The sequence below is a fragment of the Chenopodium quinoa genome, unplaced genomic scaffold (assembly GCF_001683475.1).
Source record: "Chenopodium quinoa cultivar QQ74 unplaced genomic scaffold, ASM168347v1, whole genome shotgun sequence".
In the NCBI taxonomy this organism is placed as follows: Eukaryota; Viridiplantae; Streptophyta; class Magnoliopsida; order Caryophyllales; family Amaranthaceae; genus Chenopodium; species Chenopodium quinoa.
This window is the reverse complement of record NW_018745684.1, coordinates 7,768,120-7,912,298: the sequence shown is the minus strand read 5'-3', so window position 1 is coordinate 7,912,298 and position 144,179 is coordinate 7,768,120. Positions and strand designations below refer to the sequence as shown.

The window sequence follows — 144,179 nt, the reverse complement described above, 5'->3', positions numbered from 1 at the left end:
ACTAATGTGGATTTGAACAAACTTGAATCATTTCCACTTCGTTACTGTTTTTCGTAAAGCAAATCAAACAGCGTGAAAGAGGAACTAATTTATGAAGACGGTTTTGTAACAACCAAGCATGAAGAAAAGACAAGCATGGATTTATCGTGGGAAACCTAAGAACTGGGAGAAAAACCCACCAATTCACTATAGAGTAGTAAGTTGATGAAGAATGATGGAGATTACAAGCTTCAATTATATCATTAAATCTCCCACCTTCTCTCATAATTAAACCCTAACTATTTGGGCTATACAATTGAGATATTCTCTCCCTAAAACAATCTATAAATCTTCCTTTTTCTTACCATAATACAATGACTAACATGAGTATATATAGTGCAAGTCATAAAATCTAATCAAATAAACAAGAAAATTCCATGACATAGACATGTTTCGCACGTAACAAAGGGCAGAAGTTCGCAAGAACCCCTCCTGGGTTCGCGCAAACTCCACCTAGGTCTAGGCGAACTTTTGAGACAAACACTTAAATACCTCCTCCTTCTCTAAGTTTTAGGTTTGGGCAAACTTCGTCCTTTCTAACACGATTTAGCCTTAAACCGTTCTCCACATATTTCCGAACCAATCACAACATATTATGGTTTTTCTCTTTTAATCATTTTCAATTTTCTGTTCCCATATCACCCTCAGCTCTTATTTCTTTATCGGATACAAATACAAACACAAAGGAGAAGACCAAAACACAATCAAATCAAAGAAACAAAAAATGGCAGCAGCAAATGCAAACCATTTGTTGAAAGCAAGAGGAACAATTCTCTTCTACCGCCATAACCACCATAACTTCATCCCTCCTCGTTTTCTTCCATTCTCTCTCCTCCCTTCTCTCAACACCAAACCCACCTCCACATTCCCTTCTCTCTCCTCAATCTCTCATCTCCCCTTCACTCCATCCCCTTCTACTCCACCCCGCCATTTCCGCTTCCTTTGCACTTCATCAGATGCTTCAACTTTGTCTTCAACTTCCACTTCGGCCGCTGTCGATTCGGGTTCTCCTCCTCAATCGGAGCCGCCTGTTCCGGACATGGCGGCCGTGAAAGAGGCGGCGAATATGTTGGATATAAGGGTAGGGAAGGTGGTGAAGGCGTGGCAGCATCCTGATGCTGATTCATTGTATGTGGAGGAAGTTGATGTTGGGGAAGATGAGCCTAGGACAATTTGTAGTGGGCTTGTTAAGTATGTTCCCATTGATCAACTTCAGGTATATCATTTCTTCTTTCACTATTGATGAAATTGAGCTTTTTTTTTCTTGTGTTTTGGGGTTATGGATTGATTTGTGGTGTAGTGTGGATTATTTGTGTTTTTTTTTTGTTGATTGCTTTTAGTTGGTTGTAATTATCTTGGATTGTTTTTGGGTGTAGAGATTAGAGAGAGCTATAAAGAATAAATGACGTAGACGGGATTTAATCCGGTATCTAAGCTTGTTGGCATCGACATTATTGTTGGAATCATAAGTACTGAGTAGTAATGTAGTATTATTTGTTTTTAATTGTTCTAGTAGAGATGAAATAGAAGATAAGGTAGAGCTATGACTGTTATTGATGCATTGTTAATGCTTTGATTGGAAATGAAGGGGCTCACTTTGCGCCTTTGTTCTTAAGGTGTTATTCTCTGCTTGACAGTTTTCGACGTATTCCAGACAAAATAAGTATGTACAAGTAAGTTTAAACAAAAATTGGTTGAACAGAAGTATAGAACAGACCTTAAGATTAGGCCATCATGTGTTCTTGCTATTCGAAAATCTTGGCCAATTTCCAAATACCTTGGGTATACGTTTAAGATAATCATTTCTTTCGAAAAACTTGGTGCCATTTACAACTAGCCAATTTAGATTTCTTGGATGTACTAGCAATGCATTGAAGATTCAGTTGTTGACATTCCTGAGAGGCTACAGTAACTGCAAGAAAACATGAGACATATTAATGACTTGGCATGGAACACCTTTCTGCTATGCTACTGATAGGTGCACTTGCTTCTACTATTATGCCCAAGCTTGGCTAAGGAAGTAAAAGTATATAATGCTACTTTGATTCCATGATTTTGTTGATTTACAATGAGATTTATGATTTTTTTTGGGTTGAAGATTGCATCTTCTTGTTTATTTGGCTTTATGATTGGAGAGGGTGGTTTGAAGACTTTGATTGTTTCACAACAATGGAATTGTTATTTAATGTTTGCCAAAGATAGCATCCTTGGCTATCCCAAACTAAAATTTCAATTTAATTAGGAGAAGCTTTGTTTTGACAAGAGGTTGAACTCTTGTTGTCTTAGAGAATGTGAAAAAAAAAAAAAAAAAAAAAAATGATCAAAATGATCGTTTTATGATGTGGATTTAACACTGGAGAGACTGGTTTATGGTATATTGTGTGCCAAATCGGAGTGATACTTTCATCCAAAATGATTTAAGGTACTGCCAGTTAAAGCTGATTGGCAAATGTCGGATTTCACTAAATTCTTCTCCCAGCAAAATACATTTATTTTGAATGGCTGAATTTTGATCAAACAACTTTAATTTCATAATATAACAATGGCTTTTAACTGTCATCTTCTTAAAATAGTGACATATTTTACTATACTTGTGTCTTCATTCTCTTTACTCCCACACCCATCATCTCTTTTTCACAATAATTTTTATACATCTACATTTCGAACATCTCTCATTGTTTACTACATAAAAAAAGGTAGCTATCACCTATCACAATATTTAATCTAAAAAATAATCAAGAAAATACTTTGTACAAAGTAACTATAACCATATTAATAATGATGATTTTATTATTGTTAATCAATGATGACACAATAAAAAAAATACTATCAATGTTAAACTATGAGGTAGTTTAATGGTAGGAATTATAGTGGGGGAAAGAAAATACAATAGTAGGTGAAGCGTAAGAAATATAAGGAAGGCCTAGGATACTATTGTGGCTAGAAGGGTCATCAAATTAAAGGAAATTTTCATTGTTTTCTCAATGTAGTCGAAGTAATTTTGGCTCTTTGATTATATAGAACCAAATTTAATTTTCTCATTACACTTCCCGTAGTTCTTATCTATTGTACATTAGTTGACAAACATGGTATATCAAATCAAGAGGTGAAGAGTTCAGCCTTTGTTATCATAGGACAAGGCTACATACCTATGACCCCCCCCCCCCCTCTCCTCAGGACCCTTATCGCATCCAAGGCGGATAACCTCAATGTTGAGAGAGATCTCATTATTTCGAGGAATCGAGAATGATGGGGATGATCTTGCAGCGTTGCTTATATGGCTTCTAATTATGCTATGCATTTGTTTTCTTCAGGATAAGGAGCATACTTCTTTTGAATGCTGTTTGGTGCATTTACCAAGAAAGAAATTATTTAACTGTTTGATTTTCTTTTTTTTCTTTTTAATAGTTTTCTGAATAGTATGATATGAGGGAATCTCCTCTCATGCGTTTCCTGCTTATTAAGGTCTTTACTGTATATTGAGCATTTGTAACCTTCCCAGGTATCAAAGGTTTAATATTTGCAAAAATGCAGGACAAAAAGGTGCTTGTACTTGCCAATCTAAAACCAAGAAACATGCGTGGCATCAAGTCAAATGGTATGCTTATGGCTGCTTCTGATGCGTCACATGAGAATGTAGAGCTCCTTGTACCTCCCGAGGATTCAGTTCCTGGTGAAAGAATCTGGTTTGGCTCAGAAGAGGAAAAGGAAAATCAAACTGCTGCTGCCACTGCTAATCAGGTATGAAGTTTCTGCTTAATTTTCGGCTAATCATCCCCCCTTGACTGAAGTTTAATACCCATCCTAGCAATATTAAAAGCTAGGCCAGGACGCCAGGTGCTTGAGTTAGAGATTTAGAGGAATATGTAATATACATCCTAGCATTGCTGGACATTTTGGTACTAATAGTATCTTTTGAAGTTGTTACTTTTGAAATAGAAATTGGATAGGAAATACAATACTAGTGTGTGTGTGTGCTTCAATTCTGGGATTGAAGATGAAGTGAGAAGTGACAACATTTGGGACTCTACTGCGGTTCATGTTTTACCTAACATTTCAGTTTCAAGTAAGCAGTGAATGTAGCTGTACAAAAAGTTTTGGACCTGCTTATAATTGAAAGTATTAATCCTAGTAGCTATAAAGATCCTCTAGAGTGGTTCTACCCCCATCACTGCATTGCATGACTTGCCATCTTCATATTGCAAACTAGATATTCAGAAGGGCTGTGGTCTTACCGTCTTACAATTACCATTAATGGTGTCAAATGCAATTTTTTATATTGTCCTTGCCTTAATTCTGCTGGCTTTTTGGATGGTTTAACTGTTTTTCTTATAGGACCTTGTTCATCCTAGGGGGCACCTTGTCCTTTATTTACAACTTCTTTCATGTCATTTAAATAATACCTATTTTTCCTACCTGAAAAACTCGTGCATTGAAAGGCATTCTCTATATCCTTAGTCAAAGAAAGGCATGATGTCTACAGGACTACAGCCACCATCGCTTTAGCTGATCCTACAATTTAATGCCTACTGGGCTACTGGCAGAGGAAATTATTTGCGGCCTGTGAGTGAACTTTATTTTGTTTGTCATATACCCTTTTGAGATTTGAAAGAGAGAGGAACCCGAAGTAGGCTTTGGTGATTTGAATATTAAACTATGCTGCTGTATTCCTTGTGTATATCTCATTTTTTTTTTTGGTCAAATTCAGATTCAGAAGAAAAAAATCTGGGAATTAGTTCAGCCCCATCTCAAGACTGATGCTGCTTGTATTGCAATGCTTGATGGGCATTACATGAGGACTTCTGCAGGTCTTGTGGTTTCCAAATCCCTAAAAGATGCGAATATATCTTAATGAAACCTACACCCGGCTGATGTCTTAATCCTATTCTTTCAATTTTGTTCGTTAACCATGACAAAATTTTGCATAATTCAGTACTTGTAACTGTTGGGCGATTACTTTCCAAATCAAAATGAGTTGTGCCATTTTAGGACACTAAGTCCATTTGTAATGTACACTGTACAGATTTATATAATTTGCGAAATTTAATCCTTTGCCTTTCTTTGATGATTTACTACAAGAGTATTCTGTTTATGTATTACGCCAAATTGTGCTGCATGATATTGTCGCTGCCCATGTTTGCTTCTTAAGCATGATTTTGTACAGATAAAAATGTCCCTGAAGTATTTGACAACTTTCAAGTGGTCACAGAAATCCCCAATGAAAAAGTATTCTTGAGTTGCTTTAGGAGTAAGAATATATTGCTTACATGTTACTCCTATATCAATCTTTACTTATTTTATGGACAATTTTGTCCATTTAATAGGTTTTAATTATCAATACTCCATCCATTTCACTTTAGTAGGTCATATTTGGTTAGGAGTCCATTGAAGGAATCTGTTCAAAATATTACTCATCAGTATTCTTGATACGCTATATGAAGTACATTTGATGAGAACGAACACCATCAACCAATCCCTGTAATCGACAATAGATTCAGTTAATAGATATACCTGCTTATACATTGTCGCATTTTATAGTTATGAATTTATTTATGAGTTCGATGCTGGAATTCAAGCATAACCATGAAAGCAGAATTGAAGACGGGAAACTGGAAAAGGCTCGTTTGTTATCAAAACGTGAAGAACACTATTTCTGAAATGACCTTCCTTGAAAAGCTATTGAATGGGGGTGATGCTTAAACTTGTAGTACTATAAGTTGTACAGTACATTTCATCCATATTGCTCACAACATCAGCGGATCAGCCTATCCAACGTCTAGCGAGATTACCCAGCTATATGAATAATATTGCAGAACCAGAAGCAAATGCTTACATATTTCAAATCAAATGGTACAGAAGGCGCAATAAGCAGATGAAACTCACCATGCAATTTGCATTGGGAGGCTTGGGAGATCGCAAAATCCCACAAGATTATGGTATTACAAGCTCAACTAAATCTAATGGCAACACTGGGAATGGACTAAGTTCATGCCCAATTGGATACAATATTAAGCAAATAGAGAAATAATGTAGGAGCACTCTTATCTCAAAGAGTAGCGAAAACAGAAAACAGATCACCACTGACGTAATCATTGTCGACCAAGCTGACCAAGTAGTAGCTGTTTTGAACCTGTATAAGTAACAAATAGTCAGACCAAAGTGATGCAATTCTACAGCAAAGTGTAGTCTTTCAGAAATAGAAGCTAACTTAACAAGGGGAAAAAATGTACAAAGGCACAAACCTCTTCAAGCAATTTCTTGGATGAGTCTCCCTCAGGATACAATTGAGCCCATGATCTTGACCAGATTTCAAATGCCTCGTCTTTCCAGATCATAAAGCTAGCAGGATCCACAACGGTTGGTTGTATAATCTCCTTTGCAGGAAATGCACCCCATGTCACAGCATTCACGTCAGTTTGACCAACATTTGAGATCCAATCTCCTCCTTTGTTAACCGACATGTAAGTTATATGTGAGAGGCCTTTGCATTTTTCAACAAGTGCATTCAACTTCTCCCTTGAGCAAAAGAATTCCACGTAAGCCTTCTGGTATACATATCCACCAGGCCCACCCCATCCTACACGAAAAATGATCATTTAATTTAGGCATTTTATCTTAGCAATGTAGCTAATTCAATACAAGTATTCAGACAAAGCAAAGATTCATGTATGATGGAATAATAGGTAGTACATGGCACAGTTAATCACAGAGGAAAACATTGAAAGTTGAAATTTGAAACCACTAAAAATATTGGCATTTTACAATATCAGTCAAGCACTGTGATCCTCATCCTTAGTTCCGGTCAACAAAGTAGTCTAGAGAGTACGAGGAAATATCTTTATTAAGCCGAGGAAAAGAGACATATTGGACTATTGGTAAACATTCCTCAGTAACAGCAACAAGATGCCAGGGGAAGGCAGCACATGAAAAGCAGATAACATGGCTACAATACTAATAGGGTAATTTTGACCTCAAATCCAGAATATCAAAGAAAACAAAATTAGATTAAGAAACACCAATAGACATGAGCCAGCAAGCTATACACAGATGGACTGCTGCAGGAATATTTCTAAACAAGTATATTCTCTTTATATATTTACTTTCCATCAACACAATATTGCAGATGAATTTCATACTGATCACACAGCTAGATGGTAAAAATTCATCAGTCGACTAATTACATCTGGGAATTTAACAGAGTTAAGCATAAAATTACAGAAGGGTTCCCACTAAAAGTGAACATCTGCAGGTATTTAGAAACTTACCAACAGTAGGGGAGTCTGATCTTTCTCCATTAACTGCAGGTTGGCTGTTGATAGTGAGGAAGCCCTTCTTATTAATGTTGCTCAATTGTTCATCTATGATCTTAGTTTCTGGCTGAAGACCATCTATTTCAGACCAAGGATTGCTTTTCAGCTTACCAAGGCAAAAGTTCTTGAATATCTGAAATAACAAAGAAAACATCAGGCCCCATAAAAATGTTAATCAACATTCCACCAATTTTTTCAGCAAGTCGGCAATAATAGAAGTCTAACCTCATTTATATCTTCAATGCTTTTGAGTGGAACAGCCCATTCTTCTTGCAGCTTCTTATCACGTGAACGTGGCCTCATAAACTGTCAATGAAATCAGAGAAGCATAATGTGGCCAATTATTTTTAAGTAACAAACATTACGGACATGTTTGGAGAGACATCTCAAAGTCTCAACTGCAGAAATTTAATGATAGTTAAGTGGAGGTGCCGATATTCAATCTCATGATAAGACAAGCTCAAGACTTTCCTAGACATGTCCAAGAGGAAGCAATCACAAAGAAACTTTTACATGTTACTAGGGCACATAAAAGAATATGAAACCAACATGGAAGAATTAATTGCAGATATAATCTGGCCACCCCACATAATTAAGGATTCAGAAAAAAATTATAACTTCCAAGGACGAATTATCCAGGCAGTGATAAAGCAGCAAGCATAAAGCATCAGTCAATAATTAATTTTTCTTATGAGCGTAACTCTATTCAGTTACATCACAAATATTATCTAGAACTTACATAGCAAGATCATGAATATGATTGGCAAAAGTGTTTACATTCAACATGATCTAGTATATAATCCGAGCAAGCATAAGACAAACAGGAGGCAATCTGAACATGTAACAGAAAATAACATCTCAACAGATGAGGTTGGCAGTCTGGCAAATCAAAGTGAAGGCTTCTTCACTTCTTGGTGGAAGACCTTAATGTAAAAGGATACATAGTCCTTCCTGATACTTTCATACCATAGAAGGGTGTTTCTAAGAAGATAGTGGCTACACATATTCTGTGTCCCGCAGAATGGATAAGTTATATGGCTAGCGATAGGTTGAGGCCCATGTTACAATTTTGTCCACACTCCATCCTCAACAAACCACAGTACATGACTTCTATAATAGTAACCAGGAAATGATATAGTTGTCAGCGGAGGGAGTATTCCCCAGCTTAGAACATGAGATTATTTTGTACCACTCATGTAAGCTTACTCAATAGTTACATATTCAAATATACTAGTGTATGCTAATTTCAGCAACATTGAAAAGATATTTGCCATAAACAGAATGCAGAGGAAGGCTTATCAAGCTACCTGATGGTCACTTAATGCTCCATAAGAAGCATTACGAGCATCACCCCATCGCCCTTGTGGGTATTGATCCCATCCCTTAGTACGGGTGATGTAGCTTTTTGGACGGTTAGCCCTGTATCCAATTAGCAAGAATGCCAAACAAATTAATATCATCAGATATAGATTTTTAAGATAGGAAATCTATTTCTCATTAAAATAGTTACCCTTCAAGATAATTTCACAATATAAAGCATTGCACATACCAAAAAATGGGCCGGACATCTTCCTTAATGCGATTAACATTAGCTGGCCTTTTCCAAGGTAATGGCCTTTGAATTTTGGACTCCTCAACCAATCCAAGATTCTGCAGCAGTTGTATTATGAAATATAAATCAACAAATCACAAGTAAACAATCCATTACATATTTACATGGAGTAGGATGTGAGAAGCTACCAGCAATATTCCTAGTGCAGACTTGTCCATATTCAAGGTATAGAGATGTAGCTGTTTGATTCCACTAGCCAAAATCTTCTTGCACATTTCAGTTCCAAGATGAATACCATAGGCTTTCACTGCTTCGTCATTGTCCTTGATGGGCTCCAATGCATCAGTGATCTCTTGAGGAATCTACAATGTTTTTCCAGCCAAAATCATGCAAGTTAGTTCAGAGCATGAAGTAACAGTCAGAATAAAAAGTAATAGATATTCCAAATCCCAGAATCAAATTAAAGCGTCAAATAGAAATGCCATTATCTGTATCTAACAGAAAGTAAAAAAAATCCTATACCTTGGTTTTACAGAAACCAGTCATTCTTATAAATCCTCTGTAGTTATTAATGGGCATAATGCCAGGAACAATTGGGCAATTGATTCCAATTTGGCGGCAATCATTAACAAACTTCAGAAAGATATCAGTGTCATAAAACAGCTGTGTGACGATAAGATCAGCACCAGCATCAACCTAAACCATTTGCAGAAAACCAGTGTAAGCACAAGCATAATTGCAGAACAAGATCACTAACCATAAACTTAATGCATTGCGTTTATCCACGTAAACCAATCTAAAGACACTATCATTGAAGATAAAAAGGGGAGAAATTACTTTTTTCTTCAAGTAAGCCAGATCACTAGCATATGCTTCTGGAGTTGCCAAACCATTCTCTCCAATAGCATCAGGGTGTGCCTCTAAATTATACAAAATATTAATCTATGAGAAAAACCAACACTACCACTATTGGAATTCTATACAGGAAAAAGTATATAATCACAAAGATATTTGCTATATCAAAACAGAACAATGGAAAACCATGAAATCACTTAAGTTTTACTCCATATTTATATACAATCCATAGCTTTAATACATGGGACAATTGTGAAATTTCTTACTATAATCTTAAACTATCCTGCTAAATACAAGAAATATCATCATATTTCACTACTAAATACAATCCAACAGAGAATATGAGAGTGATTGATAAAATACAGATTAAAAACCCAATATAAATATTAACAACATAATCTATAATTTGATAGGTGTGACACATAAGACATCATGATATATATCTTACTCCCTCCGTGTTTTAATAAGTGTTACAGTTTGACCAAACATGCATGCCGAGACATGACTTTGACCCTTAATTTATCTAATTATATGTTAGTAAAATCATAGGAAATTTTATAATATGAAAGTATACATTACAACGATTCCAACAATGTATTATATAATAACATTTGTTTTTTATATATTAATAAATTAATCAAGTCAAAACCATTATGTGAATAGTGAAAAAAGTCAAACTGTAACACTTAATTAAAACACGGAGGGAGTATGATAATAGCACACTATTAAACTAGATTAAGATCCTCAATATGCTAATAAAAGAATAAATAAATCATTAATAAACAAAACACACAATTATCACTTTTGAGCAGCTATTTAAAGCAAAAATCCAAGCAAATGAGCTAATTCATAATAATAATAACAATAATAATTTACCAAACACTTGTACAAAAATAAAATAATCAAAACCACATTCTCACAATCCAAAATTGTATAAAATCAATACAATATTGAGCTAAACAATGGAATAATCTCAGCTCACCAGGGTATCCAGCAACAGTAATTCCAAAGTAATCCCCATATTTCTTCCTCATATGATTAACCTGAAACCACACAACACAATCAAATAGTCAGATCTAACTCCAAAACAAAAATTCTTCAATTTAAATGCACAAACAACACTATATTGCTTACAAGATCAAGGGCGCAGGCGAACCCGCCTTCGACTTGAACAAACTTATCCTGGCCATGAGGCGGATCACCACGAAGAGCAAGAACATTTTGCAACCCATTAGACTTAATAGTATCAAGAGCATGATCAATCTTTTCAACAGGCATATTAGTGCAAGTAAGATGCATCATAGTCTCAACACAAACAATGTTTTGCATACGATTAGCGATTTCTAAGGTGAGATCAGCAGTAGATCCACCAGCACCCCAAGTAATGTCGCAAAAAGAAGGGGAATGTGAGACCATTCTTTCCATTCTTTCGAAGAGATTTTCAACACCATCTTCGGTTTTTGGGGGGAAGAATTCGAAGGAGAAAAGGGTTTGATTGGAAGATTCTGAAGCTTTGATCTTGTCAATAACCTTCATGTTTGAGGTTGGTGGGAAGAACAAGAGATTGAATCTGAGAAAGGAGGGAGAATGGCAGGGAAAAAGGAGAGGAGATTGGAAGGTTAATATAGGAAGAGAGGAGAGAGAGTGGGTGAGTGTGAGAGCATGAGGTTGAAAGCAAATTAGATTTTTTTTTTTATTTTTTTTTTTGGTATTTTTAAATTTAAAAAAATGGATTTTTTAATTATTTTTTTAATATTTTCACCTACTACAAATTTCCTACCATTAGACCATTTTAGTTTGTTGTGTTACTCCAATTTTGGTGGACCGACTCTTTTTGTAAAGAGAAGAAATTAATTCCTTTTATGGACACCCCTATATCTTATCGTGTAAAAAAAATTTGGAAAAAAACACTTGTACTGTAGTTTATAGGTCATGTTCGTATACTAAGATTTAAGATTGGCCTAGTGATTACAGATCTTCTTTTCATTCTTGTGAGAGAGGTTTAAATTTTCATCCCTTACAAGTAGATTTCTCATTTTCCTCCTTATTACTTAGTAGTTATAAGGGACTTCTTCTTAGAAAAGAAAAAAGGTTCTCTTTAGACTTTGTATATGACTTTCCAAATGGTCATTCCGTCTCTCTAGAGAGTCATGGTCTCTTAAGATACATGTCATATGATTAAAGATAGAACTGACTCTCCAAACATGCTTAAGAAAATACTGGGCTAAGAGTCAACCTTAAGTGGTTCTCCATAGAGAGAACTACTTAGAAACTCATTTTCAACTATTAGTATTATAAAGGATAGTTTATTTACAACAACAATAATGAGAAATTTCTACTCTTTTACAATGACAATGATATTCAATTTTTCTTCTTTAACTCTTCTTTCTTTATCTCCTTGTCTTCACTACTGTGTTGTTCTCCTCGATTTACATTGCTGACTCTCCCTAACTCCCTCTCTCGATCTGAACCATCGATATTCAATGTGTATCAATTGCATATTTAAGTTATTTGGGTGTATGGCCTAGCATGCATCTCACCATATTGCTCTCTCTGTATCTAAATGTTTGCCCAATGTAAAAATTTGGGTCAAAATTAACCATGAATTCCCATTGATTTACTTCATACAAATTAAAATATAATCATGGTTAAATCCGTTTCATTCTATATTTTACTCAATATTCAAATTACTACATACTCGATAATCCGTAGAATATGAAGATATTTACATGATAAAGACATGTTTTGACGACTGTGAAAAACGGATGGAGAAATTTTGCATTTATAGCCATGTTCACATACACTTGATTTCGTGCACCCTAATAGCTACTCCCTCTGTCCCATAATATCTAACACAGTCAACATTGCACACATGCCAATGGACTAATTTGACTTTATTTTTAAATAATTAAATCAATCAATCAATCAAAGCCTAAATCCCATAAGTGGGGTCGGCTACATGAACCAAATTTGATTATTCCGTGTAGTCATCCATAAAAATCTTCCTCCTCCATCCCTTACGATCCAATGCTTCATCCTCATGCAAATCCATATACTTCATATCCTTCCAAACTCCTTCCAACCAAGTCATTTTCGGTCTCCCTCTCCCTCGTTTAACCCCTCCATGGTCTCATTCTTCCACTCTTCGAACCGGTGCACCCTCGGGTCTCCGTCTTACATGCCCAAACCAACGCATGTGATTTTCCCATGGTTTGTCTGCAATGCCTGCCACACCTACTTTCTTGCGAATAACCTCATTTCCGATTCTATCTCTTAGAGTGTTCCCGCACATCCACCTTAATATGCACATTTTTGTAACCTCCATCTTTTTAATGTGCTCCTTCTTAGAAGCGCAATATTCTGTACCATAGAGCAACACTGGTCTTATGTCAGTCCTGTAGAATTTTCCCTTCAATTGTAAGAAAATGCTTTGGTTACATAACACTCCCGTGGCCGCTCTCTATTTAAGCCACCCCGACTTAATCCTGTGGGCCACGCCTTGATCAATCTCACCATTTTTCTGGATGATCGACCCAAGATACTTAAAATATTCACTCATGATCAATTCCTTTCCATCCAAACTCACCATTTCATCACTTGTCCTCCTCTGAGTACCAAAGCGACATACCAAATATTTAGTCTTACTCCGACTTAGCTTAAACTCTCTAGATTCCAACCTTTGTCTCCATTGCTCCAACTTGGCATTAACCCCATCTTTAGTTTCATCCACCAAAACGATATCATCCGCAAACAACATACACCATGAAACCTCATCTTGAATTTGTCTAATTATTTCATCTAGAACCGTTGCAAAAAGAAAAGGGCTTAATGCAGACCTTTGATGCAATCCAATTGTAATAGGGAAATAATTAAATATTAATGAAAATTATTTTAAAAATTATATTATGAAACTTTATATTAATACCTATCTAGCAACATATTTATGATAAAATATGTTTTTATTATGTTAGTAAAAATTATGATCGCGCCAATTTGTAAACCATAATAATTCAAACTTGCATTATATAATATATAAAAAAGGAAGAAAATATATGGAAACAATGATTTCATTGATGATTTGTGGGATTACAACTCTCGTAAATCTTTTGGGTTTTGATATGTTCTACGAGGCCTTATCGACTTGCTCCATACTACATGCCTTATTTATATAGAGTGTTTCATACTACAATTTTTGGTAGTAGAGAGGAGATGAGGTCTTGTGATTTATTGCATCTTAGCCTTCTTAAATCATAGAAACGACCCTCTTAATATAGAGTGTCGTAGAGTAGTAAACAATATAACTATTAAATATTCTACGGTAACTCGAAGATAAATATCTTATAATTTTTTGATATTATCTCATTATTTACATATATCTGACACTTAAAAATTAATATAATTTCGGTGTCAACAATCCCACATATTCTGGGGTGGAGGGAGTAATTAATATCCTATCTAATAATGGAAAAGAACTAAAAGTCAGTATCAGTAATCAGTACTGGAGTACGAGTAGTAAATAAAGGAGTGCACACAGGTGACGTGGCATTATACTCCGCATATGATGACATTATGTGGCAGGGGTGGGACTTCGGTCTGGCGGTTCGGTTTGACCTCGGTTTGAGTCGGTTTCGGTTTGAAGCGGTTCGGATTGAAACGGTTTAGTTTAGCTGGCGGGTCGGTTTGGTTCGGTTTGGGTTAGTCACGGCTCGGTTTGGTTTCGGTTTATTTCTTTGCGGTTTAAATTCGGTTTGGGTCATAAGCGGGTCGGTTTATAAACGATTCGGATTATGTCGGTTCGGTTTGATACGGGTCGGTTAAGGGGGCGGGTTTACCCGGGTCAATGTCAGTTCGGTTTACAAACGGTTTGGATCAAGCCGGTTTGGTTTGAAATGGGTCGGTTTAGGGGCGGGTTTACCCGGGTCAATATCGGTTCGGTTTATAAACGGTGCGAATCATGTCGGTTCAGTTTGAAATGGGCCGGTTTAGTGGAGGGTTTACACAGTTCAATTGGTTCGGTTTATGAACGGTTTGGATCATGTCGGTTCGGTTTATAAGCGGTTTGGGTCATGAATTCATGATTGTTTTAAAGATCGCGTCATGACCATGATTTAGTGAGTTGATACTTATAATACGATAAATCGATAATTAAGAATGTACAAGTATTCAATTAGATTGATCAATAAGTGTTTTAAACTTTTAAGTTTTAATGATCAGATATGTAAATATGTTTATCGATTGTAGTACATACCAATAATTCAATGAGGCAATGATACTTATGATAGTATGATAATGATACCAACCGTACATTCGTACGATATGATATACATAATAATTAATCTATAATTACATATACATTAACAATATCGTATTGAATCAATTTCCATTTCCAAACATTGCATTTCTTATAAATTATAACTTACACGAGATTAAATGGATTCGTTATTTAGTTTGTTACTTTATTTAGATTACTAACTCAAACAACTTAATAAGTTAAATGGACGAAATCACGAAATCACTAATTAAAGTGGTGATGAAATCATTATGCAATACTAATGTACGAATAGTCAAATATACAACGGTTAGATTGAATGCCCATGAAAAACAATGGTTAGATTTTCATTACTTTATTAGTTATTAGTATTACTTATTAAGTTATTATTAGTTTATTATATATATACTGATATACAGTCACAGACTCACAGATATATATAATATACATATAGAGATGTCAGATATTGATGTGCATTAACTCATTAAGTCATTAACTATGTCGTATTGAATCAATTTCAATTTTGAAACATTTGCGTTTCTTACAATTTATAACTTATAAGTAATAAACTAATAATAATAATAATAGTAATAATAATAATAATAATAATAATAATAATAATAAATAATAATAATAATAATAAATAATAATAATAATTATAATAATAATATTATAATAATAGTAGTAGTAAACTAGTAATAATAATAATATTAACAAATAATTATACTAACAATAATAATAATAATAATAATAATAATAATAATAATCCCTCAAAATAATAATAATAATAAATAATTAAAAAAACGGTCAAAAAGACCTAGAAAAGCACAAAGAAAAATCTAGACCGTTAGATCTAGATGAATATTCTGGAATCTACAAAAAAAAAATGAACGGTTAGATGTTGAGATTGAATATGGACGGTTAGATCAACTGAACAAGTAAAACCTAAACCTAGAAAAAAAAACCCTACTCTATCAGCCATTCAGCCGTTTTACTCACTCATAGTTTCTCTCTCTAACTTCTCAGTTTCTCACTCTTTCTTTCTGAAATTCTCAAGAATCTCAAGCTCAACTTCTCAACTTTTAAAAATCCTAATTAGGGTTTTTGTTTTCGTTTCATTTGTGTTTTGGATCTACATTTCTGATTTCTCGCTTTACATTCTCGTTTTTTTGTTTTTTCAAATCTTCCTCTCCTTCAATTTGAAGGCTTCAAGCCGTCAAAAGTTCAAAACTCAAGGTAATTTTTTGTTAATTTTTGTTGTTTTCGTTTTGATTTTTTTCGTTTTTGTTTCGGTTTGTTTATTTAGGGTTATTGTTTTCGTTTCATTTTTGTTTTGGATCTAAATTCTGATTTCTGACTTTCCCATTCTCGTTTTTTTTTTCCAAATCTTCCTCTCCTTCAAGCCGTCAAACCTCAAGGTAATTATTTGTTAAATTTTGTTGTTTTCGTTTTGATTTTTTTCGTTTTCGTTTCGGTTTTTTACTTTTTTTATTTAGGGTTTTTGTTTTCGTTTCATTTTTGTTTTGGATCCAAAGTTCTGATTTCTAACTTTTCCATTCTCGTTTTTTTTTTTTTTCAAATCTTCCTCTCCTTCAAGCCGTCAAACCTCAAAGTAATTTTTTTGTTAATTTTTTCGATTTTTTTCGTTTTCGTTTCGGTTTTTTTTTTTATTTCAAGTTCTGATAATCTACATTCTTGATTTTTTCTTTTGATCTCCAGTTCAGGCAGTTCTCCATCTTCAAATCTCCTTCAAGCCGTCAAAGGTAATTACTTTTTCCTTTTCGTTTTTTTTTTTAATACAGTTTTTCTGTTTTTGTATTTGATTATTGTTGTTTTTCTTGCTTGAATATAGTCGAAATATGCCTAAAATCTGTTATTGATTGTATTTTTGTTTTTTACGGGAAAATGGTAGATTTGTGCTGTTTTGTTGTTTATGATGCTCGATTTAAAAGTAATGATGATGGGTTGTTCAGATTATGTGGTTATTGGCTTTTTTACCTAACAAAAGACCAAATTGTGTCACTTTCTGCAGTTATGTGCATAAAATAAATGCTAGTTTAGGGCTAGTAAAATAAACATCTCATGTTTATTTATAGGTTCATAATTTCATTGGAAACTTTTGAAAAAGTTTAAGCTTTTCTTATGTATGCTTTTTTCTTTTTGAGGATATAGGGGTAAACTTTTGCCAAAGAATGTTGAGGCATTGGTTACCACCCAAAATTGGTGCCGTGGTTATCAAGCGGATGTTGAGGAAGACGTCCTCCTTATTGGTAAAGAGATTGAAGCCGAAAGTGCTTCATCTGCATAACTGGTATTTGTGTCTCATTGTGGTTTATTTTATCTTGAAAAATCGTTGCCCTTGTCATTTATTTTCAGACTTACTGGCAGCATTTTTCAAGACTTTTAAAATCGTTGCCCTTGTCATTTATTTTCAGACTTGCTGGCAGCATTTTTCAAGACTTTTAAAATCGTTGCCCTTGTCATTTATGTTGAGACTTAAATAGTTAAATGTATTTTGGTACTTGCTTGCAACATTTCTTAAGTTTTTGTTAAAACAACCATTGCTCAGTGATGTAAATCTGAGAGCAATTTTAAAAAAACAAAAGCTATAATTTTGAAGTTGCTTGAACTTGTTATGAGCTGCTGCCTGCTGGTAGTGCTTTTGCCTTTTGGTTGTTGTCTCTGCTGAGTTGTTATTGCCTATATTGTTGCCTGCATGAGCTGGTTCCTGCCTCCTGCCAGCTTGAGGTGCTGTGTTGCTGCCTTTTGTGTTATGAATTTATGATAAGTTTTGTTGCTGATGTTTCTTATGCTTGCTGTTTTAATTTTTCTTGAATCATCGTTGCCCTTGTCATTTATGTTGAGACTTCAATGTATATGTACTTGCTGGCAGCATTTTTCAAGTTTTAAGTTAAAACAACCATTGCTCAGTGATGATACGATAAACGTAAATCTGAGAGCAATTTTGAAAAACAAAAATAAGTTCCTGCTGAGTCCCTTCTGCTTATATTATTCCTTGCTTCTGATAAGTTGCTGATCTGTTATTCCGTGTGTTGGTTCCTGCTTGTTGCTGCTATTTCCTCTGCTCTTGGGTGCTGTGCTGCTGCTTCAAGATTTTGCTTCAAGATTCTACTCCCAAATCACTCACATTCTCACTCCTCCCTTCATCTTATAATGTATCATTTTTTGCAACCCTAAACTTGATGATGTTTCAGTTGATAAATTTGAAATCTAATCTGGGTAGTAGTGATAGTAGTTTCATTATGTATTGGTATATGTATTGTGAATTTGGGAATTTTAATCAATGAAAATGGTGACTTTTTTAATTGCTTGTTGATATTACTCTAATTTCAATGCTATTTATCTGCTGGATTTGTGGTAATGTTATGAAATAATTGTGGCTACAGATTTGGGATGCCTCCGTATTTATTAAAATTCTTTTACTTAATATCTGGTTTAATATAAGAAAAGCTAAAAAAATGTGTTTTATAAACATTTTAGTCCTCCCCTTTACAAAATACTTGTATAAGAAAGTTTTATAAAGTGATAATGTGAATGATTGTACGCCTTATTGACTAGTACAGTAATATTCTAATGCTTATGCCACTTGTGTAACGCAATCTCATACATCTCCAATCTTATGTTACCTTTGAGGCTTTGAGTGTTATTGGATGATCATGAATATCAAGGAACAATGAAGATAATTTGGGTGGACTAGCATTATTACTGGAATGAAAATGATACAAATGATATATCTTGTAATTAAAATAAATAAGTAATCTAAAACGATATTAATAATGTCGTTGGCCTAGATCTAGGTGATATAAACCTTTGTATAAACCTAAGCCGTTTGATTAGATCTACATTTATTAACATTAATTGTATTTACTATTTAGCCATTTAGGTTGTAAATAATTCAATTTGAGTTAAGCAGTTTGTAATCGGATCAGTTTAAACAGGTTGCGATTCGAAAACAGTTCGATTTTAACGGTTTAACGGGTTATGGCAGTTCAGTTTAGACGGTTAGCGGATTATAACGGTTCGGTTTATACGTGCGGTTTAAACGGTTTCGGTTCATAAACGGGTCGGTTTAAACGGTTAGCGGGTTACAAATGGTTCGGTTTAAACGGTTTTTTTTCGGTTTAAACGGTTTCGGTTGATAAACGGTTCGGGTCATTAACGGGTTTATAAACCATTCGGTTCGGTTTCGTTTCGGTTCGGATTTGCGCAGTTTGGTTTGTTATCGGTTTACGGTCCGTAACGGGTTGACATTGAGCGGTTCAATTCGGTTTCGGTTTGATATTGAACGGTTCAGTTCGGTTTTCGGTTTATATTTATCGGTTTATAAACGGATCGGTCCGTGATGGTTCGGTTCGGTAACGGGCGGTTTCACGGTTCGGTTTGAAAAGTCCCACCTTAGCTAATATTTTATGATTTAATATAATATATTTTTAAAAAATAGTTAATTTTAATGATTAAATAGCTTTTCTAATCTACATTTTTTTTAATTCTATAGTTTGAAAAGTTTTAAAACCCTATTTTAATTTAAATAGGACTATACAATTTTAAGCGTATATAACTATTTTTTAACCCTATTAAGCTTTTGATACATAAATTGCAGCCGTATAATATCAAATTTGCTTCTCTCTTAGTTTTGCTTTTGCGTATAAACCAAAATAAGGGATGACTAATTCTTCATCAATTATTTCCCACCTTAGCTTTTTCCAACATGAATTTTGCAATTCAAGCAAAGTCAACAATACTTTATTATTTTGTTCGTGAGTATTGTAAAATTGGAGTAAACATTCTCAGATCACTTGATTCTTCAGTAATTACGTTACAAGGTAATCACACAAGTTTTTTTTTTTTTTTGGAACTGACTATGTTATAATTCGTATTATTATGCCTAAGTTTTACAATTTGTTATTTATATGATCAAGTTTCGTATATATATTGGTTATATGTCGTGATATATAATTTAATTGTTGTATTATTGATTGTGTTCTTATGCTAGGGTTTTTAATGTTGTTGCTTTAGGGAATATTATTTTATTGAGGTTTTAGGGTTACTATATTGTTTTTGGGTTGTGAGTTAATTATATTTGGGTATTAGTTTATTTCCCTACATAAGAGTTGAGATATACTATATTGAATCGAGTTCGAATGGTTATGTTATTTGGGAACCCGTCCCAGTATTGAGATATTGATTATGAGTCTGTAAATGATTATTTGATCAAGTATGAGATCAAAAGGGTTGAGAATTATTAGTTAGTTCTTGGTTTGAGGCTCAGCATTATATACCTTAGTTCTTGGCATGTTGGCAAGGAGATGATAATCATGAGTTAAAAATGAGATACAATCTTTATTTATTTTTTTCTATGGTCCCCTATACTGGGATTTGACCCATATGTGGTCTGGTTCAAGGTGTTTTTCTGATTATTGAGAATATTCAAGTTTTAATACTTGTTGGTTTATTTATTCGAATTACTCATGTCCAAGGCTAGGTATAAAACAAAGAGCGTGACACACTTATGGGAATGATAAGTTAATTGAGTAAAGGATCGTATTTTTATTCGAGATTGAGTTTGACAAAGGTTATTTCTAGAGTACAATGTGTAATGTAGTTTTGAACTACATTGTTTAATTGAGCTAGTAATGTTAATTATTCTTTGTATTCTGATATGTGGTGATTACTCGGCTTTTTGCCGACGTGTGTGTTGTTTTTGTTGTGCTACTTGTGTTTGCGGCCATGTCTTTTTTCTATGGTGGCCCTACGACGATTTATTTTGGATTTTATCCTTAATGGTGAGCAGTCAAGATTGTTTAAGCAGGTTGATCAAGTGATCATAGCTGAAGGAGCTCAAGTGTTTCGATTAGTATGCTATAACGAGTTTGTAAAGTTGTATAAACAACTCACCTAGTTTATTGGATTGTAATTATTGGGATTTTGTAAGCCTTAGCACTTGACAAGTTGTTGAGGATGGCGGTAATACCTACCTCCGATTTAGGTGTATGCTTCCGCAGTTTTATTCAAAGGTTGTTTATTTTTCCTTAATTTATTATTTATTATATATTATTAGCTAGTAAATCGGGGGTGTTACAGTTACCTTTTTTTTTTTTTGAAGGGAAGATCAATCATTAATAAGAAGCCATACGACATCTACAAAAGAGATCAGAAACGATAAATACAATGAAAATTGAATCAAATAACAATACTAATTCTGTAGAACTACAATCGCGAGTGAGATTTGACATTGATGAATCCCTCGTCGCTTGAATCGCTATCCTCTGCAGCCTTCTTCTACAAGGGGGCCTTGCGATTTTTGATAGTTTTTTAATTGAACAAAACCTGATTCAATTAATTGTAGTCGTTGATCTGACAATTGATTCAACGCCGCACGCACGCACCACCACCAGAAAATTAGAACTTCCGATGACAAAAGAGAAATCATCTACACCGATCAAGACCATCGCAGGGATGAGATCTATTATTATAAGCGATTAAAAAGGGATTTTGGGGTTTACCATTGATCAACGAACCAGTGGTAGCCCCTACCCATAATCACAATGGAGATCAAGGAGAGAAGGATGAAGGAGGAAAAAGGGAGAATAGGAGAAGATTGAAAGAAAACCCTAAAAAAACTGGAAAAACCCTAGCAAAAAACTAGGAAAAACACCCTCCCAAGGAGAAATTTAGAGGGAAAACCCTAGCAAAAACTAGGAAGCAAATTCAAAGAAAGGTATAATTCTATGGTTTTAAGATTATGTTGGAAAAAAACAAGGAAAGCAAGATGTGAATGTTTAGGGTAAACTAAGGGCTCTAGTGATTAGGTTTAGATTTGAGACTCTTGTAGGATACAAGGAGATCTTAAGAATAACTTGTACTCTATATGTCACTTTGTCATATTGTAATATTTTATTTTATTTATATATATATATTTTTTTTAAAGAAATATCATATCGTAAATTCTTTGTGTGTCAACTGTATTATTATTATTATTATTATTATTATTATTATTATTATTATTATTATTATTATTATTATTATTATTATTATTATTATTATTATTATTATTATTACTTTTGTTTGTGATTATTAGAATTAGAGAGCTAAAATCGTAGCATTTGCCTCATATTATATTTAACAATTGATTTAGAAAACAATTAACTATTTCATGTACATTTAATGACTTGAGGCATCGAACTACTTAGCTTGAATTAATATTTTTTCCAAAGCAAGATGAACTTATTAATAACGGTGATAAATCTTGGATTTCATGCTTAACAGCTTAAATAGATCGATAATTCAACAACTACCAAGCACCAGGCCACCAACTACCAAAGTACCAAGAACTCCGTATTCCAAATTCTCAACTATTTAATATCCTACAGAATGACATATAGCCAACAGAAAATGAAAGAAGGATATTTAAAAAATTAACCAAAGTCATATGAAACTGAAGACTAAAATCTAAGTTGGTTAGACGGGGTCCACATCACCAACCATTGTACTCCGTAATTCCCTTGCTAATATAGTGTTTCAGTGGTTCGTCATCTTAATTATTGCTTGTGAACTGAGTAAGTCTACCGCAGCTGTGTCGGGCCATGTCTCATGCCCGATCCATATGCTTTGGGATTAGCATAGATGTACCTTGTTGAAATTTCAAAAGGCCGGCCCATGCATGGCTCAAATCTATGTACCAGTGTGTTGAATCGTGTTGTGTTTGCATGCCTAAGTTAAATTTCATTGATTTTTAATCTCGCGTTTTTTTAAGTGTTACACGAGAGGAAAGAAATTAAAAAAAAAAGGAATAGTGGATAAGAGTGGGGACTATAGAGAAGAGAGATATAATATTAAAATGTAATTTTTTGTCAAAAAAAGAAGTGTAACACTTAATAAAATATGGCTGTATTTGGTAAATGTAACACTTAAAAAAACTCGGAGGGAGTAGTTTATTGCGTTGTGCATAGTCATGTTTCTCCCCTCTAGGCCTCTAAAGGTGCCTCACAACTCGGTATATACAATAGCGTGCTCATGCAGGGCATGCTTTTATTTATTTATTTATTTATTTTTAAATTTTTTTTTTTATATTAGATCGTGTCGTGTCTTGGTTCAGCCTTGACCCAGTGCCATTTTAAGCTATACGCCTTTGTGCACTCTTTTGAAAAACTGATTTTTCCAAAAATTTATAAGGATCAGGTTACACTCTGATAACCTATGATTTATTATTTAGCGGACTAGCAATGAGATTGTGACCAAACCTATTACCTATATGTATATCGTTGACACAATATTTATTTATATATAAAATGCGGGAAAAGTGAATAGAAAAAGTGAATGAGTTAATGTAAAAAAAAAAAAAAAAAGTTAATGTAAACAAGAAGAGAGGGAAATTTTTTTCCTCAAAATAAAATTAATAAAATAAAAATATATGACAGAGTATAAAACATATTTTTGGACCTCAATCATTAGTTTAACCTTTTGGTTGAGATGATCCACTAACATAGTATCAGAGCCAGTGTGACACAGAGATGACCGGTTAAAATCTCATCCATCCCACCTTTCAAAGTGGAATATTAACCGTAGGGTATGAGCTGGGCTCATGTTGCATCCACACTTCAAACTCAACGGGTTCTCGTGTGAGGGGACATGATAGAGTATAAAACATATTCCTAAAATTCAACCATAACGATATAGAGCATAAACCATCTAATGAATGAAGATACTCCGTAATACTTTAAGACAACCAATAAAAGAATTAAAGAACTGAGGCGAGTAACAAGAATAGTGAATTAGTGAGTTGCCTCATTAGAAGAATAATCCAATCAAGCTTTGGTAAGTTGCCTCATTAGAAGAATAATCCAATCAAGCTTTGGTAATACTTGCATAATATCCTTTTGCTAATGGGAGTGTAAAGTAGAGTTTATTACAAAATTAAGTATCAAGTCAAAGCGACGTAGCAACAAACAACTCTCTCATACTGGTTCACATTCTTGGTTGCACCCAACACCCTGAGCTTTAACTAGTAGCTGTAACACCATCAACTATTGATTGGGGTGCAATACGTGCCATTAATGAGTATTTTTTAGCATTCAAAATCAGACATTTATGGTAATTAAAGGGTAGTTAGTGGCACACTTTGCACCTCAATCAATAGTTGGTGGTGTTCCAGTTATTAGTCAAAGTTTGGGGTGTTGTGTGCACCCGAGCTATAGTTTAGGGTGTTGAGGCCAATTTTATTATGGTCACTATAGTTAAAGTTGCTATTTAAATAAAGGTCGTTGTATTAATAAAATAAGGGTCACTATGTCAAAATGAAATTGATTATGTTAAAATAATAGTAATTAATCCAAACTATATATCGATTATTTTTTAATAATCCCAACTTTGGAGGACATTTTCTTCTAACAGGTGAATGATCGGTCAACAATAGTTAACGACCTATTATAACATGTTACTTAACACGTGTCAAACCTTATTGGTCTAACAAAAAAATTAAGAACAATTTTTTAAAAATTAAAATAATGAAAAAAACCACCAGGCCACCAGCCCCCCACCCTCCCCCCACCGGAAAACACCCCACCCCCTTCCCGCCGGCCCTTGGGAAACGCTGATCTGCCCTCCCCCACCCTCAAAATCTACACCAACCACTCCCAAATCCACCTTCATTAACTGAAAATTGCCTACCCCACTGTCGAAATCCCACCACAAAACCACCCATCTAACTCGAAACCACCCTCAACTAAACTTTTTTTAACTTAATTATCTGGAACTTAAATGACTTGATGAAGTATTGAACTTGCGTTGGCTTGTAAGAACTTATCTTACATGTAAATTGGATGTGAGTAAGCCTTATTAAATTTTAACTTATCCGAATTTATATTTTTGCTAAAATTATATGAACATGATTTAAAGTGGAATTAAGGTGAGCTAAGAAATGGTCCATAAACATGATAAAATAAGGGAAAAATTGCAAGGAAGGGCCTTTTAAAGGGACGACCTTGTGACAAAGGTCCTTATAAAAAAAAGGTGGCATCAAAGGTCCTTATAGTCAGTTGGGTTGTGAGGAGGGGCCTTTGACCGAATTCCGACCAACTTCCGGCGTTGACTTCTATATTCAGGCCCAAAAAAAAAACACGTGCTTGGCACGTGACTTCTTTTTTTTTTTTTTTTCCTTTTTCCCCTTTCCCTGTTCTTCCTCGATTTCCCCTTTTCCTCAGCCATTTCCCCTTATTGAACCCTAATTTGCGAACCTACTTCATAATAACACTTATGCCTGAGATTCCCCGTAAACAAATCTACGACTACGAGAAGAACCAACGCTTCCGACGGCGGCTCTAACGGCAGAGAATTTAAGCTTCAAACATCGTCTTCGGCCACCAATTGTGGTCGGAAAAAGCAACTCTCGACAAAGAGGGTGGTTTTGGGGTTGAATTGGGAGTTGCACTTAGGAGAGAGAAAGGGTGGAGGAAGGAGAAGGTGTGGACGCCATTAATGGAGCTTGAATTTGGGGTTTGACTTCTTCTTTTTTTTTTTTTTTTTTTTTTGGGTTTAATTGAGCATTTGATGATGAATGAAGAAGAGGTGCTACTGCTGCTAATTTCTAGGGAGTATGAAGTAGTAGAACAGGGGAAATCGAGGAAGAACAGGGAAAGGGGAAAAAGGAAAAAAAAAGAAAAAAAACTAAAAAGAAGTCACGTGCCAAGCACGTGTTTTTTTTTTGCCTGGAAATATAGAAGTCAACGCCGAAAGTTGGCCGGAATTCGGTCAAAGGCCCCTCCTCACAACCCAACTGACTTATAAGGACCTTTGATGCCACCTTTTTTTTATAAGGACCTTTGTCACAAGGTTGTCCCTTTAAAAGGTCCTTCCTTGCAATTTTTCCTAAAATAAGTAAAACAAAAATGACTACATCCATTCCTGAGGCTCAAAGTCCTTTATACTTTGTTTGGATAGAAGGAAATGAAAGGAAGAGAAAGAGAAGGTGACAAACTCTCTTATTTGGATAAAAGGATTGGGGGAAGGAAGGGAAAGGAGAGGGAGGGATCCATTTTTCCTCTCTCTTTAATAAGCATAATCAATAATAACATAATACTAAAACAGACACTAGGAATGACACGTGTCACTTCCTAGTGCTGTTTATTTCCCTCCAACTTTTTCAGAAAAAAAAAACAAAACTTTGAACTAAATTTTTACAAAAAAATATCCTTGATTGGTTATATATAAAATATACGGTATATTCACCATATCAGAAAATCTTTGAATTATACAAATATATTTAGGTTACTTAACATAAATATCTAATTAAAGATATCCTTGATTGATTATATATAAAATATACGGTATATTCACCATATCAGAAAATCTTTGAATAAAAATTATACATATATATATTTAGGTACTTAACATAAATATCTAATTAAAGATTTCAATTATATATTTGATCATATATAGAGATCACCTTTGTCATATTTCAAAAAATATTATTATTTCAAAAGATAATCTTTAACTAATTTACATAAAATTTACTATAGAATTTGCTTGGGAATATAATTGATGTTTACATTCATTAATAGTGCAGAAAACTACAAAGATACAAAGCTTACATATGAGTAAGATCTAGCCTATAATTAAATAGGTACTTTTTTGATTAAATATAATTATGAGTAATAATTAACAAGATTTGTACTCAAAAAACCGAGTACATGCATTAATGTCAGAAAAATATAATCAAAATGTTCAATAAATATTTTAAGGAATATATATTCCTTTAAAGTTCACAGTTCACACATACCTTTTGCATTAAACATAAATAGTTTAAAACTTTCATAACTAATTTATGAGAAAAAATATCAAATTTTATTAAACTTAAATATTCATATGATCTTATTATACTATTAAACTTAGATATTTTATAAAAATGTGGAGAATATTTTCATTTTGAAAATCACAAAGTTTTCATTAACAATTCCTTACAAATATTAATGCTCACAATTTTATAATTCGTATACCACTGCACGTATAGAACTATATAGATTATGATTCTTTCCTCAAAAATAAAAAATATAGATTATGATTCTTATGCCATATGATTAATAATAATAAGAATACATTACATGTTTATAAGATGAATTATGACTAACATTTATTTTTGATTCAATGAAAATTATCGATCAATATCAATATCTAAATATTCATGCATTAGATGTTATCGGTATATTTAATTGTATGACTATATGTGTAATAGTTCATGCTTAATTAGGGAAAAAGATACCGGGGGTAGAATAAAAACTTTGTAATTTGAGGTAAATAAATTGGTTAGTGCGACATAAAACATATACTATTATTTATTAGAAATTATACCTACTTGAGCAACTAGCTGTACGAAAAACACAATTTAGATTTTATACTCACTAGATCGCTATTGCGGTTACGGTGAAATGTTTGAGTATACTACACTTATACAAAATGTTATTTTTATATCTCTATTGAAACTATAAGTTTTGTTTTTTTTTTTTTTTTTTTTTTTTTTTTTTTTTTTTTTTAATTTCAAAATTGAAAATTTATTTATAAATGATTTGTAAACCGTGCATGGCATGGGCACTATACTAGTCTCTCCAAAATTAAAAAGATTTGGAGGGAAAATGGAGCTCACCTCCCCCTCCATTTCTTCTCTCTTCCCTTCCTCTTCTACCCCTCCCCTTCTTTTCCTTCCTTGTTTCCTATAAACAAAGCGTTACACTTGTTGTATGTAGTTCAATGCATTGTTCTGATATACGTAGTATGCAATAGTGAGAATTACACTGCACGTAAACTTTCAAATTTTGAACAGATATTGAGAACTACTTCATTCATCTCTTAAGGATTTTTTTTTTTTTTCCCTTTCCAAACGGTGATTGCTTCATCTAAAAAAGTCAAAACATGAAAAAACTTTCTTAAAACAAAAAAACAACTAATACAAGTATCATCTTAATTTCCATAATAAAAGTTTGGAATGAAGAACTGAATACCCTCGTTTTTTCCTCTTGAAGAACAAGGTAAAGGTCTTCAATCCCAAAGTAGTAGTAACATTTTTTCTTTTTTTATAAAAATATTTGTAACATATTGTATTTATAGGATTTTTATCTCTTATAAATTTATAATTAATTTTTTTTTTTAAAAGTTTGGGTTGTATTGTAGTGTTAAGATGTGAAAAAACGTTTGGGTCTCAACCCAAGTATTTTGTCCAATAAAATTGTTGTGACACAAAGGGTTGTGGAAGTGATAATGACATAACCAATAGACCTTTTGTTGGGAGTTTGTGAAAAGAGGTGACAAGTGGTAGGATGATACTCTATTTATAATTTATTTTGCCAAAATTTGAGAAAAAAAATTAAATTTGACAAAAAATACAAAAGAGAAAAAAATTATGTACATGGCCTACATATAGATACAATTTAAGGCAGGGCTGTCTCAGGGAAAAAATAAAAGAAAGAGACATAAAAGGTTCATTCTTTTATTAACAGAAATTTATAAAGTATGAATAAAATGCATGATGCATTTTAAATGGATGGAGATGCTTTAACAAAGTACGGACTACGGAGTACTCAAATACTCAATAATTATGTACTCCGTAAAAAAGTACTTATAATAATAAAAATATTAGACAATTTTGTAGATTTTGTTCAGTGTTCAACGGTTCAAGTTAATCGTGTAAAATACTCATTTTCTACAAAATTTATTGATATATTATCCTACAATTGAAATAATGTAAGATAAAATATAAAATAATGACAACTTATTAAAGTAATATAACTCTGAATAACCCATCTATTAAAATTAAACTAAAAAAAAAACTTGATTATACCTTCTTTATGTTGGACTCTTACTTCTTAGGGTAACACATTAGAGAATTGAACTAATTGAAATTAATTAAAAAGCATCAATGTCTTCAATTCTCCTTCTGACCTTACCAAAAAAAAAAAAATTGTTACCATACTTACCAATCGCCAAACACACTAATGACCCCCCCTTTTTTGACAAGAGAGTAAGAAACTATGCAAAGGCCCCTTTCAAAGAGTAAGCGGCACCACAAAAATAAAGTATTGTAAAGATATTTTTTTTTTGCAAAATTTAATTTCTTAGATCCATTTTATAACGTGGATCAAACTATGTGGAGAATTCGTACACCACAATTTTTTATAGGAAAATCTGTCAAGAATAAGCCAATCTTTGCATGGTTAGCTTAAAATAAGGCAACTTTTCAATTAACTCAAAACAAGTCGACTTTTATAAATATCTTCTCAAAACGAGTCAAAACCTGTTAAATGAAAAGGTAACCGGTTATTAAGGTAAAATATGACACGTGTAATTATGTGGTTAGTTCTATTTTTAAAAAAATTAAATAAGATTTATTTTTGATTAATTATTAAAAAAATTAAATTAACAATTAAATAATTAAAATAGATAAAAAAAAATAAAAAAATCTCACCCCTCACCCACTGCCAGCGGCCGGAAACCAGCACAATCCCCCGGCGCCGGTGCGACACCACCCCCATCCTTTTCCCCCGACCCACTCGAGCCCATTCCCGTTCCTCCACCCCCTCCTCCCTTTCCCTCTACTGGAAACAGGCTGAGCACGGGGCTTAGTCAAGTAGAATCGAGTTGCGCTGCCTGATGCTTCGATCGAAAACAAATCTGTGGGGCCATGCCGACACCCAAATAGGAGCAACAGAGAACGCCTAGACGATGTTTTTCTTCATGGGTTGTAGTAAGTAGATCGAGAGGTCGTTCCTCCCCATTTAGGGTGGTTTCGGGGGTTGAATTCGTTTATGGTTTTGGGTGACGTTTTTGGTGAGGAAAGGGGGAGGGATGGTGTGGGGATGGAGATGGGGAAGCGGGAATGGGGAAAGGGAGGGGCAGGGTCGTGGGTGGGGTCGCCGACGTCGGGGAATGGGACTGGGCTCGTGTGCTGATCACCGGCCGCCGGCTGCTGACAGGGGGAGGGGGCTGGCAGTGGCCAGTCGGAAGGGAGAGGGTGGCTGGGCTTTTTTTTTTTTTTTTTTTTTTTTTTATACATAAACTTTTTATAATTTATTTATTTAATATTTTTTTTGAATGGAATAGGGATTGGTGATTTCATTAAATAATAATAGTCATTCGGCATTTACAATCATCCCTTAAGAGATCTAAATTCTCAATACAAGAATTAAACACCCTTAGAAATAATGGCATCACTTCTGAACTGCTCCTGGATAATTTTAGATGTCTTTGCATCGTTTTTGACAGAGCTCCATTGATGTATAGTCGCAAAAGAGATAAAACTTGATTAGTCATCAAGATTTGCAAATTTACAAGACAAATCTTCTAAATTTGCACCCCTGTACCAACAAATCCGCAATTCCACAAATTTGCAAGATGAATCATCCAAATTTGTATCCCTGCACACACTAAAAACAAATAAACAAACAATACTAAACCCTCAAGGAAGGACTGACTAAACCCTACATAGAGGGACTGACTATAATCACCATATTGTTGTTGATCAGTATTTGCTAAAAACATTAAATTAAAGAAGAATTTGGGGCTTACCATCGATAAAAATCGATGGCAGCCTCTAAGTTTTACTATGGTGGCTAGATTTGAAGAGAGAACAAAGAAAATTTTAAGGTTTTTTGTGTTCTTTCTTTTATTTAATCTAATTATAGTTAAATATTAATAAATTATTTTTAATGAAAAAAGACCTATTTGGTAGGTTGTAGGTCATTTGACATGTTAAAAGAAAATACCCTCTAAAAGTTGACTTATTTTGAGTTGATTGAAAAGTTAGCTTATTAATTTTGACCTAACCACGCAAAAGTTGACTTAGGATGCATTCTATTCACCTGATTTTTACTTATCTGGACTTATATGATCTTATCTGAACTTATCTAAATTAATCATAACTTATCTGAACTTATTAGAACTTATTTTAGTTATAAATTAAACTTGGGTAGCCCTGATTAACCCTTATCACAACTTATCTGAACTTATTTTAATAAGGTGAATAGTTTAGGGCCTTATTCTTGACAAATTTTTCTTTTGTATATCATGTTTTTTTTTTTTTTTTTTTTTTTTTATGGGAATATCATGCTTTACTTAATTCTCAATATAATATGGTACTTAATTCTCAACATAATGTGTACTTAGTGGGAGTAGCAAGATCAAATATTGCACCTACTAAATTGCATTGCACTGTTACTACTCAATTTAGTCATTTTCGTGTCATTTATTTTAAAGAACTAGTCTGATTGCTACTAGCTAACATAGTAACATCTATTTCCATGGTTAACATTACCCACATGCCACAAAGACATAGCTACTAGTTAATGCAGCAAGCCAATAACTGTTTTTGTTGAGCATACCCATCATATGCATTTATTTTTTATTATTAATTTTTTTATTTATTTATTTATTTTATCAATGAATCAAATAAATCGATCATTTTAATTGTTCCCATTGTTTCCAAATAAGAACCTCGTTCTTCTTTTACACACGTTCTTATGAAGATGAAAAAAAAAGAAGAGAGTTTTATTTTGTTGATTAAAGTCGAATGTACGTAGTAATATAGACTAGGACTTTGAATAAGAGAAGATTTTGAATAATATAGTTATAGTTTGGGAAAGCAACCTCAGTTTAAGGTTACCTTATATAATTCCCAAAAATAAGTATAGAATGTCAATTTGTAATAGTAGTTGATCATTGAAGAAATAAAAACTGCAAGGGGAGAAAAGAAGATGGTTTTGTTGAAATTTAGTAATGCATCCGAATGATTTGGTTTGTGATCCTTTATGCCTTAGCCATGTTTAACCTTGTCCGACTTTGGTTAAGTGTGAGTTTCATAGCTCCGTCTTGTGGTCGCAGTCGCAGGCTGTGGGCGCAGGTTTTCCTTCGGGCAAACACTTTCGGTGAGCTGCCATGAGAGGTCGCAGGACAGACCCGCGGGGCCGCGGGTTTTCCTGCGGGCGCAGGTTCGAGGTTGCGGGCACGGGTTTTGTCGATTGTAGTGAGGCGGTTTGAGTGATTTGGTTTCCTTTTTCATTCAATCTTCTCCTGTGATGCACGGACACGCCACATAATAGGGGTGTCCGAGTCGACTCGCGTGTCCGACACCGACACGGGTGGGACACGGTACGATACGTCTCGGACACACCAAAATCCGTGTCCAATTTTTTTTTTTAAAAAACAATGCATGGACACGGACCGTGTCACCCCTAGACACGGCCCGTTTGGTAGTGGACACGCTAATTTTGCATTTTCCTCAAACCCTACTGCTCAATTGCTCATGTCCTCCTGCCTATCTCAAATTCAATCCTCTCTGCTTCTTTCTCTCGTCACTCAAACACCAACAAGGCAACAACTGGAACTTCAGCCTCACCGCAACCTAGATTGTCTCCGACTGCCGTCACTCGTCACCGGCTGACCGCCGCTCGTCACCACTCACACCGGTGTCGCAGGTGTCATTCTCCGTCCTCTCTTTCTCGAATTTAACGGAAACCCCCTTTAATCTTTCCCGTCGCTCGTCACCGCCGGTGCTCTCAGTTAATCCTCTCATTCTCGTTTTCATTTAAATTCATCCCTTAATTCTCGATTTTTCTTGTTAGAGTAGATTTTTTGGTGTTATTGAAGAGTTGAAAAAAATTTCAAAGTGTTGTGATGTATGATTGGAGGAAGACACAGAGAGATCGAGAAATGGGAGTTTAAGAGTGAGAAATGATAGATGAGAGGAGAGAGAAAGGAAGAAGAAATAGTGTTTACTTGAGTGTATTTGTGTACTTGTTTGTTTACTTGTTTAGATAGATGAGTACCGAATTTGTTTACTTGTTTTACGGTACTAAATAATTACACTGGTACGGACACTAAATAATTACTTATTTTAAACAAAATGACTTATTTTGAGTTTAATTACTTAGTGTTTTATTGAATAGGTTGTCAAATTTTCGTTTTTTTAATATATTATATGCCTAGTTATTCGCCGTACCCGTGTCCCCTATTTTAGGATTGCCGTTTTACCGTGTCCGTATCGTACCCGTGTCCGTGTCCGTGTCCGTATCGGTGCAACATAGATCTTCTCACGTGTATATATATAAATATATATTAACCAAAAATAATTATTCATTATTCATTTTTTGAAACCTTAAACACAAAACACAAACCTACCCTTTAAGATCTGAACCGTTGTTGAGCAATTCCAACCTTCAAGTTCGGGTACACGGATTACGGAGGTCGTTGTGTAAAATTTGGGGGGCGTGCGTCACTAGAATATATGTAATGGTGGTGGCGTATTTCGCTTCTAAGTCAGTGGGTTCCAAACCACGGCACAATAAAAGAAGGACGGATCTTCATCAGTTGTAACGATATTTCTTGTCTTTATTCTTGATTTCAACAGGTATTTTTTCCAACAGGTTTATGGTATTTGATAAAAGATGGATCATCGTATGGAGATGATGAATGAATGCATAACATCGACGAAGTTGTCTAGAGCTCGAAATCCTAGGAGTTCAGCCCCATGGAAGAGGAAGAGCTCACAGATGCTACCCGAGGTGCGTGTTAGCTGCGGTAATGGGCTTTAATTGGTGGACTCTATCAATCCAAGATTCTGCAACAATTATCGTACAAAATTCATAAACAATACATATCACTAGTTCACTACCAAGGGGCGTACATGCGTATAATAATCCGATCTCTAATTTTAGGTATCACCTTTAAAATTTTAACTAGGTAAAGATATTACGAAGTATTATTATCTTTTTTTTTTTAGTGTACAATAAACATCCTATATAAGATAACATTAACCAACATTACCAGAAGGTGAGGATGTGAGGTAGATTATTGTAAAAGTAACATAGTTACCTTTATACATTAAAAGTGTTTTTTAAGTAGTAAATTTTTTGTTAGGAAATAACTATACTAGTAAAAAGGAGAAGCAACTAACCATCAATATTTTAAGCGAAGACTCCTCCTTATTCAAAGTATAGAGATGCAGGTGTTTGATTCCATTGGCAAAAATCTTCTTGCACATTTCGGTTCCTAGACGAATACCATAGGCTTTCACTGCTTCGTCGTCGTCCTTAATCGACTCCAATGCATCAGTGATCTCTTGAGGGATCTACAATTACATTATTTCAGCCAAAAAGCACATGAAATGTTGAGAATATACTACGAACAATACGGGTGTAACAGATAAATTAGATGTACCTTTGTTTTACATAAACTGGTCATTTTTACAAATCCCTTGTAGTCTACAATGGGATAAATGCCAGGAACAATTGGACATGTGATCCCAATTTCGCGGCAATCTTTAACAAACTTGAGAAAAATGTTCGTATCGAAGAACAGTTGTGTGATGATAAGATCGGCACCAGCATCAACCTAAGCCATTTTGTGCATGCACGAAAAATAGTAGTAATAAGTCATCATAAACTTAATGAATTGCAGTTGTCACAAATAATTTGACAACGTTAATTAAAGGGGTGAAAGTTTCTGGATTAAATTCAAAATGCAATCAAATCTAAACTAAATTACTAAATTGGTTTTATTTTATTTTATATTGGATTGGATCACACATATGCAAATTTGAATTTCTGGTCAAGTTGAGAATGTTTGAAAAATGAACAAAATGAAATTATATGGACATTTAATCTTGCTAGAAAGTTGTAAAGTGCCAATGTTACTTTAAAAGATGGTTATGCAGATTTTTAAGACTATCAATCTAAGTATTGTTGGTCAATGTTTGGGCCTATAAAGTTCAATGTTTTATAAAACAGGGTCCATGGCCCACTTTAAATAAATAAAAAAGTTGACATTATTAATTTGGATTTCAAATACTTCTTCCGTTCTATTAATATTGCAATAATGAACTTTTTGCACTATTCATCACTCTTGTTTGACCATATAATATGATTTATACGTTAAGCAAAATATAGTCATGTGGGATCTTATTGGATTCGTCTCATAAAATACTTTCACAATATCAACTTTTTATAATTTTTACTCTTACACAATTATAGATATTTAGCATATAAAATGTGCTTTGGGATGCGTAATTTCATCCTTGTTGCAATATTAATAAAACGGAGGAAGTATGATCCAAACAACCAAATTCTAAATCAAGTTTGACATTAAGAAAATTTTAAATTAAATCAAATCAACCAATCTGGTCTTACTTCTAATTAGATTGGAACATAATTAAATCCAAACCAAAAATCGAACTTTCATCTTTAATTTTATGAAAAAGATATTACTCCGAACACTATACGAGAGTTTTAAACACTTGTAGCACATTGGACAAAGTCACAAAGGTAGTAGATAGTTTACCTTTCTTTTCAAGTAAGCCAAATCACTAGCATATGCTTCAGGACTTGCTACACCATCAGGTCCAAAAACACTAGGATGTGCTTCTGTATTATTCCAAAACATAATAAAATGTCAAATAAATTGTGTAATACGAAGGAATTATTAAACACAAACTGTATAAATTTATATAAAATCTAGATTTCGAGTACAAAAATGTGCAAAATTATACAGTACTCGATTAGTACTATGCTCTCACCTGGATAACCAGAAACAGCAATTCCAAAGTAATCACCATACTTGCACCTCATATGACTAACCTGAGATCATCTAACCATCAATCAAACCGAATCTAACATCGAAAAAACAAAAACAAAACATCGATAACAGATTACAGAGAAGAGATTACGAGGTCAAGGGCACAAGCAAAACCGCCTTCAACAGGAACAAACTTATCCTGGCCAGGAGGCGGATCACCGCGAAGAGCAAGTACATTTTGCAAACCATTAGCTTTAATAGTATCAAGAGCCTCATCAATCTTTTCGACAGGCATGTTAGCACAAGTAATGTGCATCATAGTGTCAACACATACACTATTTTGCATACGATTAGCAATGTCTATTGTTACATTGCTCGTCGCAGTAGTCCAAGTAATGTCACAAAAAAAGGGGTTATGAACCACCATTCTCTCCATTGTCTCGAAGAGAATTTTGATACCATTGCCGGTTTTTGGAGCAAAGTATTCCAAGGAGAACAGGGCTTTGTTCTCTGCTTCGGCGGCTTTGATCTTGTCTATCACCTTCATTTTTTTGTTTCCTTACACTAGAATAAGGGAGGAGATTGTGCACGTCAACCAGGAGGGGGCAAAGGCATATGCCACTCAATGCACAAGACTTATAAGTTAGAGTTAATAATGATAACGTAATTTGTTAATGTATACTTCCTATTTTCTAATAAATAATCGAAAGTCAAGTATTTATCTTATATATAAAGTGAAAGGAGGGTTTTGGGTGATAAACTTCACTTTCCCAAAATAACCCTCTCTTGTTTTTTTTTTAAATAAGAAAAACTACCATTAAATAATTTTTTATTATATTTTATCAATAATTTTTAAACCCGTTAATATTTTTTAATTAGAATTAAGGAGATAATATTATGAAAAAAACAGAGAATTGAGCTTGATAAATTACTTATATTGCACACGCAGGCTTTGCGTGCGTCTCTTAATTTGTTGTTGAATAATTGAAAAGAACCTTAGCAAAAACACAAGGCAGTTTACAAATAAACAGCAAGTATGAGTAGATTGAGTCATAAAACGAACAAAAGACAACTCGTTTGCCATCTTTCGTGCTCTTGCAAACTTACTTCTATCTCTATTTGATATGTTTATTAAGTAATTTAATCAACTAGTTCCATTACCATGTCTTAAATTACGGAAACAAGCAATAATAAGCTAAATATTGCAAGCAACAAACTAAAACAAAACACTTTGAATTTGATAATTGACGACACTATTTTAGCCCGGCCCAATACAAAAAAGTAAAGGCCCAATATTAGTCATTGACGAAACTTTGTTGTCAACCAAGCTACCATATTGGATGGTAAGACTTTATAAGACCACTCTCAACGGTGAGCAAAAAAAAATGCCCACCCACTATCTCTCTACCCACTTTCTCTCTCAACAAATCTGATTTGCACATGGGCAAGTTTTTTTCACAATTTCTCTCCCAATGGTGAGCAAAAAAAATGCTTGCCCACTACTCTCTCTCTCTTACTTTTTCAATACCCCACCATTACTTTCTCTCTCCTACACAACACTTCTTTATTTATTAATATCATTTATATTTTAACAATATTACTCCAAATAAATAAAAACTAGTCTAAATTTGTGTAACTTATTATTTTTTTATTTGTGTCGTTTTTATCGTTAAAATAAAGAATATGGAGGATTTATGGTATTTCTGAAATTATACCAAAATATACCAAAATGCATGTCTATTTATAGAGAATTAAATTTTATGACCGTTGGTAATTTTAATTTTTTTTTTAATAAATATTTATTTCAGAATTTGCATTACAAAAAATATAACCATTGCAAATTGTAGGACCCACCAGAGCACTAGTTCATCTTCAAAAATGCTCAAGTCTTGGTCATTTTCAGAAATGCTCATGAGCATTTTTTTGGCTTTTTCTCATTTGCTCACCATTGTAATGCATGAGCAAATTTTATGCCCACCCAAAATGCCCATGAGCAAATTTTTAGCTCACCATTGGTAGTGCTCTTACTTCGCCACCTTGTTATACACTGGGTGTCGCATGTCAAAATTTTCACCATTTGATGTTACATGAAATTCAAATGTATAGTAGTCTTATATGAAATTTTACAAATTCTAGTGGTATCGGAGGACCGACAACATGTCGGACACAACACCCAGATCCGAGTCAGAGTAGCATAAGTAAGACTCTTATAGAGGGGGTGTTTTGTTTACACTAGGTAAAGAAAATTGAAAAAGAAAGGGTTAGAGAGGGAATGAAAAAGAAAAATATATGCGGTGTAATTTTCAATATACTCGTAATTCATTTGTTTCATATAAATCGACATGTTTTGACATAAGCTACTTTGACTTTATTTGTGATTTATATCTACAGAAAAGATAGCATATGTATGAGTCTTGATGTAAAAATTCAAATATAATTATTATTTTTTCTTATTGATAATTGGAGATGATAATGTTTGAAATATGTATTAGCAAATGTGCTAAAACAAATGTGTCAGATCAACAATATATTATGAAACGATGGAAGTAAAATGTTTGGCCATTTAACCTCTTCTTGTCTCTCGCACATTTGCTTCACCACAGTTTTCCTTACTGTCATGGTGGCAACATTGAGAAGGGTTTTTGGAGAATTTTAAAGAGCAATTTGGAGTGATGATTTGATATCAATTCTTAAAATTAATCCTAACAATGTCAATTCGAGCCAGTTATGGGTTGGGTCCAACAATTTCGAGTTCAAACATATAAATTGTCTAATTGGGTTAGGTTGGAATTTATTATGTATCTAAAATAGAGCTAAAACCATATTTAATACCATTGAAAGACAATTCATATTTCTTAGCTACATGTTTGATATTCAATATGACAACATATACGGTAGTTTCTTTTCAAATACACAGTTGCTATGAAACATCGTATAACATGAGTATATTTGCTGGATAATTGTACTCGTAACATACTAACAAGGGTGTACTTCGTATAATTGCATTTTCCATACTAAGATGAAAGACGAAAATCCTCTTAAATGAGGATTCGACCACTAACATTACGCCTAAAAGTCGGAGAACTAGCCAACCAATTCAACCTCGCATCACACCCCGTATAATTGTATTGGGTATGGGAGACTTGTATCCGGGAACACAACACCTACAAGTACAAGTATTTGATGAATGTCATCACCGCAATAATTTTAACGGAGCGCACATTGCGTTGCGTATAATAATACCGGTTCTCCCTTCCAAGGGGAAATCAACGCCCAACTCCTGCACGCCATTCTCTCTCCTCCTTCCCCCCCAATTTCTTCTCGTCGCCGGCGAAATCAAGGTTACCTGCTTTCTCTCTCCTCTCTCTCTTTTGTTTTCTTCATGAAAATTTCTTCAATTGTTTTTACTCTGATTATGATTTGCGATTTCAATTCCTAAGAATTTGCTGTTGTTCTTTGCAATTTTCAATTTTCAGGTGATTTTCCGCTGGTTAGAATTGAATAATTAGGTTTTGAATTTTTTGTGCTTAATTGAAGCAGAGTTAGGTGATTGATTGATTTGAGTAGTATGATCATCAGCTATGATTCAAGTAGAATTGTAGGTGATGAAGAATTTGTTTGAGAGAACTGGTACTGCAAATTCAACATCTGGTACTAGTTCTTCTTCAAATTCCCCTAAATTTAATTGCATTTCTTCTAATTCTTCCGATCACAAGTCTTCATCATCGTCGTCAACTAAGGCTTCTTCGTTGTTGTCTGGAATTGTTGTTTCCGCTTTCTCGATTTTTGAGCCTCGTGTGGAGGAGGGTGTGAATCCGAGTTCGAATTTGAGTTCAAGTTCGAGTTCGAGTTCGAGTTCTTCTCGTGAGAAGAAGGGGGTTGGAACTAAGTCTAAGATTAGTACTAGTTGTAGTGGTAGTAATGGGTGGGCGGCTGCTGTAAAGAGGGTTATGGCGAGTGGATCGATGAGGAGGATTAGGGAGTCCATGTTCGGGTTTAACAAGTCTAGTGCTGTCACTTCTACAAGTGATATTTGGTTGTTGGGTGTTTGCTATAAACTTAATGATGCCATTGGTGGTGATCCTGTTAGTAGCAGTGGCTTTGCTGCGTTTGTCGAGGATTTCTCATCGAGGATTTTGATGACGTATAGGAAAGGTTTGATTAGTTTTTGAAAATTTTGACCTTGATTATGGTAATTAATAGTATTGTGATTGATTATTGTTATTCTTGTATTGTAGGGTTTGATGCCATTGAGGATTCAAAGTATACTAGTGATGTTAATTGGGGTTGCATGCTTCGAAGCAGTCAAATGCTTGTTGCCCAAGTGAGTACATCTCTAGCTAAATTAGTTAGCTTTCTCGGTTTGCATTATTCGCATTATTTTGAAATATGGACTACGTTTCAATATTTGCAGGCGTTGTTGGTTCATCAGTTTGGGAGGTCTTGGAGGAAATCTGTGAATAAGGTGAGATCAAGTGGCTTAATGCTTAAGTTGTTTTTGTGCATTATCATTGGTGACAAGGTATTTTGTTTTCAAACTTTAGAGTGAATATGTCTTTGGTTACTCACTTGTAATAGAATCTATATCAATATATCGCTTAATAGTCAATACTCATCTAAAATACGAAAAAGTTGGAAATGGGTAATAAAAGTCTATATTATTTTATATTTTGAATGTTAGATGCAGTAATAATGATATTCATATGATGCAGCAAATTGATCAAGGGTACATTGAAATCCTACATGATTTTGGTGATTCTGAAGAATCAGCATTCTCGATCCACAAGATTCTAGAAGCTGGGAAGGGTTATGGCCTTGCTGCCGGCTCATGGATAGGTCCCTATGCCACATGTCGTGCATGGGAAACTCTGGCCCGCACTGGTAAAGCATTGCCAATGGCAGTCTATATTGTTTCTGGTGATGAAGATGGTGAACGAGGTGGGGCTCCTGTTGTCTGTGTAGAAGATGTATCTGGTTGCTGCCGTGAGCATTCAGGTGGTGGAGCTGATTGGACGGCTATCCTGCTGCTGGTTCCTCTAGTACTTGGACTTGATAAACTTAATCCCAGGTTAGTTTTGTTTTACAAGTTATCTTAAATATGCAAAATTTAAAACCTTTAAAATAGGGTACCTCATTATTAGAATGTGAATCCAAAAACCCCAAATCTTGGTTTCAAATTCTTAATTTTTTGGGATGTCCTCATGAGATGAGGATTTTTATTTTGTTAAGTTTCTTTCCAGACATAGCTAATTTAATCACCTTTTAGTTGCATAATAAGTTAGAACCTTTGGAGACACAAGCTAGAAGGTCAAAGTGTTTGGAAATTTAGTCAGATGAAGGCATTGATACGTAATGTGGCCTAATTTTTGCATTAGAGCTATGAACAAGTAGCTTGTGTATATTTGGAGCCTATAGGACAATCCTATATTTCTATTTTTCTTCTTGCCCTTTATAAGAAATACAGATCTTGTTTTCTTGGAAGTAGTTGGGTTGCTTTGGTATTGAATCAGAAACAAATAACGCATATCCTCCTAAATTGAATTTTAGAAGTAGCCAAATAATTGAACAATCAAAGTTTTGTTGTTAATGTTCATATAGTATAAAAAAAAGAATACATAATACCTGATCCAATTTGGAAATGGTATTTTTTTTTTTTTTTTTTTTTTTTTTTTTTTTTTTTTACTGAAAAGAGAAAATACTTTTGTTACATAACGCTGCAATTGGAAAAGCAGGAACTCCTACAGTCTGGAAGAAGTTATAAGAATGTCACTATGGGGAATACATTGCAAATTCGAAAATGCAAACTTATTTGTGTTTGAAGTATTTTCTCAAGTCAGAGGAGACATTCAAAGAAATGGCTATAACCATGACCAATAGACTGCATGGGTGGTTAATATAACAGTTTTTTTAAAGGAATAGGATTGTGTCTTGATTCGTGTTCGCAGAGTTGTGTAGATTTAAGGAATACACTAATATAGGACAAGGTTCTAAAAGATTCAATGGAAGAAAAAAAAAATAGGTGCATGCCTATTAAGCTAGACAATAGATAAAAATTAGGAAATTTAGTAGAATGGTACCAAAAGGGTTCAAGGTATACCATACTGTCCCACAAAGCTTCTCAATTAGTGCTAAAACGTCAAAGCTTCTACTTTTCTTTTGAATTTCAAAGAACACTTAATCCTAGTATATATATATATATATATATATATATATATATATATATATATATATATATATATATGTATATATACATATATGTATATATATATATATTATTTTATTTTATTTTTATCCTTTCTTAATCTTATGGTTTATGATTTTGATCTATGATCTAAATTTCTTGTCCAAATTTCACAAGAATGTGGGTCAGTTATTGGCTGCACAATCCTTTGGTTCATTGTCAGACATGATTACAATCTACTGATAATTTACTTCTTGTTGCCATGATAATCTATGCAACTATTTATGTTGTTATACTTTATTTTGTATTTTACTCCCTACACTTCATAATAATTGACATAATGGATGGGAACATAAAAAATAATTATCTAGTGATTTTATTTTGTATCATTAAAAAATGAGACATGTGAGGGTGGGAAAAGTTATTGGGTTATGTGGGATGAGGTAAATACATTTTATGATAGTGGATATGTCCATGTTTGGTAGTGTGTTAATTATTATAAAACTTTTTGAAGGAGAAAAGTGTGTTAGTTGTTCCAAAACTGGGGGAGTAGTTTTCTTGATCAATTCTGACTTCATTAGGGTTTTTTTTTTTTATTATTATTTTGTTATTTTTTTTTGTGTGTGTTTAAAAATTGTATTAGTGATTTTGCATTGATTATTCTATTTGTTTCAGCAGGTATGTTCCTTTATTGGGTGCTACATTTACATTTCCTCAGAGTCTTGGCATTTTGGGTGGGAAACCTGGTGTTTCAACTTACATTGTTGGTGTGCAAGATGAAAATGCATTCTATCTTGATCCCCATGATGTTCAACAGGTACTTCAGCACTTTTATGTCATTTTGTTGCATCTATTTGATTGATTATGTCTCGAGGATTTTTTAGATTAAAAGCAGGTGATTTGGCATGATGTTATTAGGATCACAAATTACAATTCAAATTCAGTGTCTTATAATTCTACGACCCTATAATACACAACCGGATTCGAATTTAATTATTGTTAAAATTATACTTTCTTTGTTCCAAATTAATCGCATCATTTAACCTTTCCAAGATTTTAGACAAATTAGGTAATTTCGTATTTTAATGTGTAACAAGTAATGGTTGATTATTTTATACTCCATCCGTTTTGCTGTAGTTATGGAAACCAAGAAAAATTAGAATTGGGGACCATGCATGTGGGTACTTTTGTATCAAAAAAAGAGAGAAGAATAGAGATTAAGAGATTTATTAAATTGTATTGGGTCCTACAAAGTGAGATTGTGAAGATAAAAAGTGAATAAAAAGTTATCATAAAAAGAAAAAGGAAAAAGTGAGTAAAACTTAGGAAAAAGGTTTGTAAACGGAAAGTGAGTAGAACTTAGGAAAACTAAAGGAGTATTATAGTTAGGGATTGTTGATTATTTGCTTTATAATAAACTGTTGCAACTTGCAAGAGGGAGTAGAATTGTATGATTATATAATAATATAAACATTTGAAGTGTTAATATCTTAATACAATTGTATGGTCCAGTGATTTAGTTTTACAATGACAATTTTAAGTTAAAAAATTATTTTTATAGTACAAGTTTAAAATTTTTATTTTTCAAATGTACAAAATCCAAGCTCTTATAATTTAACCCCTTTTCCCCCTTCATTTTACTTGCTCTATTTAACAAAAAATTACCAAAAGTCTGAGAGCTTTTTGGTCATATGGGCCAGTAAGGTTTTTGGTCAATGAGACTAGTAAGTTGAGATGGAGACAGAATGTACTTTATCATATCTTGATATTTAGTTTTATAAATGATTTTTATTGCTTTAAATGCGAATTATTATTAATATTTTTCAACATTTTAATCATGTTTTTAGCAAATATATAAAACTAACAATTCTACAACTCTGAGTCAATTTTAAAAACAATTTTCCAAATCGTGCGTTTTACTTCGTTTGGAGAGTTAGTAGGCAAGAAGAGTGTTTCAAAGATGCTTTCATTGCAATGTTCAAATGAATGATAGTGCCTATGTGTAGGCCTTCTTTCTTTTAATCTAGAATGCTCTTAATTATAATCTCCACTTACTCTCTAGAGTGTTCCCTCCTCCAAAGGAACTTACATACAAGAAAGTTTCTACATACTTCCTTACAAATATGTACTAGTGTTAGACAACTCCTAGCTAAAACCTTCTACACAAGAATGCACTGGTAGAGCAGTCTAGAATGTTTCAAAAAGCACCACAAACTAGGTTGTGCTCAAAGTGTACTTACGAGATCTTATCTTGGAAATCCGCCCTTACCATCATCTTCATTCGTCCAAAATATGGGGGACCCCAAATCTTAACCCATTCAAAGCTTGTTTGGCCCACCAAACGTCCCGTTATTTTGTTATTGTCAAGTGGTTGTTCACTGGGAATGCAAAGCATATAAAAAATAAATCTTTTTAGTTAATAATTCCTGAAAATCTGATTGTCTCTTTACTCCATGTCAATCTTTTTTTACTTTCCTTTGGTCTATTTGTAATCATATTTTTATACTTTCTGCTTTCTTGTTTATGAATTACGAGTGCAACCATGATAAATGAAATCCTCTTTCTACACTTTCACACTTTAGAAGTGAGTGAAATGTTGTGATTCTAGATTTTGCTTTGCCTATCTTTTTTGTTTTCCTTTATTCTTTTGATATTAGACCAGAATATGCTGGTAGCTTACTTAGTTACTTTTACTTCTGTTATTCTTACAGAAATTGAGTTTGATGACAAGTTTTAGCTCTCACTGTGCTTGTATTGCCTTGCAGGTGACTAATATTACAAAAACTGACCTAGAGGCTGATACTTCATCATTCCACAGCAAGTAAGAGTTTTACTGAGAGGTTGATGTCCTTGTCATCTTGGATTTCCTTTGCTTAGTTACTCATTTACTTAATTTGCATCAGTGTGATCCGACATATTCCGTTGGAGTCTATTGATCCCTCATTGGCGATTGGATTTTACTGCAGAGATAAAGGTACTCAGTATGTCTTTGATTTCATAATCTGTTCCATGGTTGCGTTCGGTTTTGTGGTTCTGTTGCAAATATAACAAAACAAGGCAAGATCCTTTCTATATGAGACTGGCAGTCTGGCGCTACTTGTTCTGGGTGATTTTGGGTACCCAGAGTAGTCCCAGAATCAATAGTTTCGCTGTCCAAGCCAAAATCAGCTCCATAGTGTTTCCAGGGCAGTTGCTAGACTGGTCACCTATAGTATAAATCAACTAGGACAATTTGTGAAGTTGAATATGCCTCTGTGTGTGTACTGGGTTCCAGGGCCATTGTGTACTGAGTTCATTCAAGATTTTAAAATGAGCTCTAACACATTTTCTCATGAAAGAACGATTACAATGGTAGATATTAAAAAAGTGGCTTATGAAGTTCAAGTTGGAAAAGTAACTATGTTTACATGAAGGACTGTAGTTGGTGGGGATGGCATAAGTAGTACTTTGTATTTTGTATTTGCATATAGAAGATTATATGTTTAGAATTTACTTGGAGTATTAGGTAAATTAGCACTGACTGACATTAAGATACTAACCTCACCTTTTTAGAGTTTCTAGCTATAATTGCCAGTTAGTGCATCAAGATGCTAGTTCTTGGTATCAGCAAGCAGGGAATTAAACTCCAAAAGGGTTTGACTTAATTGCTCTCCAGGGCTTGAAAAGCAGTACTTCCTCTGCAATATTGCAACAATTGCTATTTTAGGAAGGCTCACAAATATTGCAACATTATGCAAATGCTTTTTCTCTATCTCTCTCCTCGTCACATGGATCCTTATCTTTATTTCTTTGTATCTTTCTCCTCATCTTAAATCCCGTGTCTTACTCCCTTTTTGCAATATTGGGGGAACAGAGGAAGTAATTGAATCTGTTAGATCTTTGATTCTTGAGAAGATTTGTCCATTTGAGCTACAAGAGAGTCGTATCTTCCACCTGCTGCCTCTCCAGAAGCATATTTTCTGACTCCTCATCTTATTCCTGCTGCTCCCTCGCTTTATTTTTCCTCTTTCTCTAGAAGCTATCAATATCTGCTATCCTCAGGAGGGAAGCTCATTTACATTGGTTGGGAACACCAGTACCTCCTTGGCGCTAGTGGAATGAGAGTTACATTCTTACAATTTACAAAGGAAGCTATTTTTTAGGACATTGATGTCATTACTAGCCTTACCATTCCTTGCAAGAAATTCCTAGCGATCTTCATGGGGTCCATTTTGGTACCTTTAGAAGTAAAGTCATTATAAGTTGTAAGTCATTTAAATGAACCAGAGACTTCTATTGGAGTAGATAGTCTTCTCAGATTCTTCTATTGGAGTAGATAGTCATTTAAATAAATTTCCTAGGGTTAAATGTGTATCTGTAATGTTAAAACATACTTCGTATATGTCTTCAATATCCTCGCACTAGCTTGTTGAGAAATAAGTAGATTGAACCCTATCTACTTTTACAACGTATTATATACCAAATACCGCAAGTTGTTATCTACAATCTACCTTTTAAACAAACTCCTTGAATGTGTAGAATCTGAGATTAAATAATTTATAAAGGTTAATTAGGTAACCTGTTGCGGGGGGATCGGGAGGTGGGTTAGTTGCGGGGATACTGTTGCTGCTTTCTCGATACATAGGAGTCAAATCAGCATGTTATATGAAATATTGGCGTTGTGTGCTGCAGAAGGGAGTTTCAGTTTTGCCTGTTATCTTAAGCTATTGCTTTTTAATTGTAAGTAGTATAACTTTAAATGTCAAGAGGAAAGGATGGTTGCTGGTTTAAAAATTTTCAGATGTGTGGATTTCCTTGTGGCTATTGTCTAAGGCAGGACCGCAAGAGTCTGTCAACTTACCTGCAAATATGGGGTATAATTTGTGTTGTTGATCTGGCTCCTCTATCAGATTACTATCTAATTTGAAAAATGGAGGAAATTAAAGAGGAATTAGATTGCTTTCCTACTGTTAGTTGAAGAATACATGGTAGTGACTGGTGACAAGATCTGTGTGGCTTCATTTTGTTAGATTATGGGTGAGAGAAATTCATTATGTACGCTAGAGGTGTCCACCGTGCGAGTCGTGCGAGCTGGGTTAGGGTTAGGTGGGTCGCGGGTTGGGGTTTCATGACACACGGCACGACACACGTAGGGTAGGGTGGGCCGGGTCGTGGGTTGGGTCGGAGAAGTTGGACACACCAGGGTTAGGTTCGTGGGTTAGACGAGTCGTGGGTGGGTCGAGCTGGGTTTGTGGGTTAGACGGATCGTGGGTGGGTCGAGCTGGGTTTGTGGGTTAGACGGGTCATGGGTGGGTCGAGCTAGGTTCGTGGGTTAGACGGGTCAAGGTGGGTTAGTGAGTTAGGGTGGGTCGAAGGGTGGGTTAGTGGGTTAGGGTCGGGTGGGTTTGTGGGTTAGGTGGGTTAGGGTCGGGTGGGTTAGGGTCGGGTGGGTTTGTGGGTTAGGTGGGTTAGGGTCGGGTGGGTTTGTGGGTTAGGGTCGGGTGGGTTCGTGGGTTAGGGTCGGGTGGGTTGTGTGGTGTTTTAATTTTTACAAAATTAACAATTTGATGGCTTGCTCTTAATTAAGATGTCTACGTATCCTTATATTATAAAATAAGGAATCAAAGCCAGCGTAGTTCTTATATTGTACTTCTTTTGAAATTTGGGGGGGGGCTTGGACCTATCTTTAGAAAACTAAAATTTAATTTTGCAATTAAATTGTAATTTTCGAAAAATAAGTTGCCTACGTATCCCGAAAGAATCAAAGCCCACGTAGTTCTTAGCGTACCTGATTTAGACTTTTCTAGCCACCCATGTTTGTTGCATCATCATCCCCGGAAGCTGCATCATCCGTTGACGACTCCAATATCATCACAGGATCATCTTCATCGTCTTCGTCTTCCTTTAAACCTTGAGTTCTTCTTTCAGCTTGATCCCAATCTTTCTTACAAACACAAATTTGAATGCTTTCCGGAGTTAAGCGAGATCTTTTTTCATCTAACACTCTTCTACCTGCACTAAAAGCAGACTCGGAAGCAACAGATGAAGCGGGAACTGCAAGTATATCTTTTGCAATTCTCGCCAATATAGGAAAACTTTTTTTATGTTCTTGCCACCATTTTATAATTTGAAAGTTGTTGGTCTCATGTTGATATGACAAATAATCATTAATAGCAAGTGTTGAAGAAGATGATGATGAGAATGATGTAGATGCTTTGTGTTTTTTTTTCATAACTTTATCAAGAAAACCAAATCTAGAATCGGAAGTGCTAGTAGTAGTTGGTGTTGCCAAATCAAAACCATAAATAGATGCATAATGATCATAAAGGTCTCCCAAAACAGATTTGCATTTGTTAATATATTCACTAACATCATAATCGATACTTAAACTTGTATAATAAAATTCTAAAAGATTTTCCAAACCTTCAGCTTTGACACCGGGGTCAAGAATAGCAGCAATTCCATAAATGATTGGAAATTCACTAAAATAAGTATGCCACTTACGTTTCATACTTATTATACTTATTTAAACGCATTTTTCATGGTAATTAACTAATTGTAAATCATAGAAAATTGGAAACTAAACTAACTTTATAATCATTAATAATAGTTTTTTTAAATATTCATAACAATAAAAATTTAATTAGAAATTACCTTGAGATGAAGGTTGAGATGTTGGTTGCGATGGAGGTGGCATAGTTGAACTTGATGATTGGTGGGACTCGTGGGAGAAATGTTGTGGTGGAGACGTTTGAATATTTTGCCTATCTCCTAAACCATAATCTCCATATTCATTGACAAATTGGTTTAAATTTTCCGTATTAATTTCATACGAAAAATTTGCACCACCACTCCTTTGGCTACCACTTCGACCACCACTTTGACTCCTTCCCATTCCTCCTCTTGAGCTCATTTTTTTTTTGTATGATTACTAATTATAATATGGAGAAGAACTTTTTTTTTTTAGAATCTTAAGAATACTAATAATAATATTAAGGAGATTTTTTTTAACAAAAATATAACTCTATATAACACTTGAGAATTTGAGAACAATAAGAATTTTTAAGTAAGAGAGAAAGAAAGCTTGAATTTGTGTGGAAATTTGAGTGAAATGGAATTGGTATTTATAGGAAAAATAGAATGGATGATCATACACTTAAAAAACTAGCCGTTAGATACAAAAAACTAGCCGTTAGATACAAAAAACTAGCCGTTTTTTTTTTAAAATGGATGTTAGGCCGTGCGGGCCGTGCGAATTGTGCGGGCTGTGCGGGCCGTGCGGGTTGTGCGGGCCGTGCGGGTTGTGCCGGCCGTGCGGGTTGGGTGGGTCATGCGTGCGGGTTGGGTGGGTCATGCGTGCGGGTTAGGTGGGTTGGCTCGTGCGGGTTGGGTGGGTCATTCGTGCGGGTGGGCCGTGCGGGCTGGGTTGTGCCAGGTGGGTCGGGTTAGGTGGGTTCACGGGCTAGGTGTGTCGAATTAAATGAGTCAAAACGGGTTGTGCGATTTGGGTCGAATCAAACGGGTTAAACTGAGCTGGGTTGAAATGGGTTGTGTCGAAAATTTTGGACCCACGACACAACCCGGATTAAATCCGAGCTGTGCCGGGCTGTGCCGGATTGAAACCGGGTCGGACCCACGTGACCCACCAGCCGTGCGAGTTAGGGTGGGCTGGGTCCAACCCGGCCCACTGGCCACCTCTAGTTACCTGAAAGTGTGGTACTGTGTTCTGACATATTGCTGGAAATTTTAGATTTCAGAGCCCTTTAAGTTGAATCTAGAAACCTCCATAAACATTAGGTCGATGTCGCTTTTTCATGATCCAAAGAATTTTTATTAGGTTCTACTGTTCTAGTGTTTAACAAGCTCAAATAGCTTTTGGTTTATAACCTAAGAAAAGGAGGTTATAAAACAAACATAACAAAATGCTTATTGATTATTTTTTTATTTATTTTTTGGTTTGCTGTCAGATGACTTTGATGATTTCTGCTCTCGAGCTTCTAAGCTAGCCAATGAGTCAAATGGCGCTCCTCTATTTACTGTGACACATAGCCGTAACTCCCCTAAGACAGCCAGTCAGCATGATATGGGCGTTAGTGAAAACCGCGTAGATGATTCATATGATATGCTGCATTCAAATGACGGGCAAGAGGACGATTGGCAACTTCTCTGAAGATGGACGGTGCTGATAGTTTAAAATCTGATTGGAACTGAAACAATTGTGCTGGAGTTTGACAAGTTGACATGTTTGTATCGTTTGTCCATTGGTTGGTTGGCATCTCGTCCCACTTAAAACTTTAATTTGTTTTTTTTCAAGTAAAAGAATCTTAGAAATTTTTCAGTTCAGATAGTGAAATGTTAGTATCTGTAGAGGTATTTATCACATGTCATAATTGGTGTAAATTCGTTCATTTAATGGAAGGCGTGATATCTTCATTTGTTTTTTTTTGTAAATATGGCATTTGCAGATTGTATTCAACTGTTATGAGGTTGGTTGGGTTTTAAGGCATTCGGCTTCCTTTCCACTCCACCCATGTTCGACTCCTCATTCCCCCTTCCTCTTGTGCATTGCTATGATAGTTGTGCTTCATTGTGCTGTGTGTAATTTAATTTGTTTTAAGTTGTTGGTTTCTTCGGTTATTAGGGGCTTACATTACTCGAAGTTGTTGATTTATCTTCAGTAAATCTCATTGATCCAGAATTAGTACCTATCCTCTTTAGGTTTGTTTTTATTAACATTGTCCTAAAACTACATTAAGACCTTTGGCGTTTGCAAGCTTGGAGTTTAAGGTTGTATTTTTTTTCGCTTATCAGTATTTACAAGCCATGAATATAAGTTATCTAATCTAATTAGCGTTTATTATAGTGTTGAATTGAACTTGGTTAGTTCTGATTGATCTTGAACTTAATTTTCGCATCTTTTTGTCGTGTGGAAAATGAGAAATCATATTCAAAGTGTATATATGTACCACATAAAAGCATAATTAAACTTGACTGTTGGCTTTTAGCTTTTGGACTTGAAGTTTAATCCGAGTAGGCCTAATCGAATCCTTTTTTTAAGATACCAACATCTTTTCCTAGTGCTCAAATTGCTTGATTTTTTTATAAAGTTGAATCTAACTCACAATCAACTCTACTACGAACCTACTCTTGGCTCATCACTATTGTTAAGGGTAGCTTGTAATGATTCAAAAGGTTATAAAAGATTATGATGGACCCTTAAAATCCTAAATTTTACGAAAAATCAGTTGCATCAATAATTGTTGCAACCTAAATAAAAAGGTGAAAAACAATGAAGGGCTTCTAGATGAAAGGAACAAATCAGTAATATGTTCTGACGTTTTGTGTACAGATAATTCTAAGCTGTCATTCTTCACCTCCCAAAAAAATCAATCAAAAAATTAAAACAGAAAATTATTATTATTATTATTTTTTTTAAAAAGCCCATATATCTTCTAGAAGAAAAGGGTTCACGTGCCCCAGCAAGTGAAATGAATGTTTAATAGTTAGTGTGTGTGACAAAAAGTGGTCCATGTCTTTGTCACCTTTGATGATTTCTGGATGACTACTTCCGCAACTTCAGCCATACACATACTATTTTTTATACACACATAATTTGGATTTTGTACTTTCTGGATTCACCCAATTTTTTTTAATACAGAGTATTCTATCTGTTATTAAATACGTAGTATGAGTAGTGGAATTATTTCACGTAGAAAGGAATGTGAGTGTATGTAAGAGAAAATATAGTTGTGAGAAATCTTATTATAATCTTTTCAATATTTAATTTTAAGAAAATTGAGTTTAAATATTTTTAGAAAATGTATTTTATTTTTAAAAATATTTCTTGCTTTATTAAGATCACAAATTCTCCAAAAAGGCGTGTACGTTAATTTATTGTAAAATGGGTTAAAGTTATCTTATAAGTATTTAAATTTACCCTTTATACTACAAAAAATATTTTTTTTTAATAAATTTTATCTTATAAAAAAACTTATAATACATTAGATTTATCATATTAGCCTTTATAATATGTAATCATGAATTTATAAGAAATTACACATTAAAATAAATTCAAACCAACGACAAATTAAAAGTTACCAAAAAATTAGTTAAAGTTACCCTTAAACTGACCGTCTTACAAAAATTAACGTACACCCGTCTGACACAAGACTTATTGTATCAAGATTGGGTAGCCATTTCCATTCTTGAACCATCCGTAGTTGGAAGGAACTTTTTAAAGTCAAAATAGTTTATTTAAGATCATCATGAAAAAACAAATGTTGCAACTACATTACAATGAGAACTAATAAAGTGTTTTCTTAAAAAAAAAAAAAAAAAAAAAAAAAAAAAAAAAAAACAAAAAAACTAATAAAGTGTTGGCTCACTTAGTAAGGCTCTTACAGTGGCGGACCTGGGCTTGTGCCTGGTGGGTCAAGTGACTCACCAGGGCCCAAAAAAAATTTTAAGTTATTTAAAAAAAAAAAAAAAAAAAACTTTCTTTAGCTTCCCGAGTTACTGTCTTCCTCTGTTCCTCAAAGTTCAAACCCTAGCCTTCTTCTCTAGTTCTCTTCGCCTCTTCGCTTCATCTCCAGTTCTCCACCCAGCCACCGTTCTCTTCGCCTGCTCCGTCTCCGTGGAGTCGTGGACGGTGGACAATAACAGGAAAAGGGTAGTGAAGGGCTGAGATTTTTATTGCTCGAAAGAAAAAGGAAAGAAAAACAGGAGGCCTGATATTAGAAAAAAGATTAAAACCAAAACCGACTCCAAATACTTGCAGGTTATAAAATTGCAGTTTAGATTACTGAATTGCAAACCTCTTTCCTCTCAAATTTTCCAGAAAACCCTAATCGAAGAGAAGCAATAGAAATTGAGAAAAAACTTTAAAGAAAAATGGATGACTCTATCCCTGTTCGTCTTTTTTGTTCTATTCCTCCTCTAACTGAGTTTCGGGATGCAGATCCATGGGATAACACTAACCTCGATAAGTTTACGGACGATCTTCTAGCGAAGTGGGACGAGTAAGATTATAATTTTCCAGATTTTATCAAACTTAAGCTTTTCTTTGTCTCTGCTATTATTTAGTTTTCACAATTATGATTATTATTATTTTAAATCTATATTGTTTGAATTCTAAGTTTTTGTTTTAGGGGTAATAATGATAATAATGATAATGCTGAAGTGCTGACTTGCTGAGTGCCTAAGTGATTATTTTAAATCAAATGTTGAATGATTGTTTAATTACTTATTTGGAGAATGATTTGTTTTTGAATGTTAGCATGGAAGATATCATAAATCGATATCAAAACATGAAAACTCGTCGAGAACTATTGTAATAAGTTTGCATTACTATTTAATTATCTTTTGTAGTATTATATGAACATTTGGTTGTATTTTGTACTGTTTGAATATTTAGATGTATTTTTTAGTACTATTATTTGGTTGTTTGGTAAAAAAATTTTTTTACATATTTGATTATCGATTGTGACTCACCAGTCGGAAATTCCTGGGTCCGCCACTGGGCTCTTACCTTAAATCCTAGAGCTTTGGGGTTCAAATCCTACCAAATAAAGATACTTGGGGTAGAGACTCTCTTACCCTCTCCTCTACTCTTAAATCCCAAATATCTGGGCCACAAATACTGGACCAAAAAAAAACCGTGCGGGTGAGGTTTGGTTAGGGTTGTCATTACCTCTTTTTTTTTTTAAAAAAAAAACACTATATTACAATGAGAAGAAAGTATGAATTCTCATAATTTGTAGTTTCACTCAAAATTTTTATATTTCCATGTTCTGAGGAGCATATGTTTTACTAAGGTATTAACTTTTAAAAATAGGCAAAATTGGTTAGATCAACATACACCAACTATAGGTCGGGTGTGATTCCCAACAACATGACCTTTAAGTGGAGTAATGTATAACAAATGAAATCCGGCGGTAAAAAATTCCATCAAAGTTACAAAATCGTCACAATTTTATTTTATTTTTAAGTTTGTAACTCTATTTTAAACCTTTATGTTTGTATTTAAAGAGACAGTTGGAAATATTAAGTGAATATTAACATTTATTATAACAGTTAACGCGTGATTTTGTCATACATTTATAAATTAATGTCAACTTACGAAAGATATAAATACTCTTATATTTTGTTAAGGGGTACACATATCATTACCTATAATATAAAGCTTAAAGAGTTTTTAAAATGACAATTTGTAACTACAATAGAATTTCCATTCCTTGAATTTCAATATATACAAAAATTTGCACCTGCCTCCTATAGGTTGCGTTGTCTATTGCTTACACTTAAAGGTTGTGATGTTGCGAGCAAATGTAAATAGTTTGTGCTATTTTAGCTAATTTTTGCCTTATATCAATTGTTGGAAAATTAATATATTTTCCATCATTTTTTTTCTAATTATTTCACAATGACTTTTTTGCTCCATTTACATGAGTTAGATTCACAATATTTCTTTACTAATACAGGATAAAGTTTACCATGTGAAATGTTATTGGATTGTTTGAGTGTATATTTGCAAAATACCAAATTTATATAAATTTTGCTTAAGCTTCATTAGAGATATAAAGGGCCAACTGCATTGACTAAAGTGAAAGTCAATATATAACAATATCTTCTTAAAGGAGAGAGTATGTATATTCTTAAAGGCAAAAGTGAAAATATTAGATTAAAACATGAATATAAAACATGATTGTTCAATGCATGCATCATATTGTCATACATTGTAAATTATTAGCAATCCAAAAAATAGAGTTCTGTATCACTACCCTACATTGTATGGGCATATGGCTATGATCATGCATTCATGCTGCATGAGAAAAAACACACACACAAAAAAAAAGAGATTCATGTCATAAAAATAAGATGATTACCATGCAAAATTTTACTTCGTTTTGGTCTTTTGGATTTAACATACTAAATTCTTATAATTTTTACTTAAGCATATACTCTGTAAGAGACTTTGATAGTCAAAAATTCAAGATAACACATTGATTAACGTAAAAGTTAATTTTTCGTTTCTTTAATTATGTAAAACAGAGGGGGTATATAGTTAGTTATTGTCAAAGTTAAAATGTCAAAGCTTAATCAATGTATCAAACATTAAAATATCAAGTTAAATCAATGTAGGTATCAAACATCAATTGACACATTATATGTTTCAAAAAAAAAAAAAAAAATTGACACATTATATTACCCTAAACGGCTAAACCAATTTTTTTTAAAAAATAAATATTAATTTATTTGCGTATATCATTACCCTACATAGTTGACTATCATGCATTCATGTTTAATGAAAACAATATTTTTATAAAAAAAATGAAATAAATAAATCCATGTGATAAAAATAAGATATTAACCGAAACATTAATATATAGGTTTACACACTTCCTTACACTTAAACATCTAAACAAACAACAAAACACTCTCAATGAAACAAACTTAAATTATCACATCAATGGAATGATTTGTGTAATTGTCGTACACTTGTACGCCTCTCTTTAAATAAACAATGCATTATGAAATCCCAATCTTTTTCTTCGATATCCACAGATAAACGTCATTCCCATTATTTACAAAGCTTGTTGAACATCCATGCAATGATTTATTAAGCTTTAACATTTTCTATGCTTTGTTTTATTCAAAACTATGTTATATTTTGATTTTTACATTATTTATATGCGAAGTATTAAATCTGACATATTATTAACTAATATTTAATAAATAAGTAACTATATTAGTCACAATGTGTATTTTGTTTTCAAAATATTAAATTTTTGTAATTTTATTGATAGGCAATTAGGTATAAAAATTCAAAACTATTTGCTTGCATATAAGTCCGGTGAAATTGTAAAATAATTAAAAGAGAGAGTATACTTGACTACAAGTACAAACGGAGTAATCTCTTTCTCTCTTTTCTTGCCTCGTTAAATTTTTGCTACGAGATTTCTTTTTATGTTTTTTATTGGGTGAAGTTAATGAGAGACAAAATTAATATGATCAAATGTAATAGATGTGGGACTCATTAAGTCATTGGTGAATTAATTCCAAGACGACTTGAAGTTGAAGAATTAATTTTAGTCCAAAATAAACCTTTTTTTTTTCCTTATATTTTATACTTGTATATATTTGTGGATATTGTAGTAGCAATTGTCAATTTAAAAGAGTCATTTGCAGCAAACAAACCACAATCACACCAACTAGAGAATGATATTCGTTTACTTTTTATGATAAGATTAGATAAGGAAACAATGAATTCACCATATCAAAGTTGTGACATGAAAACAAGGACTTCAAGTTGAATGAGTCCATACAAAGTCTCCACTATTCACAAGTCAAGCAACCCTAATAATCTTGCTAGCCCTTCCCCGATCAATTCTTGTTTGATTTTGTTAACTCTGTTTTCATTATCGTTGATTGTCAATTGTAGATGCCGTATGACTTTAATTAATGATATATAGTGTCCTTTAGGACTTCTTTCAAAAAAAAAAAAAAAAAAAGTTAATAAAGTACCTACGATTTTTTTTCTTTTACTTAAAAGTTAAATACCTTCTTTTTTCATAGTTATAATAGTTTCTTTTTTACCCTCATCTTCTTTCCCACTCATACTTCGTATATGATCTATTTTAGGACTAGGGAAAATACTCCATAGGGAATAAATAAATTGAATAGGCGTGTATGAAACTTTAAAAAAATTTCATATGATAATGTTTTCTTTTTTATAGTCTCATACATTCATATCAGGGTAAATTTTACACTCGAGTACTGTTACGTTAGTGATTTGATTAGGTTTTTAGAGAATTAAGTAAAGTGACACCTTCAAAAATAAAGTACATAACATCATTTATAAAGTTATCGTCTTTTGGGAGACTTATTAAGTTTAGGTTTTTGTGAATTGGACTAAACTATTTAATGAAATAAAAAATTTGGGAATATATATATATATATATATAAATATATATATATATATATATATATATATATATATATATATATATATATATATATATATATATATATAGAAATAGGATCATATGAGACCACCCCCCTTATGTGAGAACCCTATTATATGTGAAGACATATTACAACCGTTGGATCAATTTCATCCAACGGTCATAATACAACCCGGTAAAACAAAGCTCATTTATTTCAAATTCATTTCCTGCGTTTTTTCTCTCTCCTCCTTCTTCCTTTCGCTCAATTTTCTCTCTCCTCCTTCAATATTACGGTTTTCTACTCTGTTGCTCTTTGATTTTTCATCACAAGTTCTTCAATCTTCATCAATTCTTCGTTAATGTGAGTCTATTGTTTATACATTTGCTGTTTTTCAATTAATTTTATGTTACATTCATTGTTTATTTTCGTTTTGATTTTCGTTTAATTTGTTTTGATTATCGTTTTTTTGTTGATTATAGTTTTATTTTCGTTTTCTTGAGTAATTATAAAGTTAATTTTAGTTTTATTTGGCTGAATTTAGGTCTTACTAAGTGTCCTTGCTTTGATTTTGTTGCGATTTTTGCTTGATTTTCGTTTACCTTTTCGTTTAATTTGTTCTGATTTTAGCTCATTAATTTTAGGTTACTTTGTGTCGATTATCTTTTAGTTTGTTTTTTTTTTGTTGATTTTAGTTTTTTTCGTTTTTTTGAGTAATTATCAAGTTATTTTTAGTTTTATTTTGTCTGAATTTAGGTTTTTACAAGTCTTCTTGCTTTGGTTGTGTATTTGAGAAATTATGTTGTGGTTTTGTTGCGATTTTTGTTGCTCTATTGTTTTGTAGAAACTTTACAAGAGCTTCGTGCAAACATTAAGCAGTTGTTTGGAGGGAAAGGGGGGGGGGTGGGAAGTCAGACCGTGGAGACACTCAATTTTATGACTGCTATGATTGATGACACTCAATTAAACTAATCCTTTAATTGCTTTCGGATCGAAGCTTGTATGTATGTTAAATGTGCTTTGTTTTTAATGTCGGGGCTTGGATTTATGGGGCTATAGGCTATTAAAATCTACTCTAGCAACAGTGGATGTTGTATATAACTGTTTTTGTCAATGGCAGGACTATGTATGCTTAATGCTTTAGTTAGGGTCCTTAACTACTGCTACACTTGAAGTACAAAAGAAGGTCTTAAAGATCATAGAGAGCACTTCCTAAGCATGCCTTATCATAAATCTAAATTGATTAGAGTTTATAGATGGATATATACGAGTTGTTAGTATATCTCGAAAGAAAACAAAGTTTGGAATGACATTCTAGGAACATGTGTGTAAATTTATAAGATAATGGTTATTTATTCTTTTGGGATTTGATTCAAAATAGCTGAACTCTGAACCAGTTCCCCAAACTGCTAAATTTCCTTTTCTTTTGGTTTGGTTGCTGATTTTTCATCCTTGCCTGCTGTTGCTACATTTGTGTTTGAAGTACCACCGTTCTGTTCTTTGTGAAAAATTTCTGGACCAGAACGGTATTATGGAGAACTCAGTTTACGAAACTTGCTTATTGCTGCTACATTTGTGTTTGATGTACCACGTTCTTTTTGCATGAGCTCTTGACTTGAATAGTATGTAGAAGAACTGAGTTTGCAAAACCTGACCTGAACCTATTTGATGTTAGCGTTTGGCTTATAAGCTAGAACTATCGACAAACCAGCAGATAACTACGAATCAACCAAAATTTTTTTGGTCAATTCGTTTGACAGCTCAAGTAGCTTCAATTGTTTTTATATAATAGCTGAAATTATGGTTTTCGTAGTGCCAAAGCACTCTAGATCTCATTGGCAATATTTGTCTGATTTGGTAGCTGTTCTTTAGCTGTGTGTAAAATAAAATAGAGAGAATTATTTTATCAGGAGTAGAAGCGAAAGCAAGCTAGTCAGCCACCAACTACAGAGAACAATGACATCATTTCAACTATCCGTTGCGTGCATTATTATCTTTTGACCATTCCAAGCATAGTTCTTTTTTTGTTGATAGCCTCACATATTTTTTTCTTTAATAAATAAATATTTCACCACTAAAATTAATGATTGTATAAAATTATTGGTCAAAAGTCGTCTTAATTTCTGTTAAATTATTACTAGTATATCTTTATATCCCATTTCATATAATAACAATAAATAATACACCAAGGTATATAGAAGTATTATTATTATTATGATTATCATAAAGTTGATTGACAAAGTCGTGTTGGATAATACTCGTACTACAACAAGTAAAACTCAGTTTTCAGTGAGTTAGGTTTTTCTTTTTGAAGTATGTGGTACCCTGGAATAGCTTAAAGGAGCAAATCGGCAATGACTCAGTCATATGGCCTTATATCCTTCGTTCTGCTAAACTGTGTGTTTGAGTCACTAGTGACCATGGCATAAGCCTCTGCATCAAAACAGAAAAAAACACCAAAAACAGAAAACCAATAAGGAAACAAACAGAAACTAGCTTGCATTCCTAAGTTGAAACAACCATCTGACTTGGGCTCTTGTCCATCTTCTGTTTATTAGTTGCTGGCTTCTGTTTATAGATGCAACATTGTAGATTAAGTTACCTTACATTTTTTTTAGTTTTTTTGTAACAGTGCTATGGATTCTTCAGTTGCTACTGATATTAACAATGCTAAAGATTATACAGATGTACATTTGGAAAGGATAATGTACGTGTTTTGTTATTTCCTTATTTTATGTTGTCTTATTAAATGCTTGTTGATTTAATGAATTATTAAAGAAATGCTTGCTAATTTGACATATGAGCAAATAACTATATGCTTATTTTCTAAATGAGCAAAAAACTGTTTGCTCATTTCCCAAATGAGCAAAAAACTGATTGCTCATTTCCCAAATGAGCAACTAACTATTTGCTCATTTCATAAATGAACATCTATGTGTTTGCTCATTTCACAAATGAACATCTATGTTTTTGCTCATTTGTGTAAAATTAGCAACTAAATATTTGCTCATTTGACAAATGAGCAACTAACTATTTGCTCATTTGTTAAATTAGCAACTAAGTATTTGCTCATTTGACAAATGAGAAACTATCTATTTTGCTTATTTTAGAAATAAGTAACAAATTATTTGCTCATTTGACAAATGAGCAAACTAATTCACAAATGAGCAAACTAATGTTTGCTCATTTCACAAATGAGCAACTAACTATTTGTTCATTTGAGAAATGAGCATCTATGTTTTTCCTTATTCGTTAAATCTATGTGATATTTGACTTTTTTTTTATGACATTGTATCAGCAGGAATTCTATTGAAAAGGAGTCTGGTGCGAATGCCGGTTCATCAGGGGCGGCTACTGTCGATGCCGGTTCATCAGGGGCTGCTGACGAGGCTAGTTCACCAGGGGTTGCTGCCGAGGCTGGTTCATCAGGGGCTGGTGCCGAGGATGGTTCACCAGGGGTTGCTGCCGAGGCTGGTTCATCAGGGGCTGCTGCCGAGGCAGGTTCATCAGGGTCTGTTGCCGAGGCAGGTTCATCAGGGGCTCTAGTGGCAGAGGAGAAGATCAGTGAAAAGAAGAGAAAGAAAATCAAAGTAGTTGCTACAAAGGGTAAAGCAAAAAAGGTTGAAAAAAGAGTGAAAGAAAAGCATAATGTGAAGTTTGAGGATCCAGACAGTGAAGATGCTGTTGATGAAGTGCAGAAATCAAAATCTGTTGTTTATGGGACGTTGCGTAATAGGATGTCACCTTCATCTGTTGTTAATGTTTTTAAGGAGTTTTTTGAAGATCAGTTGACTGCCATTAGAGCTATAGGATTTGGGTCTTTGGAGTTTTTGAAAGTGTCCCAACTGCCTTTGCAATTGGGTTTTTGGTTAGTCAAGCACTTTGATGCTCATAGTTGTACGTTGAATATTCCTGATTCCGATCCTTTCAAAATTACGGAACAACATGTACATGATGTCCTAGGGCTGCCAGCTGGAGGCATGGAGATGGATGCTAATCTTTTTTCAAAGGATGATAAAGTTATTAACCAGTGGAAAAAAACAGTTCCCAAAGAACTCATTATCTGTGAACATTGGGGAACTTTCAATGTACTTGAAGAACCATAAATCAGCTGGGCCAATGTTCAAACGCAATTTCGTAGTTCTTTGTGTTTCCACTTTAATGTCAGGTAGTTTTTTCATTTTCATATTTCTTATTTTAATTTCATTTTGTTCATTTTAATTTCATTTTGCTCATTTTAGTTTCATTTTGCTCATTTTAGTTTTTGTTTGATCATATTTTTTTAATTTTGTTATTTTATGTTAGGAGGACAAAACAAGAATGTTAATCATGACGTTCTCAGATATTTGAGTAATGTTGCTAAAATCAAGGATTTAAATTGGTCGAAGTTTATCCTTGATTCTCTTGTGAAGGCGAAGATCAAATGGGATGAGCTTCCTACTCGCTACTTTCCAGGATCTTTATTATTTCTTATGGTATGTTTTTATGTGTTGCATTTTATTGTTTGAAAAATAGCAGGATCACCTGCAACCCCCTTCCTCCCTTAAACAAGAACACACACACACACTTACACACACACATACACATACACATAAATACACATATACAAGCACACAGACACACATATATGCACACACACACTGACACTGACACACACACACAGACACACACAGAGATACACACACACACACAGACAGATGCACATACATACATGCACTCACAACCTATAATAGAATCTGAAATCAGAATTGAAATGTGTGGGTAGGTTTCAGTAAGGGCTGGTTCTGGTATTTTCTAAGTTTTATTTTTTTATTTTTTATGCATTAACTGTTATTTATTTGTTTAATTTTAATGTACTAATCTTTTCTATCTTACTTGTTTGCAGCTTTTATATGTTGATCATTTTGTCATTGAGGAAGTTAGAGCGAAAAGAGAAACTCTTGTTCTCAAAGGCTGGACAACGAATATGTTGTCTAGCCGTGAGAAATTGGAAATTTTTAAGGGGAGGCTTGGAATTTTCGATAAAAATCTGAAGGTTATTGGTCCTTCTGGCAGCAAACAACCAAAAATGGTATTTCACTTTCAATCAATACTTAGCTTTTTTGCCTTTTAGAATTAAATTGAATTGGACCAAATCTTGTTAGATTTCATTGCAAACGATCCCAACTTATTCTGACATTTTTTTTTTTTTTTTTTTTGCATTCAGGAAACATCTGTTCCAACTGTTCCACAAACTAATGAAGATGTTGAAGTAGATCCAAAGAAGGTATTTATATGATTTTTAATGTAGATCTAATATTAATTTATTTTGTTGTTTAATGACATCCATTCTAACTCAATGTTCAGAATTCTATTCTGTGAAGTTTGGTTGGCAAAATTGGGTTGTGGAGTATCAGCAACAGTTGAATAATGATGCAATGTGGCACTCTATTATGGCGCATCAATGGAGTAGAGAAATCAGCAAAAAAATATTTGCTCATTTGTCAAATGAGCATTTAATTTTTTGCTCATTTGTCAAATGAGCAAAAACCTTAGTGCTCATTTGACAAATGAGCAAAAAATTAATTGCTCATTTGACAAATGAGCAAATATTTTACCATTGATTTTTTATTTATGTTTTTTTTATTTAGTCTTTTGTTTTATATTTATCTTATTTATTTATGTTGTTTTTTCTAGAAATGCTTAATGGATCTTGCAGCGTCTTCGACTAAGTTGGTGTTGGCATACATGGACTTTCATGAAAAACATGAACTAGTTGTGAAGCATTTTCCTCACAATGAGAAAATACGAAAGCTGAAGGAAGATGCAATGGGTATTTGTGACGAGCAAAGATTGAGTTCTCAAGCTATGCCAGAAAATCATAGCTTTTCTTTTAGCCAAGACGATGAGTATTGACAAGATCCAGCCGTCATTGAAGCTTGGGATAGATTTTCCAAGATTTCTGCTAATGAGAAGAATGTTAAATCCTCAGTCTTTGCTAGGGCTGGTTGTCCAACCGTAACAGGAGCCATTGATGTTACAAAGATTGCGGCTGAAAGTGTTCAGATAGCAAATAGTCTTTCTGAAAATGAAGGTCCTGCTATTGTAGTTGAAACTGAAAAAGTTGTAGGAGGTTCAAGTATTCGATCTGGTTTGAGATCTTCAGTTAAAAAAGGATTTGGAACTCCTACTTTCAGTTTAGGATTTGATGATCCGGAGAACTCCCCAACTATTGTACAACCTTTAGTAGCTGTTGATGCTGATGTTCCTGTACGACCTTCAGTTGCTGCCGATGCTGCCGATGCTGATGTTCCTTGTGCTGTGTAGGTGGTGCTGATGTTCCTGTTTTGAAGAAGCGTAAAGTTCAACCATCAATGTTGCTTAGATCACCTTTTAAGGCACGGATTATCAAAATTTACACTACATTATCAGAAGTTCAGAAAACTGTCTTGGAAGCTCTGTTTATTGATGATAAAAATCGTTTGTAAGTATTTTTTTTATTATAGAATTTGCTATCTTGTATACTAATTCATATTTGCTTTAGTGATATTAACTTTTTTAATTCCTTTATGCAGTGATCTAGTCTTTTTATCCAAAGTTAATGGAGTGCATGATGTTGAAGTCATGAGATTTCAACTTGAAAAGCTGTATACTCACCTTAAAATTGATTCAGAAATCATTAATGCTTGGTGTAGTATTTTGAATTATAATGAGCAATTTAGAGACTCAAGTTCTCCTGCTCGTTTCTTTTTTAATGTTACTGCTACTGTAAGTTCATATTCTTTAATTTATTTTATTTTATTGAAGTATTTTACAGTATTCCAGTTGTATTAATTTTTTTTTAAACATGTAGGAGTGTCTTGTTCATTATGAGATTGATTCTGTTAGTTATCGGAATACTATGTTTCGTGAGGTTGCTCAAAAGTAATACAGCCAAAATGTTGTCCCAAAGAAGGACATTCAACTTTTCTTCTTCCTAGTTTACGAAATAGGTCATTATTTCTTGGTATGTTTCAACACTACCACAGAGCATGGTAATATTGAGGTTATTGATTATAGTGAAGATTCCGGATATCATACACAACTTTTAAAACATTTGGTACGGTTTAAAAGTTAATTTCTATTAACATTATGTTTGCTTATTTCAGTAAAATTATTAGATTTTAAAAATATCTATTATCTTTTCTCATTTGACATGTTTATTTTCAGAGAAGTGCATTTTGCAATTTTATGCAATATGAAGGAAATGTACAGAGCTCTGTGTTGTCAAGTGATATCAAGCGCATGGAGCATGTTACACTTGATTCTCCTTGGAAGTCTACAGATAATAATCATTTGCACTGTGGAATTGCATTGATGAGGATTATGGAAACATACATGGGTTTGTCAAAGTGGGCTTCAGGTTTGAAGAAGAATAATGTAAGTCTTTCATCTTATATGAATTGTCCTTAGATACTTGTTTGCTGGATTTTACAAGGCGTACAATTTTTACTTGTTAATTTCTAATACTCTCTGAGTTTATAAGAATATGGATATGTAAAGTGCAAATTTGAATGATAAAGAAAATTCATGATAATAAAAGGATATTAGTATGTTTATATGCACCACCAAAATATTTTTTTTATTATTCTTATATAGAAATTTAAATAAATCTTGCTCATTTGTCAAATGAGCAGCCAATAATTTGCTCATATTTCAAATGAGCAAGCAATTATTTGACTGAATTAATTTGAATTCTGTTTATTGTTTGAAAAATAGCAGGATCACCTGCAATCCCCTTCCTCCCTTAAACAAGAACACACACACACACTTACACACACATATACACATAAATACACATACACACGCACACAGATACACACACAGACACACACATAGATACACACACAGACACACACACATAGATACACACACAGACAGATGCACATATACACACACTGACACAGACACACACACACAGACACACACACAGAAACACATGCACATACTTAAACCGGCATCAACTAGTGCTCTAGGCTGTGGATTATGCATCCTTGATAAGTGAAATCTTCCAAGCTTCCATCTGTTTAAAAGGTAGCACACTAAGGCAGCTTCCTACTCTGGTTTTTTTTTTCTCTTGAAGTAGAGGCTTTGCACCAACATTTCAATAATTAAAAAAAACAGGACATAATTTCCACAACTTCTAATAGAATTCTGTTTATGTCCAATATAAGTAGCAGATGGTTCTGAGTGACCTTGCACACCAATCATCCACCTTCCCTTTTCCAACTCAGATGAAACTTGGACTATAAACTGTAGAGCAATTGAACCAAAATTCAGTGAACCCAGTGAACCTTTAGCAAGATTTCAAGCTACTTTTCTTTTTAAATAAATGTAAAGGAATCAGAATTTGGGTTTCTTATTACTTAATCTATTCTTCTTCTACGTGCTTCGTGCTTCACCCTGCTTTATACATTATATTTTTTAAAATTTTCTTGTTTTATTTTTTCTTTCCTATTTCTTACAGATGATAATCATGGAAAAACTTCGTGTGAAGTACACCTTGGCAATAATTTCAAGCGAAATAAACACAATTCAATCCGTTAAAGAAATTCCTCAAAAGAAGAAAAAGCAGAAGAAAGTTTCTCCTAAGACTGAACAAGAAAAAGTTGAAGAACAAAAGGGTGAAGAAGAAAAAGCTTAAGATGAAAAGGCTACTTGTTAGTGTTACCTCAATATTTTGCTTGGTGAAGTATTGATTAAGGTGTTGACATAGCTTTCTAATTTTAGGGAAGTAGAGAAACAATGATTTAATCAACTTGTAAATTGTTATTTTTTGAATGATGTAAAAATGGTGACTTTTGATTATGGTGACTTTTGTGTTTACCTGAAATACTTTGTCATTTATACCTACCGTTTTTTTGAACTATTTGTTGATTTACAAATGAGCAACGAACTATTTGAGCAAATAAACATTTGCTTATTTGCTTATTTGAGCAAATAAACAAAGAACAATTATTTGCTCAAGGGTAGAGCAAATTATTCTTTGCTCATTTGTCAAATGAGCAACTAACTATTTGCTCAATTGACAAATGAGCAAAGAATAATTAACTCATTTGAAAAATAAACAAAGAACAAATTACTCATTTGACAAATGAGCAAAGAATAATTTGCTCATTTAACAAATGAGCGAAGAAATGCTTGTTTATTTAATGAATGGTTAAAAATAAATTTTGCTTATTTGACAAATGAGCAACTAACTATTTGCTCATTTGCTAAATGAGCAAAAAATTGATTGTTCATTTTCCAAATGAGTAAATAATTGATTCTGTTAAGAAATATAAAATCAACAGAATATTAACAAAATTTAAAACACAAATTTCCAGGATCTTTATTATTTCTTATGGTATTTTTTTATGTGTTGCATTTTATTGTTTGAAAAATAGCAGGATCACCTGCAACCCCCTTCCTCCCTTAAACAAGAACACACACACACACTTACACACACATATACACATAAATACACATACACATGCACACAGACACACATATATGCATTCACACACACTGACACAGACACACACAAACAGATACACACATAGATACACACAGATACACACACACACATAGATACACACACAGACACACACACAGATAGATGCACATACACACACACTGACACAGACACACACACACAGACACACACACAGACACACACAGAAACAGATGCACATACTTACACACACTCACAACCTGTAATACAATCTGAAATCAGATTTTGTAATTAGATTCAGAATTAGATTTTGAAATTAATTTATGGAATCAGAATTATGATCAGCTACTGAATTGAAATGTTTAATATATAATGAGGAGATGTGCCAAAAATATTAAATCTTATATTTATGTAAAGTTATCATTACACTTTTTTTGGACTATTTCTAATATCATGGTGACTCAATTCACCCCAACCTCTACATAATCTCTTCTTTTTCTGGTTTTTTTCTACAGCCTTTTCTTTTTCTCCCTTCAGCCTTTTTGCACTTCTACCTCTTGTTTCAACATTTGGCACATCAATCCCAACCCCTTTCTCTTTTGAAGTCTCTTCATTTGATACATGAACTCCAGTCCCTTTATTCTTTGAAATTTTTGGAGGTTTGACAATTATTTCAGTTGGCACACTAGCTCCAATCAATAGCTCAATGTCTTGTGCTTTGTTGTTTGCACTTCCTGTTGTTTCATTATTTCTTGCAATCCTCTTAGCTTCCAAATCCTTTCTTATTCCTTGAAGATTTATCACAAGATCTTGAATATCTTCATCATTTCCTTCTGCCAAACTTACACAAGTGTGTATCTCTGACCATAAGTCATTTAACAATTTTTTCTTGTCAATTAAATTAGCACATTGCTCCAACAGGTTTCCACCCAAGTCAAAAATTGGTTTTTTTAGTGCCATAGTAGTCCATCTGTGTAGCATATACTGCTCAGGAATGGTTTCAAACCTTTTTGCTTTCCAAACCCAAATCATATGTCTGCATGGAATACCTTGTCTATAAAACAACTTGCAAGAACATGTGGTGTCATAGTTAGTTGGATTAAACACAACATCAAATGTTCTAATTCGATTTCCTTCACTTACTTTTGCAACTTCCAATCCATTTTCTTTCTTCAATTCATCAACACCATAAGAAAAACAAGCAATTTCAACCTCATATTGAAATTCATAAAAGACAGAGTTAGTATATAAATGCGAGGCATGCTTTTTTATCCCTAGTGGTGTTTTGCACTCAGGATATTTGTGCTTTGAATCATTATCATTCTGACCTTGAGTGTATCTCTGGGCATCAATTGCAGCTTCATATCTCAAGTAAAACTCAACAAGTGACACATGAGGACTGATAAAGGAGCAGAAAAAGTTGTTTTCGCTTTCGGATCTTGATGTTGTACGCATTATTCCTCCAAGGAACACATCTCTGAAATACGCCGGAATCCACTTGTTCCTTATCTTGTACATATAACCTAACCACTCATGTTCTTCCAAGTGGTATTCAACCATCACCTTGTTCCACCTTTCTTCAAACTCAACAGGTTCAATTTCAAGATGCCAAACACAAGCACATAATTTTTTTAGGAAACCAGTTTCTTCTTGCATGATTGATTTCTCCACCTTATCTGGTAACTTTTTCATTATGTGCCACATACAGAACCGATGTTCAGTCTTGTTAAACACACTTTTAACAGCAATTTTCATTGCTGGATCTTGATATGTAATCATACAATTCGGTTCATTTCCACCCATTGCTTTAAGAAATGATCTGAACAACCACTCAAATGACACTATATCTTCCTTCGCTATGAAACCAGCAGCAAAAGTAATGCAGCTCTTATGATGGTCAACCCCTGTAAATGGAGTAAACACCATGTTGTACCTGTTTACACATACAGATTAAATTTTAAATGATCAAATAATTACACACACACATACATACACACACATGTACTTAGACACAGACACACACACGCACACACACACACACATACACATACATACACGCACTCACAATCTGTAATAGAATCTGAAATCAGATTATGAAATCAGAATTGTCATCAGCTACTGAAATAATTCAATGCTCATTTGACAAATGAGCAAATAATTGATTGCTCATTTGTCAAATGAGCTTATAACTCAATGCTAATTTGTGAAATAAGCAAACAATTGCTTGCTTTTTTGTCAAATGAGCAAATAATTGAATGCTCATTTCTGAAATGAGCAAATAAGTCAATGCTCATTTGTGAAATAAGCAAACAGTTATACTAAGTTCATTTAAAACAAAGTTATTAATTTACGCTATAGTTATAACATAAAAATGAATTGTGATTTTTATGAATTACCTATTGGTTTGGTATGTGGTATCAAAGGATACCATATCACCAAAAAGAGCGTAACTCTTTTTACAAAGGGGGTCAGCCCATAATGCTCTACAAAGGCAATAATCTTCATCCATCTCAAAATCAAAGAAAAAAGCGCTCCACATTAGCTTTTTGTTGGTAAAGTTATCCACGAACATTTGAGCATCACTTCCTTGAATGTATGCTTTCAAATCTCTATGAAAATTTTTGAAATCTTGCTTAGATGCACCGATGTTATCATATCCTCCAACAATTTCCTTCATCATTCGAAAAGTTGCAACAGGACCAATATTCACCTATTTAAAGAACAAAACAATTTGTCAAATGAGCAAATAATTTAATGCTCATTTTTCAAATGAGCATACTACTTTTATTAGAACATACAGAGAATTCATGAAACATAAGAGACTTTGAAAGTCGTACCTTAGAATTATTCACAATTATTTTTTTGTGCAATATGTTCATTTTTCTTCCTTCTTTTTGGAAGAGATTGCAACTAGTTGTATAAAGTGCATGAGTATGTCCCTCATGAAATTGTGACACTATGAATTTGTTATCATCACAATGCTTTATGACAATATGTGCCTTGCACCCAACACGAGTAACGAGTCTCTTCCTTTTGATTGAAGTTTTTTCTTCATTGCTTTCCCCTTCGTTGTTATTTGAATCTTTTTCAACAGTAGGCTTTCTTTTCTCTTTGTATCCTTCTTTATTGCATAAGATATACTGTGATTTCAATTCTTTGCTTCTTCTTTGCCTTTTAGTTGTAGACTTTCTTGTGTTGAATCCAGCAGCAAATGCGTATCTTTTATAAAATTCAAGGCCCTCTTCAAGATTATTAAACTTCATCCCTATAGCTGGTTTCAACTCATTGGGGCATATTGGAAGCCATTCTTTTGTTCCTCCAGAAGTGAGCAAAGGCGCTACTTTAGGAGAAACTACTATTGTAGGAGTAGTTGCCACATTTGTGATGGTACTAGAATGACTGTCAAGTTCTTCGTTGTTGCTCATCATTTCTGACATTAAATATAATAGAAATAACAGGTTAGTAACAATTCCATAAAATAGTTTAAGGAAGCTCATTAAAAATCTCATATGTGTTGCTGAATCATGTTTTTAACCATACTAATTACTACTTACAGCAGAACTCTTACACTTACTCACACACACACACACACACACACAAAATAATTTCAGAATCTAAAATAGATCTAAAATCAGATTCAGAATCAGAATTGCAAACAGAAAGATGAGGGGGGAGGGGGGAATAGGTTTGTATAAGGACGTGTAAGAAGGGAGTGTGGTTGGTGTGCAGGAAACAGACCAAGAAGAAGGGGGGTGGGGCTTGTGTGCAGGCAAGAAAACCAAGGAACTCAATGCTTTGATAGCAGAAACTAGATGATTTGAAAAGGAGTAAAAGTTGATAATGCTACCCTTCACTATGATTTGCAAAACCTAGCATATATAGCATTCAGTATAGCATATTTTCCTACAAAAACCATACATTCTTAGACACACACACACACACACAGTAATTTCAGATTATCATAGCACACAGAAGTGCTCAATCTAAGAAGCACAACCACTTGCTCATTTGATAAATGAGCAATTAAATATTTACTCATTAGCTACAGCTACCTCTTTCATTTTCATTGCTTCTGCAACTTAAATATTTGGATTTGCTCAATTTAATTATGTTTGCTCATTATATGTTTTTTTATATTATTACAAATATTTAGGTTTGCTCATTTTATATTCATTTGCTCATTTTAAATTTGATTGCAAATTTTCAATTTCTATCAAATTAATCAAACCTAAATTGTTGATTTAATTCAAAAAATTTCAAAGAAGTAAATTCAATCAAATCCATAATTGATGCAATTAAACAAGCAATTCAATGAGAACAGAACAAACCACAAAAATCGAAAATTATCATGCAATTAACATGCAATTCATAACCTGGCGATTGATGCAATTAAATATGCAAATTAATAAGAACAGAACAAACCAAAAAATCAAAAATTATCATCCAATTAACATTCAATTCAATAACCTGGCGAATTTGATTTGTAGCAGCGATTGCAATCGCGATTAGTAATATAGCGCAAGGCGAGCAAGGTCGGTGTGAACTTGCTTATGATTACTTTGATGAAGCAATTGATGAAGCAATCTGAAGCAATGAGAAACAACATTACTGATTAGGCGCCATTGATGAAGCTCTTGGTGGAGAGAGAAGTTAGTTAGCTAGGTGGAGAGAGATGACAGTTAGGTGTGATTTTAGGAGTTTTATGTGATTAATCACATGCGTTGGATTGAATACAATTTGATGGCTGAGATTGGTTCTCACATATAGGATGTGTTCTCACATAGAAGGTGGTTCTCACTGGATCCCGACCCTATATATATATATATATCTTACTAAACTAATTAATAAAAATAAAAAACTAAATTACATCATATAGTTGTCCTAGCACCTAAACAACAAGAAATGGGCTAAACGGAGAACTTTGACCTTGTTTTTTTGGACTTATTTTTAGTTTAGTTAAGTTATAATTAGTTCAGCTTATCTCAAAAGAACAAGTGATCTTTTATTGTTTACTTTACCTACTTCTCCTCAAAAAATAAATATACCCCTTTCATTTTATTATAATTGCTCCTTCATTTAACGTTTAACGATCAAACAAGAAAAATAATTAAATTAGATAATGCATGTATAAGGATACTCTTACTAGTGATTCAACATGATGATAAATGGTATTTTATATATAACTCCCTTTAATTTGTTTCTTTTGATGTTCACAATTTGTGGAAATTTGTTAAGTTATTTATAGTGTTATTAAAAATAAATAAATAAATAAATAAATAAAAGAAAAAAAAAAGTCATGTAGGGTTATTGCTTGATTCATCTCAATAATAATGAGTGTTTCAAAATAGATGTCGCATTTAAAATGTGATGATGATTGATGAGAGTGAACAACATAATTAAATTACTACTCCGTGTTTCATACTTCATGGAATTATGGATCATTGATGATATCGTGGTCATATTCTCATATATAGTTGGTGTGGTTGATTGATGGTAATTAAGAATATATGCACATAGACACTTAATTAGTAGAAAAATTAATCAAAGGAAAAAAAAAACTCCAATAATTGCACCTCTTCATAAAATTGCTAGGTCTACTTCACACGTAGAAACCAACTAAGCAATTGATATTGTGGGTCATCATACACTTATACCTCATTGATTTAGAAATTATCGATTTAGAAATTCCTACAATCATCAACGAACTTTATTATTATTATTATTATTATTATTATTATTATTATTATTATTATTATTATTATTATATACTAAAAGAGAGACCAGGAGTAACACATGTCATCTCCTGATTAAATTTTTTCCCGCCTAAATATTTTTCTAATTTTTCTTTTGCCTAAATCTTCTTCAAAGATGTAATCATATAATACATTATAAAATAACTTTCCTATTTTTAGCTAACATATATATTAGGTATTTATAAATCATGATGAACTTAAATAAGGTCAATATATTAAAATAATATTATCAACTAAGATTTTTATATTTTCATTCTTTTCTTTCTCTGGTCATAATTTTATTTTATTTTTAATATAGTCAAATTTTTTTGCCAACAAATATGTGGATTACTGTGTACATTTATTTTCTTTTCTTTTGAATAAAATAGAGTACTATGTACTAAAGATAGAAGATGTATATTCCTACAATTAAAAGTCATAAACTCATAATAATTAGCAATGACGTATTGAAAATTGGTACAAAACTTTTCCATCAATTTATTTTGAACTTAAAAAATTAAGAATAATATACAACACAGGTTATTTTTTTTATGGAGTACTTTTTAAAATTATTCCTTTTCATTTAATATGCATATGTTTTTTTTTATTTATTTATTTATTTTCAACAAACCCAAAACATTCGATGAGAAGTAAATAAATGAGATTGTAACTATCTTTGACCTTATTAACAGTGCATTTCATTTTGTGAAAATAATGCAACATGTAATTTTAAGTAATCTATTAAAGATATTATAATTTACAGGTGATGCGATTTCCTCAAAAAAAAAAATTAAATAGATAAAAAAAATAAAAAATAAAAATTGCGATAAGGACATTTTTCCTATAACTTCAATAAAAATGAATAAAAATTATACTAAGTATATTTACAATATTTTATGTTTAATATTAAGGGATCTTAGACAAAATATCCACTAAGCAAATTGTAATATCAAAAATAAAAAAACTCTTTACTCACTAAAGATCAATCAATAACTATGTACTATCTCTGTTACATATTATGTGCAGTTTTTGAATATTTTATATCTCACAAATAATACCCAAAAGTTGCACATAATATGTAACGGATCTAGTGTTAAAAGACACACCAGCAATGACACATGTCATCTTGTAGTCACCTGATTGTATCTCCCCATATACCAAACCTAGTGATGAGTACCTTTCACGTTTTGATTGACGAGTTTGGATAAGAGTTAAAGGGACGCGCAAAGTTTCCTTAAGCCTTTACCATCTTTCTAACCTTACCCAAAGTGTTTTAATCCAAAAACATTCATTTCGTGTCCCAAAACATTCATTTCGTGTCCTTAAATCCAAAAACATTCATTTCGTGTCCCTAAAAACATTCATTTCGTGCCCAAATTATAAAAAACATCCAATCTGATTACTTTGGTCCGTTTCTCCAGTCCTTTTATTGTTTAAATGGATGGGGGTTTAAAAAAAGCTTTTCAACGATATATTATAAGCCCAAATCCGACTTAAAACGAATGAGATATGGCCAAAATACTAAACCGAGCCTAGGTCCACTTTTATTACGACCCAATGGTTATATGGAGTCTAAATATTTAATTTAGGCCCCATATATGATCTGTAACACCCCCAAAACTCACACTACGGAAATACAAATATAATACGTATAATTATATCGTAGAGATAGACTTAGGCGTATTACCGCCACGTGATTACGCAATGCTACTCAAACTACTAATTAAAACATTAACTTCGCAACAGAAATTCAAATTCATACTCACGGTGTCCCAACTTCTGACAGTAACGACAAGTTACCGGGTTCCCCTCACGGTTTCCCTGGGTGGTCTTTCTCATACTGCTTGCAGTGATACTTCCTCTTGGGTTTCTCACTCCCTTGGTTTCCATTCCCTCTAGCATTGGACGACTGGCCTCCATTCCCCTTCCCAAAGATCAATTTGTTGTCCCAGAATTCCCTTGGTGGTTGCCATTGGGCTTATGTCTCTTTTCACCCCCGTGAAAAGAGTCTTGGTTCTTCCTTTTCTCTCCAGAATGCTCCATCTCTCCCCCCTTGATCCTGTACAGGTGGGCTGCACGGCCATAGACTTCATCTAGGGTCTCAAAAGTAACTCCCCCTAGCTTCCCTTGAAGGGTTAGTGTTAGGCCTTGCTCAAATCTCTGAGCTTTGATGGTTTTAGTGGGAACTACTTCCAGAGCAAACCTCATCAACTCAATAAACTTGTTGTAGTACTCATTGAAAGACATGTTCCCCATCCTTAGGTTGGTAAACTCCACACACTTCTGCTTTCTCAGGTAAGAAGGGTAAAACTTCTCCCTTAAGGCTTCCTTGAACTCATCCCACCCAAAGTTTGGTTTCTTCAACAACTCATCCTTTCTTTGGGCCCACCATAAGTTAGTTTCCTCCCTCAGATAATAAACACCATTATTCACTCTCAGCTCACTTGGGCAATTGATAGCATCAAACAAACTTGTCAAACTCCCTAATCCAATTTTCTCTCTTTCCCCAAGTAAACAGGTGGTTTGGCTGCAGCAACTCTCTTAAAAACTTCGCTATAAGAGTCAAGTCAGAATTACGGTTTCCTTGGTTCACCACTTTCGTGATGTTTTCAGTGATATGGGTTAACTTTCTAAGGACCTTTCCTACTTTGGAACTAGTGCGCCTACTTCCCATTTGGTTTCTCATCCTTGCAGACATACTTCTTGGGTATAATTACCATACTTTGAAAATTAAAACAAGTTCTACTTATATAAGTATCTAATTCACAAAATAACATAAGAAAAATTCAATAAAAATAACTTCATTTCATTAATAATCAAATCGAAAGTATAACTTTGCCATCTAAGGCAATTATTGAAAGCAATAAACATAGCATAGCTCAATCATTCAAGCAACACTCTCAAAATAGTCATCCTCATTGGGATCATAGTCAGGATCATCTTGCTTAGCCATTCTCATATCACTTGGGTCAGTCGTGAAAGTTGGGTTATATCCGCTGTAACTTGAAGTATAACCTGAACTTGAATTTGGGCTGTAATTTGGGCTTTTGTGTGGACTAGCACAACCACAAGTTGGCTTTGAAGAAACATTGGGATTTTGTTGAACTTTTCGTGAAGATGGATGGTATTTTAGACTTGGTGGCTTTGGATCAATTTCTCGGTTAAGATTTCTGGCCTTTTTTGCAATATGAAAATGGAATTTTAGACTTGGACGCCTTGGAGGTTCATAGCTTGGAGTAGATGAAGGAGAAGGGTAGTTCTTGCTCCTCCTAAGAGTTGGTATGGAGTCATCAGTGGAGGACTCAAATTCACGACGATGCTTTCTGTATGCAAAAGGTAGTTGAGCATTTAATTAGTACATTTGGTCAACTTCTCTCAAGGTGGCATTCTTCGAAAGTTTGGGAAATCTCACAATTCTCCTCCTAGACTCATAGTCACGTTCAACTTCAACATAGTGCAAGTCTCTTTTGAAGCTAGACATGGTTGCTAACCACTTCCCTTCATGATGGTGTTTTTCATTTCACATTCCATTATCCTTGATTACAACCTTATACTTGTCAAAGAGAGGTTCATATTTGAGAACTCTAGGCAACTGGGCTAAGGCCAAAAAAATCATCCAAGGTGGTCGGGTCAACACTTCAAACTCAAACTGTTCATAGAGGCCAGGGTTAAGGCCAAAGTAACTATGCCAGTCACAAACTCACTAACAATGACTCCATCATCTTTCCAATAATGCAAGTTAAAGTATTTATTTCTCATTTCATCAATCTTTTCCATCTGTTTCACATACACATGCAAAACAATCAATTCAATGCCAATTCACATAAGCAATTCAATTCAAAAATCCATTTGTATAAGCAATTCATAACTCAACCAACCAAGTATAACTCAAGATCACCCAACTATGGGCAATACCTCAAAAATTCGGACCTCTTGACCATAGAATAAGGTGTTTTAACACCAAATTTAATGCACACATAATCACACAAACTCAAGCTTCATATTGTTTCAATTCTTTATGTTTTCGAAAATAATAATAATGTACTTGAATCATGATATTAGACGGTCGAGCACGCGTCTCCTGGGTAAGTTACCTACAGCGTCGAGGAGAGCCTTGCCTAGACAGAGAGTCGTACTCGAGAATCCTTTTCTCAATCATCTTTCCAAATAAGAAAATAGTTTTTATTTTAAAAATAATGCTTTTGACTTTCACAAACAAATGCGAAACTTTATCCTATATGCCCTCTTAAGTCTACCCATAATTTTTATTTATTCCCATTTTAATCTAAATAACACCCCCAAATCTCCCTCTACGGAAATACTAGTATAATATGTATATTTATATCGTAAAGATAGACTTAGGCGTATTACCGCCGCGTGATTACGCAAGGCTACTCAAACTACTAATTAAAACTACAACTTCGCAGCGAAAACTCAAACTCTTTTTTTATTAATACTTAATAAAATAGTAACTATTGTCATGAGTACTCAAAAATGGAAACAAAGACAAACATTCCTAAACTAGGTGAAGCATATCCCGAAACTCCCAAATGCTCATTTATTGACTCCACCTGAAAATAGTTAACATTGCTTACCATTAAGGTAAACAGGGCAAACCAAAACAAATAAGAAATAGGGATTAGAAAAATATGCTAAGTACGATGAGTGCAAGATAAGTAAATACAATTTATTAGCAAACATGCTTTTAAAACCTATTCCAATAATTAATTCAATAATTCCAAACTCATAATTCAAAACCAATTCTCAAGATTGTCAAAATAATTCCAATAACTCAATAATTCAACAATAGTGATTTTTAAAAGGAAAAATTCATGGGAATAATCCCACCTTTCACCCGTTCGTTTTTAATAATCCCACCTTTCAATTATTTTTCAATAATCCCACCTTTAGGTAACTTTTATTTTTATTGGTCCTTACAGGTTACCTCACCTGTTTTAGCCGGTTTTAGGCCTACGTGGCTTCTAACGGTTACTTTTTTTTTTTAATTTTTTTTTTGTTTGTTTAAAAGTGCCACGTCCCTTAGTTGATTTCTCTTCTTCTTCTTTCTCTGTTTCCTCTCTTCCTTAAAACACCATTGTTGGTCGCAAATTCCCCTATCAAATTCATCTCTTCTCAGTGAAATTTGGTTGCAATGGCTAGTCGTAGGCACGTTGGTTCAAGTGGATCATCTTTGTCAAGGTCGTTTGGTTGGGGTTTGCCAAAATTGAAGTGTAAATGCGGTGTTGAAGCCGTAATTCGGAGGGTGAGGAATGTCGATAATGTGGGTATGAAGTTCTACGGATGCCCTAACTGGCCTGTAAGTGTGGTTGGAAGTGACAAATTTTTTGTTTTTGGAATTGAACTTGTAAGATTATTCAATTGGAAAAACCAAATTAGGGCTTTCAAATTAATTTGATTTTGGGATTTTTTTTACAGGAGGGTGATTGTGGGTTCTTTCAGTGGGTTAATGCTAACAATATGGACCTTGAAGATCTAAGATTCCAGGTTTTTGAAAAAGATACACAAGTTGCTGAAAAGGAGATTGAAATTGATTTCATGAAGGAGCAGTTGAAAAAAATTGAGAAGAATTTGGATATTAAGAAGGATGAGTTGAATGATACAAAAATGGAGCTTTCCCACACTAGAATTGAAATAATGAAGGCGGCAAGGAATGTAAAAAACTTTTCCATTGCTCTGTTTGTGTCATGGATTTTCTTTGCTTTTCTGTTAGTGTATTTGAAGCCATGACAGTGATATTGAGTGGAGATGATTGTAGGTTAGACTCATTAGCTTGTTTAGGTTTGGACATGATTGTATTTTTTGCATTTGTGACATGTAATATGGCTTTGAAAAAACCTTTTTAGTAGCAAGGCATGTTACTGTAACAGTGAATTAATGGAAGTTATTGTTACATTGATTTGCTTTCAACTTGAATTATGTTGGTGAAGTTGTTATGTTGAACAAATTAAGTTGGTGAAGTTGTTATGTTGAACAAATTAAGTTGGTGAGGTTGTTGTGTTGAACAAAATAGCTTGCAAATGGTCTGGCCAACAAACACAAAATGAACACTGCCATGGTTCATTGCATTATATTGTAATATGCCCAAAAACAATAAAAACTGTTGTCAAAAGATTACATAAATAAAGTACCAACACTTAATTACTTAATTAAACCAAAATGAGTTATTGTTCATGCCACTACTTAGATGACTACTGAGTTGGTTGATGCAAGGTCGAACGTTGACTTTCTTGACTGCACTGGAACCAGTCCATAGCTGTTCTTGCTGATCTTGTTCTCCTGTCATTGCCTTGGGTCTGCAAACAGATACAATAGCATATTAGCATTAGTATGACATTAGTTGCAAGCAAAATGAGACACACTAATAGTGCCAACATAAAGGCACTCACATTAGTGATTGCAGATCCATCTAATGCAATGAAGACACCTACACCTGCTGGGACCTGGTTCCTTCCTCTGCCCCCTGGTTCCACCCCTGGCCCTTCCTACTCCCCTGTTCCCACTTGAAGCACCTCTGCTAGAGCCAGCAACATGTGAACCCCTTCCTCTTCCTGTCCCAGCATTGGCAGCAGCACCTCCTCTACCCCTTCCACCCCTTGATCCCCTACCCATCAAAATTGTTCTTCCCCCTCTACAAAGTATGGTAGGTTGAGCAGTTAGGGAGTGGTGGGTTGTATCAACCTGAGTGGATTGCACAGATGCAGCTGTAGGTTGAGGTGTAGCTGCTGTTGCAGTTTGTGATGCTGCTGTGTGTTCAGCATCCTTGCGAGGCCTCCCTCTTGCCCTCTTTGGAGCAGGTTCAGCTGGCTGCACATTGTCCTTGTTAGGGCACTTCCTTTTGTTATGCCCTTTCAGTTGGCAGAGAGAACAAGTCATTTCAATCCCTGTTCTTGTCAAAGAACCATATTTTTTGGGGTTCTCATGTGGATCTTTAATTCGATTTTTTCTTGGCCTCCCTGGACCAATTTTGATTGGTGGAGGATCAATAGGCATGGACACTACTGGCCAGTGCCTTTCACCTTGAATTGGTGGAATACAACTCATCAACATCCACAAAACAAATGCATTAGTTGACAACTACAGTGGCAGACAAAAATGAATGCATTAATGGAATTGCTTTGTTACCTGCATACACTGACAAATAAGTGTCCCTATGGTAGCATTGATCCACAAACATCTCTGGTTCCTTGCCCATGAAAAAAATAGAAGCCACTGCATGGAAACATGGGATGCCCAGCATGTCCCATTTCCTACAAGTACAGCTTCTGCTTTCCAAGTCCACCACCAGCTGATCTAAGTTGTAGTTCACATTGAAAAGGGTTTCAGATGAAGGAGTAACTTCACACTCTGCAGCCTTTGCCTTCTCAACTTCCAACTTGGCTTGTATTCTTGGACATAGCAATGTGGTGACTTTCATCATACCTTGCCTTTTCACCACCAATCTCTGCATCAAAGTAGCTCTTATCTCTTCTAACATGTAGAGAAAATGTTTTGTCCTTGCTTGAATGATGTACCCATTGAATGTTTCTGCTATGTTTGAAGTAATTGCATCAGTCTTCACTCCTGGATTCAGAAAAGCTCTGCAGAATAATTCAGGCCTATGTAATTTGAAGTCATTGGCTGCATCCACATTCAACTCTGCAAGCTCCTACAGTCCTTCATTGTAATCAGCCATATTGTATGCCTTAGCAATTCTCCAGAACAACAATTTCAGCTCATCTCCTTTATACTTCTTGTGCCAGTGAGCAAATATGTGTCTAGCACAGTGTCTATGCTCTGCCTTACGCAGAACAGTTGAGACACTATGCACTATACTCTGCTAAATTACAATACAAACAATACAGAATTCAAATTAGCACAGAATAGGCAAAGAATTCAAATCAGAATACAAACAATACAGAATATACAATTAGCTCACAGTTGAGAAATAAGTTAGGACTCATACCTGATGCTCATCAGAAATGATAGAGACCCCTTCTCCTTCTTCCAGATTTAGACAAGCAGCAACTTTCATGAAGAACCACTCCCAGCTGGAGTTGTTTTCACCTTCAACAACAGCCCAGCACACTGGGAACATCTGGTCATTACTGTCCCTGCCAACAGCAGCCAACAGTTGACCCCCCAAAAAGGTCTTGAGAAAACAAGCATCTACTGCCAACACCTTCCTACAACCTTGAATCCACCCATTTCTCAAAGCTTCAAAACAGATGAACAACCTCTGGAACATTGGTGGGAAAGCCTGCTTTTCAATGTCAGTAACAAGCTCCAATTCTGTTCCAAGACTGCATTCCTCTATTGCCTTCAAATACCCACCTAGATTGTTGTAGTGGTCATGCATTGACCCATGTAACAGTCTATGGGCATTGTACTTGACTCTATAGGCAAAGTATCTAGTCACCAACATCCTGTATGCCTTCCTTATACACTCAATAATGTCTTTTGCTGGCCAATGTGGCCTAGTTTTGAACACATCTAAATATTTCTTTGCAACAAAACTTGATTTGAGTTGCCTGTTCCTCTTCATATTTCTCTGACAAGTGTGAAGTCCTTTCAATGTCTTCACAACTATTGTAGCCCTCCTACTATCCCAGGAAGCATACACATAGAATGGACAGCTTCCTCTGCATTTCACACCTAACCTCTGTGATCTCTGTTTGTTACTCACAACAATACTCACATCTCTACCCTGCAACACACCATACTTAGCTACAGCATCCTTGAAATCATCTCTGTTTGCAAATTTCTGCCCAACTTTCCACTCAAAACTTGAAAAATCTGTTTGTTTAGACACCAACAAACCTAGTCTTTTTCTCCTTCCAGGAATCAAATCTTCCTCACCACTATCAGGTGGGGTATGTATTTCATCATCACTCTCTTCATAATCACTCTGGGGGCTAGAAGGTTCACCACCTAATTCTTCCCCAACATCTGTCCTGTTCACAGCCTCCTGCTGTAGTTTAATTCCCTGAGCTGCTTCAATTTGTATTTTTCTTGCAATATCAACAAGCTGGGCAGTTGTATCCCTTACCCTTTGCCTAGCTATGTTGTACTCTTCTCCCCACTATCAGACTGATATTGAAGCTCCTCATTCAAGATCTCTTCACTCTCCTTCTCATACTCATCCTCTGCCTCCTCAGAAGCATAATCATCTTCAACTAAATCATCACCACCATCCAACTCTGCATGTAACAGATCCTCTTCCCCACTGTCATCTGAGTCTTCCCCACTGTCATCTGTACCCACTTCTCCAAAGAAAGGCTTGCTACTAACTCCTTTTCCTTTGCCAACCAGTGGGTTATAACTAGGGTCAACTGTGTCACTATCACTGCTATATTCTGGTATCAAATCATTAATGGGGATAGGGCTTTCAGGCCTTGAATCTTCCCACTCAAAAGTGTTTACAGGGTCATTTTCTAGAGTTTGGTGAGCTATTTCATGTGTTGTACTAGGGTTTATAACATATTTTATTCTACATGTACTTTTATTAGATGGGGAAATGGTTGGTGGAATGGTAATAAGTTCAGTGGGAGCATCTTCTTTTGGCTTTAGTGAGCTGTCAAGGTCTTTTTGGGAAGTTTCAACAAGGGCTTTTTGGGAAGGTTCAACAAGAGTCAATGCATTACTTTTCTTCCTTGGACTACATCTAACAGGTGGTCCCCTCTTTATTGGAAGTTTTTTGGCTCTCATAGATTTGGGTTGGGTCTTCTGTTTTGAGGAGGCAGGTTGTAGTTCTTTGGGAAAGAGAATTGGGTCATTTTCACAGTGCATAGCATAAACCTCCACCCCCCATGCTTCTCTGCTACCCTTATCATTTCCCTCATACTGTCATCATCTGTGACCCTCCTCAACCTATCCTCCATACTCAGTCCAGGAACTAAGTATAAAAACCCCTGAATTCTACCATCATATCTAGCACACTTCATAACCAACTCCACAAGATAAAAAGAGCATAGTTCATCAGGGTCTACATCAAAGGTTCTGTTTTGCCCATTCATATAACACAACACTCCATTGACACGCTGCTGAAACACCCCTCCATGCCACATTTTTAAGGTTATTTTACTACAACCCATACCTAAGTTCACAACAACTATAACACAATTAACATTCAACAAAAATCAACAGCACAACACAACAAAAACCTAGCATTTAGGTTTCGAAATCAAATCACATAAACCGACAAAAAAATCACAACATAACACAAATAAACAACAATTCGCAACAATAAGTATCAAATACATTGCAATCATATAGAAAAATCATCAATTTCGGGTTAAGGTTCGACATTTACTTCGAAATTTAGCAAATTTTCAGGCGAAAATCAGGGTTCGAAAAACTTACCTAAAATGGGGTTCTTCGCTTTTCAATTTTTACCAACGATGGAAGCTTCACAATTTATGGCACCGTACTCAAGTTGTTGAAGCTTCAATTATGGCTGATGAGCTTTTTTACAGAGCCTCTGTTCAAGTGAGTAATGAGGGAGGGAGGAACTCTACAGACATTAACGAGGGTAGTTGGAAGGAGAGAGAGATGACATGGCATGTTTTAGGGGGGAAATCAGACTACCCAAGTACACGTCACAATTGCTTACCTTGTTAGCCGGTTTCAAGTTAGATGGGTCCAATAAAAATAAAAGTTACCTAAAGGTGGGATTATTGAAAAATAATTGAAACGTGGGATTATTAAAAACGAACGGGTGAAAGGTGGGATTATTCCCATGAATTTTTCCTTTTTAGAATCAGTTCCGATTTTCAAAAACTCAATTCCTCTCCTAAGTGTGCACACACCCCAAGGAAGTATCTTTATATTGAAAGGCTATCCTTGAGGAAAGACTAGGTCATACAAAGTCCATAGTCTTAAATGAATTCGCATACTGGGATTAATATAATCATGCTTATAAAGCTTTTTAAAAAATTCAATAATTCCTCTTTCAATCAATAATTCCAATTTTTATAATAAATCAACTCAAACTCATTTTTATTTAATTCAACATGCTTTCAAAATCAAACATTTTTAAACTTGATAAATAATTCCATTACTCAAAACATGATATTAAAATCAATCCTTCAATAATTTATAAAAACCAATCCTTTAAACATACTTTATTTCATAAATCATAATTCAAATCAATTTAATTAAAATCACACAAAACATGCTTATTCATTCAATCAATTTCAAAGGTCTAGCCACCAAAACGTACCTTGATCCTTGCTTAGCAAACACACAAAAGGGACATCAAGAACTCTTGTCATAAACACCCTACAATTAAATATAACCTTAATCAATATAAGGTCATCAAATAATCACAACAATAAAAATAAAATCCCCCAATTATATGCACATGAACCTTATAAAATTCTTTTTCATAAATTTGAATAATAAACTGATTTTTATTTATTTAAAAACACTCATAATAATTTTTATAAAACTCCCATAATAATAATAATAGAATTAATTAGGAGAAGAGAAGAAGAAATAGAAAACCGAAGAAAAGGAGGAAGGAGGGGCACGTCAAGGATAGCAGCACGCTGGCAGCTGGTTGTTGGTGGTGGTCGGAGTTGAGGCTGGCCGGAGGAAGGTGCCAGCCGGCGGTGGAGGTGGTGGCTTGTGGTGGCTGGCGCAAGAAAGAAAGAAAAAGAGATAAGAGAATAAGAGAGAAAGAAGAGAGCTTTGGTGTGAGTTTTTAGTTATGATTCAAGGGATATTTATAGGCTAGCTCATGAAAGAATTAAGGTAAAAAAATGTAGGAAGAATTATGACAAATTTGGTTTAAGGAATTACTTGGAAAAGAGAGCTAAAGAATTAAGGAAAATGTAGTTTTTTGGTGATTAAGCAATTTAAAATTATGGTAAGTATATTGTCATGAAAAATAATATGGTAAATGGTTTTGCTTGGGGAATAATCAAGAATGGTTTAAGGTAAATAAATAAGATGATTAAATCTTTAAGGGATGGGAAATAAGAATTAGGGAAATAATTAAGAATTAAGGAAGATAATTAAAATACAAAATTACCAAAATAAATTGCCCAAAAATCACCCAAGATGGCCGAAATTTTTGAGCTTTCCTAAGCTCTAATTTTCGGCCCTCTTGTTTAGACTTTAAGAATTATTTTTTTTGATTTTAAGGATTAAAAATGATTATGTAAATAATATATAAAATAATTAATTAGGAAAATACCAATTATTCACTAATTAATTTCACCAAGAAAATCAGATTTTCCTTAGTAAGAAAATCCAAAAATTCCTAGCTAATTAATTAGGAAATTCGACCCTTTTTAATTAAATAAGAAAATATAATTTCGCTTAATTAAAATATTCGATATATATATATATATATATATATATATATATATATATATATATATATATATATATATATATATATATATATATATATATATATATATATAATCTGGTTTTAAAATAAAATTAATGGATGATAAATCTTATCCAAAATCCAAAATAAATAATTAAGTTATAAAATGATTTTGGCACCAAAATTCAGATATCATTGTGGCTCCAAAGTCCAAATAGTAAAATAAATTACTAAAATACCCTTTTTAGAAAATATTAATTAATTAATTAGAAAATACGTATAAAAAATACGGGGTATTATATGATCATATTCCTAATTCTAAGTCAGCTAGAATATTCTAGAATCTTCTAGAAGGTTCTAATCTATCCTTCCCGAAAAAATAAAGATCAAGAGTTTGAGATTAAATAGAACTCTTATAGTAATCCTTGAATTATCAGAAGACGTTCGGATATATTTTGCAAAGATAAAACACCGGAAATAAACTTCGTACAAACAATTTCTATCTTATGAACCATCGCAAAGCGACAGACCCTGTCGCGAAACGCCAGGTCTGTCGCGGTGCGACAAAATTCTGGGATAATTTCTCTTTATTTAACTTCGTCGCAACGCAGCAAAGAGTTCTATCATAATTAGAACTTCTTGTCTCATTACTAGAAAATAGCCCATTAACGACGAAAAAATTCCGTCGGAAACACCTTGAATTCCGTCGGAAAATCCATTTCCGATGGAAATTCCGTCGAAACCGGTTGTCGAAAAAGATTTTGAAGGAAAAACGACCTTTTCCAATGGAATTCCTTCGTCGGAAAAGATTTTCAAGAAAAGTCTGTCGGAAATTTCCGAAGGACAATTCCGCTGGAAATTTGCGACGGGAATTCCATTGGAAAATGCTTCAATCAAATTAAAAAAAAAAACACGCCGCACCACCACCGGCACGGCGTATCACCACCTCCAACCCCTAACTAACCCTAACCCCAACATCAGACCACCACCACCACTAACCACCACATCAGACCACCACCAACCCCTAACTAACCCTAACTCTAAGCCCAAACCTCAGACTTCCACTTTCCCCAAACTAACCCTAAGCCCAGATCTAACCTATTCCCACCTTAACCCGAACCACACCACTCACCCTAACCGAACCACACCCACCCCCTAACCCTAGACTAGATTCACCACCTTAACCCACCCCACCTAACCCTAACCGACCCAAACCAAACCCAGATCTACAACCCTAACCCTAACAAATTCGGCTGAACTACCCATCCTAAATAAACCTGTAACACCCCAATAATTCTCTCTTAAAAACCTGTAAATACCTTTAACAATTTGCAAGAGAATTACTGACGTGCTACCGCCACGTATTCAAACGTTAAGGCTAGTTCAGAATTTAGCAGCGAAAAACTAACTCAGTTATAAATAAGTTTCCAAAACCAATAATCAAAACCAAATTTAGTCTTACAAGCTGGAACCATTAAGGCCCTTATTCAAAACCCAATAAAAGTAGTAAATAAATCAAACCAGAGTAAATAAATATACTGTGGAAACATCCAACACTCCACTCAAAATCCCACCACCTTGATGCAAGTTCTGATTATGTATAAACCTGTGATTAATCTGCTCCCCAATATTACAAGTGTAAAAATTGGATCATTACAGGGTCATTGAAAGGCGAAGGTCATGACCAGGAAAAAGACATACAAAAGCATGCAATCAGCAACGCTGAGTATATACAAGCTATGAAATATAACAAAGAATCCCTAACATGTTATTAAAAATCAATCAGCACACACAATCTAATTATTGACTCAAACACACACGCCTCAACTGTTAACATTACTGAGACTTCACTAATTACCAACAATAATTCATTTCATTACATTCATTGATTGGATTAAGCAATAGACAAGGTTGTCTCCCCATGCTCCATTTTGGAACATCAATAAAGAAAAACCCTATGCCTCCTTTCGAAAACATTAATAAACATCCAATGGCAGACGGGCGCGACTCCGTGGCCATAGCTAGTATGAGATCTCATCTAACTCCTTATAGTTTTAAAAAGTATTTGTAAACAAAAGACTCGTAGATCAGACGGCCTCTAGAAAGTACACGGCTAATACCCCATGTACCCCAACCCCTATTTGTCATTACTCTAGATGTGCACAAATCCAGAGTTTTATTGCTCATTTATCTTGCACTTTACGTGATTTACAAGTTTAAACTTGGTGATGAATCAAATGCAAAACAATACAACCAATCATACATCCATCATTCAAACAATTCAAATTTCCAATTCAATTCTTGATTTATTAGTGACAAACAATATTTATTATTGAATCCTCTAACTACCTTGGTGTATAAACACCTTAAGTGCATAGGGCATCTCAATCCTCAACCTCCTCTTATAAGACTTTAAATCTCCCTTTACCCATTTCATTTCATTAATTGTGAACGAGTAATAAAATAATTCATTCCATATATTCATGTACCTTTGTCTCTAAGCCCATCTTGCAAGTTATTGCATAAATAACATTTTCAAGAAAAATCAATACGCATTTCTCATACATGAATCAAACCAATCATCACATTAATCATCAATCAAACTCACTACCAAACAATTTCATCCAATCTACAAGTTTTCTAACATGATTCTAAGTTTTTCCCAGTCCTTAAACATGCTCCTAAAATCATGGTTTTCGTATCCTTGTACGTACCTTGAGTAAACGAGTTGGTTGGCCACTTTAGGAACTAGAAATCGCCTTCTACAAAGTCCCCTCCTAAACCAAATAATAATAATTCAATCAATACCCAAGCAATATAATTTACAGCAATACTAACTTACTTTAAAACCCCTTAAACCATTGAAATAATGCTTTTAAATTACTCACATTAGTCAAAGTTAATAATTCAATAGTTTAACTATAAGTTTATATGTTAAAATCATGAAAATATAGCTTCTAACATAGAATTATAGACACTCTAAAGTAAGGATTATAATTTGGAAATTTAGTTTAAGAATATAAAACAACCTCATAAACATCTCTAACTTGAAATAATCATTATATAGTAGGTTAGTATGTTAAAAACCTAAAAATCCATCATAAAACCATGATTTAAAACCTTTAAAACCAAAATTAAAAATCTGAAAATTTAATTTAATTGTAGAATGTATGAATACAACAATCTAAACTTAAAATATATAATTAGAATTCAACTAGTTTCATAAAAGCTCAATCAAACCTTCAAAATTCAGTTAAACAACACTTTAAAACCTTCCTTTTTGCTAGAATTAAAAGCTTATATATTATTCTTAAAATTTCCTACATAAAAACATTAAAATACATACTTATTCATAAAATTACAGCAAGTTTAAAGCTTTATAAAAATCTGAAAATTTATTTTAAACATTAAACCTTCGTTAAAAATCAAAAATTGCCCAAAAACCACATTTAGAGGTTGAATTTGGCCACGAGAGGGTGGTGCTCACTACCAAAAGTAGTGAGATTTGATTAAAATGGTTTACACACGAAAAACACTATTTTTTTTATAAAATCGGACGAGTTAGAATTTAAACGTGATTAAAACGTGATTAAAAAAATTAAAAACGGAGATCAAAGTTGATTACAGAAAATAGAAAATTTGGTTTTATGCTTAATTAATCATTAGAAATTCAATAGGAACAAAAGCCCCAAATTAATTGATCATTAGAACCCTAAAATCCCAATTTAACTAAATTAAAACCCTAGGTTTAAAATTACAAAATCTGAAAATTAAAACAACAATTATAATCTGAAATTATTAGTTTAAAACATCAAAAACATGATTTTGATACTAAATAAACTAATTTCAAGCAATAAAAAACCAAAACCCAAAAACCAATTACATAAACTTTATGAAAATAATAAGAAATAAAGGAGGAAGAAAATGATACTAACCTTTTGTGTGTGGGAAAAATTTGGGGATTCATGGGGTATTTATAGGAGAGAATTGTAGGGTAGAATTGGGCCTCATAAAAATAATGGGCCAATTAAATAAACAAATGGACTAGACTTTGTTTTTATGATAATGGATTGTAGGATAAAGGTTCATAAAATAATTTAGCCTAAAATAATTTTTGACTCAAATTAATAATTTGAAACTTTTAAAATTAAATTCTGAAAAAATACAAATAAATAAAATATTTAAAGACACGGGGATTACAAAACCACCCCACCACCCACCTAAAACCGCCGCCGCCACCGCCGAAAACTAGAATCGCAACCCAAAAATTAACACAAAAAAAAAACAAAAATAAAGAAAGAAAATTAAAAACAAGAAAACATTAAAAAAAAAAGTAAAGAAAGAAAATTAAAAACAAGAAAACATAAAAAATAAAGAAATAAAAATAAAAAAAAATAAAACAAAAATAAAGAAAGAAAATTAAAAACAAGAATACATACCTTTACAACCGAAGCTTTGAATTTCACCTCGAATTTGGTTTAATATGGCCAAACTCGACCATGAAACCTCTAGATCTAGGGATTTCAAGGTTGAATTTGACCGTAAAAACCATGAATTTGATCATAAAAACCATAGAGAGGTAAAGAAAGGCGTGAGAAAGAGAAAGAAAGAGAGTAGAGGAAGAAGAGGAAACAGAAAGAGAAAAGCATAGGAGTGAGAAAGAGAAAAGTGAAGAAGAGGAGGAGAGAGAAAGAGATAGAGGAGGAAAGAAGCGTGAGATCTGAGGAAGAGGAGGAGAGAGAAATAAAATAGAGTTTTTTTTATTATTTTTTTAAGAGAGGAATGAGTGGCGTGAAATATAAAATCAACAAAATGAAATTTTATTTTTTTAATATATATTCCAACGGAATTTCCGTCGGAAATTTCCAACCGATTTAAATTTGTCGGAAATTTAATTTACGACGGAATATTCCGTCAGAAAATAATATATTCCGACAGATTTATTTTCGTCGTAAAATTCCGATGGATTGTTTGAATTCGCCGAAAGTTTCCGACGGGAATATAAATTCGTCGAAATTAGTTTCTGACGAAATTATGCGTCCGTCGAAACTGGTCCGTCAGAAATGGGCTGTTTTCTAGTCCCCTATAAATAGAGGTTGTTTTCCCCGATTTTAGATCATCAACAATCATCATCAATACTCAAATTTCTAATTCCCATGTTCTTAGCCTAAACATATTCAAGATACATTCCAATCATTCACAGTACTTCCTTTGCGTGATTCGAATACTCCAAACCATACTTGACGTTGTCTTCGACCTCAACGTGAAAGGTTGATATTTCTGAGGGTTTGGTCCCAAATCTCTATTTCAATTCTTAATTAATTTTGTTTACTATTTACTTTATTGGTTTTACTTTCTTAAAGTTTACTAACGTGTGTATTTTATAATAGCAAGAAGGTCGAAACATCAAAGTAAGTAATTTAATTATTTGATTACTCTCTTTTGGAATAAAAATCATGTTTAGGATAATATGTTGATTTTGTTATTAATGGCATGCGAGGGTTATTAATCTGTTTAGTATCAGCCTAGAATCTTATTACTAACGATATTTTTTATGATGATGATTGCGATGTTGTTATTATGATGATTATTAAATTAATTATATGTTGCTTGATTATCGATGATTTGTTGCTATTGCTTGATCACGCTCCCTTTTTGTAGGTTTAAAGGGAATTTGTAATTGAAATCACGCCTAATAAGATAATTATAATCGGATTTAGGTTTAATATGGTTTTAATTCAAGTGAACACCAAAATTAGATTTAATTGTGCATTAATAATCAACCAACGTAGATTAAACAGGTTTAGGTCTAATTTGATGTATGTATGTTGATCAAAAAGCGCGCATGAATATCAATAAGAATCAAGTAAAGGCCTATTTAGGGAAGGTTTGACCTCTTTAAGGTTAAGTTCGTACCATTATCTCCAGATATCCAGTCATGGTTCCACACCACTATAAATGGAGTTAGCAATCTCTGTGATTGTGAATGGGGTGTATTTTTCACAATCGTGAACAGTTTACAAGTTCCTAAAACTTGTTGGCGAATCTTTTTTTCTAGCTTCTTTTCCTTGAAGCGCCGCCATGCTTTAAAACATGACCCACAGTAGGGCGAGGTAAAATTCCCTACACATCTCCTGGTTAAATTTTTTCCTGACAAAATATTTTTATATTTTTTCTTTTGGTTAAATCTTCTTCAAAGATATTATACATTATAAAATATCTTTCCTATTTTTAGCTAACATATATATTAGGTATTTATAAATCATGATAAATTTAAATAAGGTCATTATATTAAAATAATATTATCAACTAAGATTTTTATATTTTCATTCTTTTCTTTCTTCGGTCATAATTTTATTTTATTTTTAATATAGTAAAATTGTTTTGCTAACAAATATATGGAGTACTATTTACATCTCTTTTCTTTTCTTTTCTTTTGAATAAAATGGAGTACTATGTACTAAAGATAGAAGATGTATATTCCTACAATTAAAAGTCATAAACTCATAATAATTAACAATTACGTGTTGAAAATTGGTACAAAAATTTTCCATCAATTTATTTTGAACATAAAAAAAAATTAAAAAAAAAAAAATATACAACACAGGTTATTTTTTTTATAGAGTACTTTTTAAAATTATTCTTTCTCATTTAATATGCATATTTTTTTAATAACAAACTCATCAAAACATTCGATGAGAAGTAAATAAATGAGATTGTAACTATCTTTGACCATAATAACAGTGCATTTCATTCTATAAAAAAAATGCGACATGTAATTTTAACTAATCTATTAAAGATATTATAATTTATAGGTGATGTTATTTCCTCAAAAAAAAATATCAGTGGTAAGGACATTTTTCCTATAACTTCAATAAAAACGCATAAATATTATACTAAGTATATTTACAATAATTTTATGTTTAATATTATGGGGATCTTAGACAAAAGATCCATTGTAATATCAAAAAACTAAAAACTCTTTACTCAATAAAGATCAATCAATCAAAAACTATGTACTAAAAGACACACCAGCTAAGACACGTGACATCTCCTGGTTAATTTTTTTCCCTCCAATCTATTTTTTCTTTTGGCTAAATGTTCTTCAAAGATATTATACATTATAAAATATCTTTCCTATTTTTAGCTAACATATATGTTAGGTATTTATAAATCATGATGAACTTAAATAAGGTCATTTTATTAAAATAATATTATCAACTAAGATTTTTTTATTTTCATTCTTTTCTTTCTTTGGTCGTAATTTTATTTTATTTTAAATATTGTCAAATTTTTTTGCTAACAAATATATGGAATACTATGTACATTTCATTTCATTTCTTTTCTTTTGAATAAAATGGAGTACTATGTACTAAAGATAGAAGATGTATATTCCTACAATTAAAAGGCATAAACCCATAATAATTAGCAATGACGTGTTGCAAATTGGTACAAAAATTTTCCATCAATTTATTTTGAACTTACAAAAATTAAGAATTATATACAACATTGGTTATTTTTTTATGGAGTATTTTTTCAAATTATTCCTTTTCATTTAATATTTTTTTTACTTTATTTTATAACAAACCCATCAAAACATTCGATGAGTAGTTAATAAATGAGATTGTAACTATCTTTAACCTTATTAACAGTGTGCATCATTTTGTAAAAATAATGCAACATGTAATTTTAACTAATCTATTAAAGATATTATAATTTACAGGTGATGCGATTTCCTAAAAAAAAAATATCGATGATAAGGACATTTTTCCTATAACTTTATTAAAAATGCATAAAAAGTATACTAAGTATATTTACAATATTTTTATGTTTAATATTATGGGGATCTTAGACAAAATATTATCCACTAAGCTAATTGTAATATCAAAAAACAAAAAATTATTTACTCATTAAAGATCAATCAATAACTATATACTAAAAGGGAGGTTCCCTGTAGGATTTCTCCTTTGGAAGGGATTTTTTCTAGCCTCCATTGCTAGATTTTTTTTTTAATGCTTTTTTGAAGGTTTTCCTTCACTCTTATCTTCTCCTTTTCTCTCTTTCTCTTTCATCTCTTTTAGTCTGATCTCAATTATAAATTTTTGTAGGGGCTTCCACCGGTGTTTTTACCGGTGGTAAGCCCCAAAAAACTTGTTAATTGCTTTTAATAAATGGACCCTATCTTTATGATGACGATCTCTATTATTATGCTAAATTTCTTTGTTTGTTTGTCTGCCAAAATTTGAAGATTTAGGGTTTTATAATCTTCGGAATTGAAGTATCTAGAAGGCCATATGAGTTTTTTCACCCAAACAACTAATCATCCGCGGATCTCAAGCAGAATTAGTGCTAACTCACAGATTGTATTGCTACAGATGAACTTTTTTTTTATTTAAGGCGATCGTTGATCGACTCTGCGATGTAACTAGTTATAAGGTGTTTTGTACTTAACTTGTGTTGGAATTTTAGATTTTCTAGGAATTGTTTGTAAGTGTCATTTGGCTATCTTTCATTAATTAAATCCTTTTTCGTCTTGTCAAAAAAAGATAATTATATACTAAAAGACACATCAGTAATGATACGCGTCATCTCCTAGTTAAATTTTTTCCCTCCAAAATATTTTAATAATCTTTCTTTTGGCTAAATCTTCTTCAAAGATATTATACATTATAAAATATCTTTCCTATTTTTAGTTAACATATACATTAGGTATTTATAAATCATGATGAACTTAAATAAGGTAATTGTATTAAAATAATATTATCAACTAAGATTTTTTATATTTTCATTCTTTTCTTTCTTTGGTCATAATTTTATTTTATTTTAAATGTAGTCACTTTTTTTTTGCTAACATATATGGAGTACTATGTACATGTCTTTTGTTTTCTTTTGAATAAAATGGAGTACTATGTACAAAGGATAGAAGATGTATATTCCTACAATTAAAAGTCATAAACTCATAATAATTAACAATGACGTGTCGAAAATTGGTACAAAAATTTTCCATCAATTTATTTTGAACTTAAAAAAAATTAAGAATAATATACAGCACAGGGTTTTTTTATGGAGTACTTTTTAAAATTATTCTTTTTCATTTAATATGTATATATATATTTTTTTTTTAATCATAACAAACCCATCAAAACTTTGGATTAGAAGTAAATAAATGAGATTGTAACTATCTTTGACCTTATTAATAGTGCATTTCATTTTGTAAAGATATATAATGCAACATGTAATTTTAACTAATCTATTAAAGAGATTATAATTTACAAGTGATGCGATTTCCTCAAAAAAAAAAAAAAATCGGTGATAAGGACATTTTTCCTATAACTTCAATAAAAAATGCATAAAACTTATACTAGTATATTTACAATATTTTTATGTTTAATATTACGGGGATCTTAGACAAAATATCCACTAAGCTAATTGTAAAATAAAAAAAATAAAAAAAAAACTCTTTACTCACTAAAGATTTATTATTATTGTCTAAAACCTTGTGCTGATCAAATTATGTCTACGACATAGGGATGGAGAGAGTTATCGCGCGGTTACCAATATTGATGATTTTGTCATAACTTAGGTATAAAATTCAAGTTAATTTCTCTTTATATAAAAATACAATTATTTTCTTATACTCTATATACATATAATTCCTATATATAAAGTGAAAGGGAGATTTGGGTTATAAATTTCACTTTCCTAAAGTACCCCTCTCATGTTTTTTTCTTTTTTTTTTTAAATACTACCATCTTGGTTCAAAAAAAAATAAAAAAAAATAAAAAAAATAAAAAAATAAAGCCTTTCATCTTTTCTTTTTTAAAATGTTTGTGAGGGAAGTCAAATTTTATTATTTAGCCTACATGACATCATCAACATATTTTTTTAATAACATATTTTTTTTTATTATATTTTACAGTATCAACAATTTTTAAACCTACTAATATTTTTTAATCAGAATTAAAAAGATAATGTAAAACCCCCAAATCTTCATCTACAGAAATACTAATATAATATGTATAATTATACCGTAGAGATAGACTTAGGCGTATTACCGCCGCGTGATTACGCAAGGCTACTCAAAATACTTAACTCAATAACAAACTTGCAGCGGAAAACTCAACTCTTCTTTTATTAACTTAAAAAATAGTAACCATTGTTATGAGTACTCAAAATAAAGACAAAAACCAACATTACCTAATGTAGGTGAAGCAAATCCCGACACTCCCACATGCTCAATCATGACTCCACCTACAATAGTCAATACTGCTTATCATTAAGGTAAACAGGGCAAACCAAAACTAATAGGAAATACGAATTAGCGAAAATATACAAAGTACGATAAGTGCAAGATAAGTAAACTCAATTTATTAGCAAACATGCTTTTAAAACCAATCATGAAATTCGAATATTTATTTCAATAATTCCAAACCTCATAATTCAAAACCAATTCTCAAGATTCTCAAAATAATTCCAATAACTCAATACTCAAAATTCAAGAATATCAATATAGTTTTCATAGCATTGAAAATCCATTCCTTTATTCCAATTTCCTCTCCTAAGTGTGCACTGTAGGAAATATGACTAATAGCAATCAAAATAATTAGATTAACTTATCTAGAAAATGTCGTGGCGTGACAATAGATCACTGCCCTAAAGTCGAATTTGTCCTGCACAGTATACACGGACTTATATCAACCGACCTCTAGGGATACACGACTCCAACTCTTCGGTGTACTATGAATAGCTAGATTGAAAACACTCTGAACATTGCCCAACCACTAGAGACTATCATTTTGTGTATTAATTTTTGGAGTAAAGAAGAGTAGTATATAATATTTTGTGTATCCAAAAGAAGTGGAGGAGGAGCTTCATTTATATAGTAGTTTCACTAAGCTCAAGTCAAAGGAAGGGAATTAATATTTCACGGCAACCATGCATAAGAAATCAATCAATTTCCTTTAATTATGCATGTATATTAATTAGTCTTCCATCTATGTATCAAATGGCAAGAGAGGAGGAAATATATGATGATCAAAGTCAACTAATTGCTATAATCATGGTATCAATCAAGCAAATTTGAATTTTTATCTTTTGAAGCAAAATCAATGAACCTAGACTTGGAGTTGTAGTATGGGAATAACTAATAACTCCAACATGCATAACCCCCAAGTTAATATCTTTATATTGAAAGACTATCTTTGAGGAAAAACTAGGTCATACAAAGTCCATAGTCTTATCAACCAAATCCGCATAGTTGGATTACATAAACATGTTTGTAAATCTTTAATGGATAATTCGATAATTCTTATGAAATTTCTCTTTAGAAAAAAAACCAACCTTTATAGTAAAATAACTCAAACTCTTTTTTATTTAATTCAACACACTTTAAAATCAAACCTTTTAGTAATTTAAACCATTCAAACATGCTATTAAAATCCATTCTTAAACATCATTATTTTTAAAAATTCTCAAATTATTTCATAAATCATCATTAAAATCATATGAAACATGTTATTCAAGCCAATCACTTTCAAAGGTATATTTGAGCCTAACCTCAAGTATTTTTCAAGAGGAACAATTTAATGTGAAATAGAAAAACCCCAAAACCAAACAGAAGTGCCCAAAAATTGGTTTCAAAGGTATACGGGCTGATATGTATGAAAAGAGGAGAAGAGAAGTAGGAAAAGGTTTAGGGAAAATAAGAATAAGAGAGAAGAAGATAATTGAGTTTTGATGTGAATAATATGAGAGGTATGAGGGGGTATTTATAGGCTCATGAATGAAAGAATTAAAGCAAGATTTTGTAGGAATAATTATGGTAAATTTAGTTTAAGAAATTACTTAGAAAAGAGAGTTTAAGAATTAAGGAAGGTTTAGTTATGGTGATTAAGAAATAAGGAAATAAGGTAAATATATAGTTTGATCATCAAATAAAAGAAGGCAAGTGAGCTTACTTGGAGAATAATTCAGAAAATAGATTATGGAAAGTGTTAAATAGTAAGATGATCATGAAAATAGTTTAAGGAAATAAAAGCTTGCTTGGAAAATAAGTATGAGAGATTTAGTATCAAAATATATATGATCAGTGGCGGATCTTTAAAAAAATTCTTTTGGGGGCTGATCATAACTAAATGTAAGTATAACATACCTACCTATACAAGCAGAATAATAAAAACAAATTTATAAGAAGTATGAGAAAATCAATAATTTAATAGGAAATAAATTACTATTACCTTAATTACTATGTCTTGATAATGTAAAGGAAAATCAAATGTTCTCTCTATCTCAAAATAATAGACATACTAGACTTTTTTTTCACTATTTACATACTAGCTCTAAGGCCTCTAAACATAGTGTTTTAGCATTGTATTAAAAACAAATTTTATCTTGAAATATGGTTTTAAAAAGGTATTAATTTAATGTTTAATATATTCAACACTTTACTATTATTAATATTTAAGTAAAAACGAAGTATATGTAAGGTCAAACTAGTGCACCAATCGTGTGTGAGCCACTAGCTGCAACGATATCGCGTGAGCCACTAGCTAAACTGTACATCAATTTGGAAAGTGTTAAATTATAAATAGTCAAATATTTTTTTTTTTAAAAAGAAGCACTGAATTGCAAAAATTGCTACTCAGTCCATAACATGCGTCCTAAGTTCCTAAGGGCTTATAAAACTTGGGAAAAAATAATAATAATTAAAAAAAATTAAATTTTTTTTTAAGAAAAAAAAAAAAAAAAAGAATCTAGTCTATCTAGTAGGTCTAATACTAGTTGAATGTCAAAAGTCAAAATTACAGCTGGAATTATAAGAATGAGATTAAAGGAGGTGTTGTATTGTAAAGATGGGCTTTTCAATGTGTAGATTTAGGCAGCAAGTATTACAATTGATGAAGACTGGTCTCGAGACTAGCCATATATTCATGCTCCCTCACCCAAACAACAGCATTTTATAGCATGAAACGTAAATAAGAGCTCACGTGACGTGACGTCACCAAGCATTGTGTTGTCAAATCAGGTATATATACCTGATTTAAAAGAAAATAAACCCATTTTTCATTTTTCGAAACCACCATACCCATTTTCTCTCTCTACCGTCTCTTTCTCTCTCTAGTTCATCTGAAACCTCCACAAACATTCTGAGAAAGCTTAGAGATAAAAAATTTCATGCGTAATCATGGATATTAGAAAAGAAATTGCTGGTGCTACCATAGATTCTGGAAATCAGCGTAAAAAAATAAGGTTATTTTCAATTTTTCGCTAATTTGAGCAACGAATGTCCCTCTAAACTTGTAAATATGTTCAATCAGTATTTAGATTTTGTTTATTTACAATTATCTCTCTCTAGCCTTCAATTTCAGTATTATAATTACATTTTTGGTTGTTTATTTTGATTTTTTGTTCATTTTGAATTTTGTATAATTTTGGTTGATTTATTTGGATTTTTGTACATTTTGTCTAGGGGAGCAAGAATTACATCATCAATGCCGGAATTAAGAAACAACAACTACGAGAGTTTAGCACCGTAAGCTAACTAGCCTGATTTTCTAGTTGATTCAAAGAATAAAAACCTAACTTTTTTTTTTTTTTTGAATTTTTCAGAATGAGAAAAGCTAATTCAGAGCAGGATATTGAAAACAAAGATTCGTAAGTGCAATTTTAATTTTTTGTTGATTATGGAGTTTAATATTAGTAGTTATAGTGTTATTGACTAAATTTTCATTTTGTAAAAATTTAATGTTCATTTTGTGAAAACGAACAGAGAGATGATGAAGATGTTCCAATTGCCATCAAATTGGCAAGAAAAAAAAAACAAAAAACAAGCGCAAAAATCCTACTCTTATAATAGATCCAACACTTTTAAATGATATCAAAAGATCAGCTAAGTAAGACATAGTTTGCTCAATTTTATTTATAATGATGTTCAATATCATGATCATTTGTTCATTTTAATTTCATAGTTTGGAACGCATAATTACTCTCAATTTATCTTAGTATTAAAAATGTTCATTGTAATATTAGAAAATGTTCGTTTTAGTATTAGAAAATGTTCGTTTTAAGATGATGAAATGTTCATTTTAAGATGATAAAATGTTCAATGCTGAATTTAGTCATTTGTCAAAAATTTAATAGAGGGTGATGCTGAATTTACTTCTTTGTTCATTTTAATAGTTGAGGATGTTCATTTTGTTTGAAAGCATGCCCATTTACTGTTTAAAGGCATCACAATTATAAAAATGTTCAAAATTTGAAGAGTGAATGTTCATTACTGATAGTTAACTAAAGACTAGGGGGGATCATTTATTCATTTTCATAGTTGAGGATGTTTATTATTTTGTAAAAGCGTTTATCAAAACCAGAGGGGTTAAATACAAGAGACAATAATCAATTGAAGATCAAAATCAAATTTAAGAAAGCAAAATCAGAAAATGTTTTTGAGAAATTGTTTATTTGTACCTTATTATTCATATGGAAACGTATACAACTAACCCTAAGAAAAAATGGATTTGTGACTTGAAAAATGATGTAAGTGCTCTTTATGTTCATTTCTTTTAACCCAAGTGTTCATCTTTTCAAATCAAATGTTCATTTCTATAAATATGATCCTATTTTTAAATTATTGTGTTAAATGTTTTGCTTATGTGTATTTTTTCAGCTAGGTTGATCAATTGAGGAAGTTATGGGTCGTATATTGTGCACAACTGATGCTTTTTGAGGGAAACAAGTACCACCAAATGAACAAAATGGCAGCAAAAAGAAGACAGAGAGAAAGTGATTAACTTCAATGTTCAAATGCAAAACAATATATGTCTTTATGTAATATACAATATGATATTTCTTCAAAAGAGTATTTCAAATTATATTGAATGATGAATGTATATAAACATATGTTCTGATATTTGATAATACATTTGTAAATCAGAATAAAATTATATTGAATGATGAATGTATATAAACATATGTAATATTCATTTTCTTTTTATAAAATTTTCAATAGAATGTTTTGATATAAATTATAAATTTTTAATTAAAAAGTTGATTTTTAAAATGACAACTCATGTAAATCAGAAAAGTTCATTCATTTATGTAGAATCTTAAAAAAAATTAATGATAACATTATCAAATAATATCAAAAAATCACATAATATCGATTATCAATAACATTGTTCATAACATCAACATAGAATGTTCATTCATTTATAATAAAATCAAATATGTTCTTTACAAGTAAAATTGTATGCTTCAATGTATAGTATAGTATGATTCAATGTATAGATCTTGATGAATCTTGTATAGTATGCTTCAATGTTTGACAAAAATCCCTATAAAAAGAAAATGTTCAATAAGAAATAAAAATAAAAAAAGAACAATGATAGCAAAATTATATACTTACTAAACTATGTTATTCATTGATCAACCATTGAAAGAATTTCGTTGAAATAAACATCTCTAACACCTCCAGCTTTAAAATGCTTCAAACAAATAAAATGTATGTCAAAGTATATAAATAATATACATGTGCATAACTAAAAACAATAATGTTCAAATATATTCACCTTACTATTCTTATCATGAGATGGATCTTTTGACTGAGTAGGAATTGCATCACCAACCTTATAAATTATTAAATAACAATGGTCGAATAATGAAATGTTCAAAGTAGAAGGATGAAATGTTCATAATGAAAACAATAATGTTCAACTATATTTACCTTACCATTCTTATCATGAGATGGATCTTTTGACTAAGTAGGAATTGCATCACCAACCTTATAAAAAAAAATTAAATGTTAATAGTCGAAAAATGAAATGTTCATAATAGAAAGATGAAATTATCATAATGTAAAAATGAAAATTTCATATTTACCTTATCCTTTTGAATTTTGTTAGCTTCAATTGACTGAGTAGTATCCTTGTTTAAAACAACCAATCCTGATCCTTCAATGCTAGAATTTGAATAAATCAAATGAGCACCATTATAATAAACTCTAGTAAAATCCAAAAAAAATTGTTCAATGATAATAACAAATCATAAACTAATTGTTCATACAGAATAAGACATTGTTCAAATTTAGAAACATATATGTTCATTAATACCTCAGCAGATGTTTGAACATTAAACCTAAACATACACCATCCTTCCCAATAGAAAACTGAACAAATGTTGTACAACCTGTACGATCCACCAATTTTTCATACTTTCTGGTGTTCCGTTTCTTATTGTCTTTAAACCCTTCATTTGAACAATAACTTTCTCATAGTCCATTCCCCCAGTGCGCCTACTACTTCTTGTCTTTGCCTTCCTAAAACAAAATTCTTTTTAAAAAGCATACTCATAAATCGTAAGCCTCTGCATCACCCTTAACAGTCTTCAACATTAATTCAGATTTGTCTGCCTCATGAACTATTACTGGATCTTTATTCACTGAAAATAGTAAATGTACATAATGTAGTCATATAATGTTCATTTTAGAATCAGGTCATACTGTATCTGATAAAAAATGTTCATATCAAAATAATAAAATGTTCATTTATATTCGAAAAACATGAAAATGACCAAAAAAAAAGTGATTAATTCATTATTGAAATATTGTTTATAATCAACATAATAAATGTTCAATTTAAAACACTATAATATTATTATAAAACAAACATCGTATAACATGTACAATCACTGAAAATAGTATAACATGTACAAACACTATATATTGATTTTGTTCAATCAAAACCAAAAACACATATATAAAATAAAAAGTATAAATTCAAAGCTTAAATTATTCAATCAAAAGAAATCAAACATTAAGCAATTATTAATTACGGAGTATATGAAATAATCAATTAGCAAAATAAACTCCATTGAATAAAAAAAGCACAAAATTATTCAATAAAGAATAAACTCCATTGAATCAAAAATGCACTAAATTACTCTATCAAAGTAATAAATAAACTTACATTCATCCAATAATGAAGGAAGAATCCCACATGAACAATTCGTAGCAAGTTCCATTGTTATTTACAGACAAAAGAATCGAAAATCTTGAATACCTTGAATGTGTAGAGCAATTCAACACCAGAATTAAAAAAAAAAATATCAAAGATGAACAATGAGAAAGAAAATATTGTAAAATCGAGAAGAGAAAGAAAGTTTGAATTAAATGGAAACAAAATCTTATATACTCAACAAAGGAAAGAAATATGGCTCGAAAACAAAATTGGAGATGTGAGCCAGAAAAAAAATGATGTTGTTTAGAGGAAGGAAAAGAAAATATGGCTGAGCTCAGCTCCCTACCACAAAACGCTGTCGTTTTGGAGGGGGTGCAGCAAATGGTAGCTGGTCTCGATACCGGGTAAAAATTTGCGCAAGTATTATACTACTTCCGTTAATTGTTTTGTGCAACAAAACTAGAGTTCACGGTTGTCAATGCAAAAGATAAGGGGCAAAGTTTAGAGAGAGTATTAGAAAGTAATTAAAGTAATGAAGGAGAGAGAAAGTAGGACCCCCCACTCCTTTTACATGGTGGGAAGTCAGTAAAAAAGGAGGGAGGTGTTTTCCCTTTAAAATTTTCACCAAAAAATTGAAAACATTTGAAAAACCAAATTTTTGAATTTTCAGCCAACTTGACTCATGTTTTTCGTCTACTTTTAAGTGGAATCAACAGATGGAATTCATACAATGCAAGGCATATAAAACCAGCTTTCAACCAAGAGAGCATTTAATGTTTACAAAAACACAAGTTCTCCCAAAAAATGACATTGTTCAAGCACTTCCTAAACTGATTTCTTTACAAAAAATTCCCCTAGACTACAGTTAGTGTTGCACATCTTCAGTCTTGATCACCAATCTACCTCCATTGACTATGTATTCACAAAGGGCGCTAAGTCTCCCAAAAAAAATCAACAGCCAGCCCTTTTACATGTTCTGGAATCTGCACACACACAAAGAAAACAGGAAACATGGCAGAAATAGGTGAAGGGTTGTCTTTTGATGTTGATCAGCTTCTAACTGAAGAAGCACTGGCAGAGCTGTATTGTGATCAACATGAAGCAATGCAAGATGAAGATTTTGAGCAGGATGAATCAGAAAATGAGATGATGCAAGATGAACCAGAAGAAATAACCAATCAGCAGCAAGGCACACAAGCAGATGATGCAAACCAAGAGAGCCAACATGAAACAGACCATGGGACTCAAGGTGCCAGCAGAAAACAGCTGACTATGCAACAGAGAAGGCAGATTGTTGATGCAACGCTCCTTACAATGCAAGATGGTCAGTTACCCAAGGGTCACAGGAAACAGTTAAGCATCCAATTCAGAGTTCATAAGTCAACAATCACCAGAATCTTTATTGACATTAAAAAACAGATGCCACAAGGGAATATGATTGATGTCAGGACTAAGAAGTTTGGCAGAACTGGTCCAAAGCCAAGGGAATTTTCTGATGAATACCTACAATCAGTCCCTCTGTATCTTAGGCAGACAAAGAGAAGTTATGCAGCTGCCCTAAAGATTTCTCATGTCACTCTCCACCATTTGAAGAAAAAAGGGAGGCTGAGAACACACACAAGCAGTAACAAACCTGCCCTAACATCAGACCACAAGGTTGCTAGACTCAAATGGGTGATGTCACATATAAATCCAGTCACAGCAGATGGGGACCCCACTTTTGTTGACATGAACCATGTCATACACATAGATGAGAAATGGTTCTTTCTCAATCCTGACAAGAGAAGATTTTATCTCCTTCCAAGTGAGGAAGATCCATACATGGCACAACAGTAAAAAAGATTCAAGCTAAAGGCAAGGTTCATGGCCTTAATTGGGAAGTCATTGTATGACACAAATGGGGAACTACTCCATGATGGGAAGTATGGCATATTCCCATTCACAGAGAAAGAGTTAGCAAAGAAATCAAGCAAAAACAAAGCAGCAGGCACATTGGTAACCAAGGCACTCCAGAATGTGAACAGAGAGGTTATTTGGGAGATGTTGCTCACAAAGGTCATACCAGCAATTCAATCTAAATGGCCAGAAAGTCTCCCAAAAAATGTTATCATTCAATGGGACAATGCAAGGCCTCACCAAGTGCCTAAGGATGAAGAGTTTATTGCAAACAATAGCAAATGGGTTCAATATTCAACTTGTATTTCAACCAGCACAGTCACCTGATTTAAATGTGTTGGATTTAGGCTTATTTAGGTCAATTCAGTCTTTGCAATATCAATCTTTCCCTAAGAACCTAGATGAGCTTGTGGACAAAGTGATTGAGTCTTACAACACATTCAAGCCTCAAGTGAACAAGTACATTTGGGTGACTTTGCAAAAGTGTATGATCAAAATTCTCAAGGCACAGGGAGGGAACAAGTACAAAATACCACACATGAACAAAAAGAAGCTTGAAAATCTGGGCATTCTACCAGAACAAGTACAAGTGAGGAAGGAAGTTGTTGTGGAAGCTGTGGAGTACCTAAACACAATGTTTAGGCCAGCAAATCAAGGTAGTCAGGATGCGGCAGAGAATATGGAGGTAGATGCAGATTAGGGGACTCATCAAACCAACCCAAGGAGGATGAACAACATGGACTGCCACACATAACCACTTAGCTGTTTCTATTAGGTTTTGTTTTTTTTTTTTTAAATTATGTTCATGAATAAGTGGTTAGGTGTATTTTGTTGATTATGATGATGCAACCATGTAAGGCACTCACATGTAACTTCTTTTGTACCCAAATTCAAATATGGAATGAAAATGAAAATGACTTTTGATGTGTGGCCAATCTATCCATCTGAATAGGTTATCACATTGTTGAATACAACACTTGATACCAAAGTTACCTCAACAACAATCTCAAACAAGAAATTGTTGGAGCAAAACTCTAGTGTCAAGTGGAATTCAATGGAGTCCCTTCATCATTTGGATGAAGACAAAAAAGCACTCAAGTGTTATCAAAACACATATGGGGGACTCACAACTTGAGTGTATCCAGACAAAACCAATTGGGACTCCTCATTTTAAGGGATTTGTTAAACGTCGCCCGCAAATCTCCACATAAAGCCCACAAATATTTTTACTTTGACTCTTTTGCCCTTTTTCTAATTTTTACCGAAACCGTAATTCACTCTCACGAAGAATGTGGAGCTGGAGTGGATCGCCGAGGGACACCGAAGAGCCGTCATCGTCGCCGGAAAGCGAGATAATCCGGGGGAAAAATTACGAAAAGTAGGGGTGGCGTCTGGTCAGGACGCCGCCACCATGGCTGTGGCGTCCTGGCCAGACGCCGCCACCATGGCTGTGGCGTCCTGGCCAGACGCCACCCCTACTTTTTGTAATTTTTTTTTTTTTTTTGTAATTTGTTATTTTTTTATTTATTTTTTTTCTTTTTTTTTGTAATTTTATGTAAACTTTTTGTAATTTTTTTTAAATTTTATTTAAAGTTTTTGTTTTTTTTAATTAAACATTAACACAAAAAATTCTGATTTAAAAAAAATATATATACATTAGAAATAAAAACATTAACACATAAAACAAAAATATTAAACATTAACAAAAGAATTCTGATTTTCCAAAAAAAAAATATTAGACAAAAAAAAAAAAAAAAAAAGAATTCTGATTTTCCAAAAAACATGCTCCACTCCCCCCGCATTTCATACATTCTTACCGCATTATCTCATCTAGATTCAAATCCACCCTTCAAGGTAGCATCTCATGACTCCACGAAAGAGCCGGGACAAAGATAAGGCAATAAGAACAAGGGGAACCTGAAAAACATCAGCCACGACCCGGAATCCGCAGTTACCATCTCCGATTACATCATTCCGCTAAAACTTGTTTGTCTTGTACGTTGAGTCGATCAAAATCACAAATGGCCAAGACTTGATCATATCAGCACAATCAGGATGCACAAGGAAAAGATGAGTCACCTCCGCTGTATCTTCATCAGAATCAAACCAGAACAGGTAACCACGTGATTGTGCCTGGTGTAGCAGCTGCTGTATAGGGTTCCTTCCCTCTGACCGTTCAAACCTGAGTTGCTGTCTGACGTTGTAGATGTGTCTTCGGTTTGGATGGTCTTCTGGAAATTTCTCTAACACAGATGCTAATATTTTAGCAGGCTTCACTTGAGCATCACTCATTTCTTTCACAACTAGTTTCGCAGCAGGACTTAAGCCGCTCAGTTGTCGATGACCCTCTTCATATACTATCATCTCATGGTTGTGATACCCCCATTTAGAGTAACCAATCACTTCCCAACCGTCACGACTCCGTAGTTGTCGAACCTTTACTCTGAACTCACACCCACAACCTTTCCGCTTTGTATCAAACCGAGTGGCTGTACGAAAATCTCTTTCTTCTCTTTTGCGATAACGGTCACATCTCAAAATGCGATCCATTCTACCATCCCGTTGAGATTTATGAGTTACTACTACCAAGCAAAATCCAGCTGCAATTGCAACCTGTTTTGCCCAATCAATCGCCTGTTGAGCTTCTTCGAATGGACCATCATGTCCAAATATCCCACTGTAATCATTTCCGTCTCCACCATATTCCTGCATCAATTATATATTACAATAAATACATTTAACGGATAATACATTTAATTTCTATATTTACACAGAATTAACACAAAAAAAAGCATAATTATATATAATCAAACTTAATTTTTATAAAAACCCAATTCGAATTTTCAAACTAAATTTAAAAATATACCATTTCGAATTTTCAAATTTAATTTTAAAAAAACCTATTTCGAATTTTCAAATTTAATTTAAAAAAAACCCATTTCGAATTTTTTTAAAAAATCATTTTCGATTTTTTTTTTAAAAAAAAAATTAAATAAAAAACAACAACAAAATCAAAAAAGAAAAAAAAATTAATTTATAAGGGTGGCGTCTGCCAGGGCTGCCACAGCCACTGGACTGGCGCCTGGCAGGGCCGCCTCACCCAGTGGAGTGGCGCCTGGCCAGGACGCCAGTCTGGTGGTCTGGGCGTCTGGGCTGGACGCCACTCTGGTGGTTCTGGCGTCTGGCTTGGACGTCCAGGCTACGGTTTGGGCGTCCATCCTAGGCGTCGGAGCCACTCCGACGGTAAACCGTGAATTTTAACGTTGACTTACCTCGTTTTCCGTCGACGACGACGTACCTCCGGCGTCCCCCGCATCTCCGGCCTGCCCTCCGGTCTCCCCCGGCGAGCCAGTACGGCTCCACATTTTTTACACCGAGATTATTTCAATTTTAGAAAATGGGCATAATGGTCAAACCATATCATATTTGTGGGCTTTATATGGTAAATTGCGGGCGATGTTTAGCGTTTCACGATTTTAAACATCACCTAGGGACTGAAATTGTAGCTCTTACTTACAAACCATACCACAAAGTAGCCTCATCATTCATCAATCACATTCCCCTAATCAAGATGACATAAACAAACATGCCAACAACAATAACCAGATGTAACTAGCAATCACCATCAGTAACCAACAACACCAAAAAATAACCAACAACCAGCTTACTTAGGAAGGCAAAACCAACAAGCCAAGACTAGAGAACATTGGACTTCCAACATGCCAACAACAAGAACAATCATTACCAAACACAACAAAAAAAAACCTACAATGACCACACTCATGGAGATAGAAACAACAAGGCAGCAACAATATGAATCAACATAGGACTTCCACCATGCCAACAACAACAACCAACAGTAACCAACCACAACCATCAGTAACCAACAACACCCAAAACACAGCCATCAATCCACACACTCAGGAAGACATATCCAACAAGGCAACAATAATCAAGACAAGGAGAGGGACTCATTTTAACCATCAATAACCAACAATACCAAAAAACAGCCATCATTCAACACACTCAGGAAGACAGAAACAAGGCAGGAATAACCACAAGGAAAGGGACTCCTTACAACCATCACTAACCAACAATTCCAAAAATAACAGCCATCAATCAAGACACTCAGGAAGACAGATCCAACAAGGCAAGAATAACCAATACAAGTAGGACTCCTTATAACCATCACTAACCAACAATTCCAAAAAAACAGCCGTCAATGAAGACACTCAGGTACACAGACCCGACAAGGCACCAATAATCAAAGCAAAAGATGGACTCCTTATAACCAACAATACCAACAACAGCAACAATACCAATAACAGCAACAATACCACCAATACCAAAAAACAACAGCAGTCAAAAAATCAGAGAACATGGGACTCAAAGAAAAAATTAAATAAGTTAGGGTTAGGGTTAGGAATCGTTACGGAAGCAGTCATTTGGAGGGTTGAACCCTAGGGTTCATCCGCCTCACTTCATCTTCTTCAAATGGAGGGCCACCTGAACCAGCCTCCTTTGGAGGAGGAGAGGAAATCTCCGCCTTGTCAGGCTCATCGTTAGAGGACAAAAAATTATCCACTCCTGTTCCGGCAACCCACGAATTCGCCTCAGAGCCACCCTCGTCGCCTTCCTTGTAGCCCGGATCTTCGGGGGTGACCTAGCCCTTTTAGATCTGGGCTTTTGGGTGGGCACAAAACTACCCTCAGCGCTATCACACGCTTGATCTACAGCCACAACACTGAAATCTAGCGATTTCTTCCCACGAGACTCACCCTGACCCTCAGCCCTCTCCACGCACCCCTCCTCCTCAACGCTTTCAAGAACCTTACCCAAAGCTTTGTAGGTGGTCGAACTACAGTAAGGACCAGCCTCACCAGATTCATAAAATTGGCGAGGAAAGGGAGATCTGGTCTCAAAGGATTGAATGAGGGAGATAATCAACTTTCCCTCACCATCGTCATCAGTTGCAATATACGCATCATGGAGTGGATCAAGATTAACCATGGTGTTATGGGACTCGATTTTTCAAAGAGGAGAAAGGAAGACGAACAGGAGAGAGGAAGACGAACAGGAGAGAAGAAGACGAAGAGGATGAAAATGAACTAGGGTTCATCTGGAAGATTCTGATGAAGAACGCATGAATAATACCAACCATCATTAATTGTTGGTGGTTGGGAATGGGAGTGAATGTGAGTAGTTGGGGGGAAATGGGATAATAAATGGAGGGAGTAGTTAAATTAGGGTAATATGATTAGTTTTAGGTTAATGTAATTAAAATAACATAAGGGTAAAAATCAGAAAATTAGAGTTTTTAAGTAAGGGTAAAATGGTAAATATGTAATTTCTGGGGTTTTTTTTAATAAAAAAGGAAAAAAAAAAACAGAGAGTTGCACATAACCCTAATCATCCCGAATTGGCAAAAGTTGCACAAAACAATTAACGGAGGTAGTACTTGTTATTTATTTTGCTGGGTTAATCTACACCCATTATTTATTATTGGACTTATACCAGGATCCGGGCCCTTAATGGCCCCCCTGGATGGTTTGCCTCTGTATATGATCAAATATAAATAAGATATTATTTTATAAAAATCGGAAAACTTAGGAATTTAGTTAATTTAAGGTAATATAATGAAATCAAACAAAGTCTATTGTATTTTCCTCATAAAATCCGAAATTATTAAGCTTCCAAAACTCATTTTTATTTTCTAAATTTGAACCAAATATTAAAAATAAATTAAATCAGTTTTTATTTTCTCAAAAATCCGAAAATTACATATTAATTTTCGGTTTTATGAAAACAATTAAATTAGGAAATAATTAATTAAAATTTGTCCAAAATAAATGATTAAAAATCAGATTTTAATATTTTATGAAATATTCAAATATAATATTATATAAGAATATAAATTCGATTTTATATAAAATAAATAAGAGCATAATTAATTTCATTTAAAATCCAAAATAATAATTAAGTTTGAAAATAGTTTTGGCACCAAAATTCAAATATCATTTTAGTTCCAAAATTCAAATAAATAATTAAATTACCAAAATACCCTTTTTGAAAATAATTAATAATTAATTAATTAGAAAATACTTCTCAAAAATACGGGGTATTACAAATAATACTGTGGAAAAAAAACAGAGAATCGAGTTTGATAGATTACTTATATTGCACACACACGCATTGCGTGCGCCTCTTAACTTGTTATTATAAAACTAACTAAAGATTGCAATCCATTATAAAAAATTTGTCAAAGACCGTGCGTTGCACAGGATCTAAGCTAGTAATATGTAGATAATACAGACATGTAGTAAAATATATACAACGTTCTATTGTTAAAACAAATTTAATTTATTACTTCGCATTAAATCATGTTTCGAACTAGACTAAAATTATTTTGAAACAAATAAAATATCATCACCCAACACCACCATAATATTTAACTTCTACCTTAAACATTAATGATATTTCTACCTTAAACATTAGATCAAATTGCATGCCCTAGCTAACTTAATCAAGATAATTGAATTGGTCTTGTCAACTATGACCGCAGCACCATGTGATACTAACATTATAACATGAAGTTGGGGATGAATAATGAAGATATTATCTCGATTATTAGCTGTCTTTTCAATAGTCATTTGACGAGTACAAGAGACGTTTTCATATTAAACTTGTTAATTTAAAGACGTGAAAAATGTCTTTCAACTTTAAGTGTTAATGCATTATGTATATATGCACTTTGGCAATTTGAATGCTAGCTTTTTTCCAATTGATTAGCCAAAAATAGCTAGCTTTAGGCACATTTTAATCAACTTGCATTCTAGACCCAACCTTACTGCCATTGAACGTATTGCAAGGGGCTACTTCGTTAAGATAGTATGGGATCAATTTTTATTTTAAATATCAGCTTCTTTCTGAGTATTCCGTATTTACTTATGTGATATATAATGCACATATCTGACCTTTAATATTGTTACTTTCGTATTAGTATTTTGAAGAATTTGAGATTTAGAAAAACGAAGTGAATGACAAATTTACTGTGGAAAAAATAAAGAAAAATTACATACATTGTGATATTATATTCAACTAATACGAGTAGATGTGCAATTAATTAGGAACATCCAATACAAAGTAATTTTACTATGCATCTAGACAATATAATACTCTGTACTTCGTTATGAAAAATTATACTATGGTAGAGAAGGTAAAAGATTATTTTGTATAATTGTAAAAAAATTATACAACTCCAAAGTTGTAAATAATATGAAACGGGAAAAGTCTACTACCGTAGTGTAATAAAGAATCAAAACTATGAGTGAGATATTTTTTGGTAAGATTTGTTTTAACACGGGTAGTTAAGATAGGTTTGTGCGAGTATATTAAGATCTTTAGACAGTACTTGGATTTGGACAAAATAATCGGTGCCTAATTGGACAATTCAGTTAACAAATTGCTATTGCTTTATAGGCTATACTTTTCTTGTATGAAAATAGTACAGAGTTTGGTTTTAACTCGATTTTAGTTTTGCCTAATTAATGTAATTACTTTGAATTATTTTTTTCATGTGACACTGTGACATGTATATGCTAATATACATTATTTTTATTAATAGATGGTGTGATATTTTAAACATTAGCTCAAATCTTTCAGCAAATATATTATGCATTGTTAGTTACTGTACCAAAAAAAAAAAACCAAAAAAAAAAAAAAAAAAATTAAATAAATAAATTAAAAAATAAATAAATAAATTGCACTGGAGACCCATGTGCACTTCAGCACTTGTTTCAGTTATCCTAGTATAAACTATAAAGTGTGAGTTCCATATTTACATGCATGGGTGAACAACTTTGTGCTTATTTGAGATTTTAGCTGATTTTAAAAATTAATCATTTGTATAGATAAAATTATCATGATTATTCTTAGTGTGTTGAGAGTCCACACATAGGCTAAATGGTATTTGTTCAACTTATACCATTTCCAATGCTTTATCAACTAAGACCAAGTTCTTTTCACCTTATTTTCATTTATTTATGAATCAATACTATATACTAAAGTAATCACCAATATTATCCCCAAAGTACACGTGTCACGCTCACAATAAAAAAAAATCTGCCAAATAAAAACCCTTTTTTTCCCAAAAAGATAGCTGATAATAATAATAATAATAACAATAATAATAATAATAATAATAATAATAATATGCAGCCTAAACAACCTAAAAAATTGAACAATAATAACAACTTAAATAAATAAAATATTTTTTAATCATTAATCTATTAAATGTATATTCTCTTGAATCTTTATTCGTTAATACGTAGTATATAAAATGTATTGTTCGTTTTCTACTTAAAAAAACAAAACATTTTAACTCAATTTTAAATTCATAACATGTCAACAAACTAAAATTAGAGATAAGTACTCTACATTACTGTATCTAATCTATAATAATTTGATAACATATATAGATACTTTTTATAAACTCATAGTAATTTATAAAAAAAAAAAAAAAAATCTTGTGACTATTCGAGCGTTGCTTGGGCAAAGAACTAGTTAATAAGTTAAAAGAAAGGTACCGTAAGTACTAAGTTCAATTTACAGCTAAATAAAGTTCATCGTATAAATTCTTGTAAGAAAATCATGTGGATATAATAATGCACTCTTACTGAATAGATAGATCATGTCACAAACTGCCTAATATCCACCCTCGATCACCATTATTGGTGGAGGCACCATTTTTTTTGTAACATCTTGAATTAAAGGGCACCGATGGATAGAAATTTTGCCCCAACCAAGGTTCTACATTGAGCGCAGAGCCGCGGACTAAAGTTTTTTTTCCCTATATATAAATCGAAATGTGGATATAATCATTAAGAGACCTACTTGGTTATGTGATAGGAACAAAAAACATAAGTTATTCCAATGTTTTCAATACTAGAGACTAAAATTTGTTATATTTATGAACATATTGTGTTATCCGGTGGACTTTAGATATTAAATTACAGCCCAACTCGACACAACTTTTTCTATTAACACATGGGTTCATCTCGCTCGAACTACTAGCTTAGATATCGACAATTGCATCCTTTTCAAATCCTAGACTGATATGAAAATCGAAAACCTCAAGAGGAACTAATAGATGTGGCAAGCTAGCTTAAGCCTATGAAGTGCATTCTTATTTGTGACCTAAAAACTTGGTTATTGTATAATTACAAAATTCTAAAAATTGCTCCATACAAGATTTTTAATTTAAAACACAAGAAATATTGATAAAGAAACCTTCGGTGATTTAAATAAACTCTCAAACACAAATAAATAAATAAATAAATAAAATATTACCTACATACTCTATTACTCTATAGATCCATAATACATGTCATTATAGTGTTTGTATAATGTGCATTACTACTGCTAAGTTATTATAGTTTATATTTCGAAATGACACTTTGATAAACAAAAAGTCATTTAATATCAAATTACCATTATAAGACAACCTATATTTCGAACTAAAAGATTCTATCCAAAAAACGACTTATAATTTAGGTCGGTGAGATTACGTGATAGAAAAACAGATGAACTTTATCCTAAATGAATCATCCGAGAAAAGACTCTGGAGCAAATCAAATAACCCTAATTACAAACTTAGATACTTTGTAAGTTAATTTCTTAATAGAGTACAAAATCAAAAATTCTATTACATTGCCAAACGACACAACTTTTGCACAATTAGCAATTTTCCAACTCCAACTTGTAACGTGGGGCGCGGTTAAATTTTCCCTTATATATACTCTTCTCTTACCACTTTGTCTTCACTACTTCACTTCACATCCATTTTTTCCATCACTCTAAAAAAAAAAAAATTGCCCAACTTCCCAAAATTCCTCACAAATTTCTCATTTGAACAACAAAAATCAATTAACCCTTTAATTTTGTTGATTAATGGGAGATAATTATGCTACAAAATCAATGGGGTTTCTCCAATTTGAACAATTAATCCCTGGTTTACCAGATGATTTAGCAATGGAGTGTCTTTTAAGAGTACCCATTACTTCTCATCCTTCCCTTAGATTAGTTTCTCATCTATGGAAGTCTACTGTCTCTCATCCTTCTTTTTTCTCGAATCGCCGCCTCGCTCGCTTCGCCGAAAACCATGTGTTTCTTATTCAGCCACAGTCGCCTCCGCCGCCGTTACCGGTGGCTGAAGATAAAAGTTTACTTGAAGAATTTGAATCCGATGATAGTAACAAACAAGTTGTTAATGGGAGTCCACTTCTTTACAATCTGAATGTCTTTAACACTAATAATGATGAATGGCGTTGTTTAGCTGGGGTTACAATCCCTACATTTTCGCAGTGTGTGGTTTTGCCGGCGGTGAGGAAGTTGGTCGTGTTGGGCGGGTGGGACCCGGCGACGCTGGAGCCAGTCTCGAGGGTGTTGGTTCTGGACCTCGCCGTTGGGACGTGGAGGGAGGGGTCTCCGATGCCGACGGCGAGGTCGTTCTTCGCCTGTGCGGCGGCAGGGCCTTCCACGGTCTACGTCGCCGGAGGGCACGACGGACAGAAGAATGCCCTCCGATCGGCGGAGGCCTACGACGCTGTGGCCGACAAGTGGAAGGCCCTGCCGCCTATGGCTGAAGAACGAGACGAAAGCTACGGACTGTCCTTAACAAATGAGGAAAAGTTCTGTGTTATAAGCGGATACGGGACTGAATCTCAAGGGAGATTCAGGCCCGATGCCGAAGTATTCGATCCAGAGTCGAATACTTGGGAGATTGTTTCCGGGGTATGGCCGTATCCCGGAAACAATCCCAAATCTACCGCCGTTGTCACGGTAGAAGGACAACGGCGGTGGTGGTACGTCCTTGAAGGGGAAATAAAAGAATTCCAATGGGAGGACAAGGTGTGGAAAGGGTTGAATCTAGGTTCAATTCCGAAACGAGTAACGGAGTTATGGTCATCTTCATCATCGGTGTCTTTGATTGATGTTGGAAATGGTAAGATTTTTTTGATGGGAAATGGGGAGAATTGTGGTGGGGAAGGGATGTTCATCTTGGAGAGAAAAAATGTGGATAATAACAACAACAACAATAATAACAATTGCAATAAAGGTCAAGGTGGAGTTAATTGGAGATGGCAACATGTTCATGCTCCTCCTAGATTTTTTGGCTTCCCCTTCTCCGCTTCTCACCTTCTTATCTAGGTTTACATTGCTATTTATCGAATATGTAACGAGTTTATTACGAGTTTAACTTATCGTCGAGGTGAAAGATGGTCGAGGATTATTGTTGCAAATCAAGTTCGGCCAAAGCTTTTAGAGTTGAGGAAAAAAAAATTGTCCATACAAATGTTTTAATGAAGTACATGTTATTATGTTACTCCGTGTCTAATACGGATGTTTGAATATTGTATAAATCTAGGCAATGAGCGGTTTACAATTCTTAATTTGTTTATTATTGTTATCATTATTATTATTAATTTGACTTGATTTTGCATTTAAAAGTACGGAATACTAACTACTCTAGATTATGAGTTTAAAACTTATAGATTGCAATTAAAACGCTAACTCTATACATTCGAACAATAATGCACATATTAGACTTGGTAATTTGGATGGTTATAACTTATATAAGGAGAAAAGGAGGTGGTGTATGAAGTGGCGTGTAAAGTGGTGTGATTTTGTAAAAGGTGGACAAGCAAACAATTTATATTTGGGGAGAATAATTTCAATTTTTGAATTCTTAGAAACCCGTTTGACGTGTACATGGACAACATAGCCTAATAGACTATTCAGCAATGTCCATTGAATACATTCTGGTTTGGTAAAAGCTATTAGGAGTTCAAGACTTAGTAAATCTAATATTATATATCACTAATAAAAACAACCGGATTTTACAGTGAGACCACAAAACATCGACACTGGCATTTTAATTTTCGTCAAGTGTCACGCCACGTAGCTATTGTTATGACATATACTTACCTCCGTTTTTTTTTTAGTTGACACGTATTCCTTTTTAGGAAGTTTATTTTTAGTTGACACGTTTCCTATTTGGGTAAATTTTATACCTTGTATTTATTAGTATACCCCACTTGCTTTATTATTCTCTCTTATTTTCTCTCTTCTCCTTAATATGTGTGCCTAAATTTAACGCGTCAAATAAATAAAAACGGAGGAAGTATGATGCTAATTAAGCCAATTGTATTATTGAACATTTAAGCCAAACGTTTATCCTAAAATTTTATCAACAATCTGGGCATCAACATAGATATCTACTTCCAAACAAAATTACAAAAATTACACTATTATTTGATATTGTAAGTCTTAAATATCCTGCATTATCAAAAGGGATTAGATGACCATATTTCACATTCAAGTAAAAAGTTTATCCTAAAACAAAACTAGTCACTAATAAATAAAGTCGGTCTCGCAGCCAAACCACGAGATAGCGACACTTGGCATTCCAATATTTCGCCAAGTGTCGTGCCATGTAGGCGACAAATAGGTATTATTGTGAACATATGATGCTAAATAAGCGAATTTCGGATAGATTTTTTAAGATAAAAATGTTGTATAGAGTTTTATTATCAATACTCTACTAATATTTCATATATAAAAAATTAATCATAACTTTTAATAAAAATCTAATAACTCAGTTCTATTCCATCATAAAATTCGTTTTAAAAAGTTCTTTAAAATAAAATCCATGTATAATATATTTAAAATAATAGAGAATTAGTAAAAATAAGTTTTAATCAATAAAAATACTTTCTGTTTAGTAAAAATAATTTAAATATGATATCGCATGTCTAAATATCCTGCATTATCAAAAGTGATTATATGGCCGTATTTAACATTAAAAAAAGTTCATCCTAAAATTCAATAAACAACCTGATCATCGCCCGGGGCACAAAACTAGTACTCCCTCCATTTCATAATAAAACCTATTTTTCATTTTCACGGGAATTAAGAAAGTTGGTTGGGAGTACAAATATGCATGTGTGGTTAGAGAGAGATAGAGAGAAAGAAAAAAATGGTTGAGAATTATTGAAGAGATGTAGAGAGAAAGTGTTGGGAATTGATGCCAAAAGTACAAAAAAGAAAATAAAAAGGATAATAAATCATCAAAAAGAGGGTATTATTGTCAAAAAGTACTATCTATAAATAGAAACAAACTTTTAATTGTGAACACCCGAAAACAGACTTCTAATTATAAAACGGAGGGAGTAACTAATATATAAAGATAAACTTTTAGCAGGCCACGAGACAGCGACACTTGGCGTTCCAACTTTTCGCTAAGTGTCGCGCCACGTAGGCGGCAATAATTAATTATTAATATGACACGTATGATTTATTTGAATATATTTTTTGTAGAATAGGATAAAAAAAGTTATTTTAGAGTTTTATTTTAAATAAAATGTGAATAGATTTAGTTGGATAAAAAAAAAAGTTATTTTAGAGTTTTATTTTTAATAAAACTTTGATTTAGAATTTTATTTTCAATAAAATACCAATATTTTTATACAAGTGGCGGATGCAGAGAGGTATAAAAAGAAAAAAGGAAAAAATCAAAAATCAAAGAGACATGTTATTTTATATAACCGTTCTCTTAAGTCTTAACATGCAACTAGCCTTTCCCTAAATGTTCAGCGAAAATGAAAAGAGATCACAGCTTTAGAAAACCGCTCGTTTTAGTTGTACATTATTATTTCTAATTTTTTTAGATTGTCAAGTGATTATTAATCCATAAAATACCCATAAACAGACAAATATGGTTGTCAAGTGATTATTAAAATGAGTAGAAAATTCAAATAACATATATATTTTTTAGATAAAAAGTTGTATTTTAAAATTCAATAAACAACGCGAGCATCGCACAGGGCACAAAACTAGTTAATAAATAAAGTCGGTCTCGTAGTCCAGCCACGAGACAGCAACACTTGACATTCCAATTTTTCGCCAAGTGTCGAGCCACGTAGGCGACAAATGGGTATTATTGTGACACATATGATGTTAAGTAAGCGATTTTTTAAGATAAAAATGTTGCATAGAGTTTTATTATCGATATACTTCTAATATTTCATATATACAAAATTAATCATAACTTTTAATAAATATCTTATAACTCGGTTCTATTTTCATTGTAAAATTCGATTTAAAAAGTTCTTTAAATTAAGATCCATTTATAATATATTTAATTTATTTTAAAAAATAATAGAGAATTAGTAAAAATAAATTTTAATCAATAAAAATAATTTTAGTTTGGTAAAACTACCTTCAATTTACAACACAAAACTACAAAAAGTACAGTATTACCAGTATATATATAAGCGATATGATCTGATATCGTATGTCTAAATATTCTGCATTATCAAAAGGGATTATATGTCCGTTTTTAACGTTGAAGCCAAAAAGTTTATCCTAAAATTTTATCAACAATTCGGGCATCGCCCAAGCACAAAACTAGTATATATATAAGGAGAGTCACATAAGATTAAAATTTCTTAATGCGCCATGAAGGATTATAAATTTTAGTTATAGCCAATTAATAAGAGATTTGTAATTTCTTTTAGAATCAAATAATTCAAATGCCACATAAGCAAAATTGGCGAATGAGATTTTAAAGTTTAAATTAATTAATATAAAATACTATCTTTTCATATTAGGAATTTTATCTAAATATATAACAAATGAGAGGAAATTCACAATTTATTGTAATAAATAGCCTGTCTTGTGTGCGGCTGGCCACATCATGTGACCGGTTGTAAAATAACAAAATAATCCCTATAACACTGACCGAGTAACCCTTATAACACTGTCTGAGTAACCCCTATACCACTGACGAAGTAACCCTTATAATACTGACTGAGTAACCCCTATAACACTAACGAAATAACTCCATTATTGTTGGTCACACGGTGTGGCCAGCCACATATAAGAATTTTTGTTAAAATAAAAATATTAAATGATATACTACATATAACGAATAAAATACTACGTATCAAATTTTATCACATTACAAAATATTTGTTTTTAAAAAAATACAAACAAACCATGCATTACACAGGCTTCATCTAGTTACAAATGGAGGTGGGCTCGTGGAGGGATTTAAACTTGTAAATTGTAATCCATCGTACATGTCAAATACAAAGAAAACTACTCTATTTTTTTTTAACACTTTTAGTTATCATGATAGTCTCGTTTCTTGATACAATTTTGTTGGACGGAAATAGGTAGTTTTGTTTTGACACAAACTCTTAAATAGACATGGTTTACACTAATTTATTGTGGACTATTAATATTAGAGATACTATATTTGTTTTATTAATAAAAAAAAGGTCATTATATTAAAATAAAGGTTATTATGTTGAAATAAAAGTCTGTATTATAAAGGCTATAAAAGGTTTTTTTTTAATGAAATTTTATGTATATTAATCAATATGAAAAAAAGGTCACTATGTTAAAATTAGGGTCACTATATTCAACATAACGTCATACTTCAGGTTCACAATAATATTAAAGGTCACATAAGTTTTAATAAAGGTTACTATGTTAAAAATTAAGGTTACTATGTTAAAATTAGGATCACTATATTTAATATAATGTCAACTGCGTGTACATAAACCTTAGGTCCACAATAATATTATTGTGGACCAGGTCCACATAAGTTTTTTCCTTATTTTGATAGAGATGTGTCTATCAATAGTAACATAACGGATAGACAATTAAGAGCAACTCCAATGCCACATAAGCTTTTAAGCTAATTATCTTTCTAGATAGTTTGAGCCCTAGTGGCTAGCTATTAGCTTACTATTTATATTATGATTTTATTATTTTCATTTTATTACTAATTTACTTTTAGCATTTTTCTGGCAAGTTTTTTTCAAGCAAATTAATTTGGCAAAGCTAATTACATATTCTAACTCCAATCTAGCTCCAATGTCAAGCTAGTAGCTAGTGTAGATTTCGGATTTTTGGTTAATTTCAGGTCGTTTGTCATTTGGGTCGGGTAATCGTTTAATCATATTTACTACATACTTATAGTATTTTTAAAAATTGTTTTTTTTTAAACAAATCAATTCATTAATCAAAAGGCATACGACATCTACAAATGAAATGTAAATCAACAAATATATAAAATTGAATCAAATAATGGTTTCCTTCATCAAAGCTGCGCTATGATCGTTGAATAGATCTTGCACTGTGATACATCTCTCGCACACATCGCTGGAATATACAATCTTTTCGAAGAGGCGGTCTAATGATTTGTTGTAGCCGTAAGGATGATTTTCATCTGATTCACTTGAACGCCTTTGAAGATTTGACAACCGTTGCAATCCCGTACAATTCTTTACCAACGAACTAATAACGGGGAAAAAGATGATAACCTTTTTAATAAACCCTAACACAAAAACAAAAAACAAAAAACAAAAAAACAAAAAAATAAAAAAAAAATAAAAAATTAACAAAAACAAACTGAAAAACTAACAAAAACTAACGGCTCCATCGCAGGGAGACACTCCATCATAGGGAGACGGATGAACATCTACACTACTAGTGTAGATTTATTAAAATCTAAATTGCAAAACTATAGAAAAATTAGGAGAAAAGGGTCGGAAATAGTCTGATTTCCGAAGAAATTAGCCTATTTTCAGCCTAAACGACCAAAAAATTTAGAAAATCCTAGAAAAGAGGAAAAGAGGAGGAGAGAGAAGCAGCGTCATATAATAACTCGGGTTTTTAAACCAAAAAAAAAAAGGTCTTATCTTATCGTCCACCTCTGAATCGATTTCTAGTCACTGGATTTTTATAATTTTGTTGCTTTTATCAAACACAAGTGAATTGATGTCACTCGATTTTTATAATTTTGTTGCTTTTATTAAACACAAATGAATTGATGTGTATTCTGTATTTGGTTTTTTGTTGACAGATAAAATACTAGTATCTATCTCTTGTTTCAGTACAATACAGAATATGAGATTGAGAAATAATTGAACAAGACTACAAGAGTAATGAAGATTGAAGAACCAGCAAAACAATATCATCGACAAAAGTAGACACGTAGTATAGCCAATAGTGTAGTACTTGTACAAAGCTATAAAGCCAAAAGTTTAATTTGTCGCCTGTATTAATAAGTCAGGTAGTATTTGTTAATTAAAACTTTATTCTTTGTTTTTTTGGCTGACACAAATCAATTAAAGTTCTATGAATAATTGAAATTGATTGATAGCCCATACTCGTACCCTGCTACTTTATTTATTTATTTTTAATTTTTTTATTGTTATTTTTTATTGTTATTTCTTTATTTTATTTTTTTTATTTTTTTTTATTATTATAGGACAAGAATATGTTATTTTTCATTTTCATATTTTAGTTTTGAGAGAAGTAGACGAAATTTGATTCTAAGTTTGTGCAATCTCGAGATTTTTCAACAAGTCTTGTGCATGACTAGCTAAGTATGAGTAGTTTTTTTGTCAAAAAAAAATAAATAAAAAACTAAGTAGCTACATTATGGTGTGGAAATATTTGTATATATGAGTTTCTCTTATTTATTAATACAATAATCCGAGTAATTTCAATTTAATTTATAAGAGTAACCTTATTTTATTCATGAGGGTTATCCTAATATATATATTGTGCAGTTATATCCATCAACTAAATTAAAAGCTCACATGTTCATTCGAGCAACCTCTATATATTTTTTTTAAGAATAATTCCATTTGATAATAAGAGTAACCCCATTTTTCATTGTGATAACCCCTCACTCCGTAAAGAGTAACCTCATTTGATCATCGTCATAATCTTCATTTCCCTAGTAGTTGCTTATATGTGAAGTAGCCACACCATAAACCAATAAAAGTTGGCTCAAGTGGTAAGCAACTTAATCGATGCATGTCGCTTAAGGGAGGTCTCGAGTTCGAGCCTCACCGAATGCAAAAAACTGGAATCGTGAGGGAAACTTTAACCACTTGAGCTATCGCTCACTCTCAGGTTTTCGAATCCGAAGGTAGTCGAAGCTAAGCTCCGGTGAACCGGGAGGGACATACTAGAAAAGAAAAAAAGAAGTAGCTACACTATCAACTAATACTGTGGTTGTGTGGTTGGCCACATATAATAATATTTTTGTTATATTTTAACCAATTACGTTTATTACTTTCTTTGTCCAATAATAATTGACACGGTCTAACTTGATATATCAATGTATTAGTTCAACCTTATATATGTGTGATTAAATATTAGTAAAACAAAATAATAAAAAGCAAACAAAAATTCTTATATGTAGCTGGCCACATCGTGTGGCTAGCCATCATAGAGGTTACTTCGTTAGTGTATTAGGGATTACTTGGTCAGTGTAGGTTAAGGGGTTATTTCGTCAGTGTTATAGGGTTACTCGATTAGTGTTAAAGGGGTTACTTCGTCAGTGTTATAGGGCTACTCGGTTAGTGTTATAGGAGTTACTCGGTCAGTGTTATATGAGTTACTCAGTCAGTATTACAGGGGTTACTTGGTTAGTGTTATAGGGGTTAATTTGTTCTTTTATAAGTGGTTACGATGTGACCAGACACACACAATACGGGATAAAAAGTTAATAATGGGAAACTTTATTTTAATACCTATTTAATGACAAAAAGGAAGAGGATTTTTTTTTCTTTCGGGTTAGGGTAAAGAGGTTTAGAGCAACTCCAATGGTTGTAGCTAGGGACTTGCTTGCAATATTAAATAATCCCTAACTACTAGCTTAACCATTGGTGCTAGATAATGCAATTTGCTTAGAAAAAAACTTGGGAAATGCAAAACAAATTAGAATAAATAAAATGAAATTTATCAACGTAAATTAAGGAGGTGTGGTCCATTTAAATAGTAAGCTATTAGCTAACCATTGGAGCTAAAATGACAATTAGTTTAAAAGCTTATGTGGTATGGCAAGCTAATTTGACAATTAGTTTGCCATTGGAGTTGCTCTTACAACATCCACACCGGTACGGAGTAAAAAGTTTAATAAAGTGAAATTATTTCTTAAACAAGATTTATGTATTGAGAGATACAAAGGTAATTTTCCATTTTTCATCCATCTATATCAATTACTTCGTATTTCTTTTTCTTTTTATGCCCTTGGTCGTAAAATGATTAAATGTTAAATCGTTTTCTCTCTTACAGTTTTACCCCATTTATACCAAATTTTTTAAGAGAAATACAAGTATCTCAAAGGGGCAACTTCATCATTTCTAGTGTATAATTTGGGTTAATTTTGTAATTTTGTCAAAAAAATTCTGTATTTTCAAGCTATAACAGAAGGCTTCAATGGAGCATTGAAGAATTCAACCAAAAATGGAAGAACTTTAATGGAGAAATGGAAGAGCTTCAAGGAGCTTTAATGGAGGACGACCCAAACCTTCCCCGTAAGGGTTAACCTTACCCTTCATTTCTCCCTTTACAGTTAGGATAATATAGTGGTGACAGTGGTTGTTCACGACCCACTTCTATGGAGGATGAGGAGGAAGCATGAAGAAGATGAGGATGAAAAAAGGTGGGGCAGGAAGAAGAAGAAAGCATGAAATAAAGATAGTACAAAAAAAAAACATTAAAAAATTCATATAATTCCTCTTATTTACAAATATGCCACTTGAGTTACATCAATGTATCTCATGTTGAGATATAGGGGCTAGTTCATTTTTGAAAAGATAATTTCAAGTCTATTTTGTGGTTATATGAACATCAAATAATCTTTGTGGTACATAAATAAGCAAAACCCTATAAAATGTCTTATACAATGGCTAACATAGTAATAAGGAAAACAAAGATATTTCATGTAGCAACCTAATGCACCAAATACTAGAATATTACAAATATTAGGCATTGATATTTTCCTTTCCCAAACCTTTTTCAACGATTACTCCTACTTTGCAAATTTATGTACTTCCCATCTATCAACTTTAATAACGATCAGTCATAATCCGAATCAAACTCCCTAAATTTCTCTATGTATGTATATATGTTTAGTACTCCGTACTTTAGTAACTAAAGTTTAGTTCATCTTATTTCTTTTTTTTGATAGTTCATTCATTTTATTTCATTTTTTGATACATAGATTATAAAATAAGATGAACTAAACATACATACAAAGATAGATTATGTTTAGTTCATCTTATTTTACTAATCTAATATGATTTGAGCCTTTTTTTTTTTAAATTTTTGTTTGATTTAATAAACTTATTTTTTGTGAGATCTTCTTAGATCTATATTAATGTGTATTTTACTAATTTGTAAAATTCTTAAACTTTTTATATATTACGAAATTAAAAATATTTAACATAGAGCATAATTTAAACTAATTATTTTTCCGATTTAATCTTAAGTAATACTCTCTGTGATAAGGTAGTTAAACAAGGTGAACTAAACATAACCGTAGCCATGATAACGACAGTAGTACTTGTGACACGTTTACTAAAAAAAAATCCTTAATCATTTAAAGAGCACATGGTAGGGTCTTAAGAATAATCTTTTACTACTTATTTAGATAGAGTAGGGTTCAAGAACAGGAACACTAGAAAACAAACAATAAAAACCCCACGCACTATAACATCACAAAATAAACGGAAAAAAAAAAATTAAAAATTCTTAGCATAATTTACCTAGTCTTAGTACTCCTAGATATAAGAAAATTGGCCCATATCTTAGGGAACATTTGTGTGAATGATTGAAAAATTATAGGGCTATTATTTGAATGGATAGACTACGTGTCATAATCTTAATTAAAATAGGAAATACCCCTTGTGTCCGTATAGTGTTCGTATTTCATTTTTATAAATTTTTAAACAAAAAAAAAAAAAAAAAAAAAAACTTCGTCTTCCGTTCTTTTTTACTTGACCTGGTTTATTTTTCCCGCTTGCCAATGCAAAACTTTAATAATCAATAACTTTAATTCGCCATAAGTAAAAACTATAAAAGTTATATATTATAATAGAACTTATTCAGATGAATTTAAAAAGATCCTACATGAATATGTTTTTCCTAACATATTATTCACAAAAGACGGACAAAAGTGAAGTGGTGAATAGTGTAAAAGTCAAAGTGGGTCAAGTAAAAAATAACGGAGGAAGTATATATTAAGAATAGTGGAAGGAGTGTGTAATACAAATTTTAAACTTGTTTTTTTTTAAAAAATAAAAAGTGTGTAATACAGTTTTTTTACTGTTTAAAAAATAAAAAAGACATTAAATAATACTACTTGTATAATATGTAATCTCTCCTCTCTCCTAAACCATAGCCTTCATTCTTGAGTTTTAAAGGGGCTTTCATCAAATTTTTACTGGAAGAAAGGCTTAATTTTTATTTCTTTAGATTATTTTTTGCATTCTGTTCCGTTTTTAGGTTTATAATATTTTTTTCTCGAAAGACAGACTTTTCAATTTCTTTCGAAAGATAAAGTTTTTATTTTTTATTTTTATCTCCTTTCACATATAAGGTTTTTCAATCTTTTTTGAAATACAAGGTTTATCAACAATCCAATGTATTGCCATTAAATTGTTTCATGGCTGAAAAATTATCGACAAATGTGTACAGACAAAATGGAAAAAAAAAAACTCTTTAGAACGGAGAGTATACTACTTCTTATAAAAAATACTTATATATGAGTTAGTAGAAGTATTTATGGAAAATTTTTTATGGTGACCTCCAACTTTTAAATATTCCATATAGTGGTAGGAAAATTTTTATTTCTTTAGTGTTGTCCAAGTTTTTAATAATTAACATATTAGCCTTATTTAGATGATTATTACCCATCTAAACACTCAAACCTACCCTTGCTTAATCCGTAATTTGGCTGATTTTGGCATGCGATTTGAGACATTTTCCTCAATTATGACCTTAATTTGACTCATAAGAGCTAAAATTACCCGCCAAAACCAATCAAATTTCTCGGCACGTAAATTGAGCCATTAATTATAACGGAAAGTAGTGTTATCATTCAACTAAGGTTTTGAGGATTGTTTTAATTCTTAAGGGAGTTAAACTTTTTTTTTAAAAAAAAAACCCTTGCTAAAACACCTCACTTTACGTGTAATAAATGCCTCGTTTTACGTGTCTCAATTTTTAAGCTGATAAAATTGTTCATTTAAGGTTTCAGGGTCATTTTAGCTCTTATAGATTTAATTTTGAGGTTAAAATTTGAAAAGACCCATAGATATCTTGGTTTATGTGCCAAAATCAGCTAGATTAGTGAATAACTAGGGGTAAGTTAGTTTAATAATGCTCGGTTAGCCACCAAACTAGCTAAATAAAACCATAGGAGGAAAAATTTGGCAATATAGTATTTTTAAATGTTGAAGGTAGCCGAATAAAACTTTTCAATATTTATCCGAGTGTATAATAACCATGTCAATATAGCGTGATATGTATACAAAATAAAGGAAAAACAAACAAAAAGAAAAGGTTAAAATCAATGAGAAATTTATGCACGTATTGAGGAGCATAGGATAATATGAGATGAAAAGTATTTACGGCGAGATATAATATAATAATAGGGATTCTCTTGAGATTAATGCCATTAGAATAAAAAATTAGCAAGAGCATCTTTTAGTGATAAATAAATGTCAGCCTTGACTTGAGGATTTGATTTTCATTTCAACTTTACATATCTAAAATATAGTGAATCCATCTAGGTTGCATGAAAATGAAAAACAGAAACGGCAACATGAAAATGGAGAATTGGAGAAACGGAAAATTTAAAATTATGGGAAACGTAGACACGAAAAAATAATACTTGTATGAAATATCACCTTCAAAAGGCAATATGATTGACATATTTTCTTAATGAAAAGAGAAAAATAAAGAAAGAAAGCAAAAAAATACAATAAATTAGGCTATATTTAGGAGATTAAGTGTTGGAAAAGATCAGATTTTTATGTGGAAAAATGGTTTTTCAATTTTAAATCCATATCTCTAAGCGATAATATTAATTAAAGTTTCGGAGAAATATTTAGAGTTTCGGAAACGAAAACATTGACCCTAAAGAGAGTTTCCGTGATCCATCTTAAAAAAAAAAAAAAAAAAAAAAAAAGTAAATCCAAGTGTAATTCTTGGAAGTGAGTAAATCCAAGTGTAATTCTCGGTCTACTTCCACTTCCAGCCATGTGCAGTGGTTACCCATCATCAGTTATTTAAGGAAGTTTGTAATTATGTCTCTTCATACTGAATATGAGTGTGTCTCAAAGAGTATTTTAATGCCTCCTTTTTTATAAGCAAAAGTTAATAAGAGTTTTTGGGGCGTTAAATAAGAGGATTTAAAATGAAAATATCAAAGTAAGATAAGCATTGATTACATGATCGACGTATGAATTTGATATGCATTCCAAACTTAATATGAAGTATTATTTTAGGTAACATATTAATTAATTATGTAATGTTCCGGGGCACTCATTAACAAGATCCTTTTTATACTGTCTTGATTTAATCAAAGTGATTATCTAAAATTCCAGTATTTTATTTCTTAAGAAAAAGATGACATTTGAATGTTTTATAAACTAGGTTAAACCCCGTGCAATAAATACACGGCTGTACAATAATGTTATTGACGATAAATTATAAAAAGTGTTTTTTAAGGACTCGACACACCAATTATTAAAGCGTAAGTAGTATGAAGTACATTGATAAATAACCACATATAAAAATATAATGAACAATTTAATATTTTAGAAAGTTTAATTTATATTTTATCATGTTAGGAATATGTAATAGTTTAAATACAATCCTTTTTTAAGGAAGTATTGTTGGAGAAGATTATTTTTTAAGCAAGTATTATTGGAGGGAAAAAAATTTAATATATTGCTGCCAAGTGTCCCTACTTGTTTCGACTTTAGTAATATGTAACTAGATTAGGTCCCGTGCCATGCACAGTGCGTTATTTTAATTACTTTTGACAAATTAATTTATCTATAGCATAATATATAAAAACTGTTTAATATCTTGAACAAAATTGAAGTAACATGAAATATTTGATCAAGATCATATTCTTAAAAAATATTTCACCAAAAATACATCTTCTTCAAAAAGATTATATATTTCCTTATTATTCCGTAATTAATTGAGTATCAACAAAAAAAATGGTAAATGTTATTACTCATTTATATAGTTGACAAAAACAAACTTTTTTTTTAAAATAACTTCCTTAAATAAAATTTAGTAATTAATTATTAAAAAAAATATACTAAGAACACACCAGAAATTGACACGTGTCATTGATGGTGTGTCTTTTAATATATAGTTATTGATAGATAGATTGTAAATGTTGCAATACAGTCGTGACATGTCCCTAATTATTACTCTCTCATTTTTCTTTTCTATTTTTTTTTTTATTTTTTTATTTTTTTAACTCTATTAATTCTTTAATAGTGAAATATATTGGCAAAGTTTTGCTAACTCTGTATACTATGGCAAAGGATCAAGTTAACCAAAATTCTTAGTTGATGGTTGGAATCCCATGATTAATTTATTTTCTATCATTTATATAATTATAAATCTACAAAATAAATTGAAATTATATATTGAAATGAATTTTTAAAAATTACACATGAGTATAACTTCCTTTCTTTATAAAATATCTAAAAGTCACAAAATATGGCTAAAAGGAGTATGTAAATAGTGTAAAATTGCAAAGTGTTGAGGTTGTGAAAAAAAGTTTTGAAGTTCAATAATAAAGTGAAAGTTTCTTTCAAAAAAAAAAAAACAAAAGAAAAAAAAAAAAGAAGAAAAAAGTGAAAGTGATACGTGGGCAAAGGCAATGGCAAACAATGACGGTTTGGGCAAGCTTATCACCATGGGAAACAAAAAAGACACGAGGAACAATAGATAGTAATTTTAGTGAAAAGTGAGGCAGCAAAGCATGAGAGGGGTGAAACTTTAAGCTTGTCTAGTAAAAAAATTGTGATTCTTATATTCGAACTTGCCTAGCATTGATGATGCTCTAACAAACATTGTGAATCTTATACAATGCTTTCAAATAATCATAAATTTCTTCTAGTATTAGTGTACAATTGGAATATTATGAAAACTTAATACTTCAACAAAACATAGTTATATGGTGCACCATATGGGAAACATGGTTAAAAGGATGACTTTAAATTACTTATGTTGGGCCTACTACTGGGCTCAATGCACCGCCTTTGATTAATGTGTTTTGATGTAATTAGTGGTTAACAGTTGAGGAGGAAAGGGATTTTGTGTATTATTGTCTTTAAACAAATTTAATGGTAAACAGTTGAGAAAGGCAATTTGTTTTTTATTGTCTTTAATCTTATTCCTTGAAGTTAGAAGTTGAGGTAGGGTATATTGTATTATTGTGTACTCTTTCCAGCTCTAAATGTTATTCTTCTTTCGAACATGATTATCGATGCAAATTTTTAACCATTAATAGTATTTCTAAGTATGTATTAATAATTCTATTAAATGATTTTGATATTCTTAAAGAGTTTTTAGATATGAAGGGAATGTTACACCATATAATGTACAAGCACAAGACTTTATACTTGATAAGTATTTCATCATTTATAGTCTTTACATCTTCACTCTCCAACGACACTTCCCACCGGTGAGGTTGAGATGGGGAAGTCTACGTCATATTTATATTGTTATAATGATGGATTTATTGAAATATAAATGGAGTCTATTCCTATAAGAATAAACATTTCAAAATCAAAAAATTATATAAATACAAGAACTTGAAAGTGTAAATGCAAGTATGAATAAAAATAACATTAATCGGAAAGATAATGCACATTATGCTTTTAAGTGCACAAAATAATGATCGACAAATAGTTCTATAGCAATGTGATCAAGGAGCCAATTAACTAAACATCTACCTAAGATATTGATCCTCAATCAAAATGCAAACGTATTAGTGCATTTTTAAGAAGAATCAATGGATAGGTTTCCAAGTTCGCGAATTCCTTGATTTGCAGCTTTCTTGAGCTCTAGAGCCCTTTTATAAGGTGGGGCAATTGGAGGCTGTACAGGATCTAAACTCTTGTAAGTCCCTTCAGCAACTTGAGGTAATGGGTATGACCTATCCGAGTCGTATCCGCTTAGATCTCCGCAAGCCAAAAATGGGATATATACCTTGTTTGGCCCTTCTAACCAAGCACTGCTGCAATCTGTTGTAACAAGACATAAAAGATACACAATCGTTTCACTAAAAAAGGAAAGCAGGGAATGCTTGTAGATTTGTAGATTGCCCCTATGCGCTCCCAATCTTATGATCACAGGATAAAGATAAGGGCAGGGAAACAAGTAGTGGGTAATAAACTAGTTGTGCACTTGGCTATAGTTAGAGACAAGCAGCTTACCATGTAAAAAAAAAAAAAAAAAAAAAAAAAAAAAAAAAAAAAAAAAAAAAAAACCGTGAATTGCCCAATCACATGCTCGTAAGCATAAGCTAGTTCATATATATTTTAAATACAAAAATTATACAGGAGTATAATTAATTATTTGGCACCTAGAATGGCTAGTAGTGTCTTTTCTTGACAATTTTCAAAACCGAATACCAGCAGTGATATCGGAAAGACCCTAATAATACACACAAGTTACACACGAGTTAAACATAAAAAACCCTTGTAAGATTGATGATGAGTCTGCAAATAAATTGAAGATAAGAAAGATGTCCATGAGATGAATTTTACACAAAGCATGTCTCCAAAATTCCTGTTTTTACTTTTGTATCATGATTACAAGGTTTATACATCTGCATGTCACGGTCAAGATGTGTAGTACTGTATGGATAACAGGATATGGCAATATCTTACTATCAGAAAAATGGATAAGAATGCCAAAAGTAGATTGTTTTTCTCATCTTCATTATTAAACAGGGATAGAAAATGGGTCTACTATGTTTCTAAAGGACTATTATTGGATAAAGGAGCTCTTGTTGGAGGCAAGATAGGTACGGAGTGTGGGCACCTTGTAATTAAATCACCTTTTGTACACTCCAACCACTGGTGGACCAACAAATATTCTAATACATCAAAACTATTAGTTATCTTGTCTATATCAAGTAGCAGACTTGACTTTGCCATGTCAAGGATACACAGCTAAGGGATGGCAATAATATTTCTGAAGGGGTGTTATGTTATGGCACTGAAAGGGGGTATACAAACATGGTAATGACTAATCAGAATAGCCGAAATTGACAGATAATGTCAGGAATCTAACCATGTACATATAAGTAGGTCATGATGAAGATTTCAGAGAATTTAACAGCTTTGAATGAAGAGAATTAGACTAATGGATTAAGGTTTCGAAAAGAGAGTGATGGTCGCGGTTAGCCACTATCAGCAATCAAGGCAAGTTTCTCTTATGTCTGCTTGTAAGTTCATCTCAAAGACAGAATAATTATGGTTTAGAAGTAGATATAATTGATTCAAGTCATACCCAGGAATAGAGATGGCCAAAGGGAGGGCACAAGATTGAAAATGCACTTCAAATCTCGGTTGGGCCACAGAATCGGTGCTGTTTTGAAAAAACAACCCACTTGTTAGCTGGATCTGTCCAAGAAAGATTTGGTTTGGGATGTGACAGGGCCTAACTAAGCGGGCTCAGGCTATCTACTAAGATCTCCAAAAGCCAATAGAGAAAAGTATTACCCTTTGTTGGGCATGTTAAATCACCCACTGCAGCAGTTTATAGCAGTAAGATATGAAGCAAACAGGTGCGAGTTCATCTATCAATTAAAAGCTCATAAAGGGGCAACAGAATACTATGCTTGTACAATTATTGTTAGCTAATAATGATGTGAATTGGTCCTTCACTATTAGTTGACTAATATGCATGGTTGCCTGCTTGGACAGAGTAAAGATACTTTAAGTACTAAATTTGCCAAATTGTTTAATTTGCTTATAATATTCAACTATTGTACAACTGTATAGTGATTAGTGGATAACCTGAGTTACAAATAGGATTCCGTGCAATTTGATGAAAATGTAAATGAACCAATGAATGTGATAAATCCTAAAACATATACTTCCTCTATCCTTTTTTAACTGCAACGCTCGGAGTTTCACGCTTGTCAATGCATATATAATACCATATGATAATCTATATTATTTTTTAATAAAAAGTAGATATCGAGACTAATTTAATAAAATCCCTCATGACTATCTTCCTAGCATATAAAAAACAAAAGACGATCAAATAAGTGTTTGAATAGAGTAAAATTCTATATGTTAGATAGACGATGAGCAGAGAAGGTACATACAAAAGGCATATCCCACCATTCTTCAACATACCTTGGACATATCAGTTCCAATAGCATCAGTTGGTGATATGGTTATTAATATCGAAGAGTAACTTTATCTAAGCATATATGTGCTCACAAAGATCAGGTGATACAAGAAATGCTTACCTAGATTATCCGCTCCTGAGGGACTGCCAACCTCCTTCAGAAGACGATATAAATCCTTCTCACTAAAACCTTCTGGAGGAGAGTAATCCTCGCAAACTGCAAATGCCTCTGCAAAACAATTATTTCTGGATAGTTAGTTCTTTGATATCTTAAGCACCAGAATATCTAAGGTATTTTTGGGCAGAAAAAATCAAGATCATGTCCTGCAATACTACTTCATTCTTTTTTAATCGCAACTTTAGAAAATTTATACTATGCACACACTCTTTTGACTGTCTTTTGTGATTTATACGTTACAAAAAACGTAGTCAAGTGAGGTCTTGTTAGATTCGTCTCGATATATACTTTTACAATATTAACTTCTTATATTTTTTGCTAAAGTATAATTAAAGATATTAATGATGTGCATTGGCAAGCGTGATAACTCCAATGTAACAATTAAAAAAGAACAAAGGAAGTATTATAATTAATACAAAAGGGAACAAAGCATCAAATCTAGGTAAATGTTTGAAATTGCCAGAATATATATCCTGATAAAACATAACCCTTTTATTTAATTACAAAATACAAATATAAACTATAGACACCATCATCTGTTAATGTTAATAACATCCAGAAAAGTCCAACATCTAAACTGTTCCTATGCCCACCACTTACTATTACAAACATTCATGTATATGACAAGTGAAGAAGCTGGAAACACAGTAGTATTTTCAATGCTGGTTTAATGGATTGGTTAAAATGATGTCAGCAAAACAGGTAATCACGTCTAAATTTTTCAACAAAATTGAATTAATCCTTGATTACAAGGATGGGTATGATAGTCAAATGCTTAAGGCCTTAGTATATATAAGATTATATGCAATACCAAAGAGGCAAGAAAATCTCCAATGACATGAATGATAAAATAAACTAAAAATGAATCAGATAAATTTCCTTACCAATACTTGAATTACGGCTGCTTTTTGGTTTTGCAAATGTCACTTTTGGGAAAAAAAGTTTCAGCTGCAGCACAGAAACAAAAGGAAAGGAAAATTCAGAGGTCAGACCATAATTCTCACTAAAAGCATTAGGCGAGCATATTATGCCACAATCGTTGTTGAACTATTGTACTGTAAAGAACATTAAGGAACGAACTTAAGGAACAAATTCAGTGGTCGACTAATTGAAGGTATGATGGTAAAACTCTTTGCCAAAAACAGAATACAGTAGCACTGTAAAGAACATTAAGGAACGAACCTATGGAGAAAGCATATAGAACATGTAGGAACAGATACTACATTTTAGATTATTGCATTTCTATATAAAGTTATGCAAAGGCACAATTATTAGGATCGGAGATCCCAAAGAAACTATCTAACAATTACTCCATAAAATGATAGAGAAAGTTAAGAATAAAAGTGACGAATCTATCAACAGAATCTTGTGGACAATACTGCAGCATATGAAAACGAGAATAATATAAAACTACGTTATGTCACAAAAACAAGATAGTATCACTGAGATATTCTCTCATCCCACCCCATTCCATCCTATTACCCTATCAAAAAAGCAATTAATCTCTGTCGCAAACTATGTGATCCAATGAAGGGTTGTGGTTCAAATAATGGTTTTAAGGACAGATAGCATGAGAGATTATGTGAAAATTACAAAGTAAGGCAATTGTAAAAACTGAGTCAAAAGCTCAAAGTGGGCTCTAGTCTCCTAAAGTACTCATGGAGGTTAGAAGTCAAAAGCAGTAAAGCCTGGCTAATGATGGATTGATTGGATTCTATACGCTTTAGAGGCTCAGATTAATTGGGTAAGCTATAACCAGTAACAGTTGATCAACCACTGGACTTTGACAATCCCTCTTTATTAAAACTCAGAAGACAGAAATAACATACTTCCTCCGTTCTTTTTTACTTGACCCGCTTTAACTTTTACACTATTCACCACTCCTTTGACCGTCTTTTGTGAGTTATATGTAAGGAAAAACATATTTATGTGAGATCTTGTTATATTTGTCTCACTAAGTAATATCATAACATATAACTTTTATAATTTTTACTAATGAAGATTTAATGTTATTGATCATTAAAGTTTTGCATGGGCAAGCGTGATAAATGAAACAAGTCAAGTAAAAAAGAACGAAGGAAGTATATGTTAGACATGAAGTCACCAAGATTTAGCCGATTCTAAGTATCAACATATATGCATAAGCAACCATAGTAATGGTACAAAAAATCCTCTGGCATCTGAAGTACAATGATAGCTAATTTGAAACTTAAAAGACATGCTTCAAAACCCCAGACACTTTAATAAACACTTAAAATAATTTCTTTTAAGTTCTCACCTGGCAATATAGGAGACTCGTGTCTTTGCCACGGAATATCTTTGCAATAAATTTCCCTCCCTTCCTCAATATGTGAGTGACAATTGTCAAACCCTAAAAGCAAAGTATCAATGATAGTCAATTCCCACATCCAAAAGAACTAACACAAACAAAATACACCAAAAGGATGCAAATCCATAACACATGCCCCATTTCCACCCATATATCCCCAAGAGAAATAATATTTATCTATAAAACTTTCTGAAGCTTCAGCTTTTCTTAGTAAGCTCAAAGCTGACAAACAATTGACATAACATTTAAGCAGACTTTTCATTTTTCTTTGAAAAGCTATATTAATGATTAAACATATAGATGAGATTCATGAGACCCTAAGGTGCTTAAGCAACATTCCCTGTGGAGTAATAATAGAATAGAAGATACTGTGCTAATACAAATGCTTCTCCACGGGCCCAGTTTGAAAAGGATAGCCATGCTATGAAGAGAACAACAAGAACCTACATGTAAGCAGAACAACGTCCTCTGGGCTATTGATCTATTTGTTATCAGATTAATTTGAAACAAGGTCAGTATGAAAAAAAGATAATTATAATTGCGTTGATCAGTTCTCTGATAATTAACATAAAGCTAAATGCATATAGCATAAATACTATTTTATCATATTTTTTAAAATAAAACTTGAAGGAGAAATGCTAAGGCTCCTTAGATATAGACAGACTTCAGGAAATTTCTCGTGATTCTGTGATTTACATGCAGAGTATTCTATAAGTCAGCAAAATTTGAGGTTAATCAATGCTGTATTTAGAACACTTAAATCAGTCATGACCTTAATTAGAGAACAACGCAGTTTAGAATCAACAGGCTTGCTAAGAAGCTTGACCTTTTTTCCGTCTTTAAATTTAAAAGAAAAAAATATATGAACATACAAAGCAATCCTGTGCAATCACAAGATCCACAACCATTCTTAGTACACACTACACAGTGAATATATGAATATTGGTGAATAAGCAGTCTAATCAACATAAAGCTGGCTGAAGAATTCACATCTAGTCATCGACACCAGCAAGTCACTAACTAATTATCTTTGACAATGCAGCAGCTGTTGGTAAGAAAACTACTTACCGCCAGTATGAGCTGAGATTGAACAAACTCATCCATGTCATGAAGTCCAGTAACTGTGCATCACAAAGACTACATACATCAACATCAAAAATCCAGTAACAGTAATTACAAAATCATTTTATTTTTATACAGAATATGATATTAAACTAGGCTATTAAAATCAATTTGTATAGCTTAAATAGCAAATGAGTAGTGAAATAAGCTAACCATCGGGTGCACCATCACAAACAACCAAGTCAGCCTTACACCCATCAAAATGTCGAATGACCTGGCATATAATAGATGATTGGTTAGCTGAAAGATGACCAACCAACAATTCAAACAATGTATTGACAGAAAACTTTTATTGATACCCATAATATCTTAAACAATCGTTGAAAGGATGCATGAAGGAGAAACTGGTTGATCAATGGCTATTTTGGTGCCATTGCACAGCAGTGATTGGTAATTACTACCAAAACAAGGAAAAAAGAAGCTAAATACATATCAAGCCAGCAACTCTAAACCTATAATCAGGCCATTGACTCCTGAACTTTTCCTCAATGTACAGCCATTCAGAGGGTGGCTTCCTTTTGAAACCAAATAGCTATCATTATCATATAACATATGCAAGCTTGACTACCAAGACCAAGATCAATTATTTATCAATGCAAAGGAATGAGAAGCATGCATGGAAATTTTCCAGTCACAATTCAGCACATAACCAGATATATAACTGATGATTATACTTGTTAAAAGTGCAACTTCTAGAGAAATGAATGCAATACATTCCCATCAGCACTCGTCAGCTTCTAGAGTAGCCACACCCCATATATTATGATAATCTTCAAGCTCAAAACTTCATGGGCAACACAACATTAAAACATACATAACCTGACTGAAGAAATTAGAGACTGGCTTCATAAACATGATCTTTCACAAGATAGCCAGATAACGCACATTGATAAAAGATATAAAATCAAAGGACTGCAATTCTTACTTCACTTTTAACATCATGTGTAAAAAGACCATAACCCCAAGAGCAAAATAACCTTACCACTTCAGCAGTTCTAGCATTCGTTATGTCACCTTGCACTTGAATCACTCCTTCTATAGGAGCCATTGGTTGCAAATCAACAGCCACTATAAGAGGAGGGTTGGATTCCCTGTAGAACAATTATTGAAAATATGAGTGTCATTATAATCTGGAGTCCAAGAAATTGAATAAATCACACATTGCAATATTTTTACAACTGAAGTAAGCATCCACCTTTCTCAAGCTGTTACATGTACGAGGCTTTAATCTAGATGGAAAAGATCTTTAGTAAGAGTACGAGAAACCTCTTAGGTAACTCTGACATCAGACCAGTTCAAAAGATTATTTGGAGATTCATTTTCTGTACACTCTATATTTGGTCCTTAATTGGCAAAGGACAAAAAAAAAAAAAAAAAAAAGCCACCTTTAGTCTGGGCATGGATGGCCTACACCATTCTCAAAAGTCAAAATTGGCTTTAGGTCCAACTTTGTGGCATGTACATGACAGAAAATTTGGTTTACAAAGACATGTATGCTAAGACATTACTCTCCTTATTTAATTGACTCGTTTTGACCCGCAAATAGTTTTAAGCAATTTAATTGATTTAGTATTTTATTGTGTGGAGATTAGTAGTAAAGTTTTTTTTTTATAATTAATGAAAATAGATTATCGGTAGTGGGATTTTTAAATACTCCCACAACTCCCAAATAAAAGCTCAATTGCCTTATGCACACATTATTAGGAAAGTGAAAGAGAAATGAAAAGAGGCTTGGTTCATTAAAAAGAAAAAAATAATAATAATAATAATAATAATAATAGTGGGGCTTGGTTGATTAAAGGTGGACATAGAAACACAAGATAATGAGATTTGGTTTGTTAAAAGTGAATAAAAAAGAAGATAACGGGGTTTGGTTGATTAAAAGTGAATAAAAATAGATAGTGGAGAAAAGACACATTTATCCAGGAACACAATTTTTGGGTCAAATGGGACTTCTTTTGGGGGATGGAAGGTGAATTAAAGCTAGTGTCTAGTGGGTCCAATAGGTGACAGAAAAATAATACTTCGTTAGACAAAATTAGTAAGTCCATGCCCATTCAAGAAAAGAAATAGATGTCTATCTGAATAAGGATGACTCTATAAGGAAGGTGAGTCGAGTAAACAAGGTAGTCAGGAGTACATCAATTGTTTGTAACGTCAAGCCAATCAATTACAAGCATTCCATGGGTTATAAGCTAGCTTAATTATAACACGAGTCAATAGAGAATGGACACAAAGAATATATTATAATAAATATGAGATCAACTTGGCCTTAGGTTCTTAGCAAAGTCAACAGCTCAACACTCAAATTGACCTCTAAACTTGACATAAGGGACTTGCAAAAGTGCATAATTAAACATGACTCTTCTTGTGGTCAAAGACTCCAAGTCTAAACATGATCTAATTGTGTGATCAAATTTAGGAGCTTAGCTGGGAAGGAATCCTACCGATGGGTATCAATCAACGAAATATGGCACCAAACAAATAGGTATGTTGATCATGGCCAAAAAGGAAAGTAAATTTTTCAAAAGAAAGTGATTGATTTGTACAGCCATGTGGGTTGAGCCATTGAGGACATTATATACAAGTATGTGATTAAGTTCAAAAATCCCCCTTGGTCAAACTGGCTAGTAGTAGATATTAGATAATACCCTGGTAGAGTGTGCAATCTGCTAGATAACTACAATTACCATTACATATTACATATAGAAAAAAATAAATAAATAAAAAATTGTGTACATCAAACTCATGGTTGAATTTGAAATATCCAGATCCTGAATGTGGAAATTCAAATTCAACCTGGACTCTTTACATTAAAGCCCTATGCACAATATTTAATGACAAACCAAATTGCATTACCCATACATTTTAGTAAAAAGTATTTAAAAGCATAGATTTTAAAATGTAGATACATGAAAAATGAAGGAAAACCTGAATCCCCAGTCACCAACTTCATCAACAAAGACATTTATCATTACTTGTGGCGTTTTATTTCAAATTACTAGTTTCATCTATGATGCAAAGCATGTAATTTCCATGTGAAGATCATCATGACATGTTTAAGCCAAAAGGTTTTCAATTAGTATTGGACTGCAGCAATATGCAATTCCCTTCCACTCCAAATCTCACCGACAGATACATGAGGCATGAAGGAACAGCAAAATGAGCCACATATCATGAGCTACATGCCTACATGATTGCTTTCTTTGACAAAGATGAAGAAGCTAATCTCAAGAGCAGCCATGCACAGGATTTGATGTAAACTCATCCATTTGTGTAAGAGACACTAAGACTCGATTAATATTTAAGAAAAAAGGGTCACAAGACCATCCAGCTCCCCGGTCAAATAATTAATAGTTACAACAACCATATATGTGCCCTAAAGAAAACCCAAATTTAGATAAGGAAACACACCTAGAATCAGGTGATAGCTTTGCTGGGAGATACAACTTCCGACTCAATACCTACATAGCAAAATGCAAACAATAAGACTTTAAGTATGTAATTCTCACAGAATTCACACAAATTTTGATCAGACTTGAATAGTTTGAATATGTAGGCCTTGACATTAAAGAGTGACAAAGGTAAAACGTACATGTTTCCAAATATTAGAAGTGCAATAAGCAAGTTAGAGAGATGAAACTGAAGTTATAATATACAGAGGAGCCCGTCATTACTTTCAGCTCTATGCCAGTGGATATGTTAGGAATTTTAAATTAATATCAGCCCAGAAGCCAGAAAATTAGGCCATGTGCACATAAGTTTTTTTCATACTTTGTGTTAGAGAGGACAAAATCAAATGCACTCTAAGCTAGGATATCCTTGCACTATTAATTTTATATTTGCATCACCTTAAGATTACTAACATAGACAAAGTGAAGTAAAATAGATACGAGTAACAGAAGTCCAGCAACAAAATATAACCTGACTCCAGCTACCAGGAGCTGCACAAAGATCCACCACCCTCTTCACCCCTACAGATTCCAAAACAAATTTTTTACAGCCAAATGAAAGCAGATACGCTAATAGAGCTACATTATATGGAGTACACAATCGAGTAAGGGTACCTTCAAAAATATTGAATTCCTCATCAATTTGAAGCAGCTTAAAGGCACTTCGAGCTCGCCATCCTTCTTCTTTTGCTTTTCTGTAGTAAATATCCTGCAAGATTAAAACAACTACCATCAACGAAAACAAAAATTAAATGAAGAACACCTGAATTCATTCATATTCCATGGGAAAAAAAGACCAAAGGAAATGTACAGACCCTCTTGTCCCTTGAAGCTTTACCCATTCTTCACTCAAAAGCCCGGAAAACTGAAAATTCAAATTCAGATAAGCTTTTATGTTGATAATCAATAGAACACGATATCACCTGAAATAGTATCACATTACCAATTGCTGATCAATGACCGCCCTCGGCCCGGGAAACCCCATCACATTAACACATTACCAATATTAACACATTACTAAAACAGGAAAACCCCATCACAATGGAGGTCCTGGCTAATCAATGGCCGCCCTCGGCCCGGTAAAAAAAGGTTTATTTTCATAGTTCCGTACAAATATTAAAGAATTATAAACAACAGGCTGCAATACATTTGCAAATTGCTACCAAATTTGATTCAAAAATCAAATCAAGCTCGGATTTTTCTTGCTTAATAATATGAATAGCATAATTCTAGCAACGAAATCATTCGTTATAATTTTTCAAAACTTGAGTAATTATAACTACTAGTTCAATAATCCATCTTAGAAGAATTAAAATTGACTGTAATGAAAATTAAATTAGGGACAGTGTGAAATTAAACCCTAAGTTGATAAATTGATGTTCGATGATTAAAATAAATCCTACCTTATAAGCTGCTTCAATGGAGAGAGAAAGCTAAGGAGAAGCTTAAATGGAGAACTCAGAGTACGCTTCAATGGAGGAGAGAGAGAGGGAGGGGGTGAAGAGTGCAGCGACGCTGTAAACGTGAATAAGCTACAAAGGGGAAATATAATTTAACTTAGGAGGAATATCAATAAAACTTGCTTAATGTCAACCGCCAAAATCAACAATATCAAGTGTTCCAAAAAAAACGAAATCATTTGGGTGGAAATTTTGTAACTTGTATAATGCAAATTTTGTTGGGTGGAAATTGTTTTTCTTTTTTTTTTTTTTTTTTTTTTTTTTTTGTTTATTTTTTCTTCACATATTCTAAGTGACCAGTTACTTTTGAGTAAGTGTTTTATGGTTAGCTTTTTCGTTACAGGTTGTAAATCAAAAAAAAAAAAACCGAAAATCGAGAAAAATAAATCAAACACCTTAATCGAGAAAAACAATACTTGCCGCCAACTACAACAACATTAAACCAAATCAAACAATCGAACCCAAAACACAAACAAATCGAGAAAAACAATACAATTAAGCAAAGCCCAGAAAATTAACTGAATGAAGCACAATCAGGATGATTAGCAGTCACGGCAGCAGCAGCAAGTTGACTAGTAGTAACACCCTCATAAACCCCAGCACAAACTCTCTGGCTGGGAAACAAGAACAGGGTCACAATTGCAGTAATTCTGGGTTGGGGTTTTGATTTATATAGCAAAGCTGTAGAGAAGAAGGCGAGATTTGGAAATATTTGGGGAATAGGGTTTTGATTTATTTTCATTTTTCAATTCCCTGGTTGAATTTGTATGATAGTTTTGAAAATTTCCTGACATATTTGGGTAAAGATTGTTTAGTACTATTTTCATTGTTTTGGGAATTTCCCGGTTATATGCAAGTGGAGGAGGAAGGTTAATAATTTTTTGGGGTAAAGCTTTTTGTCTTGTTGAGTAATTTTTTTTTAAAAAAAAAAAAAATGTTACCAAACAAAATAAATAAATAATAAATAAATTTTTTTAAAGGTTACCAAACAAATAATTTTCCTTAAAAAGACTAAATAAAATATAATAAATATATATATATGTGTATATATTATATTCCACAATTCTATTGTTAATTTATTATTATTATTATTAATTATTATTATTATTATTTTATTATTATTATTATTTATTTATTTATTTATTATTATTATTATTGATATTTTCAAGATAAATGCGGGTTAGAGTTTATCTTAACTAGTTTAGATCCCGTGCCATGCACGGTTATTGTGAAAGTTATTATTAATCAATTTGACAATATTTAACAAAACATCTTACACATATCACTAATTACAGTTTTATGTAAATTATTGTTTACACAAAGGAGCAAAATACACCCAAAAGTGTTTCTTGATCAATTGATAATTAAATGAACAATATTTATCAAAATGAGTAAAAAGTAATTTCGGTATACATTGTACCCATGTAAATATAAGAATCTTTGTCAATTTCCTCAATTTAACTTTTGCATAAATTACATATACCACATTGACTAATGTTTGTGATATATACATGAATTTAAATATATCATATAGATACCACGGTCTCAATGCATGTGTGGTTTTCATTCAATTACAAAATAGAGGGGTATAATGTTTCATACTTCAAACCTTAGCTTATTTCACACAATAACAGATAAAAAAAAATTTACAACACGCAGGGGAAAATAATTGGCGAGTGGAAATCTCACTATGAAGTCATACTTGTTTTAATCAAATTAAATATTAGTTCTTGTCATATTTGTTAAAATTAACAATTTATTTAGAGTTTCCATAATAATAGGAAATAAATGGGAAGGGAAAAAAATATTGAAATAAGTTATTTTAGCAAGCAAAATTTGCTCTTTAGTATAAAGTTAATGTTACATAATTAGATAAATATTTAGATAAATCATAACATTGATAATTTTTCTTGTAGTACAAAATGTCACAAAATATGTTAAATCTGATTATTATTATTATTATTATTATTATTATTATTATTATTATTATTATATTTATAGTTGTCAATCTTGTATGTTTAAAGATACGGAATATACTAAATCTTTTTTTTAAGTAATTACTATATTAATAAAGACAGTCATTATTTTAGTATAAGATCTTTTTAAAATATGTTTTTTTTTTTAAATAAATAAATAAGGACACACCAGGAGATGACACGTGTCATTGCTGGTGTGTCTTATAGTATATAGTTATTGATTGCAAAAGGTGGCTTCAAACAATACTTATTTTGTTGTACACTTAGCTTGTACTTGTACTCTATAATGGTTTCATCATTCGTGACTTTCTTCCATTCGGCCTTTCAGGGGTTGTTTGACTTAATTATCTAAACAAATTAATCCACAACTATGTACTAATAAAAACACTACTCTTAAAATATGATTAACCTTATATAAATTATAAATTGTAAGAATTAAGAAACACAAATGTTTGGAATTGATTCAATACGACAAAGTTAATGTATATTAGTATATGATGAGTATATCTGCATATGTAATAAATAATAATGTATGGTATCATATTATCATTAGTATGTACAGATAATCGATAAACGTATTTGATTATTAAAACGTAAAATACTTGATTATGATCTAATTGAATACTTCTACTTCCTCAATTATCGATGTAACACCCCCATTTTACTAGCTAATAATAAATAATAAATAAAGGAAAAATAAACAACCTTTGAATAAAAACTGCGAAAGCATACACCTAAATCGGAGGTATTACCGCCACACTCAACAACTTGTCAAGTGCTAAGGCTTACAAAATCTCAATAATTACAACCCAGTAAACTAGGTGAGCTATTTATACAAACTTTACAAACTTGTTATAATAGACTACTCGAAACACTTGAGCTCCTTAGCTACGATCACTTGATTAACCTCCTTAGACAAACTTGACTGCTCACCATTAAGGACAAATTCCAAAATAAATCGTCGCAGGGCCACCATAAGAAAAAGACATGGCCGCAAACACGAGTAGCACAACAAAACAACACACACACGTCAGCAAAAAGCTGAGTAATCACCACATATCATAATATAAAGAATAATGGAATAATTAGCATTACTAACTTAATTAAACAATGTAGTTCTAAACTACATTACACATTGTACTCTAAAAATAACCTTTGTCAAATTAAACCCAACCTCGAATAATAATACGAACCTTTACTCAATTAAATGGTTTATCCCACAAGTGTGCCATGCTCTTTGTTTTATACCTAACCTTGGACATGGGTAATTCGAATAACAAACCAACAAATATAAAAACTTGAATTCTTAATAACCAGAAAACACCTTAAACAATGACCAATATGGGTCAAATCCCACTGTAGGGGACCATTGAAAATATAAATAAAGATTGTACCTCATTCTTAACTGATGATTATTATCTCCTTACCAACATGCCAAGGACTAAGGTCTATAACGCCGAGCCTCAAACCAAGAACAAAATAATAATTCTCAACCTTTTGATCTCATACATCGATCAAATAACCATTCACTGATTAATAAACAATAATATCTCAATAATGGCACATGTTCCCAAATAATATAACCATTCGAACTCGATTCAATCATAATATATCTCAACTCTTATAGGGCAATAATTCTAATAGCCAAATATAATTAACTCACCACCCAAAAATAATCATATTAGTAACCCTAAAACCTCGATAACAATACTCCCTAGAGCAACAACATTAAAACCCTAGCATAATCAATTATAAACAACAAAAATAATACGATACTTATATCCAATTAAATAATATAATACCATAATAATTAATCATATATATACAATCTTGATCACACGAATAACAATTATAAAATTTACACATAATAATATGAAATACAAACATACGACTCCAAAGATTTATGGTGTGATTACATATAATGATAAGAGTAAGCAAGCAACTCTAAAACGACGAGTGTGATTACCTTGTAGATTAAAATATTTGATCGCACAACCAAACTTCGTGAACCAAATTGACAGTATTAGCAAAATAAATGTTTTCGAAAAATATGGGCGAATAAAAGGAATCAAAGCATAAACCATATATGAATTTAAGGATAAAGATGGGTTTGGTTTATAAAACTCACGCATAACAAATAAAAGAAAATGGCAGTTTTTTTATTTTTTTTTTACTCCTTAAAAGCAATTGATAACTATATTAGGGTTTAAGATAATTTTTATAGGATAACAAATATAGAGTATAAAAATTCATAAAATAATTTAAATATTAAATTTTAGCCATAAAATATATTTGATAAAATCTTAAAATATTCGGGTATTACAATCGATTT

The 144,179-nt window shown here is 32.8% G+C and overlaps 11 protein-coding genes, 1 long non-coding RNA gene and 1 pseudogene across 18 annotated transcripts; 9 read left to right on the top strand and 4 right to left on the bottom strand.

The window, feature by feature from the left end:
• Positions 1-573: 573 nt before the first annotated feature.
• On the top strand, positions 574-5,104 carry LOC110717762 (aminoacyl tRNA synthase complex-interacting multifunctional protein 1-like). The gene is made up of 3 exons (XM_021896527.1): positions 574-1,255; positions 3,574-3,780; positions 4,748-5,104. The coding sequence occupies exons 1-3, from the start codon at positions 764-766 to the stop codon at positions 4,889-4,891; spliced, it is 843 nt and encodes a 280-aa protein (XP_021752219.1). The 5' UTR covers positions 574-763; the 3' UTR covers positions 4,892-5,104.
• A 640-nt stretch (positions 5,105-5,744) lies between these two features.
• Positions 5,745-11,523, bottom strand: LOC110717761 (methylenetetrahydrofolate reductase 2-like). The gene is made up of 11 exons (XM_021896526.1): positions 10,891-11,523; positions 10,739-10,799; positions 9,739-9,821; positions 9,424-9,597; positions 9,090-9,263; positions 8,899-8,999; positions 8,657-8,768; positions 7,575-7,655; positions 7,305-7,482; positions 6,282-6,616; positions 5,745-6,169 (listed from the first exon to the last, which is right to left on the bottom strand). Exons 1-11 carry the CDS (start codon positions 11,290-11,292, stop codon positions 6,086-6,088), a joined length of 1,785 nt encoding a protein of 594 aa, XP_021752218.1. The 5' UTR covers positions 11,293-11,523; the 3' UTR covers positions 5,745-6,085.
• Positions 11,524-33,186: 21,663 nt separating this feature from the next.
• On the bottom strand, positions 33,187-36,361 carry LOC110717771 (annotated as a pseudogene).
• Positions 36,362-38,774: 2,413 nt separating this feature from the next.
• Positions 38,775-50,280, top strand: LOC110717341 (cysteine protease ATG4-like). 4 transcript variants are annotated; one of them, XM_021896005.1, is made up of 10 exons: positions 38,775-38,934; positions 39,070-39,413; positions 39,444-39,748; positions 39,832-39,917; positions 40,008-40,058; positions 40,306-40,661; positions 42,450-42,591; positions 44,540-44,595; positions 44,678-44,748; positions 49,721-50,280. In XM_021896005.1, exons 2-10 carry the CDS (start codon positions 39,199-39,201, stop codon positions 49,921-49,923), a joined length of 1,485 nt encoding a protein of 494 aa, XP_021751697.1. In that variant the 5' UTR covers positions 38,775-38,934; positions 39,070-39,198; the 3' UTR covers positions 49,924-50,280. The 4 variants fall into 4 exon arrangements, with proteins under 4 accessions (XP_021751697.1, XP_021751694.1, XP_021751696.1 ...); XM_021896002.1 differs by having other exon boundaries at positions 39,070-39,748; XM_021896004.1 differs by having other exon boundaries at positions 38,776-38,934; positions 39,070-39,748; positions 42,453-42,591.
• A 6,534-nt stretch (positions 50,281-56,814) lies between these two features.
• On the top strand, positions 56,815-60,824 carry LOC110718103 (merozoite surface antigen 2-like). Its single transcript, XM_021896901.1, has 3 exons — positions 56,815-57,059; positions 59,329-59,403; positions 59,998-60,824. Exons 2-3 carry the CDS (start codon positions 59,333-59,335, stop codon positions 60,800-60,802), a joined length of 876 nt encoding a protein of 291 aa, XP_021752593.1. The 5' UTR covers positions 56,815-57,059; positions 59,329-59,332; the 3' UTR covers positions 60,803-60,824.
• A 153-nt stretch (positions 60,825-60,977) lies between these two features.
• LOC110718104 lies at positions 60,978-62,197 on the top strand. Its single transcript, XM_021896903.1, has 4 exons — positions 60,978-61,171; positions 61,582-61,767; positions 61,903-61,962; positions 62,043-62,197. Exons 1-4 carry the CDS (start codon positions 60,995-60,997, stop codon positions 62,055-62,057), a joined length of 438 nt encoding a protein of 145 aa, XP_021752595.1. The 5' UTR covers positions 60,978-60,994; the 3' UTR covers positions 62,058-62,197.
• Positions 62,198-62,290: 93 nt separating this feature from the next.
• LOC110717675 lies at positions 62,291-65,629 on the top strand. The gene is made up of 5 exons (XR_002510766.1): positions 62,291-63,159; positions 63,251-63,443; positions 63,529-63,774; positions 63,885-64,094; positions 65,182-65,629. It is a non-coding gene; the product is annotated as an uncharacterized LOC110717675 (long non-coding RNA).
• A 583-nt stretch (positions 65,630-66,212) lies between these two features.
• LOC110718021 (protein FAR1-RELATED SEQUENCE 5-like) lies at positions 66,213-69,206 on the bottom strand. The gene is made up of 5 exons (XM_021896823.1): positions 68,544-69,206; positions 67,360-68,080; positions 66,702-67,317; positions 66,265-66,329; positions 66,213-66,221 (listed from the first exon to the last, which is right to left on the bottom strand). The coding sequence occupies exons 1-5, from the start codon at positions 68,825-68,827 to the stop codon at positions 66,213-66,215; spliced, it is 1,695 nt and encodes a 564-aa protein (XP_021752515.1). The 5' UTR covers positions 68,828-69,206.
• Positions 69,207-76,737: 7,531 nt separating this feature from the next.
• LOC110718020 lies at positions 76,738-77,627 on the top strand. The gene is made up of 2 exons (XM_021896821.1): positions 76,738-77,196; positions 77,316-77,627. The coding sequence occupies exons 1-2, from the start codon at positions 77,032-77,034 to the stop codon at positions 77,625-77,627; spliced, it is 477 nt and encodes a 158-aa protein (XP_021752513.1). The 5' UTR covers positions 76,738-77,031.
• A 24,546-nt stretch (positions 77,628-102,173) lies between these two features.
• Positions 102,174-102,998, top strand: LOC110718019. The gene has a single exon (XM_021896820.1). The coding sequence runs from the start codon at positions 102,174-102,176 to the stop codon at positions 102,996-102,998; it is 825 nt and encodes a 274-aa protein (XP_021752512.1).
• A 27-nt stretch (positions 102,999-103,025) lies between these two features.
• On the top strand, positions 103,026-103,758 carry LOC110718018. The gene is made up of 2 exons (XM_021896819.1): positions 103,026-103,359; positions 103,406-103,758. The coding sequence occupies exons 1-2, from the start codon at positions 103,026-103,028 to the stop codon at positions 103,756-103,758; spliced, it is 687 nt and encodes a 228-aa protein (XP_021752511.1).
• Positions 103,759-112,598: 8,840 nt separating this feature from the next.
• Positions 112,599-114,508, top strand: LOC110717778 (F-box/kelch-repeat protein At2g44130-like). The gene has a single exon (XM_021896545.1). It carries the CDS (start codon positions 113,007-113,009, stop codon positions 114,264-114,266), a length of 1,260 nt encoding a protein of 419 aa, XP_021752237.1. The 5' UTR covers positions 112,599-113,006; the 3' UTR covers positions 114,267-114,508.
• Positions 114,509-128,776: 14,268 nt separating this feature from the next.
• On the bottom strand, positions 128,777-140,756 carry LOC110717379 (putative tRNA (cytidine(32)/guanosine(34)-2'-O)-methyltransferase). 4 transcript variants are annotated; one of them, XM_021896059.1, is made up of 14 exons: positions 140,391-140,755; positions 140,267-140,297; positions 139,815-139,943; positions 139,227-139,276; positions 139,027-139,120; positions 138,884-138,933; positions 138,374-138,423; positions 135,942-136,050; positions 135,113-135,173; positions 134,906-134,958; positions 133,787-133,879; positions 132,393-132,456; positions 131,452-131,559; positions 128,777-129,208 (listed from the first exon to the last, which is right to left on the bottom strand). In XM_021896059.1, exons 4-14 carry the CDS (start codon positions 139,251-139,253, stop codon positions 128,964-128,966), a joined length of 954 nt encoding a protein of 317 aa, XP_021751751.1. In that variant the 5' UTR covers positions 139,254-139,276; positions 139,815-139,943; positions 140,267-140,297; positions 140,391-140,755; the 3' UTR covers positions 128,777-128,963. The 4 variants fall into 4 exon arrangements, with proteins under 4 accessions (XP_021751751.1, XP_021751752.1, XP_021751750.1 ...); XM_021896060.1 differs by lacking the exon at positions 140,267-140,297 and having other exon boundaries at positions 139,227-139,334; positions 140,391-140,756; XM_021896058.1 differs by lacking the exon at positions 140,267-140,297.
• Between the last annotated feature and the right edge of the window lie 3,423 nt (positions 140,757-144,179).

Bases quoted from the DNA above. Each gene is read 5' to 3' on its own strand.
- LOC110717762 (XM_021896527.1), top strand. From the start codon at position 764: ATGGCAGCAGCAAATGCAAACCATTTGTTGAAAGCAAGAGGAACAATT. The intron at 1,256-3,573 runs GTATATCATTTC...GCAAAAATGCAG, and splicing joins TTCCCATTGATCAACTTCAG to GACAAAAAGGTGCTTGTACT. The intron at 3,781-4,747 runs GTATGAAGTTTC...GGTCAAATTCAG, and splicing joins CTGCTGCCACTGCTAATCAG to ATTCAGAAGAAAAAAATCTG.
- LOC110717761 (XM_021896526.1), bottom strand. From the start codon at position 11,292: ATGAAGGTTATTGACAAGATCAAAGCTTCAGAATCTTCCAATCAAACC. The intron at 8,769-8,898 runs GTATGTGCAATG...AATTGGATACAG, and splicing joins GATGTCCGGCCCATTTTTTG to GGCTAACCGTCCAAAAAGCT. The intron at 6,617-7,304 runs GTAAGTTTCTAA...TTTTTCGTGTAG, and splicing joins ATCAGACTCCCCTACTGTTG to GATGGGGTGGGCCTGGTGGA.
- LOC110717341 (XM_021896002.1), top strand. From the start codon at position 39,199: ATGAAGAATTTGTTTGAGAGAACTGGTACTGCAAATTCAACATCTGGT. The intron at 40,059-40,305 runs GTGAGATCAAGT...CATATGATGCAG, and splicing joins GGAGGAAATCTGTGAATAAG to CAAATTGATCAAGGGTACAT. The intron at 44,596-44,677 runs GTAAGAGTTTTA...AATTTGCATCAG, and splicing joins ACTTCATCATTCCACAGCAA to TGTGATCCGACATATTCCGT.
- LOC110718103 (XM_021896901.1), top strand. From the start codon at position 59,333: ATGGATTCTTCAGTTGCTACTGATATTAACAATGCTAAAGATTATACA. The intron at 59,404-59,997 runs GTACGTGTTTTG...TTGTATCAGCAG, and splicing joins GTACATTTGGAAAGGATAAT to GAATTCTATTGAAAAGGAGT.
- LOC110718104 (XM_021896903.1), top strand. From the start codon at position 60,995: ATGTTAGGAGGACAAAACAAGAATGTTAATCATGACGTTCTCAGATAT. The intron at 61,172-61,581 runs GTATGTTTTTAT...ACTTGTTTGCAG, and splicing joins GATCTTTATTATTTCTTATG to CTTTTATATGTTGATCATTT. The intron at 61,768-61,902 runs GTATTTCACTTT...TTTTGCATTCAG, and splicing joins GCAGCAAACAACCAAAAATG to GAAACATCTGTTCCAACTGT.
- LOC110718021 (XM_021896823.1), bottom strand. From the start codon at position 68,827: ATGATGAAGGAAATTGTTGGAGGATATGATAACATCGGTGCATCTAAG. The intron at 68,081-68,543 runs GTAATTCATAAA...ATGTGTAAACAG, and splicing joins ACCACATACCAAACCAATAG to GTACAACATGGTGTTTACTC. The intron at 67,318-67,359 runs GTTGAAATTGCT...GATGAATTGAAG, and splicing joins TTTATGAATTTCAATATGAG to AAAGAAAATGGATTGGAAGT.
- LOC110718020 (XM_021896821.1), top strand. From the start codon at position 77,032: ATGGCTAGTCGTAGGCACGTTGGTTCAAGTGGATCATCTTTGTCAAGG. The intron at 77,197-77,315 runs GTAAGTGTGGTT...TTTTTTTTACAG, and splicing joins ACGGATGCCCTAACTGGCCT to GAGGGTGATTGTGGGTTCTT.
- LOC110718019 (XM_021896820.1), top strand. From the start codon at position 102,174: ATGGCAGAAATAGGTGAAGGGTTGTCTTTTGATGTTGATCAGCTTCTA.
- LOC110718018 (XM_021896819.1), top strand. From the start codon at position 103,026: ATGGCCTTAATTGGGAAGTCATTGTATGACACAAATGGGGAACTACTC. The intron at 103,360-103,405 runs GTATTTCAACCA...TGTTGGATTTAG, and splicing joins ATGGGTTCAATATTCAACTT to GCTTATTTAGGTCAATTCAG.
- LOC110717778 (XM_021896545.1), top strand. From the start codon at position 113,007: ATGGGAGATAATTATGCTACAAAATCAATGGGGTTTCTCCAATTTGAA.
- LOC110717379 (XM_021896060.1), bottom strand. From the start codon at position 139,253: ATGGGTAAAGCTTCAAGGGACAAGAGG. The intron at 135,174-135,941 runs GTAAGGTTATTT...ATTATATGCCAG, and splicing joins ATGCTAGAACTGCTGAAGTG to GTCATTCGACATTTTGATGG. The intron at 134,959-135,112 runs GTTAGCTTATTT...TGTGATGCACAG, and splicing joins TTGTGATGGTGCACCCGATG to TTACTGGACTTCATGACATG.